The sequence below is a fragment of the Rhineura floridana genome, chromosome 20 (assembly GCF_030035675.1).
Source record: "Rhineura floridana isolate rRhiFlo1 chromosome 20, rRhiFlo1.hap2, whole genome shotgun sequence".
Taxonomy (NCBI): domain Eukaryota; kingdom Metazoa; phylum Chordata; class Lepidosauria; order Squamata; family Rhineuridae; genus Rhineura; species Rhineura floridana.
The window spans coordinates 19,637,821-19,759,716 of NC_084499.1; the positions used below are offsets into that span (position 1 = coordinate 19,637,821).

General features: G+C 46.9%; 5 protein-coding genes across 13 annotated transcripts in view; 3 read left to right on the plus strand and 2 right to left on the minus strand.

The window, feature by feature from the left end:
• LRRC8A (leucine rich repeat containing 8 VRAC subunit A) overlaps positions 1 to 875 on the plus strand; it is a 31,087-nt gene extending 30,212 nt beyond the window's left edge. For all 4 annotated transcript variants that reach the window (XM_061603932.1, XM_061603931.1, XM_061603934.1 and 1 more), the window contains one exon: positions 1 to 875. This exon is cut by the window's left edge and continues 232 nt beyond it. In XM_061603932.1, the coding sequence (XP_061459916.1) occupies positions 1 to 44 (44 nt within the window). In that variant the 3' untranslated portion in view covers positions 45 to 875.
• Positions 876 to 5,235: 4,360 nt separating this feature from the next.
• On the plus strand, positions 5,236 to 16,949 carry PHYHD1 (phytanoyl-CoA dioxygenase domain containing 1). 3 transcript variants are annotated; one of them, XM_061604530.1, is made up of 11 exons: positions 5,237 to 5,433; positions 6,622 to 6,780; positions 8,450 to 8,525; positions 9,868 to 9,915; positions 10,891 to 10,946; positions 11,789 to 11,851; positions 11,948 to 11,969; positions 12,596 to 12,724; positions 13,204 to 13,343; positions 14,079 to 14,205; positions 16,225 to 16,949. In XM_061604530.1, the coding sequence occupies exons 1-11, from the start codon at positions 5,401 to 5,403 to the stop codon at positions 16,335 to 16,337; spliced, it is 966 nt and encodes a 321-aa protein (XP_061460514.1). In that variant the 5' UTR covers positions 5,237 to 5,400; the 3' UTR covers positions 16,338 to 16,949. The 3 variants fall into 3 exon arrangements, with proteins under 3 accessions (XP_061460516.1, XP_061460514.1, XP_061460515.1); XM_061604531.1 differs by having other exon boundaries at positions 5,238 to 5,433; positions 13,204 to 13,320; XM_061604532.1 differs by lacking the exon at positions 13,204 to 13,343 and having other exon boundaries at positions 5,236 to 5,433.
• A 397-nt stretch (positions 16,950 to 17,346) lies between these two features.
• Positions 17,347 to 21,330, minus strand: DOLK (dolichol kinase). Of its 2 annotated transcripts, none has more exons than XM_061604529.1 (2): positions 21,116 to 21,330; positions 17,347 to 19,221 (listed from the first exon to the last, which is right to left on the minus strand). In XM_061604529.1, exon 2 carries the CDS (start codon positions 19,086 to 19,088, stop codon positions 17,514 to 17,516), a length of 1,575 nt encoding a protein of 524 aa, XP_061460513.1. In that variant the 5' UTR covers positions 19,089 to 19,221; positions 21,116 to 21,330; the 3' UTR covers positions 17,347 to 17,513. The 2 variants fall into 2 exon arrangements, with proteins under 2 accessions (XP_061460513.1, XP_061460512.1); XM_061604528.1 differs by having other exon boundaries at positions 21,112 to 21,330.
• An 85-nt stretch (positions 21,331 to 21,415) lies between these two features.
• Positions 21,416 to 73,233, plus strand: NUP188 (nucleoporin 188). Of its 2 annotated transcripts, XM_061604526.1 has the most exons (44): positions 21,416 to 21,513; positions 24,167 to 24,221; positions 25,533 to 25,606; positions 26,259 to 26,343; positions 27,098 to 27,178; positions 28,428 to 28,472; positions 29,971 to 30,063; positions 30,934 to 31,053; positions 32,579 to 32,790; positions 34,085 to 34,199; positions 35,779 to 35,976; positions 37,467 to 37,556; positions 39,178 to 39,243; positions 40,172 to 40,291; positions 40,902 to 41,028; positions 42,257 to 42,412; positions 42,943 to 43,069; positions 43,252 to 43,339; positions 43,428 to 43,504; positions 44,443 to 44,557; positions 45,964 to 46,084; positions 47,266 to 47,332; positions 48,403 to 48,531; positions 49,279 to 49,412; positions 50,215 to 50,321; positions 51,218 to 51,424; positions 51,527 to 51,696; positions 53,412 to 53,481; positions 53,868 to 53,935; positions 55,228 to 55,423; positions 55,563 to 55,637; positions 56,772 to 56,857; positions 60,177 to 60,322; positions 61,696 to 61,877; positions 62,260 to 62,460; positions 63,608 to 63,700; positions 65,108 to 65,266; positions 66,343 to 66,480; positions 67,129 to 67,203; positions 67,975 to 68,184; positions 69,024 to 69,155; positions 70,519 to 70,589; positions 71,701 to 71,830; positions 72,504 to 73,233. In XM_061604526.1, the coding sequence occupies exons 1-44, from the start codon at positions 21,488 to 21,490 to the stop codon at positions 72,672 to 72,674; spliced, it is 5,208 nt and encodes a 1,735-aa protein (XP_061460510.1). In that variant the 5' UTR covers positions 21,416 to 21,487; the 3' UTR covers positions 72,675 to 73,233. The 2 variants fall into 2 exon arrangements, with proteins under 2 accessions (XP_061460510.1, XP_061460511.1); XM_061604527.1 differs by lacking the exon at positions 40,172 to 40,291.
• Positions 73,234 to 73,946: 713 nt separating this feature from the next.
• On the minus strand, positions 73,947 to 121,214 carry SH3GLB2 (SH3 domain containing GRB2 like, endophilin B2). 2 transcript variants are annotated; one of them, XM_061604378.1, is made up of 11 exons: positions 120,915 to 121,213; positions 104,187 to 104,328; positions 103,376 to 103,504; positions 98,910 to 99,043; positions 97,810 to 97,902; positions 91,261 to 91,323; positions 83,014 to 83,037; positions 80,484 to 80,573; positions 79,435 to 79,535; positions 77,627 to 77,894; positions 73,947 to 75,604 (listed from the first exon to the last, which is right to left on the minus strand). In XM_061604378.1, exons 1-11 carry the CDS (start codon positions 120,975 to 120,977, stop codon positions 75,497 to 75,499), a joined length of 1,215 nt encoding a protein of 404 aa, XP_061460362.1. In that variant the 5' UTR covers positions 120,978 to 121,213; the 3' UTR covers positions 73,947 to 75,496. The 2 variants fall into 2 exon arrangements, with proteins under 2 accessions (XP_061460362.1, XP_061460363.1); XM_061604379.1 differs by lacking the exon at positions 91,261 to 91,323 and having other exon boundaries at positions 120,915 to 121,214.
• Positions 121,215 to 121,896: the final 682 nt, after the last annotated feature.

A 121,896-nucleotide genomic window follows, 5' to 3' on the forward strand; every position in this document is an offset into this window, starting at 1 on the left:
AGGTCAAGGAACGACTGTGGAGGGCTGACAAGGAACAAGCCTGAGAGCCAGTCTCTCTCTCTCTCTCTCTCTCTCTCTCTCTCTCTCCGGAAAAGGACGAGGGGAAATCAACACCTCGGGCCACATAGCTAGGGGGTTGAAACCCTCGGGCCCTCCCATTCCTATGTTCTGTTCCCCCCACCCCAGAAAACCGTCCAGCCAAAACCAGACTAGCCATAGAGACTCCGCTCACCCGCCCACCAGCCTGCCTAAGAACCGCCATGAGTGGGTGGGTATGGCCTCCTTCAGAATCGAGGGAGGAGGAGGTGGTGGTGGTGGTCTGGGTCAGGGTGAGCATTGCGGCTGCAAGCGAGAGGCAGTGTAGCCGTTCATAGGGCACAGGAAGTTGAACGCTGCCGCCACCGTCACCAATCAGGACATGGAACGCTAAAACTCTCACACCAAGGTCTGGCAAGGAGCTGCCTTGGATCCAAAGAGAGAGGCGGGAATGGAAAGGACACCCACTACTCTTGTTCAAGCCGCCTGCTGCCGTGATCTCTCTGTTAGGGCTCTGACCAGAGACAGAGTGTTTTACTGTTGTACAATCAAGGAGAGGAACCGCACTCAGCCTTCAACCCACGCATCGCGACACTAGCTTTCTTGCTCACTGACTTTGATGGCTAATCAGTTTGGATGAGGTCAGAGGACCTGATAGGAGGAAATGAATTCTTTAAATTTCTTTGTTGAGTTTGATGCTGGCATTGTTGGTCTTGTTGTTTTTAAAAAAAATAATCTTCAGTCTTTTTACCTCTGATCACTACATGCAAAATGTGACTTTTCTTTTAAAAACCTTCAATTAAAATTCACCACCGCTATGTGGTGGTCTGAGATTAGGACCTTCCCACCTCCAAATCTTTTGTCGCTTGAATCCTAGGTTGCCCCCGCTGCTAAATGCGGTGCATTTTGTGTGTAGCAACTTCAGGTTGTTTGGATTAAGTTTATAAACTCCTTGGAATCTTGCATCTGGGGAACAATAGCAGTCTTGGCAGAAATAAGCGACGTGGGGGCGGTGAGGTTGGCTATTAATTTTTTTAATTGCTTTTTAGAGTCCCTTTCTGCACATAGCATGGGGTGTGGGGGGGTTGGTAATTCAAAACACTGGTCAGTCCAAAGTCAGGATGGGGGCACCTCCAGTCCTGCAGATGTTGCTCCACAACATCTCCCATCAACCCTGACCAGCATGGCCGACAGTTGAGAACGATGGGAGTTGTAGTTCAACTGCATCTGGAGTGCCAAAGGTATCCCTTTGAGTTGAAGCATGGGGCTTAAAACTCTCACAAGAAACTACACAGCTGTCCTCTGTACTTCAGTCTTCTCCCAGCCTGGTGCCTTCCAGATGCTTTGGACTACATCTCATGAGCCCCAGATAGCGCGTCCAACGGTCGGGGATGCGGCGAGAGTTGTAGTCCAAAACATCTGCAAGGCAACCATTTGGGAAGGCTGCTTTAGGTCATCCGTCACCGCCACCGGTGCCACCAGCATCTCCCTGAGACTAACACTCCCATTTCCTCTCCCCTCCTTTTTATGATTTGGATAGCAGCCGGTCTGTGTTCTGTCGTCCTTATTTTGCTGCCTCCTGTGGAGAAGAAAGTGATATTTTGCCTCCGTTATCGGAGTCCTCGTTCCACGGGGCCAGAGGCTGTTTTCCAGTTCTCTGCAAAGAGAACTGAGTCTTCTCTCTGTCTCTTTTTAAAATTCCCTCATCAGTGTTGAAAGGGAAAGCTTAAAATTCTTGCCACAGAAGCCTTCCGCTAGGAAGCAAGGAAGAAAGTGAGTAGGATTTGCACTACTGTTTAATGCAGCCTGAGCTGAGCCTGTGCACACTGGCTAGGGCTGATGGGAATTGTAGTTCAGCAGCATCTGAAGGGCCTAGGCTGGCGGAGGCTGGTTTCATACACCTGCCTGGAGCCAGGCAGTTTTGCTTCTTCTTAACAGCTACCCATCTATTGCAAAACGGGTACTGCAAACCTTAGTTTACCGTGGCAGCTGGACCACGCCATATTAAAAATAAAGAGGGTGTTCATTCGCCCGGTCCTCTGGATATGAAGCAGAATGCTTTTGCTTGCTGGGGAGAGGGGTGGTCAGTGGGGGAGTGCTTATCTCAGACAGTTTTTGCTGCTGCTTATCGAGCTGCCACAGCGGGGTTAGTTTCGGGCAAATGCTTGTCTGTGCACGTGGACATCCCTTCGCCTTTTAGACGCTTCCGGCAGTAAAAACAAAACATAAAACAGGAGGAAAGGCACTGCTAGCTTCCTGTTCTGCGTCCGGATTAACGGGGGGACGGCCTGTGCACACTGGCAATACTATCCCGAAATAATAATAATAATGATGATGAAAAAAGAATTAACGAAAACACACTGATGTTAACCAGGCTCCGGTATTATCTGTGTCTAAATAAAGCTACTTGGAAATCCTATGAAGGCAGCTCTGTTTTTATATGCTTATGTGAAATGCACACAGCAGAAGTGCCTGGCTGCTGCATCAGGCCAGTGGCCCATCATAATTCAGCCTCCTGTTCTCACAGTGGCCAACCGGATGCCCCACTGGGAAGCCTCCAAGCATGGGCCTGAATGCAACAGCAACTCTCCCCTCCTGTGGTTTCCAGCAACTGGTATTCAGAGACATACTGTCTCTGGCAGTGGAGGGAGAACATAGCCACCGTGGCTAGTAGCCTTTGATCACTGTATCCCATCATATTTGAACACATATATGGTAAGAAATCCTTTAAAAGTGGGAGCAACCACTATATGGACTTTTCTAGAGTGACTTTCTGGCTATAGCACTGGAGTGGGAAACTTTTGACCGTCCCAGTGTTGCTAACTTACATCTCCCATCAACCCCAACCACCATGACCAACAATCAGGGATGGTGGGAGTTGTGGTCCCAGCAAAACCTGGAGGGCCAAAGGTTCCACACCCCTAATCTAAAGGACCCCTCTGACATGTTGTTTCTTGCACTATGTCTGTGGCAAGCAGCTTCCCAAAAATGCACATGTAAGTGCAGAGATGCAACATGGGAAACATGGAACCCGCAGAGTTAAAGTAGGTTTGTTTGCACTCTGCTGGCTGAAGCTTTGATTGCCTCTTGTTTTCCTTAACGTTAAAAGCATCTAGGCTGGGGGATTAAAACTTGCAGAATGACTTGAAGGCAACATTTTACGGCCATGTTCAAGCTTCATCTGTGCCCGGTGGGACCATCTCTAGTGGCTCTCCAGGATTTCAGGCAGGGCTCTTTCCCAGCCTTTCCCTCGAGATGCCGGAGTTGAACCCGCTCTACCACGAAGTGAGTCCCCTTTTATCTGAAGGCACAGAAGCAAGGATCAGTAAACAAGTCAGCAACGATTGCATCAGCTCTTCTTACAATCCAGGCAGAAGAATGCAGGGACGCAAGTTACAGCAATCGGATTCTAGCAATCTGGTTGCTGTTCTGCACCCTCCCCTCACTCCTCTTCTGCTTCCAACTGTTTGGAAAAATACTATGAATTCTTCTTTTATCCTGGAGAATAATACAGTCCATTACCCGAGGAAGCCTCCTTTGGAGATGCATTAAGGTAATTGTTCTGAGAAACAGAGTAAAGCTGCCAACGTTCAGGCTGTGTGTTTGCAGCAGAGCACTGAATGTACCCCCGTTCTTGTTTTCTGTCCTTTCCCAGTCTTAAGGACAAGAGGCATTGGCGTGACACTCTGTTCTTTCTAACCCCCAGAGAATAAATGATGTCAGAACGCCTTTCAGCAAAAAGGAAAGAAAAAGCATCATCAACCGTTTTGGAGTACTCCCCTCCCTGGTGTTTGAGAATTAATGGGTAAAGATTTCAAACCAATAATAATAATAAGTTTATTGTGCTAGCCAAAGGCTACAGCAAAAACATTAAAAGTAAATACAAAGAACAGGAATATTACATCAGTAATACAAGAGTAAGACGAACAGCTTACAGAATTGCCACTGATGTGCTCAAATTCAAATGAATGCTCTGAGTCTGTGACAATTAATAGCAATTTTATCTAGTGCAGCTAAAAATAAAATAAAATAATAAAATTTTATTTGTTAGTCGCCTATCTGTCCGAATTCACAGACACTCTAGGCGACTTACAGCAACATAATAAAATACAATAACATAAAGCAAAAAGAGCCACTTTATGTGTCCCAAAGGAGATTCCAAACCAGTGCTTTTGTGGTTCAGGGCTCCTGGCTTGCCACCTTTATTTACATTTAAACAAAACACAATGTGCCAGACTTAAGATGCAGAACAGCAAAGAAAGGGAGATGGGGGGGGGTTAAGGGTTATTGGTATGCAGGCCATGAAAGAAGTGATCTTGGATGGTGAATATCAAGTCAAATGGGTCCAAAGGTGAAATGAGCGGAGAGAGTGCCCTGCCACATAAACACGTGAGACTCGGCAGGAACAGTATTGCGTAAGTCCCTATTGATGTGGATAATATAGCCCTGCATGGCTTCGGGCCCAGCAACAATCCTAACCATGTCTACTCTGAAATAAGTTCTATTGGATTCAGTGGGGCTGACTCCCTAGTAGGTATGGGCAAATCTGTCCATTTCCGTTTCAGATTCTCATTTTTCCAGTCTATTTATTTATTTAATTTACATTCCCCCCTTTCCTCCTAGAAGGAACCCTGGCCAGCACACAAAAACGCTAAAATGCTCTAAAGATAACTTAAAAACAAAAGACTTTAAAACATATTAAAACAAAGCATCTTTTAAAAAAGACATCTTTAAAAACATATTTTTAAAAATGTTTTAAAACATCTAAAAAAGAAATTCCAACACAGACTGGGATTTTTATACACACTGATTGGCCAGAGAAGCTGGCTTACTGGGTGACCTTGGGCAAGTCACTGCCTCTCAGCCTCATGAAAACCCTCTTCATAGGGTCGCTGTAAATCGGAATCAGCTTGAAGGCAGTACATTTACATTTTAGAAAGAGCAAATTAGGGAGATTAACCTTTAAATGCAAACTGCATCAAATTTCTCCCCAGGAAATCAGGGATACGATCACAGCCTAGGTCTTTAATTTGCATTTAAAAAAAAAATAAACTGTCTTGGATGTGCTTGTAAAAAGGGCAGGACACAAATGTTTCTTCCCAGCCTTAAAAAAAAGAAAGTTGATACACTGATTCCATCTGGACATTGGAGTCCAAAAAAAATGTTTAAAAAATTCAAAGTCCACCCAAAAGGCCCCTGAAATCATTCCGTTCACAGATCTGTTCTCAGTGTCCTTGTTGACTTTATCACAGAGTGCTGGAGAGGACCACGTAGATACTAGCAGTGGAGAATTAACTGCTACAGAGAGAGAGACTGCACATCAACACAGCTTTCTTTCTTGACTTTTTTTTTTCTTTGCCTTCGATGGCATCTATAACTGAGGAACAGATCCATAAGGTAAGGAGAGCGAGCGAGCAAAACAACAATTCTACACCCCTTCTCTAAAAAAAAAAACAGGGAAAAGAGCAAATTCATGCATGCATGCCCTAGTTAGTTGCTTCGAATTAGCACCTATTTTCCCCTCCTGCCCTCAGAAATTGGATTGAGCAATGATGTGCTCATGGAGTTTAGTTAGGTCTGTTTTTGTGCCTTCGTATGGGCAGAAAACTCTTCTGCTAGGACTGAAAACATCTCGTTGGCCTTCTGAGAACTCCTTCCTCTGATTCTTTGGTGAGTTCCCCATCCCTTGTCTTGATCCATCGCCTCTCCTAAGTCTGAAAATCTTCCTCTCTGTCCATAATCTCCTTGGTTTCTATAAAGGGTAGTGTGCTGCCCAGAATAAGTAGCCTGGCTATTCAGGAACGTTGTTGCTACAGTGGTGTCGCAGGTTGATGAATATATATTAAAACAACAACTGCAAATCTGAATCATTAAAAAGACATCTCTTTGCCTTCTCTCCAATTAAATGGAAAAGTTTGTCAAATCCTGATATATCTCCTAAAAAGTGAGAGCCTAACATTCTCCCAAGAAGGACTGTCGCTACAGAGTGCTAGGAACCATAACCCTTTGGCTGAACGGTCTCTGTCTAATGCCAGAGGGAACTTGACTTGACTTATTTACAACATCTCGGTTCCAAGAGCCCCAGACCATCCCCCAGAGCTCACATCAATAGCGGGAATATCATATGCTCTTGTACAACAAATGGGTCCATACAAGAGTTCAGACTTGCCAAAGCTCAGTGACTAGTGGCAGAGCACTAACTCAGACAGTGGAGATGGAACGTCAGAGGAGCCTGGCTGCTGGATCAGGCCAAAGGGGGCCCATCTAGTCCAGCATCCTGTTCTTGCAGTGGCCATCCAGATGCCCCAATGGAAGCTTGCAAGCCAGACGTGAGCACAACAGAAATTCTCCCCACTTGCGCTTCCCAACAGCTGGCATTCAGAGGCATACTCGGAAGCGGGCCCTTGAGAGCAGGAATGTTGGCTCCTATGTACAATCAGGCTTCAGGATTGCAGTTTCTAGGGGTTCATGTTTCTCCAAACATGCAGAGGTCTCAGGGTTGTGGGTCGGGCAGGGTGCCCCCTTAGACCGTGCCATTTAGCCCCTGGGTCCCGGACCATGACAAGTGCCATTTTTCTTCCCTAGTTCCGCAAAGATGGCTTCCTTGTGCTTGAGCAGTTTTTCAGCTCTGAAACTTGTGATGCCATGAAGGCCCAGATACAAAAGATTGTCGCCGATATGGATGTGCCTCCCCACTGCCGCACGGAGTTTTCAACCAAGGAAGAGGAACAGCTCCGGGCGCAGGTACATAAACTGATTGGGATTAAGAAGTCTCCAATCCCAGAAACACAACCCGTGTGGTGTAGTGGTTAGAATGTCGAGACTAAGCGGCCCATCTAGTCTAGCATACTGTTCTCGTAGTGGCCAGCCAGATGCCCCAATGGGAAGTTTGCAAACAGAATACTGCCTGCAACCGTGCAGAGAGCGAGCATAGACATTGTGGTTAGTAGCCTCTGATAGCCTTTTCCTCCATGAATTTGTCGAATCTCTTTTTTGAGCCATCCTAGTTGGTGGCCATCACTGCCTCTTGTGGAAGTGAATTCCATAGTTTAACTATGCGCTGTGTGACAAAATGCTTCCTTTTGTCTGTCCTGAATCTTCCAACATTCAGCTTCATTGGATGTCCATGAGTTCAAGTATTCTGAGAGAGGGAGAAAAACCCTTCTCTATCCACTTTCGCCATGCCGTGCATAATTCTATATACTTCTATCATGTCACCTCTTCCTCGCCTTTTCTCTAAACTAAAAAGCCCCAGATGCTGCAGCCTTTCCTCATAGGGGAGTTGTACCATCCCCTTGATCATTCTGGTTGACCTTTTCTGAACTTCTCCCTGGGGAGACACCGGTTCAGATCCCCACTCCAGATTTATAGCATACGTTTAAATCACACCCAACGCCCCATTAAAAGCACATGACTTGCCCCAAAGAAGCCTGGGAAATGTGGTTCCCCTCTCCCAGAGTTACAACTTCCCAGCACCTTTAACAAACTACAAATCCATGGTTCTTTAGGGGAAGTCATGTGCTTTGGATGTGCTTTAAATGTATGGTGTAGGTCTCTACTGGATAGCGCCTCTTGGGAGGTTCACTTCACCTATATCCAGTGCTTTAGTCACTTCCTGTCAAATGCCTTCTCTATTGTGCTTTTGCAGTAATAACAATAACAATAATGTTTGTTTTCAAGACAAATAATGTTTTTTTCATCTTTCCTTTTTTTCACCATGCTGGCCTCTTCTGGGGTGATAAAAACTTGCAGACAAACTTATTTTTACCATGCACACAGGATTGTGATATTTCACTGCAGAGTAATCCAGAATAACAGTCTCCCCACCCAGTTCCATCTCTTGAACTGTTAGAGCCAGGGTGAGAGTGCAGTTAGCATGTCAAAAAAGAACCAGGAGGAGATCCTGGTTCAAACCTTTACTTAGCTGCACCGCTTACTAGATGACTATGGGCCATGGACATGGACACATTCAGTTTCTCCGTTAATTTATCAGTATCTGTTATTGAGCGGGTTTTAATTCCCATTCTATGCTAGAACATTAGTTCAGAGACTTATGAGGGTGTGTTCAATGGGGCTTACTTCTGAGCAAACGTACGTAGGATTGCGCTGTAACTGGCTACGAACAAACCATCTTGACGAAAGAGGTATTTGTTTATCCAAAAGAAACGGTATCTCGTTCATCAAAGCACATGCTATGATGAAGTAGTCATAACAGTGCCGCATGAGTCCATCACGAATACTAAACCACTTTTATTATCTCATAATCATCTCCGTATTATACTTCTCACTAACTGTATAATTTGTACTTGATTTAGCAAACAAACAAGCTCACAAATTGCACAAAATATGAAAATAAACAAAGCAATAGTCATGGGGAGATGCAAAATTTCTTTTTCTTTTCATCTCCCAACAGGGCAGTGCAGAATATTTCCTTACCAGCGGGGACAAAGTCAGATTCTTTTTTGAAAAAGGTGTTTTTGATGAAAAAGGTATGCATTAAATGTTGGAAGTATGCCTGGAGGTGGGAAACACCACAAATTATTAGTTTAGATGACAAGCCATTTACTTTGTTTATTTGCTCTGTTTGCGATACTGACAAGAGTTTTTGGTAGGGAAAAATGCCTCTGAATCTTTATTCACTAATAAGCAAAAAACCTTGTGGTTTAAGAACGTACCTATAGCCAACAGATATTTTGATCAAACTTTAAAAAGCCGGGAAATTGGGCAGCTGTAGTGAGTGCACCAGGGGAGCAGGAGACCTGACCTCCTTTCTGAGATGTTGTACTGCCCTACAAATTTGTCAGAAATGCAAACACAATTTGGGTTGGTCTTTCACAGTCCAATCCACTTCCTGTGTAGTTTGGAAGAATTTGGTAACATGCACCTCTGAGCATATGGTGAGCGGTGGCAACACCTGCAATCAACCCAAACAACAAGACGTGCTGTGCTGATCTTGTTTTAGCAGGGAGGAAGCAACAATATTAAAACAGTTGATAGAGTTCAGATAGTAACTTTAAAGATGTTTGATTTACTTTGCAATTTTAGTGAAGTTTCCTATAGTAAATCATTCTTTTTTGCTTCTGTTCCTGTGAATATGTGAAGTACATCCACACCAGACCTTTATTTCACTTTAGACAGTCATGGCTTCTCCCAAAGAATCCTGGAAAGTGTAGTTAGTGAAGGGTGCTAAGAGTTGCTAGGAGAGGCCTTGTTCCCCTCACAGAACTTCAGTCAGAGTGACTGACTGTTAAACCACTCTGGCCACTGGAGCTCTGTCAGGGGAAGAGGAGTCTCCTCTCAGCACCCTTCTTACTTGGTGCTGAAGTAGAGTCTCAGCTGTTTGGAGCTGTCAGGTAAGAGAGAGTGAAATTAACCTCACACAGGGAGGTCAGAAATCATTAAGAGGTAGGAAACTGACTAATGCTTTGACAGATGAAACTGACATGCACGAGTACTTCACAAAAATGTGGAAAGCTCAGGGGTTGGTTGAGATCCACTCTTCCACGCCTGAGTCAGAGGGAGCTGAGGGTGCCCCCTCTCTTACCGTACTAGTGAAGCACATTCTTTGCATGCAGAGGGGCCTGGTTCAATCCCTGTGTTAGCCCTTGGTGAGCTGCTGCCTGTCAATGTAATCAATACTGGGCTCAATGAACCTGGGGTCCGACTCGATATAAAGCAGCTTCTTACGTTTAGGCCTTGAGAATTGCCTTTGTAGATCTGATCTCCAGTTCTACTCTTAGTGACCACCATGCCCAAGGACTGCATTGCACAACTGTCCACTGATGCATCTGCTCTGTGATTTATTTTTCATTCTGCATTTTTGCTTCTTAGGGGATTTTCTTGTTCCGAAGGAAAAAGCTATCAATAAAATCGGCCATGGTGAGTACGAACGACGACAGTGTTTTAAAGTGGCGCAGTGGGGAGCCCATTTCTCCATAAAGCAGTGGCTGCACCTTGCAAACGGACTGCCAAGCTGTGCTGGCTGGAGCTCAGGGATAGAGCATCTGCCTTGCGTGTGGAAAGTCCCATGTCCGACCCCTGGCATCATTCCCTGGCATCTCCAAGTGGAGCTTGCCTGAAGCCCTGGTTGAGCCACTTCCAATCAGTGCAGACGGTACCAAGCTAGATAGATAGTCTGCATCTGTGTCAGAATTGCTTTTAATGTTTTCTTTAATAATATGTTTTTAACCCTTTTTTAAAAAAATGTTTTTAACATTGTTTTGTTTTAATGTATTTTAAGGTCTTTTTATGATTTTAAAGTGTTTTCAGCGTTTCTGTTTGCCACCCTGGGCTCCCGCTGGGAGGAAGGGCGGGATAGAAATCAAACAATAATAATAATAATAATAATAATGGATTGACTTAGGTATAAAGCAACTTCCTGCGTGCTCTTTGGGGAAGGGCTGTAGCTCAGTGGCAGAGCATCTGCTTGGCCTGCAGAAGGTCCCAGGTTCCATCCCCAGCATCTCCAGGTAGGCTGAGACCCTGGAGAGCTGCTGCCAGTCAGTGTAGACAACACTGAGCTAGATGGACCAACGGCCTAACTCAGCATAAGGTATCTTCCACAATTCTTTTGGGAGGAAGGGCCTTGGCTCAGCAGTGAAGCATCTGCCTTGCATGCGGAAGGTCCCGGGTTCAACCCACTGCAGCAAGTCATAAGAACATAAGAAGAGCCTGCTGGATCAGGCCAGTGGCCCATCTAGTCCAGCATCCTGTTCTCACAGTGGCCAACCAGGTGCCCGGGGGAAGCAGGTATTGCTTGGAGTGTCCCCTGCATGAAGCCCTGGAGAGCCTGCTTGCTTGTTGCTGCTGCTGCTTTCCCCCTTTGCTCCCTTTCCCTTTTTTCTTTTCTTGCAGCGTTACATGCATACGATCCCATCTTCAAGCAGATTACTCATGCCTCAGAAGTGCAGGTGAGTGAACCGCCCAGGCTAAAAGCGGCGAGTCCATTAAGAAGGAAGAGAACACAAAGAGGATGAAGGAAGATGTTCTCGGGCCCCAGAGGGAAGCAGCTTTATGTTATTTGCTCATCTTACATTTATACCCTACCTTTCCTCTGGAGAGCTCAAGGTGATGTGTTTATTTATTATTAATAAAAAATAAATGATATATACAGTCTTTCATTTCATGAAGAAATACCGAGGTGGTTCACAGACAAATGAAAGCCAACAGCAAATGAGCAAGAATAAAACCAACAATTAAAAACACAGCTACCTGTAATTGAAATACGTAGTAAAACTACATTAAAACCTGTTGTAGCCGTCAAAACTATAAGGCCACATCCACACAGGACATTGATTCCACTTTAAACAGTCATGGCTTCCCCCAAAGAATCCTGGGAAATGTGGTTTGTGAAGAGGGCTGAGAGTTGTTAGGAGACACTCCCCATTCCTCTCCCAGAGCTACAGTTGCCAGAATTTTCTGGGAAGAGGGGCTGACTCTTAAACCACTCTGACCACTGAAGCTCTGTTGTTTTGAATGATACAGACCATAGCTGGCGATAAACCACGATCCCTGGTTCAGACAAAGCTATGAGCAGCATTTAAGGAAAACAGACAGTAAAAGCTTCCGAAGTCCCCTTCCAGCCATGTGTGTCTGTGCGCGCATCTGAGGCTAGCTGCAGCTTGTGCGTGTCGTGATAAACCATGTTTTAGTGCTACATGAACCATGCCACTATTTTAATATGTGAAATGTTCGAGGAAGTAGATTTAAATTTAAATTTAAGATCTCCTGCAAATTCTGGCATATTTCACAGGAACTGGCAAGGAAGATTGGCCTTGAGAACCCGGTGGTTCTACAAAGCATGTACATCTTCAAGGTACGGTAACCCATGACTCTGATTGTTAAATTAATGAACAGGATGGCCTTTTTGCATTTCCCCCTGATGAAATGCTCTTTCCCCTCCCTTTTCTAGCAACCTGGCATTGGTGGTGAAGGTGAGGTTCGTACTCTATTCTATCATGAAAACCCCATGGTAGTTATTGTCCCACATCCTTTGGCAGCTTTAGAGCTGATCTATACTTTCTTCAGAACAAGGTGGTAGAATTCAGAGTGTTCTTGAGATGCAATGCAATGCTATCCCCCCCCCCGATCCCCTCATTCCCCAGTTGAAAGATCTGGGATGGAGAGACGGAAGAGAAATTATCTCTCTCTGTCGCCTCCAATTATTAGGAACAAGGCAGGGAAACGCTTCGGATGCAATGCCAAACCATTGTTTGTGGTGATGTCTCGACCACCATCTTTAAACAAACCATGGTTTGCACATAAGCTGCCAAACCAGGATCTGAAATTGGGCAATTATATCTGACCCGACAAAGCATGGTTTGGTACACTGATCCACCTTCAGAGGTTGCTGTTTAGGATTCTCAGGGAAAATGAGGGGGGGGAAAGAATCTGCACAGTCTTTGCTGGCAGGGACTATATTCTTTAACTCTCTCAACAGCACCAAGGACACTTTAGGAAGAGCAAGCAAACAAAATTAATAGTTTGTGGACTAAACGATGGTTTAGTGTTACATCTGAGTCAACTGTGTATGTCTATCTGTGTGATTTGTTGCTTCCAGTGACACCACACCAGGACGCCACCTTTCTGCATACAGAGCCTCTGGGCAGAGTTGTGGGTCTCTGGATAGCCGTGGAAAATGCCACACAAGAGAACGGCTGCTTGTGGTTCATCCCTGGTTCCCACACAAGTAAGAAATTAGCAAGGTGGTGTTTTTGTTTTGTTTGCCTTCTGCGGTTGTGTTCCTTTTGAAGAAAAGCCTGTATACTTTTCTTTAAAAAGTTACAACAAACAGTAAGTTTGTTAAACTAAATTGCTTGAGAGAACATGTCCAAGGACTGTATTTCTTACTGAGTCAACATCGGCTGGAAAACAGATCTTCTTGTACAGGAAACAGGACAACAAATGTTAGTAAATGTTAGTAAAATTAAAGAAACAAGGCTATTACCCGGGATGGGAAACCTTTGCCCCTCCAGATGTTGCTGAAATTCAACTCCCATTAGCCTTAGCAAGAGTGGGCTACCCCAGCGCTAGTTCCATTTTAAAGGCCCAGAGCGCCCTGATGGAGGAAATTTGCAGGGCACCTGCATGCAAGTCAAATGTTTGTCAATATTTCCTCCTCGGTGACTTTCGTGGCATCCTTAATCTTTCCAACGTGCTGTTTTGTAGGCGGGATCACACGGCAGATGGTCCGAACTCCCCCAGGCATGGTACCGTGCACCAAGTTTATTGGGTCTGAGCAGGCATACGACCACAAACAATTCATTCCTGTGCCCGTCCGTAAAGGTAAAACGGCAGCAAGGATAAACGTAAGAGGAAAATAAGATATTCAGAGATAAGGTTACATTAGCTCAGAGGGGGAATAAAAGGGGTACAACCCTGATCCAGAAGCTTTGAAGGTCTATGAACCAGATGGAGCTCTATGCACATGGAGCTTCGAGGTCTAGAGACACGAAGCTCTACGAACATGCAGCTTCAAGGTCTGTGAACCAGATGGCACTCTGAGGTCTATGAACCAGATGGAGCTCTGCGGACACAGAGATGTATGAACCAGATGGAGGTCTATGGATATGGACCTCAGAGGTCTATGAACCAGACGGAATTCTATGAACATGAAGCTCTGAGGTCTATGAACCAGATGGGGCTCTGTGAACATGGAGCTCCATGCAAAGAAGGGCTTCCCCATTTATATCTGCTGGGAAAGGTCAGCTCAGCACGCATCTCTCCAATATGTAGTAGACTGGGGCACTAATGTCCATCTTAGCACGGGAACAAATCAAGCGATTTGTTGTGCTTGGGTCCTGCTTGCGGGCTTCCCACTGAGACATCCGGTTGGCCACTGAGAGAACAGGATGCTGGACTAGCGTTTTTACTTCTGGAGAGGAAATGGTTTGGATTCAAATTCAGTCAACACTAGGCTGTATATATAACCTAATTTGATATAAGGCAGCAGCTTCCTACATTCCCTAAGTTTTGCAAAGAAAGCATCGATGCACTCGTTTGGTAAGATGGCGTGGTGTTGCTGTTTTTAAAATCACAAACAGGTGGCATACTTCTCATCCACGGCGAGGTTGTCCATAAAAGTGAACCAAACCACTCTGAAAAGTCCCGAAACGTGTATACTTTCCATCTCATGGAGGCGAAGGATGCCGCTTGGAGCACAGAGAACTGGTAGGAAGAAGAGGCCTTAGATCGGAGAACACTTTACACAGTGTAATAGGAGCCTCAGAGGCGATGAGCGGATTAGCTGAATGATTCGTTTAAGAACTTGAATGTGATACTGAAAACCAACCACTTTAAACCTGATCTGTGGTGCGAGAAAAGGGACAGAGCGACTCCCCCATTAGGAAAGGTTGCAGCATTTGGGGCTCTTTAGTTTAGGGAAAAGGCGAGTCAGAGGCAACATGAGGGAAGTGTATGAAACTAGGCATGGCGTGGAGAAAGTGGATGCAGAAAAGCTTTGCTCCTTCTCTCACAACACTAGAACTCACAGGCAAGGAAGCTGAATGTTGAAAGATCCAGGACAGACAAAAGGAAGGAGTTCTTCACACAGTGCAGAGTTAAACTGAGGAATTCACTCCAACAAGAGCCAGTGATGGCCGCAAACTTAGATGGCTTTAAAAGAAGATCAGGCAAATGCATGGAGGATAAGGCTATCAGCGGCTACTAGCCACAATGGCTATGGTGTGGCTCCATAGTTGAAGGCAGCATACTTCCAAATGCCAGTTGCTGGGAATCCCAAGCGGAGAGAGCATTGTTGTTGAGTTCTGGTCCCACTCAGGGGCTTCCCGTAACGGGCATGCAGTTGGCCACTGTGAGAACAGGAGGCTGGACTAGATGGCCACTAGCCTGACCCACCTGACGTTTTAAAGATGTTTTAGAGTACTTTGAATGTTTTGTTTGCTGCCCTGGGCTCCTTCTGATGTTCTTGTGCTCAGCTGGAATGAAATGGTGGCAGGAGCCATGGGAACCAGGGCTGTGGAGTCGGAGTCATGGAGTCGGAGTCGGCAGGGCTGTGGAGTCGGTATGTCAAACCTTCAACTCCGACTCCTCTATTTTCCTGCTGTCCGACTCTGACTCCACGACTCCGACTCCACAGCCCTGGGAGTCGGAAGCAATTTTGGGTGGAGTTGGAAGCAATTTTGGGTGGAGTCAGTAGAAATGTACTGACTCCGACTTCAAAATAAAATTAATATTAATTTATTAATATTAATACATTAATATACATTTGCCATTTATGGAGTCAGAGTCAGACAGTATAAAAATAGAGTCGGAGTTGGAGTTGAAGGCTTGACATACTGACTCCACAGCCTTGATGGGAACTGGGCTGCGGCTGCCCACTGGGATTGGTAGGGCGGAAGGCAGGGAGGCCCAAAACCCCACTTTTATTTATTTATTTATTATTTAACTTGTATCCGGCCCTTCCTCCCAGCAGGCGCCCAGGGCGGCAAACAAAGCACTAAAAACACTTTAAAACATCATAAAAACAGATCTTAAAATACATTAAAACAAAACAGTGTTTAAAACATTTTAAAAAACACAACTTTAAAAAAGGGTTAAAAACATTATTGAAAAACATATCAAGCAATTCTAACACAGACGCAGTTTTGTCCCTGTCTCTTCCCTGTTGGGTTCCAAAAGGCAATCCTGAGACTAAAGAGGCCGGTGTTGACAGGCAGAGGCACCGCATTGGACTGGGCGGGAGTCAGAAGGCAGCAGGAGGGGCCTGGCTGAGGCCCAGTGAGTCTGGTGGGGCAGGGGCCCGTTTGCCCTGACTTCGCTGGCCCTGCTTTGCACGCTCTGGGAGTGTTTTTGCCTGTTTGGAACGATGTCCTTAAGCTCTGATGATGCCTCTTGCTTGCTGGAGGAAGGCAGAGACAGCTGTGCATGTAGAAACTAGCTTACTACACAAAGCGAACATTACCTCCCTGGGCTGCTACTGGGAGGAAGGGCGGGATATAAATTTAAATAATAATAATTCACTGCTCTGCTCACTTTTGTCTCTGGCCCCGCTCATCAGTAGTACGTGGCCCCCAGAAGGTTGTCTGGAAGGGAAAGCGTCCCTCTGGCTGGAAAAGGTGCCCCACCCCTGAATTCAAACTTCCACTGGATCATTTAACTTCCACGCAAGCTGTGGCCTAGCATGCAGTGTCCCAACAGACCCTTTTAAAACTCTCTTTTATTTTCCAGGCTGCAACCGACCCCCGAGTTGCCTTTCCCACCTCTGTACACACACAACTAACAACTGGAACCCTTGGAGGAGCCCCAAAAGGGTGATCGACCGTCCCAGCCCTCGGGGCTGACCACTGGCTGTCATTGTTTTCTCAGATCTAACTTGCTAGCATTGCCAACTTCTGTTTCCTGCATCATGTCTTTAAGCCAGAAAACTCCTGTTCGGAGAGAGAGTAGCACAGGAGAACAAGAGCCCGCAAAGCATGTAGTGGTTAGAGTAGGGGCGGGGAACTTTTCATCCGCCACCTGTCTCTGGACTACAAGTCCCATCATTCCCAGCCATTGGTCACGGTGGCTAGGGCTGATGGGAATTGGAGTCCAACGAGAACCCGAGGGCCAAAGGTTCTCCATTCCTGTGTTAGAGCTTTAAGATTGGGAAGACGCAGGTTCTAATCTCTGCATGGTGACTTGAACCAATCATGCTCTTTCAGTTTAGCCTACCTCTCAGGGTTGTTGCGAGAGTGAAAGGGTGGGGATGGGGTGGGAAGAACTATGTACTCGGGGTTGTAGCTAATGTTACTCATAGAGTAGACCTGCTGAAATTGATGGACATTATTAGCTTAGGTTTATTAATGTCAATGGGTCTACTCTGAGCTGGACTTAGCTGGTCTCAACCCTCTTCTTGAGCTCCTTGGAGGAAAGCTGGGATAGAAGTGTAATAAAATAAAAGATAAATAAATCAATTTTGTAGTCATAAGAGAATATAATTACACCATGTATATTAAATGTTGGTCTCTGAGGAATATACCTGTTTTACATTATCGCTTAAAAACATGAAGCTTCACTGGGTGACCTTGGGCCAGCCCCTGCCTCTCAGCCTGACCTGCCTCACAGGGTTGTCGAGAGGATAAAATGGGGAGGGAAAAACCATGCACACCGCCTTGAGCTCCTTGGAGGATGCAGGGATATAAAAGTAATAACAAACTAACTAAACAGTCAAAATATCAGCCAGGCCAGCCCTTAATTCCTTGGATGAAATGATGCCACAGGCTTATGTTGCTGGACTGGTTTTGAAAGCAAAATTGAAACCGACAAACACGCCTTTGCATTTCAGTTTTAAGCATCCATTTGATGCAAGAGCAATTATTTTGACATTGTTATCCATTTATTTATTTATATTTGCACATAACAGCCATGATCTCTCTTTTCACTACGCCGACTCAAGACATTGCCCCACAGATATACCCCTCCCCGCCCGTCAATGTCATTAATCCACCAAAAGGAACCTTTCTTCCCACCCAGGCCCCCTAAGCCATCAGCAGGATCTGGAGGTACAGAGGCAGGAGTAAGTTGTCCACTTGTGATGTATAGGCTTCCAAAAGAGAAACCAAACTAATCGATGCCAAAATCCAGGAGTAGCTGGCGTTCAGATCCACAGCACTGTCGAAGATCAGAATGACAGCAACAGCAATGATCTGGGCAAATATGGCCGTCATGGTCCCTTCAAATGTTTTCTTCGTCCCCGGCCACTTGACCTCGCCCACCGTGCTCCCAAAAATAGAGGCTACCGAGTCCCCAACTCCCACAGCCAGAACCCCAGAGTAAGGAGCCAAAGCTCCTGCCCCAGACAAAGTACCTTTGGGGGCACAAGGTCTAGGGAACAGCCATACAGGGAGGGACATCCCAAGCAGAAGGTAGATGTGGGACAGGATTAAAGGCCCACTGTCCCTTTCATCCAAAAAGAGAGAGAGGAAGTGCCTAAGTGTGTGTCCGAAGGGCTTGATGGTGAAGTATCGGATGTACTCCAGAAGAATAAAGACCGCCAGGCACACCACAGCGGCGACGTATAGTAGATGGCGGTCGTAGATGAGCCCCGGAATGTATGTAGCCACCACAACAAAGTGGAAGTATTTCCTGGTTATGGTTGAAGCTTGGTGCTTTTTAGAACCAGACGACCTCTTGGTGTTTTGATAGAGCACCATGGCACACGCCAAAGCAGCCAAAAGGGTCCAGTAGGCGAGGAGGTAAACTCTGGTCTGCGTTTGAGAAAGGAACTGGAAGAGCCAAAACAAGGGGTTCTTCCGGATCAGGCGGTAGAGCCACGGCATGATGACCCCCAGGCCCAGCACCGCGGTCATCATATGGAAGAACATAGAGGAAACCCAGGTCCCCGAATCCATGAAGAAAAAGAGGGCGGTGAAGAAGATCCCAAGGAGAACCACTCCGACCACCATCACTAGGAGGAAGAAGTCGATCGGGTCCCCTCTGCTTTCAGTTATGTTCAGAGAGCGTTTGATGAGCTGATTGAGGACAAAACTGATGCCCATCAGGATGAGCAGAGCCTCTCCAGGAGTGAAGCATCGAGGCAGCAAGTATAACAGTATCATGCTGAGGTAGACAAATATCAGGAGGACCTCCAGGACCTCGATCACTTCCGAGACGGTCAAAGAATGCTTTACAGTGTAGATTATCAGGCTGCCGGTGATGCCAGAGACCACACAGGTGTTTGTCGGCACAGGTTTGGTAATTCCAAGTGCTATCACAGAGAGGAACAGGGCTATGATCATGCCGGTGGAGGCCATCACAACGCCGAAACGTTCGAAATACACGATACCGGCCGCTCTGCACCTTTCTTTCATCACAATGCCCAGCAGCGGGATGGCCATGCAAGCTGGCAAGAGGCCGCTGTTGGCCGCTGTCCGGAAGTGGAAGACGGCACTCCCCAGGCGAAGGAGGTTGTCCCATTTAAACTGGATGTAAAAAGCCTGGATGGCGAGGGCGATGGCACACCAGGAAAAGCGGTCCCAGATCGCACTGTGCACACAAAACACGATGGCGAATACGACGAGGGATTCCCCGAGAACGGGTTGCTTATTCAGCATAGTGCCAGCCAGACAGTTATATTCCCTGGGCCTGAAGAACCTTGGTAGCTGTTTTGGCCCAATATTTTCACATACAGTCTCTCTTTCTCTCTTCCCCCGCTGTCAAAAGCTCACTTGCATCTTAGCACCCTCCCTAGAAGTAAAAAAAGGATGTAAAAAAGAAAAGAGCATGCTACACACACCATCAGCTTCTCTTGCACTGAATAAAACCTTGCTTTCTTTAACAGCAGTGCTGCTGCACTCTGGAACTCCCTGCGAAAGGAAGATCACTTCTGCTGTTCCTTGCTAACCTTCCACCACAGTGTTAAGACCTTTCTGTTTAGGAAAGCTCTTGAGGCTGGTGTTCATGGCTTGCCCTGGCAGAACTGATATGCAATCCCTTGTGGTTCTGAAGACATTTTTAAAACTGCAAGTTGCTTTGAGAAAAAAAATAGTAGCAGGCAATGAATAAATATTTCTAAATTGTATCAAGCCCCACAAATATTTACTCACACATATATATCACACGATATGTACGCGTGTGTATTATATATGTGTGTGTGTGTATATCTATCTATCTTAATAATTACATAAATATAATAATAAACTTAACCTACACCAAGATATATACTCACACATGTATACTGTACCATATCATATATATGTGAGTATATATGACAGTTATTAAATAAATACAATAAACTTATCAACCCACACAAAGATATATACTCACACATATATATCATATCACATCATATATGTGTGTGTGCGTATATCTCTCTTTGTGCAGCTTGATAAGTTTGTTATTAGGTTTATTTGTTGCTATAGAAAAATCAACTCATTTGAAATGTGGTGTTGGAGGAGAGCTTTGTGCATACCATGGACTGCAAAAAAGACAAATAATTGGGTGCTGCTGTTGTTATGTGCCTTCAAGTTGATCTCGATTTATGGTGACCCTATGTATCAGTGACCTCCAAGAGCATCTCTTATAAATCACCCTGTTCAGATCTTGCAAGTTCAGGTCTGTGGCTTCCTTGATGGAATCAATCCGTCTCTTGTTTGGCCTTCCTCTTTTTCTACTCCCTTCTGATTTTCCCAGCATTATTGTCTTTTCTAGTGAATCATGTCTTCTCATGATGTGTCCAAAGTATGATAACCTCAGTTTCATCATTTTAGCTTCTAGTGACAGTTATGGTTTAATTGGTTCTAACACCCAATTATTTGTCTTTTTTGCCATCCATGGTATGCACAAAGCTCTCCTCCAACACCACATTTCAAATGTTGATTTTTTCTCTTATCTGCTTTTTTCATTGTCCAACCTTCACATCCATAAAAAGGTAAAGGTGTCCCCGCACTTATAGTGCCAGTCGTTTCCAACTCTTAGGGTGACGTATTGCGACGTTTACTAGGCAGACCGTATATATGGGGTGAGTTTGGCAGTTCCTTCCCCGGCCTTTCTTTACCCCCCAGCATACGCCGGGTACTCATTTTACTGACCACGGCTTCCGTTGGAATCCGGCTGTGAGCAGAGCTTTCGGCTGTGTTACCGCCGCTTACCACTCTGCGCCACGGAGGATCACATCCATACATAGAGATAAAAATAGTGTCTCAACTTTTGACCATTCTGCCTTGGGTGCCCTTGGTCTAGACTTCTGACGGCATTGCTCTCAGCTTCTTCAACACTCTCAAACCCCCTCACCACGTTAAGGTGTGCATCCTAAAGGGGGAATTGGGTGCTAGAACAAATTAAACCAAAATTATCACTAGAAGCTAAAATGATGCAACTGAGGTTATCATACTTTGGACACACAATGAGAAGACACGATTCACTAGAAAAGACAATAATGCTGGGGAAAACAGAAGGCAGTAGAAAAAGAGGAAGGCCAAACAAGAGTTGGATTGATTCCACCAAGGAAGCCCTAGACCTGAACTTACAAGATCTGATTCATGGGGTCGCCATAAATCGAGATCGACTTGAAGGCACATAACAACAACAACAACACAATCTTTTTGTCTCGAAGAGACTCGCAATATACACACATACCTACGTGTGGACAGGCGGGCAGAGAGATTTGTCTCCACAAGAGCCTCCTTTCCGCATCTCAACAACTCTCCCCATCAGGGGGCCGCCATCTTGCAGGCGCCATGACGACGCGCTACGTCACGCCTCGCGGACGTATCCCCTCCAACTCACTGCCCCGCTCTCGCAGAGCGCCCCGCCCTCTTCCCTTCTCGCCAACCGCCAAAGGGGCGGGCTGGAGACAAGACGGACGGAGCGAGCCGGCGTCACGTGACGCGCAGAGAATGCGAGGCGCTCTCCTCGTCCCTCCCCCGCCTTCCTAGCTCAGGGACTGGCTGATTTAGGAAGGGAGAATGTCACGTGGGAGTAGCATGGGCAGGAGGGAGGGGGCAGAGACAAGATGGCGGCTGGCGGGCTGTGCGCGAGGTAGGGGAGAGAAAGTGTGTGCGCGCGTGCGCGCCCGTCTGACTGACTGACTGAAGAGAAAAATAGCGGGGGGGTTGAGGAGGGGGAGGGGGTGCCGCCATCGTCCTCTGGGGGGGCTCCCTCCGGGTGAAGAACTTGCGAAGAGTCTTGTGCTGCCTGCCAGGCTGCTCGTGGCTGAAGCGCCCCGAGAGGGCAGGCAGCTGGACCCAGCGCCAGCCCTACTCGGAAGGAGACCCGTGGGAACTCACGAGAGTGACTAGGCCAGGCCAGGCCCATTTCTTTAAAAAGCGCCGTTTGAGACGTTTATTTATTTGTTTAATGTATTTATTTACTATCCCGCCCTTCTTCCCAGATGGAGCGCAGGGCGGCAACTTGGTGGGCTGCGCAGGGACAGGGGGCTGTGAAGCGAATGGGCCTGGCTAGTTCGGCCTGTGGCTTTCGGTGGTTCTGCTCCGAGTAGGGCTGCCGTTGTGCACAAGCCGTAGGAAGCTGCCTGACAGTGCCTGAGGCTGTCGGTCCGCCTAGCTCAGTGGTGTCTACACTGACTGGCAGCAGTGGCTCGACAGGGTTTCAGACAGGAAGTCTCTTGCCAGCTGTACCTGGAGACGCTGGAGATTGCACCCAGGAACTTCTGCGTGCAAAGCAGACACTCTGCCACTGAACTATGAGCTGCCCTCTAACAGTAAGGTTCTAGTCCTCATGGTTCTGAACAAAGGGGCTGGATTAAATAGGAGCGTAAGAAGGTGCCATACACTGGGCCAGACTGTGGGGCCATCTAGGTCAGTATTGGCTACACTGATTGGCAGCAGCTGTCCAGGAATTCAGACAGAGTTCTTCCCCAGCCTTAACTGAAGATGCCTTTGGGGACTGACCTTGAGGTCTTCTGCTTTAGTACTGATCTGTGGCCCTTCCCCAATACAACCCCAGAGTGACCAGGACGTTGTGTGTGTGTTTGTGTTTGGGTGGTGGTATTGTAAATTGCTTTGGGATGTTATTAGTACAGTAAATGAAATCATAATAATACTGTATACATCTGCGTGTCTGTGCATTTTGTGTGCATGTAGGCTCATGTGGATGGCTGTTGTGTATGTGATACAGTTTTGTTCATCTGCGGAAATGGAAACACAGAGAGCTGCCTTGTACTGAGTCAGACCATTGGTCCATCTACCTCAGTATTGTTTACACTGACTGGCAACGGCTCTCTAGAGTTTCAGGCAGGGAGTTTTTTCCCAACCTTAGCTGGAGATGCCAGGGGTTGCACCTGGGACCTTCTGCATGCAAAGCAGATGCTCTGCCACTGAGCCCCCCGCCCTTCCCCTGAAAATAAGGATGATGAAGAAAAGATTCTGGTCCTCATTATGCTTAAGAACATAAGGAGCTGCCTTATCCCCAGTGTGACTGTTGGTCGATCTAGATCAGTATTGTCAGCACTGACTGGCAGGGGCTCTCCAGGGTTTCGAAAAGGGGACATTTCCAGCCTCACCTAGAGGTGCCACTGGGGATTGAACTCGGGACCTTCTGCATGCAAAGCAGGTGCTCTGTCCCTGAGCTACAGTCCTTCCCCTGTACAGCTGTGTAAACTTTGCATTGGCAGCCCTCCATACACAGCTAGTAGGACAGCAGCATGTGCTCTGGGCCCTGGATAGTATTGTTGTACGGTCTCTTGTGATGGTGCTAGCCTACTTGATAGGGCTGGGTTGCTTGTTGGTAGAACATCTGCTTGGTGTGCAGAAGGTGCCAGGTTCAGTTCCTGACATCTTCAGGTAGGGCTGGGAGAGACCTCTGCCTGCATCCCTGAAGAGCTGCTTTTAGTCAGTGTAGTAGACCATACCGATTAACACAGGAAGCTCCCTTATTCCAGGTCAGACCATTGGTCCATCTGATTTAATATTGTCTGCACTGACTGGCAGCGGCTCTCCAGGGTTCCAGACAGAAGTCACTCCCAGCCCTACCTGGAGATGTCATTGGAGATTGATCCTGGGACCTTCTGCATGCAAAGCAGATGTTCTACCATTGAGCTGCGGCCTTTCCCCCAAGCTTGATGGACCAATAGACTGTCTTCCTGTGATCAGATATAGAGATAGCATGTGGTGGGCACATTAGATATACACTTTGAGGTACAGCGAAGGAGGATTAGGAAAGAATAAAAAAATAACAGGGAAACAGTGGTCTATTTCCTGGTCTCACTGGGCTTCAGTTGCAATGCATTTTCTCCTATAGGTGTGCAGGCATGGCAAGGTTTATATGTGCTCTCTATGTATGTAGAAATAACTATATTTGGAGTCCCTTTAGTTTCTCTTGTTCAAAAAAGCCACAGCCATTTCTTAAGGGAGACAGTGATGTGTTCTTTCTGGAAGTGTATGAATTCGAATTCAGTTCACATTCAGGTAATTTGGACCAGAAAATGTTCGCTTTTCAACAGAAAGGCTCTAGAGAGAGAGATCTGTTTTTGTATATTTTATTTTACTAGAATTTAGTAAACAAAACATTGAAACTGCCAAAGTTGCCCAATGCTGCATTTGCAACCGACATCCATTCATTGTTACTAACGAACAGTGCTCCATTGAAACATCAAGACATTTTAGTAAGGCTGTACTAACCTGTTGGCTTTTTCTTTTTCTCTCAAAATACACAAAACAAATTCTTTCCCTAGAAGCAGCAGAGAACTGTGGACCATTCTGTTGGGCAGATCAGCTTTGAGAGAACCAGTAAGTGGAAGATAGGGCTGGCGCTGCTCATTGTTGGGGATGGTATTGTGGGATTTCTGATTTTATAGTAATGAGTTCTCTTTTGTTGGGAGGTCTCTTACTATCTCTTAAGCATTAATCAGTAAAGATTGATCCTTATTGTTCTCTTTCTGTGTATTATTTGTTCATTGTGTTGCATGTGTGTGTAGGATGGTTTCCATTGAGGAGTGGACTTGTCTGGGTAGAGTAGAATCAGTGCATGTACCAAGCACATTGATGTGAAATACCACCTGTTGAGAGACATGCACAAACAAGGGCTTATTGAGATGGAGTATTCCCCAACAGAAGGCATGATTGCAGATATTTTCGCTGTCAGTTTCTAGAGACCACTTTCAACATCTGCAAGAGACGATAAATCTTGTAGACTTGAACACATGTTGTGTTGAAGGGATGTTGGGAGTAAAGCACCAACACATGATAGAAACAACCTGAACCAGTGGCGGCGGGGGGGGGGGTGATAGACAGAAAGGCAATCTATTCTTTTCTGATGATTCCTCCTCTAAAGTGTTTGTTGTTTTTGCAGGTTATGCTCCTCCTCCCCCTCCTCCTCCTCATGTCTTGTGCTATCTTTGTTCTCAGTCAGTTCGTAATGGCTCCCTGAGTGGAAGCTGCATGGCTGCTTCAGCATCTATGACTTTCCCTCTTTGAAGTAATAAACCTTAAAAAGTTTCTTTATTCTTTCAACTACCAGTCTTGACAGACCACTTATTCCTACACTTTGCTGCAATATATGTTTACCAAAAACTCCTGATTCCTTTACCCCTCCTCCTCGTCTCTCTTGAAAGGATTTATTCAGATTGTGCCTTAGATTCTCGTTCACCTAAAACCCAAAGGCAGAGCAAAACCCAACCCCTGTTCCTTTTATTATTATGTTATTTTTTCCCCTATATGCTATAGGTGTGGGCAACCTTTGGCCCTCCAGAAGTTGCTGAACTACAACTCCCATCATCCCTGGCCATTGGTCATGTTTGCTGTAGGGGCTGATGGGAGTTGTAGTTCAGCAACATCCGGAGGGCAAAGGTTGCCCACCCCTGGTGTGCAAGAATCTCAACTGTAGATCGGGAGGTGCCAACATGGTGTACTCTCCAGCTGTTGTGAACTACAAATCCCATCATCCCCATCCAGCCACAACTGGTTCTGCATACGAGAATCTAAACTGTAGGCAGTTTTTTATGACATTTCTTTTTTGCTCCTGTCCTGCTTTGTGTATGATGTTGCAAATAAGCAGCATAAAGAGAATGATACATTTGCTATTCTTTTGTTCTTTCCTAGGCTCAGATTGCAGAAGAGTTGAATAAACACTGGCAGAGGCTGCTTGAAGGGCTTTCTTACTACAAGACACCCAGGTACAGGCATTGGCTATGTTGTAGGAGATCTAGGAAACCTGCAGGACTGTTATTGAGACAGATGGCAGAACCAGCCTCTCTTGAAAAATAAAACAAAGGTCTTTAATTGAAGGCTTTCAGCAGGAAAGGAAAACAGCTAAAATAAATACAAGCATAAAAATGATAAAAAAAGAGCAGTGTTCTTTAGCACAGACTGTGGTAGCTTTTTGAGAATATGGAGAGTCTTGTCTTCCATTTCATTCACTGCATGGAAAGATGTGATGGCTGTAAAAAAGATGCATGGAGCATAGAAATATGAAGGATTGGGAAAGAATGACTCCCCACTTCTAAGTTTCAGTAGAGCTTTTCTTATGTTCTTCAATTTAAATGTGTGAGATCAAGTTTCTGTCTCTCGTGGTTGTTGATATCAGAAATACACAGAGCATTTTTTTCCACGGACTCAAGCTTAGCTGGGTAATATTTCCAGTAGGCATACTCTTAGCCTGGCCCATGTAAGTCCTTGAGAAGGCAGGGAAAATAATTTTCTATTAAAAGTCACCATGATACTGTCCTGCTATTATACAGATATCTATATGTGAATGCTTATTTTGCTTTAAGCAAGAAGTTTTTGTGACTTTTGGGTACTAAAAGCCAACTTTTTAAAAACCCATAGCGCAAATTCAGCAGAAAAAGTCAAAGCTGATAAAAATGTGGCTGCTCCACTGAAGGAACTGAGTCTGAGAGTCAGCAAGTTCTTGGTGAGTAGAAGTTGCAGGCAGCTTTGTCTTCTCTGTTCTTTCCTGCTTAGTGTCCCTCTGGACAAGAGGGGTGGGAGGTATGCCACAATTTGAAGGAAAACTAATTTTCACAATCGTATTCACTATTTGAACGGCAATAGTGCCTGGGATGTTTTAGGTTTGATCAGGGGCCCTTCTCTGTGTGCCCTACCCAAGGGAAATGCAGAGGGTGTCCATGCAAGAATGGTCCTTTTCATGGGTGGCCCCCCATCTGTGGAACACTCTTCTCAGGGAGATGCATCTGGTGCCATCCTTGTCACTTTTTAGGTGCCAGGCTAAAACCTTTCTGTTTACCCAGACTTTTGGTTAATTTATGTTGCCTTCTAGATTGTTGTTCATCTTTTAGTGGGGTGGGTAGGACTTGTCCTTATTAATAAGTTGCTGGATGAGCATTTTATGTGTTTTGTATTGTTTGTTCTAACTTTTTCTGGTTTTAAATTGCTTTTCTGTGTTGTATTTTACCTTGTCAAGTTGCTTTTTTATTGTATAAAGCGACTGATAAATGTAATGAATAATCATAATAATGACTATGTCTAATTTGGAAATGCAACATTGCTTAAAAGCGTAGGGGCCTTGAGAATTAAATGGGGGCAGATTTCATTTGCTGTTCCTTCCCCCCCAAAACAACAACAACAAACAAACCTGGTTGTCCAATTTCAGGAGGATAACTGAATTGTGTGCTTTTTGCATTAGCTGGATGTGTTTGTTATTCCAGGGTTTGGATGAAGAGCAAAGTCTGCAGCTGTTACAATGCTACCTTCAGGAAGATTATAGAGGGACCAGAGACTCATTAAAGGTTGGTAATGATCAGTGTGCAATATCTTTCTTCCCCAGCATTTGTTGGCTTGTCTAGCTCTGTGTGGTTGGGGTGTTGCTGATTTCTTTTCTCGGTGTGAGGCTCCAAAGCCTCCCTTCGCCTCCTGTAGGGTAAGGCCTAACTCCGCGGCTGTGTTGGCCATACTAGCAGCCTCCTTAAATGAAGTTCTTCATTAAGGCTGCAATCCTATGTACCAGCCTTTCCCAACCTGGGGTGCTCCTGTAAGCCCCGGCCAGCGTGGCTGTGCTGCCATCAGCCCCAGCGTCATACTACCAAATGGTGATGAAAGATGGCCAAAGATGATGCCAATTGTATTTCAGGAGTGAGTGAGTTCTATAGTCAGGGCGTTGTCGCAGAAAAGGCTGATCCAGCAGCATGGTCTCAGCTAAGCAGCTGAGGGCCTGATCAGCCCTTTGGATGGCAGTCCCCTCTGGATGTCATGTAGAAGTTGGCTATCAGTGTAATAAACATGGTTAAATTTATGAAAGACTACCTTAACTCTTATATACCCAGTAGGTTATTGTAGTCTGCAGGAGAGTTTCTCCTAAAGGTTCCAAAACAGATTAGAAGGCTGCTCCACAGTAACTCAGAGCAGGGGTTTTAGGGTGCCTGCTCCTGTTCTCTGGAATGGCATTCTTGTCCCAGCTATTTGCACTTTCCAGAAACGATTGAAGCCATTTTTATTCCTGCAAGCTTTCCCATCTGGATGAACAGGTGTTTGCCATGGGTGTCTACTTTGTGGTTCCCCCCCCCACCAGTTCGTTTGCTGTAATTTTTTGGTCTGTTTTTAACTTGTTTTTGTTGTATTATGTACACATATGTGGAAGGCGATTAATAAAAAATATTTTTTTTAAAGAAGCATATATACCACTTAATCATTAGCATTTCTAAGCTAAAATAAGCCATACAGAAACTAAAACAATTAAAATTTAGCATAAAACCAAACACTACCTTAAAATGCCTGCTGGAACAAGAAAGTCTGGACATGTGCCTGAAGTTCAGCATGACAATAATATCAATAATAAAGTGAACTGAAGGCGAATCAGACAAATATTTGATGAGAGTCTTGTTCTCTGTGTCGCTTGAAATCTGTGGAGAGGGAAATGATAGCCAAAATGCCTTTGCAGTGCTTCCAGTACATGTGAGTTTCTGTTGGAAACCATGGACTATTTCTTTATTGTATTAACTCTTAATCGGGTATCTTGTGTTACTTTTCTTTTGTTTATAGACTGTTCTGCAAGATGAAAGACAGAGCCAGGCTCTGATACTGAAGGTCAGTAACTTGACTCTGAAGTCTTTATTTTTGATGGTCATTTGCGTGCACCACTTTTCTGTCGATAGATGTGAAATTCACTGTTGTTCTATCAGGTCCCGTGCGTGTGATCTTGTGTACCACCCAGCTGGTGGATGCTAGATGGCCCTGTAGGAGTGATGATGGGCAATGCATGTGTGGACTGAAATGTTACGTATTTCCAAGGAGAGGGTTCTTTTAAGCAGAGCGAATTAAAGAATATGTGGCATTCTGGGACCTTTAATAGGAGGGATGGAGAATATTTTGGCCCACCGGATGTTGCTGGACTTCAAGTGTCAGGGATGATAGGAGTTGGAGTCCGTCAACATCTGGGGCCCTGTTTTATAGCCTGCAACACCTTAAGTCGGGTGGGGAACCATTTCTGGCCAGAGGGCCGGAACTTCATCTCCCTAACCCCTGGTGGGTGTGGCCACCCACCTGTCAATCACCTGGCATCATAGTGATGTCAGGGAGGTGCTTTCCTTTGAAGCCCTGGGGTTGAAAGCACATTCTGATGTGCCCATCAGCTGCTGGGCAGATGGGAGCACACCTTCAAACGCGCATCCTCACTAGTGACGTCAGTTGATGGGCGTGGTTTGAGACATGGGAATAAGTTGGTTTAGGCAGAAATGTAGATTTCCATCCTCTTCAGTCTTGTCTCTGTGGTACAGCAGCCTTGTGGGTGGGGGGCATGATGCCTGTAACCGTGGTTTGTCAATTCAAATATTACAACAAAACATATTAATGCAAACCCACAATGTGTCTGGTTGTTTCTGGTTTGCTGGTTTAATCACGAACCATAGCTTGTTCATTTGGATGCCACACCAAGCCATTGCAAGCTGCTTAGCAATGGGTTTGGCAATTGAGCTGGAGCGTGTGAGCCAGAGTATTGCTTCCGATCTTCCCCTGGATCAGAATTACTTCCTGGGAGTGAAATTGAACATTTATTTGTATTATTTCTAGGTTTATCAAACTTAAGTTCTACTCAGAGTAGACCCGTTGAAATTAATGTACCTAAGTTAGGCATATTCACTAATTTCAGTGGGCCTACACCAAGTAGAACTTAGTTGGATGCAACCTAGAGTTAATGATAATAAGTAATATTTTTATTCTGCCTTTCCATTTAAATGACGCTGAAGGTAATGGAAACAATAAAATGCACAAATGAGAACAACTGTTGAGATACGACTCAAGACAAAACAATTCAGAAATAACATGTCAGGGAGATTAAAAGCAACAGCAGTCTAACAGCTAAACAGACCAGATGGCTGTCAAAAGAGAGAGAGAGAAAGCCAACAGGGAATGGCTGATCTGAGCCTCCCCAGGTAGGGCGTTCAAGGGGTTCCATGTAGTCTTTTAGGGAACGAACAAACACAGCTGTGAAGAATGAATGATGTGTGTTTCTAAGGATATGGGAAGATAACCTAAAAATACAAATGCAGTTCCTAGCTATGACAGGCGAGGTGATGTATTTCCACAGCTTGCTGACTACTACTATGAGGAGCGGATCTGTATCCTTCGCTGTGTCCTCCACCTTCTCACCTATTTCCAGGATGAGAGACACCCCTACATGGTGGGTATTGGGTTTCTTTCTTGGTTCTCCCATGTGCTAATATATCCATGGTGTATTCAGTGGTATACTGTGTACTTAAAAGCAGAGACCCACCTGGCCCCTTACTTTAAAGGCAGCTTGGCACCAGGCAAAGGTAGATATTATTTCTTCAGTCTGTTTTCACTTCAGACACGATATTTATCTCTGCTGAGTGATCTTACGCTTTCACAGGGTGATGATAGCCAACTAAGTCTGAAAGACCGCCTCCTCTCCTGTAGACCATCTTGAGAGTTAAGATCAGCAGAGGGCGATGTCTTGATAGTTCCACCCCCCCCCCCACGAGAAGCTCGGGGGTGGGTGGTCCAGGACAGGGCCTTCTCTGTGGCAGCCTCTAAGCTGTGGAATTCCCTCCCCAAAGCGGTGCATCTGGCACCTTCACTGTGTCGTTTTCTGAGAATGCTGAAAAGATACCTTTTTACCCTGGCCTTTGACAAATAAATTATATTTTATTTAGGACCCACCGCATCCTTCTGACTGTAACTTGTTTTAAACTTTTTTTTACCGTTGTATTTTAATTGTAGTAACATGCCCTGGGACCTTATGGTGAATGGCGGGTAAAAAATTGAAATAATAATCATATAAGTCATACTCAGAGTAGACCTGTGGAGATGAATGGACTTCACATCCATTGATTTCAGTGGGTGTACTCTGAGTATGGTTAATACTGGCAATCACAAATATTTATTTATTTAATATACGTATTTTAATTGTCTTGATCCTCTGGGTTTAGGGAGCAGACCTGAAGATCATGTTAAAAGGACAGTGTATAAGCATCAAAACGAATGATTCTGTCTATGGTTGTGCTCGTAATCAAAATACCTTTCCTTAAAGGTCCAGTATTCTCACTGTGTGGAAAAACTGGATAAGGAACTGGTTCCTAATTACCGGAAGCAGTTTGAAGAGCTCTACAAAGCCGAAGCTCCTACATGGGAGACACACGGAAGCCTCATGGTATTTTATTCCTTCCTTCCCGCTGCCTGTATTTGTGCAGTGTACTAGTTTTATCAGTGGGGAAAAAATACAAGCATAGGACATCTTTGTTTAGTTGTGCTTGCTCTTATCCAAATTTCACTGTCTATCTTCTATGCGACGAAAGCTTCTGCTGGTACCATAGAACTGGTTCCAAATGCTGAGATGCCTGACAGCACGCCTTTTTGTGTTACATCCTGGGAGCGCATCTCCGAAATACGTTGGCAGCATGCTTTGTGCAGCCCTTGTAAGCTGGCTACTGGTTACTAGTTAGGGAGTGGGCCTCATCCCGGTGGGTCGAGGAAGGGCCCCAGCTCAGGTGTAGAACACCTGCTTTGCATGTAGAAGGTCCTTGGTTTAGTCCCCAATGGCAAAAAAGACTCCCTACTTTGAAACCCTGAAGAGCTGCTGCCAGTCAGTGTGGACAGCAATGAGCTAGGTGGACCAGTGCTCTCACTTGGTCGAAAGCAGCTTTCTATGTTCATGTTCCTTTTGTGTTCTCCATAGCAGTTGCTGACACACACCTGCTGCTCTTTCTTACGTTGCTTTGGCCCTACTTTTTGTTTGGGGACCAGGAGGGGGAGGGGAGTTCAACTGTCACAATCCAGTTCACAGTTAAGCACACTTAAATCCATTGATGTAGTGGTCTTCAAACATGCTTAACCCTCTGTTTGACTCCAACCTCTGTGTGGGTGGGTGGGTGGAAGGACAGACATATATTGTAATGGGGGGTTTGTACAGTATGCTATCCCCAGGGCTATGCTTAGATCTTTGTAGGGACACCAAGAGAGGCTTGTCCTCTGTCCTACTTGCTGTTTGTCGTTGTTGTTACTAAATTTGTTTTCCACTTTTCCGTATAAACACTAGACCGTTCCAAAACATGACAATCCAACAAATAACTCAGTTGGCTTACATGGATGTTATGACATTTACAAAGTCATCATAAAGCAAACTGTCAGTTGGCAAAAGCATCAGTGAATGACAAATATAATGAACATTCCAATGCAAACATGCAAGAAAACAGTTTTGCCATTCCAGCACAGATGGCCTTGTTGTTCAGGTGTGGGGAGCCTTTGTTGGTTGCTGGACTACAACTCCCATCAGCCCCTGCTGGCCTGGCTAACACGGTAATGGGAGTTGCAGTTCAGCAACCTCTGGAAGGCCGAAGGTTCCCCATGTATTGTAGTTGAACCCTTGGTGATTGCCTGGAAGATGAGCTGTCAAAAGAGCTGCACCGATGGCTGAATTTTTTTTTTGGGGGGGGCAGTAATATCTCCAGCTTTAAAATAAACTTCCAATAAATTGGCAATATTTTATGTCACTATTTCTAGAATTGCAGCCAGGATAATACAACTGGATAGTTGTTGCTGGACTCCAGTTCCCATCAGCCCCAGCCAGCATGGCCAACCTCTTCATAGGACTGGATTTCTTAAATATTACTTTTCCACCCGCCCAGGCCCAGTTCCTTTTGCATGTGACTGCAACTCAGCTTCTGTTCCTTCTGCAGACAGAGCGGCAGGTTTCCCGCTGGTTTGTGCAGTGTCTTCGCGAGCAGGCCACGCTTCTGGAAGTCATTTTCCTCTACTATGCCTATTTTGAGATGGCCCCGGAGGAGCTGCTGGCGTTTGCCAGGTTGTTCAAAGAGCAGGGCTTTGGCTCGAGGCAGACCAACAGGCACCTGGTGGATGAGAGCATGGACCACCTGGTGGACCGCATTGGGTGAGTCGGGGGCGTCTGGCGAAGGAGGTTGTTGCAGACTGCAGCACGTGCCAGATAAATGGGCCTCTCCGCCTGGTGCTTCGCCTGTGACTTTGTTATATGCCCATAAGAGTATGAGGGAGAAGTACACTGTTGTATGTGCAAATTCACACGTGAATCCATTTTGAGGTGTCTGCATAGGCCTGTTGAGAAACAGCATTTGGCAGTGACGCTGCTTTGCACCGAGTCAGATTGCTGGTCCCTCTATCTCATTGAACAGCTTTTCAAGGGGAAGGTGGCAGAGCCTCTCCTTTGCATGCAGACTTCTCAGGTTCAGTCCTTAGCATCCCCAGGTAGGGAGAGAACCCTTGTCTGAAACCAGGGAGAGCTGCTGCCAGTCAGTGTAGACAGTACTGAGCTTGATGGGCGTACAGGGTGAGGTTGGAGCTCAGTGGCAGAGCATCTGTCTTGCATGCAGAAGGTCCTGGGTCCAATCCCCAATGGTACCTCCAGGTGGGGCTAGGGAGAAGGCCCCTGCCTGACACCCTGGAGAGCTGCTGCCAGACAGTGTCAGGAATGCTGAGCTAGACAGACCACCGTTCTCACCCAGTCTAAGGCAGCTTCCTTTGTCTTCCAGAAGCTGTCCAGGGGAACAGGCACAGGTCTTTCCCAGCCTTATCTGGTGATGCCAGGGATTAAACGCAGGGATTATCCTCAATGCTAAGCATGTGCTTTAGAGCTGAACATGTTTTTCCCTAAACCTGTATGGGTAAAGGGACCCCCTTTGCTTGTAACGTTAAGGTGCCACATCTGGTTTTGTTGTAGTCATTGCTTGTCCCTAAGTAGAAGCTGAGAAGAGCCTGGCTGGTGGATCAGGCCAAAGGGGGCCCGTCTGGTGTCACAGTGGCCAACCAGATGCCTGTTATGGGAAGCCCCCAAGCAGGACCTGAGCGCAGCAGCACTCTCCTGACAGCTATTTGGAAGGATGCTGCCTGCGACCGTGGGAGCAGAGCGGAGCCATCATGGCTAGTAGCTGGTAGCCTGATCCTCCATGAAAGAGGGCAAGGTTATAAATGGCTCCGAGGAGAGACATTATCTTCAGTTTTCAGTTAATGACACTACTGTGTCCGTTGTGGTTTATCAGCTGTCAAATTCCAAAGCTTTTCTAGATTTATTTGGATTTGTTTCTTGTTAAAATAGCAACACTTGAAAAAAAGCATAGACCTGGTTGAAGGGAGATAAAATAATGGCAAGTGTTTGCATTATTATGTCTTTTCCCATTTCTGACTTTCTCTCTCTCCTTCCCCCCTTCCAGGTACTTCAGTGCTCTCATACTAGTGGAAGGCATGGAAATCGATTCTCTGCATGAGCGTGTCTTGGATGACCAAAAAGAGGAGCATAAGTTTGCTGGCAGTGGGCAGGTCCGCCAGGTAAACCTATAACAAATCCAGAGGGGATGACTACAACAGAGTAGTCAGATGTTTGTATCCGTAGTTACGTTTGTTCATGCAGAACCTTTTAATGAAACATAATTAACTCCCCCCAAAAGGTGACTGCCAGATGGATTTCGAAGGTCGTGCTGCCTGCAACATAGAGAATGTGATGGCATCATCAGGAGTGCTCACCTGTGGATCTCACAAGAGCCCCCCCCCCAATTTGGAAGATAATCCAGTTGTAGTTAGACTCACAAGAGCGAGGGTGGGGAACCTTCAGCCCCTGTGCCAATCTTGGCATGCAAGACTAGTTCCCCCCCCAACTGCCGGCACCTGTCAGTAGGCTGACATCACTTGGATGGGTAGGCGATGTCAAGTGGTGTGTAGTTAAGGGGTTAAATCCTGCTCAGTTCAGGCAGATTCAGTGCCATTCCCTTCTTGATCACAAAGGGGCTTGCACTGAAACCCCTGTTTCCATCCTCCGTTCTATCAGAACCTTATTGTCTATGAGGTGCTTTGAAGTCCCTACTTTGGGACTGTGAGGCCCCGAATCACTTGATACCATTGTGGCTTTGGATGATTGACAGATGGGTGGCCCTGCCCAACTGTTAAATTTGGCCCACAGGGCCAATCCTGATAAGAATCTGGTCTGTGGAGTCAAAAAGGTTCCCCACCCCTGAACTAGAGCTTCCTGTGACTTCCAAAGGTCAGCAGGTATTCTGCAAGGGAAGTGGGTGGAAGGTATATTATGGTCCCCTGGTTGGCCCGCTGGAGCCATCCATCTCTGCCTTGCAAAACCCATGGGGTCTGTCTCCAGAGGTTTGTCGATCCTTGTTTGAATCTTCTCCGCTGCAGCTAGTTAGTGTCATAGTTCCGTGGGCCAGCAGTCCTGCTCCAGCCAGTCCAGCCTGCCCCTGTGATGCTCTTTCCACAGTTATCCTTGATTGAAAAGTGTCTGTCAAGATTCTGAGATGGATAGAAACCCTGTGGGAATCCTATGTATGCTTTGAATTGTATTGAAGACAAGCAGGGCATAAATGTGAATGTAAATGTGATAAATAAGGCAAAAGGATATAAATGTGATAAGCAACATGGAAATGGTCTTGTCTGCAAGAGGCTTGGGGTGGGGTGGGGAAAGTCCTGTAGCAAGTTTCCCGAGGTCAGGAGGTTGTGGGCTTTGGCGTATGGGGCCATCAGTGGGTGTAGCTCTCTTCGATTTCTCCACTCTTGTTTTTGGTCATCATCCTTCTCCATTCAGAGGAAACAGCCTAATAACTTTCATCTCTATGAGCTCCAGTTGTGAGCAGGACTTGTTCTTTGGTGGTGGTGGTTAATTGTTTTGAACTTCCAAGAAATCATGTTGCTTATTTCTTAAAGGTAGTTAGTTGTATAGTGTAAGATCTAAAATGTTCACGAGCAAAGAGGCATCTTTGTCTCTGAAAAAGATGAGGAAAACACCAACAGCCTTGAAAGAAGTAAAATATGACTTGCTTGGAGTTTAACATTCGTTTTACGTTTTAACTTCAGGGTTTCACGAGTAAGAGCTTGATTCTTGACTTCTCTCTGTTTCGAGCAGGAAATGGACTCCCTGCTGTTAACTCTAGGGGATGTCTCCCATCATGCCCCTGTCCTCCTGGCCTGGGCTTTGCTGCGCCACACGCTGAGCTCTGAAGAGTCAGCTGCTGCGATTAGGCGAATGGGGAGCACTGCCATTCAGCTGAATGTATTCCAGTACTTGACGAAGCTGCTCCGGTCCATCAGCAGCGAGGGAAATGTGAGTTGTTTGCCTTGTGCAATCTTATGGAAGGCTCTGGAGTGGGGATGGGGACCCTTAGGCCTGTCTTGGCCCGCTGGGGTGGGGGGTTCCAATTTGGCCTGCAAGGCCATTTCCCCCAAACCACGCCCACCTGCTGCTCAACTGGGTGACCTCACTCACGGTGGGAGGGTTGAATTCAGTCCTGCTGGGTGCTGCTTTGCCGGTTCATTCCCTACATGAAACAGACTGGTGAAGCAGACTCCTGCAGAGGGCAGGCTGGAAGCATCAGCTCATGAGTGGAGAGTTTAATTTTGCTGGGTGCCGGCAAAGCAGACCTTTCTCCCTCACCCCAATGGGTCAACAGGTGATTGATGGACAAGACTGCCTACCTGTCAGCGTTGGGCTGCAGGTTGTGGAGATTAAGATCTGGCCCACTGGGCCAAAAACTTTCCTTGTTCTTGCTTTTGAGGAAAAGTCGTCCAAGCCTTGACAGTTAATGCCATGTTACTGGTTTGCTTGGCGCTTGCCCTCCTGGTAGTCAGACCTGTTGAAACTGAAATCACTCTCTGCCTGTAAGGGCTGACAGGAGCTGCCCGATTCTCAGGCTGGCATATTGAGGCTCCCACATGATGGGCTGTCTGTCCTGATTCACCCAGGGTTAATCCTGTCATGTGGATGTGTCGCTGTGCCAGCCTAGAAGGCCCATTCATGGTAAGTGAGCCAGTGTTTCATTCTGCTTGTCAAAAAGCCTTGAAGAAAGAGGAGGTGGCTGCTCACTTTCAATCATTGGCCTTTTGGGGTGACAACCTGCAACCCTAATCATTTGCTTGCTGTTCTGAAACTTCTCCTTAATATTTATAATATTGCACTATTTATTTATTACATCTATTTACCACCCCATCGTTGAAGCTCTCTGGGCTGTTCACAGCAATCAAAAACAGTAAAAAAATATGCAAACTTTAAAACACAAAAAACAATTTAAAAACACAATTAAAAAATGTAAAAAGCAATTTAAAAACACATGCTAAAATGCCTGGGAGAAGAGGAAAGTCTTGACCTGGCGCTGGAAAGATAACAATGTTGGCGCCAGGCTCACCTCGTCATGAAAATCATTCCATAATTTGGGGGCCACCACTGAGAAGGCCCTCTCCCTTGTTGCCATCGTCTGAGCTTCCGTTGGAGTAGGCACCCAGAGGAGGGCCTTAGATGTTGAGCGTAGTGTACGGGTGGGTTCCTGTTGGGAGAGGCGGTCCATCAGGTAGATGGAAATCTAGAGAAATATGTGGCCTTGCAAGCTTAGGATGGGCCCCCTGACCTGTGAGGGGGGTCCCCTGGTCTTCTGTGGATTTTTCCATTCATAGATGCATTGGTGAAAGTGATGGATGTTGACCGTTGTCTTCCTTCTGGATTGTGCGGTCCTAAGAGTGGGCTTGTTAAGTTCTGTACTTGACCTCCATCGTTTTTGAACTCGTCTTCCTTCACTCCATAACTAATTCTTTGCTTTGCAGTGCATTGCCAGCACGGCCTGTATGTGTATTTATGGCCTCCTGTCCTTTGTCCTTACCTCTCTGGAGCTGCACACCTTAGGCAACCAACAGGTAAGAGTTTCAGGCAGGGGAATGTTCCCAGCCCCACCTGGAGAGGGCAGGGATTGGACCTGGGATGTTCTGCGTGCCAAGCAGATGCTCTGCCACTGAGCTACAGCCTGAAGGCTGCATTCTTTCATTGGGCAACATTCCAGGGCCATATGCCAGTAATGGGTGTGGCCAGACAAAAAGTGGCGGAGCAGTGGATGTGACTTACACCTTTTGTACAGTAGGCTATGTAATCCAGCTGCACAGGAGAACCTAAGAAGAGCCTGCTGGATCAGGCCAGTGGCCCATCTAGTCCAGCATCCTGTTCTCACGGTGTCCAACCAGATGCCCATTAGGGGAAGCTCACAAGCAGGACCTGAGCACAAGAGCACTCTCCCCTCCTGCGGTTTCCAGCAGCTGTTATTCAGAAACATGCTCTGAATTCAGAAGCATCTGAGGCTTCTACACCACCTCTCCGTCTGCTCATCTAGGCAAGCACAGACACATTCCAGCCAGGCAGAAACACTGAAGGAGAGTGTATAGCAGGGAGAGGTGGGGCCTGGGAGAAGTCCCGAGGGCCAGGTAAAGAAGCCTGGGGGGCCACATTTGGCCCATGTACCTGAGGCTCCCTGCCCCTGATCTATCCTGTCCCCCCTTCCCAACCCCAGATGTCTTCTGTCTAAGCTGAAAAGCTCCAAACTGTTTTAGCCTTTAGGTGTCCCTTCTCTAACTTTTTGTCTTTCTTTTTCCTGATGGGGATTGTTTTGCTTCCTTGTAAGACTACGATTCTGCCTTCTGTTTGTGGTGTGAAAAAGGAATATATTCAAAGAGTTGTATCTACTGGTAGTCCTACTGGGAGTGGACCTGTTGAAATTAATGGGCCTGACTTTGATCCATTTATTTCATTGGGCCTGCTCAGAGTACAGCGTGGTTGGATACGATCCAAACAGAGTGTAACACAAGCAGTGATGATGGGCGGGAAAGCATCAAGGTGCATCGCGAAGGCGTCACCGTAAGGAAATGCCGTCTGAAACCCAGAGTACACAACCGGCTTAAAATGGTTTGAATTGATTTTTGTTTTAAACTGCCATGGCTTTCTCCCAAGGAGCTCTAGTTTCATGAGGGCGTTGATAAGGCCTAGTCCTTTGTGGAACAACCGTTCCAAGGCTGACCAGCAGTTTACACAGTTTTGAACCTGGCTGAGTTCATAAAAGGAGTGCAGAACACGCTCTGTTACAGTTGCCACATAATACTTGCTCTGCACTTGCAAGAAATTGTTCTTTTAGTGCGGCAGCACTTATTCTTTGGAACTCCCTGCCTACTGACATCAGGCAGGTGCCTTTGCTTTATTCCATTCGGTGCTTGCTTAAATATTTATTTTTGTTTAGGCAAGCTTATCCTGACTCATAGACGTGGATGTGTTTTAATCTTTTCAGTTAGTTCTTTTTTAAATTGTTTTAAAAATGTTTTAATTACTTGTTTTTAATTGTTTTATTGATAATTTTTAATGTTTTTTTGTTAAACCGTGTTTTTTTACGATCAAGCAGTATATAAATTTTGTTAAATAAAAGAGCAAAAAGCAAGTGATGTGTAATGAGGGGTGTGTGTGTCTCTCTCCCCCCTTCCCCCTCCTCTCTTTCTAAAGGACATTATAGATACAGCTTGTGAAGTTCTGGCTGCTTCGAGCATTCCTCCGCTGTTCTGGAAAACGGTATGTCTGCTGTCAGAGGGGGTTTGGCCTGCATGTCCTTCTGCTGTGTTCTTTTGACCAAACCCTTTATGGGAAAATCAGCTTTTGGGCCTCGGGCCTCTGTCTGCTATTTTACAAGCAGCTTCTTCCACTTCTCCACCTGTGACCTTCAGAAAAGTGTTGGTGAAGTACCTCTTAATTGTGTGCAAATGGCTGTATGCACATCTACAATTGTTGTACTTATATGAACATTTCAGTCCTTCCCTTCTGTTTGTTTTATTTTATTTATGAAAGTAATTCTGTACTGCCCCCTGGCAAAACATCAGGGTGGTGTACAGCAATACAAAAACATTTAAAAGCTATGCTATAGTATAGGGGTTCCCATACTGTGGTCTGCAAGCTTCATTCAAGCAGTCCGCAGAATGTCTATGGATTTGTGGTTGAAGATGGGACACATCCATTATGTTAAAATATTCTTACTGATTTTTAATTTTATGTTTGTTGCTTCTTTTTTTCTTACATGTTTTTTATTTTATTGTGTTGCAAGTTGAATTCTGTGGAATTCAAATTGTAATGCAATAAAATGCAATATATAACAAATAACTGAAGCCATAGAAGGACAATTAAAAGTCAAACGGCATCCAGCAAAGCACATTACGGTTGCTACAATAGGCAGAAAAACCATGAAATGGTCCGCCAAGACTGTTGGCAATTTTCAAGTGGTCCATGGGGAAAAAGGTTTGGGAACCCCTGCTACACTAATTACTCACTGCTCTTCTAGTGCTAATCACCCATCCCCAAGCTTCCAGTGTCCAGGATGCGGAGCAGAGCTGTGCTCTGCAGCTATGAAACCCCAGCGCCAAATATTGATGTTGTCAGTAGCCCAAGAGAACGTCTCTGACCAGTGCTCGTTTTTAATTAACGTAGTCTTGGGTGTGTTTCACACCAGGAGCCGACGGCAGGTCTGGGCATTATTTTGGACAGTGTGTGCGGGATGTTCCCCCACCTTCTCTTGCCTCTTCTGCAGTTGCTCATTGCCCTTGTTTCAGATAAATCTACGGCAAAGAAGGTATGTATCGCGAGTCCTGAAATGTGTGTGTTTTCAGTTACCACAACTGGAAGCCAGTGTAGTCATTGGAATGTAGGGCTGAAGACTGGTTGAAATCTCTGTTCAGTCCCCGGGCGGTCCTTGGGCTGGTCGAGCTGTCACAGTGTGGTTGTGAAGATAAAAATGGGAGAGGTCCCTTGGAGGCAGGGTAAAAGGAAAGAATAGAGAGGTGGGAGTGGGCATGTGCGAGATACGTCGGACTTAAATTCCCACAACAAGGGTATCTCCCCTTTTGTCTGTATCTGGTGTGGGGAAACCTGTAGTTCCCTCGCCCACTCTGCTTGGCTCCAGTTCCCATCAGCCCTAGCAGCCGGCATGATGGGAGTTGTTGTCCCAGCAACATCTGGAGGGCCACAGGTTTGCTGATCTGTCCACGTGGAAACCTCTTCAAGGTTGTTGTGAGGTGGAGGTTTGACCTGCCTTCTCCCTGAGCATTTCTCGCAGGGGTGTCAGTGGTCCCTGGGGTGAGGGACACCCTCCCAGCTTTCCAGAAGCAAGCAGGCTTCGGCTGCTGTCTTTAGCTGCCTTCTGCCTTCATCAGCCAGTCTTCTCTCTCTCTCTTGCCTTAAAGGTATATAGCTTCTTGGACAAGATGTCTTTCTACATTGAGCTGTATAAGCACAAGCCCTCTGATGTGATCTCTCACGAAGACGGTACCTTGTGGCGGAGGCAGGTGCCGAAGCTGCTCTATCCCCTTGGTAAGGAAACAAGGCCAGGCTCTTGGCCCTGGTGACTTCCAGCTCCTTGCACGCCCTCTTCCAACGCTGCATGTAGATGTGAAGCAAAAGGTGGAGCCGTTTGGTGACCCTGCAGTTCATATTCCCTGTGTGCTGCAGCAGCAGGTCCTGCGCACCACCGTCTAGAGCCTGCTTCTCAGGTCGGAACCAGGATGCCACTGGTTTGCAACCCTCCCAAGTGGTCCAAAAGTATTCCATGATTGGTAGTATTGAATGGGGAAGGGTTGTGGCTCAGGGGCAGAGCATCTGCCTTGTATGCAGAAGGTCCTGAGTTCAGTCTCCAGCAGCATCTCCAGGTAGGGCTGGGAGAGACTTCCTGCCTCAAACCCTAGAGAGCTGCTGCCAGTCAGTGTAGACAATACTGAGCTAGACGGACCAATGGTTTGATTCGGTATATATAAGACAGCTTCCTATGTTCCTAAAGGTCCAAAAGGATGAACAGGCACATGCAGGCAAGAAAACTAAACCATAGAGGAGTGAAGGATAGGAAAGAGGTGGGCTGGAGAATGTTTTTCAGCCTGGGGGCCACATGCCTGTAGTGGGTGGGGCCAGATATAAAAGTGGGTGGAGGAACAAATGCAAATTTTTCCTTTGTACAGGAGGCTTGTTTCTACACACACCCCTCTCTGTTCTCCATCCAGTCAAGCAAGAGACGTTATCGGAGTTGAAGGGCATATTTCAGCAAGGCAAAACCTCCTGGGGTGCAAAGCTGGGAGGAGATGGGGCCTTTGAGAAAGGAATGTGGCTTCAGGTGTTCTGAGGGTCAGCTAGAGAGAGGCCAAGCACCCCCCACCTTATAACTGCATTTCATTTCTTTTTCCTAGGTGTAGAACTCTGCACTTATCCCTGTTACATTTCATTCTGTTGTTTTCAGCCCGATGCTCCAGCCTAGCAAGATCATTTTGAATTTTGTATCTGTCTTATTCTGACTTATTACTGTGAAAGATCGAACTATCAACGTATCCTTAAAACTAGAGCCCCTTGCAAGGCTGGCCTGGGCATACGGCCATGAGGACTAGAAGTTTCCATTAAAAAAAATATTAAAAAGAGTGTTTGAATTTTCAGGAATCCAAACCAGATACTTTTTATTTTACTCATACATAATTCACTGAATGTCCCTACTCTGTTCAAGAGAGTCTTAGTTCTGTAAAGACGCTGACTTTGTTGTGCCTCTCCCATGTGCTTTTAGGGCTGGGCCAAACAAACCTGCGGATACCTCAGGGGACGGTGGGCCAGGTAATGCTGGACGACCGGGCCTATTTGGTACGATGGGAGTATTCCTATAGCAGCTGGACATTGTTCACCTGTGAGATTGAGATGCTACTGCATGTTGTGTCGACTGCTGGTGAGTCTCTGGAACATTGCAGGGGGCGGCAGCGGCTGTAAATATACTATGTCTAGAGATGTGAAGGCCTGGAAAAAGGGGGGGACTTGCTTCCCCTCTTTTTTCTGGTTTCCCCCCCAATTCCTGGGTTCCCAACAAAAACAGAAAAAAACTGTCCGTCCCCCCCCATTATCCCATTTTTTCCCTAGGCCTTCACATCTCTAGTTGTATCTCTGTAGCTTAGTGATAGACTTGCATGCAGAAGGGCCAGGTTCAATCCCTGGCATCTCTAGGTCTCACTGGGAATGTCTGTAAGAAACCCTGGAAAGCCACTGCCAGTCAGTGTAGACAATACTGAGCTAGATGGACTAATGGTGTGACTCAGTATAAGGCAGCTTCCTAAGTTACTATGGTAAGGTGAGAGAGAGAAAGTGGTGTTAGCAGACTGGTATGCCTTATTCCTTATGGGTTTTGTTTTGCTTTTATGTTGCCTGTTTACGTTTTGCTCTGGGAAACAGATGTATTGATGCTAGATGTGTTCCCTTCTTCAGATGTCATTCAGCACTGCCAAAGGGTTAAGCCGATCATTGATCTGGTTCACAAAGTCATCAGCACTGATGTGTCAATAGCAGATTGCCTCCTGCCGATTACGTCTCGGATCTACATGCTGTTACAAAGGTAAGCAGCGAGTGGCAGACGTTGTACTTCTGAATGCACTGGGATGGTCAGCAACAAATGTCCTTTAAGCCTCTTAACAGATCTGGAGATGGAAGCCTGAAGTATTTAAACTGGTGCTCAAACCACAAGAATGCCTCGTCTTCTGAGTGTTTTGGAAAATTCCTCCTCCTCCTCCTTTCCAGGTTGACTACTGTGATTTCTCCCCCTGTTGATGTTACTGCTTCTTGTGTCAACTGCCTGACAGTGCTGGCGTCCAGGATGCCAGCAAAGGTAAGCGACTCTCTGGCTTTGCTTCTTTTGGAATTGCCTCTTCCGTTTAAACAGATTAATGTACCTTTTTTGGGGTCTCCCTTTCCAGGTTTGGACTGACCTTCACCATACAGGCTTTTTACCATTTGTTGCTAATCCAGTTTCTAGTATGAGTCACATGATCAGGTAATTTGACTCTTCTGGGGTGCTTTACTTACATCATTTATAGAACGATGATTCCACTAAATTATTGGACAAAACCCAGGGTGGTGGTGGTAATTGTTTTAATTATTAGTTAAAACATTTATAAATGGCTTCATATTTTTAAAAAAATCTCTTGTTCAGCAAAAAAGCAGTAAACAACATTAAAACAAAAATAGTGTTAATTAATGTTTTAACTGTAGGTTACAACAGAAGATACTTTTTAAAAATGATTATGAAAAAGAATATTCACAACAACATAAAATCTTATTCATTTATCACATTATGCACAAGTAGAAATTTGGCCAGAGTGCCAAAAGCAAACCTCGCCACAGCTAAAAGAGTTGCTGTATTACAAGAAGCCAACAGAAAGTTAGTTCTTTGTAACTGTTGGGGCTTCAAAGTGCAGCGTCACATGATGTCACTATGATGTCCGGTGACTGACAGGTCAGATTTGTCACTGATCAGATTTGGCCCTGCAAAGGCAGGGATATGAGAATCTGGCTCACCATCCAGAAAGGGTTCTGTACCTCTGCATTGTACCATCTGCTTTGCTAGCAGAAAGTCCTGGGTTCAATCCCCAATGGCATTTCCAGGCAGGGCTGGGTGTGACTCCCTGCCTGAAACCCTGGAGAGCCGCTGCCAGTCAGTGTAGACAACACTGAGCAGGACAGACCATAGAAGGGAGCTTCCTTTGTGCTTGTGACTGAGCGGCAGTGGCTCTCTAGGGTGTTTAGATAGTCTGTCCCACCTCTACCCTGAGATACATCCTTAGCTTGCAGTGCTTGGCCAGTGAGAACATGGCCTCTTCCCCTGCCTGCAATGATTTTCCTTTGGCGTAAGGCAGCGTCATATATTCTGAATCGTTACCTGCCATGCCCATTGCTGCAGTCGCCTCACTCTCTTTTCCTGTTTTTCCACAGTGCAGAAGGAATGAACGCCGGGGGCTACGGTAACCTGCTAATGAGCATCGAGCAGCCGCAAGGGGAATACGGCGTGACCGTCTCCTTCCTGCACTTAGTCATGACGCTTGTCCGGGTAAGTGCTTTCAGGGAGAGGGGACGCTTCCTGCTCTGCACCTAGGTGAAGCCTGTCTGCCTCAGACCACCGGCCAGCCGTTCCCCAACCTGCTGCCCTCCAGATATCATGTTGGGGACTCCCAGCAGCCAGCATGTATAATGGTCAGGGATCATTGGGGCTGAAGGCCGGCAACCTCCAGAGTGCACCAGGTTGGAGAAAGCTGCTTTAGGAATTTAGACTTGGTTGGTGGCAGTGATGGCCACCAGCTTGGATGTCTTTAAAAGAGGATTAGCGAAATCCATGGCGGATATTGATGGCTACTAACTCTGGTGGATATGTTCTGCCTGCACTGTTGGAAGCAGTAGCTGCTTCTGAATACTGCAAGAGAGGGAGCGTGCTGCTCAGGTCCTGCTTGGGGGCTTCTACCGGGGCATCTGGTTGGCCACTGTGGGAACAGGAGGCTGGAGTAGATGGGCCTCCTTTGGCCTGATCTACCAGAGCTCTTCTTATGTTCTGTTATTCCTAGGCTTGATGGGGAAAAACTCAGTATGAAATGTTTGGATTTCTGCTGTTTCATTGTGTTGTAGTTTCCTGTTTAGTTTAGCTGTCGTTGCTATCATCCTGCTTTTCTACAAAGTATCCAAAGCACCATCCAAAAACACATCACTAAAATCAAAAAACAAATGCCAAACATACAAAAGTGCAAACAGGATTTAGAAGCAAGAGACAACAAAAAAGCTTAAGATTTCTGTTTGCTTGTTTTGCCGTCTTGGCGGCTCCTGTCTTAGGGGCAGCTTGGCAGGGATCATTGGGGCTGAAGGCCGGCAACCTCCAGAGTGCACCAGGTTGGAGAAAGCTGCTTTAGGAATTTAGACTTGGTTGGTGGCAGTGATGGCCACCAGCTTGGATGTCTTTAAAAGAGGATTAGCGAAATCCATGGCGGATATTGATGGCTACTAACTCTGGTGGATATGTTCTGCCTGCACTGTTGGAAGCAGTAGCTGCTTCTGAATACTGCAAGAGAGGGAGCGTGCTGCTCAGGTCCTGCTTGGGGGCTTCTACTGGGGCATCTGGTTGGCCACTGTGGGAACAGGAGGCTGGAGTAGATGGGCCTCCTTTGGCCTGATCTACCAGAGCTCTTCTTATGTTCTGTTATTCCTAGGCTTGATGGGGAAAAACTCAGTATGAAATGTTTGGATTTCTGCTGTTTCATTGTGTTGTAGTTTCCTGTTTAGTTTAGCTGTCGTTGCTATCATCCTGCTTTTCTACAAAGTATCCAAAGCACCATCCAAAAACACATCACTAAAATCAAAAAACAAATGCCAAACATACAAAAGTGCAAACAGGATTTAGAAGCAAGAGACAACAAAAAAGCTTAAGATTTCTGTTTGCTTGTTTTGCCGTCTTGGCGGCTCCTCTCTTAGGGGCAGCTTGGCAGCACCCAGAGCCAAGGTTTGGTGCCCTGCATCGTGTTTGTCCTGAAGGAGATGCTCCCAAACTACCACAAGTGGCGCTACAACTCCCGCGGCGTGAGAGAACGAATCGGTGAGCTCGGGGTTGGTGCTGAGGCTTTTTGCTATCAAGTTCTCTACCTCCTCCTTGGGAGGCTCCATAACCTTTTCTCTTAGGATTTGGATTTCTGCTGTTTGACTGCATTGTAATGTCCTGATTAGTTTTAGTCCTGCTTATTTTCATGTTTAGTTTTAGTCCAGTTTATTTTATATTGGGCTAGGATCCAGCAGGGCTTTTCTTACGTTCTCATCCCAGGGCATCAGTGGGACGAGACAGATGGCAGTGATCTTTTGCAACACTCTTCTCCTTCTCCTCTATCTCTAGAAATACCACCCCACCTTTAGGGAGCTCCTTAATTTACAGGGGAATCTGGGGTGGCATGGTGCCTGTGCTCTGCTGGGTACTTGAGAGTGTTTGAGGCTAGATTCTCTACAACTTTTATACAGTAGGACCCCGCTTATACGGCGGGTTCCATTCCGGACCCCCACCGTAAAATGGAAAACGCCGTAAAGTGGAACCCCATTGACTTTAATGGGCCGCGTCGCGCAAAAATGACGCAAAAATGGCACAACAGGGGGAAAAAACCCTTTAAAATTGAAAATGAAAGGCGCCGCATCAGCAGAACGCCTTAAAGTGGAACGCCGTAATGCGGGGCCCTACTGTATCTCTTATCCTTTGCCCCCCACCCCATGCGGAGGTATGAATGGCTCAGGCAAGGGGAATGCTTTACCTAGAGCTAGGAAACACGTGATGTTGGAGGCAGCGAAAGAGAGGCTACAGGCAACACTAGCCTTTCTCAGTTCCTAGAAAAAAATGAGAAGATCTTGCTTCCCCCCCTCCCCCAGAAAAGGAGGATGCAGGGACCTTTTGTGAAATGGAAACATTTTTTTCTCCTTGCTGTAAGAGTGTGTGTTTGCATGCATGTACATTCATTCATCCTACAGATGGGCTCTTACCTCTATACCATCCTGTCTTCCAGTCTTGGAGCTGGCCCCATTGTCTTCACATAACACCCGGATCTCCAACTCCTGTGCAGAGCACCTCTCAGGGAAAGTGAGGGGAAGGGATCTGTGTGGATGACAAGTCCTGACATAGTGTCTCTTTTTAATTGAAATAATTCCAGAAGCATAGCTGTAGGCACAAAACATTGGCAGTTTAAAGTCCACTCCTCACCACCACCTGAAAATTGCTTCCCCTTTCCTAATGTTTTTCAGGTTGTCTTATTCTGCAGCTGATCCATGCTATCCTGAACCTGTGCCCTGAAATGGATCCTCATAGCAGGTAAAGACAGCTTAGAAGTCACAGGAAGGATCCTTATATGTCAGGTCAGACTGTTTGTTCACCTGGTCCAGTAGTGTCTATTCTGACTGGCAGCAGCTTTCCAGGGTCTCTGGTGGAGAGAGGTCTTTTCCTTGTACCTGATCCTAGCATCACCTGTGTATGGATCCTTTTCTAACGAGATGCCGTGGATTGAACCTGGGACCTTCTGCGGGCAAAGTGTGTGTTTTTAACCTCTGAGCTATAAACTTCCGTTAGAGTCCCTCTATTTCCCCCTACTTTTCTAAACAAACAAACGAACAAACCAAATCCATAGGCCCATGCAGACTTCATTCTCTAACAAATGAGTTGGCGTTGACCCGTGACAGGGCCTTTTCAGTGATGGTTTCCCACATGTGGAACGCCTTCCCTAGTGAGGTCATCTGTCTCCCTCTTTATTGACTTTCAGGGGGAATTTAAAAACATTCCTGTTTACCCAGGCACTTGATAGCTAAAACACACTTCTGGCAACACTGAGATCTCTGGCTGAGAAAATGTTTTTTTGACTGTTCTTAGAATGTTTTCTTTTTAATTGTTTTTTTAATTGATGTGTTTCGTGTCGTAGGCTTCTTTAGGAGGAAGGGTTGGCTATAAATGGAATGAATTAATAGATATTGGGAGTTGAAGAGTTGTTCTTTGTGGTTATTCATTTGTTGCTGTTGTTCATTTATGAATTGCTCCCCATCAGGCATCCTGAAGTGATTTACAATATAATATATATAAAACAGTTGCATGTATTAAAAACAGTCTGTGTATAAAAACAACTACAAATATAAAAACAGTTTAAAAGCAACAACAGCCTGTACAGAAAATCAATTCAAATGGCAGATGAATACCAACTGGGATTAAGATTTTGGAAAGCCTGTTGAAAGAGAAACATCTTTAGCAGGCACTGAAAAGACAATAGAGAAGGTGTGTGTGTGGCAGAGTCACAAAGACATCATCACTCTGTTGCCTTTTTCAGTGCTGATTTTTGCAGGAACTTCACTCTTACTTCTAGCTGAGATCTGCGCTCTCGAATTTTTTCCCGCCAGCAATGCTCCCAGCCTGCAGTCCCTTTGCATCTTCAGCCTGGCCAATACTGAAGCCGGACAGGCGGTCATCAACATCATGGGCATTGGTGTGGACACCATTGATATGGTGATGGCATCACAGTCCAGCAGGTGATGCTCCATTTCTTGTTTGTTGAAATTTGTATGGCCCCTCTCTGTCCCAAGCACCATTGTTTCATAAACCACAGCAGATACAACAGCAACGCTTGGCGTTGTAGCAAATAAAATGATAGGAAATGAAATGGAGCAGTTAAACAGTTCCGGAAGCCAGAAAGCCAAGCGGCAGGTGTGGTGAAACAGAAGTTAAACGAACCACCAAAAGCCCAGGTGAACAGGTAATAGGGTGCACCTCCACTGTCCGGAGGCAATATGTTTCTGAATGCCAGTTGCTGGGAACCAAAGGAGGGGAGAGGTGCTAGAACCTCTGTGTCCAGAAGCAGTCTACCTCTGAATACCAGTTGCAGAGAAACTTAAGCAGGGAGAACTGCTGTTGCGCTCAGGTCCTGCTTGTGGGTTTCCTAGAAGATGCACCTGGTTGGCCACTGTGAGAACAGGATGTTGGACTAGATGGGCCCCTTTGGTCTGATCCAGAAGAGCCTGGCTCTTCTGGTGTTCTTATTCACCTGGAACCCAAGGAGGCATGGCATAGGTCATGAGTGGAGACTCTCAAGGGAACTCTGCCAGTGCTGTGTCTGCTGTCATTGCGACTGTACAGCCCTAAGGGGGGGGGTTGAGTTCTGTGCGCTGATTTGAGGCAACTAGCCAAGTCTCTGGCTGGCAGCCTCTTGTGTGGTCCACGTGCTTTGAAAAGTACAGTGGGAATGATGGGTTCTAAAGCAATTCTTGCTGACCTCGCAGTGACGAGTCTCAGGGCCAGGGCCAGCTGCTCATCCAGACTGTGAAACTGGCCTTCTCGGTCACCAATAACGTCATCCGGTTGAAACCGCCGTCCAGTGTGGTGTCTCCCCTTGAGCATGCTCTTACCCAGCATGGTATGTACATGTCTATTATTTTTTTAATTGTTTTTTTATTGCAGATTTAATAAGGAAAAGAGAACAAAAGAGGGGAAAAGAAAAGAATAAGAAAAAAGGGGGATGGAAACCCTAGAAAAACAAAAAAGAATTCCCCCCATCAGCTCAAATTAACAATACAATAACAATCAGTATGTCCATCTTAGTTGATACATATAGCTCAGTGTGTGCCATCCAGATGTCCAAATAGGTATCCAAGCGACACTGGTGTTTCTAAATAGTGAGCTTAAACATAGCAAGGGCATTAAGGGTTTCAGACCATTGCACAATAGATGGTGGGTGTTTATCCTTCCAGGCCCAGCATAAGTTTCTTAGCGACCATAAAGGGCTTGCAAAATCCATGTTTGCTTTGATGTACCTTTTGTGCTGTCTAGCCAGGAATGCCATAAGCTTGTCTTATGCATAAACAACCTATATGTAGCTTTCCTTGATTTCTTTTTTTAAAAATAATGTATTTAGCAAAGAAAGAAAAATGAGAACGGGGAGGGGAGGAATAAGAAGAAAAACTTATCAGCACACATTAAAAGTACAATCAACCATCAGTACATCCATCCTAATCTAAGTCGATAAATCGATAAAATGCCATCCAAATGTCCAAATAGGTGTCCGCCACCTATATGTAGTTTGCAAAAGTCACGTTTTCAGATAGGAATCTGGCCGTCTGGGGAAGCTTTTTTAATTTCCTTTTAAATGTCCTTCATAAGGAAATACTTTCCTCAGAGATGCATTCATGCTGTTTGTGATTATTATTATTTTTTGTCAGGTGCCCACAGGAACAATCTGATTGCCATCTTGGCCAAGTACATCTACCATAAACATGACCCGGCCTTGCCACGCCTCGCTATCCAGCTTCTGAAGCGACTGGCCACGGTACACCTTTTTATTTTCTGCTCATGAGTGGGCTTTTGTTTTTTGGTAGCTTTGCCTTGTTTCTCTATCCTTGAAAATTAGGGTACCCTGTGAGTTGGGGAATATGCCCACCCATGAGGGTAAGGATATCCGGGGATTTCTGGGACCTCTACTGTGGAAAGCGTTGGGCTGCATTTGGCCCCTGGCCTAGAGATTCCCCAATCAGTGCTATAAAGCTTTGGTAGATTAGATCTGACGTATTTGAGACCTCTGCTTTCCCTGTTTCAGCATCCAAGGTCAACCTCTCTTGAGTAAGCTGAAGACCCGTGAATGCCTAGGCATCTTTTAAAAGCATTTCAGAACTTTCTTTTTTTAAATTTGGATCGGGTTTTTGCAGCTGTGGTTCTTCAGTAGGGTCTTGTTTTGTTTTATTTATTAAACTGATATCCCTCCCTTCCTCCTAGAGGAGCACAGGGCAGCAAACACATCTGTGATAAATAAAAATCAGTTAAAAATAAAAACCTATTGAAAACATTTAAAACATCTAGAAAGAATTAAACATTTAAAACTAATTTTAAAACAGATGTAAGCCAAATCATGTGTCTGGAGAGGCTCGTTAAAAGAGGACAGTAATATGAGTAGGTTGAATATGACATGGAAATGGACTGCCTGCAAGTCGATCCCGACTTACGGCGCCCCTATGAATAGGGTTGTCATGGTAAGGCAGTATTCAGAGGTGGTTTACCATTGCCTTCCTCTGAGGCTGAGAGGCAGCGACTGGCCCAAGGTCACCCAGTGAGCTTCACGGCTGTGTGGAGATTCGAACGCTGGTCTCCCAGGTCGTAGTCCAACACTCTTAAGAGGAATCCTAAATAGTTGAATAGCCTTCCTTACACCCCTCCCTTCCTCCTTTTCAGGTTGCTCCGATGTCCGTCTATGCCTGCCTTGGAAATGACGCTGCTGCCATCCGTGACGCCTTCCTGACCCGCCTGCAGAGCAAAATTGAGGACATGCGCATCAAAGTCATGATTCTCGAGTTCCTCACCGTGGCTGTAGAAACGCAGCCTGGACTCATTGAGCTATTTCTCAACCTGGAAGTGAAAGACGGGAGTGATGGGTCAAAGGTGAACCTCAAATGCGAATTCTTTCTCGAGTGAGCAATTGCACTTCCCCTCCGTCACCTTAGTTTCTCTCCTCTCCCCCCACCCCTTGCTGTTTGTTCTTAGGAATTCAGCTTAGGCGAGTGGAGCTGCCTTCACGTAGTCTTGGAGCTGATAGACTCCAAGCAGCAGGAGCGCTACTGGTGCCCTCCCCTCCTTCAGCGAGCCGCAATTGCCTTCCTCCACGCCCTGTGGGAGGACCGCCGGGATAGCGCCATGTTGGTTCTACGGACCAAGTGAGCACTTAACTTTCTTGCCTCCTCTTGCGCTGAGGACCCTCAAAGCTGTAACTACCGCTGCAAACACAGTTACATGTTCCTAGATACTGAAACTAATTTATCAAGATGACTTAACAAAGATATAATCATCAGGCTTCCAGAGATTATGGCTACTTGCCAAACGAAGCAGGGAATCATTTTGGACAAGTTTCTAAATAGGAAGCACTTCAACCAGAAGCGGCTGGAACTAAGAACATAAGGAAAGCCCTGCTGGATCAGGCCAATGGCCCTTCTAATCCAGCACCCTATTTTAACAGTAACCAACCAGATTGCCCGTTATGAAAAGCAGGGCCTGAGCGCCACAGCACTCTCCTCTCCTGCAGTTTCCAGCATGGTATACAGAAGCATACTGCTTCCCATTTTGGAGGTAGAGCATAACCATCATGGCTAGTAGCCACTGATAGCCTGATCCTCCATGAATTTGTCTAATCCTCTTTTAAGGCCATCCAGGTTGGTGGCGATCACTACTTCTCACAGGAATTAATTCCATAGTTTAACTACACGCTGTCCTTTCTTTTGTCTGACCTGAATCTTTCAGCTTTCAGCTTCATTGGATGTCCACAAGTCCTAGTGTTATGCAAAAGGGAGAAAATCTTTTCTCTATCCAGTTTCTCCACGCCATGCATAGTTTTATACACATCATGTCACCTCTTGCTTGCCTTTTCTTTAAACAAAAAAGCCTCAAATGCTGCATCCTTTCCACACGGAGTCGCTCCATCTCCTTGACCATTCTGATTGCCCTTTTCGGAACTAGCTTCCTTTTTTCTCGCCGTGGCTTTGGTCTTTGTCAGTTAATGGAAGCCATTCCTGGACAGCATCTGGTTATTCCAGGCAGCTGGTTGCGTCCCATCCTTTGAGGAGGAAGTGGATGCCTTTCACAAAATGGCTTTTTTATGAGAAGGCTGAAACTTTGTTCAGGGTTCTTTGGCGAGCAGGCTGATGATGGATCCAAGTTGCATATATGGGGCTTGCTTTGTTGTGAACCGGCATCTCCCATGTCAAGGCTGTTGCGTAATTACTGGAGACCTTGCTCTGTGTTTCCCCAGGGGCTTTCTCAGTGGTGGCACCGAGATTATGAAACTGCCTTCCAAGGGAGCTTTCTTTGGCCTCACTTAAACCACCACCTTAGATGGCTTTGAAAGGAAATTAGGCACATCGGAAGCTGCCTTATACTGGGTCAGACCATTGGTCCAAAAGGATCAGTGTTGTCTACACTGACTGGCAGTGGCTCTCTTGGGTTTCATGCAGGGGACGCTCCCAGCCCTATCTGGAGATGCCTGGGATTGAACCTGGGACCTTCTGCACTCAAGGCAGATGATCTGTTGCTGAGCTAAGGCCCTTCCCCAGTTAGACAAATCTGTGGAGGATTAGTCTCTTGACCACAACAGCTAAATGGAGCATCCATGTTCAAAGGCAGTCTCCCACCAAGTACCCGTTGCTTGGGGGGCAGCAACATGAGAGAGCAGCTGCTTTCATGCCTTGTGGGCTTCCTGGAGGCATCTGAAGCCAGAGGAAGTGTGGTGAGCTTCCTAGAGCCATCTGGTTGTCCAGTGTAGGAAATTGGTTGTTGGGATAGGTGGGCTCCTTTTGGTCTGATATTCTATCATTAGGAATGCTTGACATTGCAAAAATGAGAGCAGTCGCTAATTAGTGTGGTCTTTGCAAATTTTTAGGCCAAAGTTTTGGGGAAATTTAACCAATCCACTCTTTGGAACCCTACCTCCACCTTCTGAAACATCCGAGGTGAGTTGTGCCCACAGTTGGTAGAGCTAGTTCTCTCTGTGTTAATGAATTGTAGGTGTTGTATGAATTTGTAAATGGTGTAATATATTAGAATTATGTTATTTGAATGCATTGAAAGTCGCTTGGAGACATTTGGGTGACAAGCGACTAGTAGTAATAATAATACTTGGGGTGGGTGGGGAGGAGAGCGTGATGTGCCTTCTACCACGTTCCTTCGTCCCCGTTTATGTGAGGCCTGCCTGTTATCATCTGCGTCCTCGACGGAAGGAGGACATGAAGCGTGCCCAAGCAGCTTTGATTCAAGCCCTCTCTTTGCTTTCTGGCTGACCAGGGGGTTGGAGAGACAGGGCCATCAGCTTGGTATTCTCTCATTCTCTCATTTGCAGCTCAGTGTCTTGGACACCTGTGCTTTGATCATGAAAATAATTTGTCTGGAGATCTACTATGTGGTCAAGTGAGTATTGTTCAGAGCATACCTGAGAGGTAGTGCCCCATTGGGCCAGTAACAGGAAACTATGGGCTGTATCCCATGTAGCACTAAGTTAAAAGTCACGTTGCAATATGCTTATTCCTCTGGCGAAATGTGTTGTGCCAGCAGAATGTTGTTTTGTGCAAGAGAACGCACAAGAAGGTTGCTGGTAATTTTGTTGCACAACAGATTGTGCAATCTGCTGCGCAATGAGTTTCCACTGGAGCAGCTGTTGCTCTGGATTTCTCTTTTGCGCAGCATTAAAACTCATCTGTTTGTTAGCGCAAGAGCCCTGTACAAGCCTCCAACTTGCATGCTTTCCTCCCCACTCTTTCTTTTTCAACTGGTGAGGTTCAAAAGCTTCCGCTTTCAGTTCCAAACTAACCACAGTTCCCTGTGACGCCCTGTCTCGGGGGAACGTGGCTTATTCAAACTACTGGCAGTGATGCAGGCAGTGCCTGGAGCGGTTGTAAGAAAGAAATCAGGCAGGTGGGAGCAGGCTGAGGGCAGACTCGGGCTGGTGGGGCAGTACCCCCCTTGCCCTACTGGACCTGCCTCTGCTGGTGGGGCAGGACTTTCCTTCATCCTGAACTGAGCGCCCATTGGTTTGCATCAGACCCCAAAGGTCCATCTAGCAACTTCTTTCCCACAGTGGCCGGGCAGCTGGGTCTGGGAGGGCCACAAGCAGGGGGTAAAGGCAACAGAGTTTTCCCCCTTGTTTGTCCCAACATAGGGCATTGGCTGGCATACCACTTCTGCCATACTCTGTGTAGCTGCCCTGGCCAAATAGGCCATCCATCCAGGAATTTGTCCAATCCTCCTTTGAGCCGTCACCAACACTTTGTGGCAAAGTTGCCTTCCAGCTGCCTTGTCCTTTGGTCCTCCAGATGTTGCTGAACAACAACCCCCATCAACCCCAGCAGGCCTGGGCCATCACCATGATGGGTGTTATAGCATATAGCAGCATCTGGAGGGCCAGAGATTCCCCACCACACCTGGTCGAAATGTTGTTTTTCATTATCTGACCTATCTGCTGGAGCGCTGATGCCAATTCTTTTGGGCAGCTTTTGCCAACTGGGTGCCTTCCAGATGTTTTGGACTGCAAATCCCATCAGCTAGCTGGGGATGATGGGAGTTGTAGTCCAAAACATCTGGGGTGTGTGTGTGCCAGATTGGCCAAGGCTGCTACAGTGGGGGAGGAGAACTCCGCCTTTCTGCATACCCGAAGGTAGCCGAAAAGGCTCTCAGCTTCCTTTTTTTTTCTCATTTGGGTGCAGGGGTTCTTTGGACCAGTCGCTGAAAGACACACTGCAGAAGTTTTCCACGGAGAAGCGTTTTGCCTACTGGTCGGGCTACGTGCTGTCCCTGGCGTTCCACATGGCGGAGACCGAGGGCAGCGGCTGCACCTCCATGTCTGAGTACCAGATGCTGATCTCCGCCTGGCGGATGATGCTGATCGTTTCTGCAAACCATGTGAGGGCATTTGCGTCTCTTTGCTTCCTGTCTGGAAAAGTGAATGGGATGGAGGAGATGGATTGAATTGCATTTCATGGGAAAAAAGGGGGTGATTTCCTCTCATTCTACTTTTAATGATGGGCTTTGATCTTCTCAGGCCGACATCATGCACTTGACTGATTCTGAGGTCCAGCAGCTGTTCCTGGAGGTCCTGAGTGGGACAAAGGCTTTGGTGAGTGCTAGTATTTGAATATGGTCAATTTTTAAGGACCGATAGGTTTCAACAGGGCTTGGATAGACAGCTGTTGAACTTGATAGTGATGGGGTCAAGCTCTCCCAAAATTTGAAGTGTTACGCTTTCCCCCCCAGCTATCTTAAGTCAAGAGCATCTAAAATCAATATTAACTTCTCCTTGCTAGCAAGTAAAGATTTGGAATATGAGAGGGTGTTCAGAGCACATCATTCCAAAGGTTCTAGCTGAGTAGTCCTTCAAAGGGGCAGGCACGGACAGTAGCTGGGGATAGGGTATAAGTCCCACCCCATGGCCTAGCAATTGTGGGTCTTGCCCTAAAACAAGTGTGTGGAACCTTTGGCCCCTCAGGTGTTGCTGAATGACAACTGGCATCATCCCTGTTCACTCGTCATGCTTGCTGGGACTGATGGGAGTTGTTGAGCAACATCTGAAGGGCCCAAGGGTCCCTTTGCCTGCCCTAAAAGGTAGTGCCAGGTTATTTTGCTCCCCAGTCAGTGCAGGAGAGAAATCTGCACTCCTTCATACCTTGAGTTGATTCCATGCAAACGGTAAATGTCTGGAGAGACAGAGAGAAATATTTAAATTAAATAGGCCTCTTCCCTGTTACACACACACACATACACACAAACTGTACAGCTGCTTCCCCCGGGTTTTTTTAAAGCATTCATAGTGCCCTGGAGTCTGTGTTTCTTCATTTCCCTTTTTGGCAGTATGTAAATGAGCACTATCAACAGAAATGTTTGTCCCAGTCGGATTTTGGGATGCATAACAGTTACCTTGTTAACTTAAAGGGGCTCACAAAACTTAGGACCTTTTCTCTTGTAGCCTGGGACTTTGGAACACCCTCCTTTGAGGTGCCCATGTGGCTTTCTCTCTGTCCTGAAGCAAGTCAAACTTATTCTGTTGCATTTTTGTAAGCAGAATCCATCATGCTTCTTTTTCCTCCTGCGTGTTTTGTTACTGGCTTGTATCTTATTTTTTAAACTTTTTCTGTTGTTGTGATTTTAGGCTTCAGATTCATGTTGTGGATTGGTGTTGTATGCTGCTTTGAACAAGTATTAAGGCAGTTTTAAAACCTTCCCAGGCGACTCAAATAAATAAATCTCTCCACAGTTGCTGGTTCCCACTTCTGTGTCTTGCCTACAACTAGGATCCATGCTGTGCACCCTTCTCTTAATCCTGCTGAGACAGTGGAAGAGGTAGGTCTCTTAGGGGGAAGGCTGTAGCTCAGTGGTGGAGTGCATGGCTTGCATGCAGAAGGTCCCAGGTTCAGTCTCTGGCAACTCCAGGCGGTGGTTTGGAAAGATCCCTTGCTGATACCCTGGAGAGATACTGTTAATCACAAGACAGAACTTGGGCCCCATCTGCACTTTACATTTAAAGCAGTGTCATACCATTTTCAGCAGCCATGGCTTCTCCCAAAGAATCCTGGGAACTGTAGTTTGTTTGGGGTGCTGTTAGGGGGTGCTATTCCCTCGCAGAGCTACAATTCCCAGAGTGCTTTAACAGTCAGTCCCTCTTCCCAGGGAACTCGGGGAATTGTAGCTCTGTGAGGGGGAATAGGGGTCTCCTAGCAGTTCCCAGGATTCTTTGGGGGAAGCCATGACTGTTTAGCGCAGCATCATAGTACTTTAAAAGGTGCTTGGAATGGTTCGGGCGACCACGTCTGTTCTGGATCCTTGCCCATCTTGGCTAGTGAAAGCTGGCAGGGCTGGAACCACCGGTTGGGCCAAGGAGGTGGTTAATGCCTCCTTGAGGGAGGGAGTGGTCCCTGGTAGCCTCAAGGAGGCAGTAGTGAGACCTCTTTTAAAGAAACCCTCCTTGGACCCAGATAATTTAAACAACTATAGACCGGTGGCGAATGTCCCTTTTCTGGGCAAGGTTTTGGAGCGGGTGGTTGCCAGCCAACTCCAGGCGCTCTTGGATGAAACCGATTATCTAGATCCGTTTCAATCCGGTTTCAGGCCCGGTTTTGGCACCGAAACAGCCTTGGTCGCCCTGTATGATAACCTGTGTCGGGAGAGGGACAGGGGGAGTGTGACTCTGTTGATTCTCCTTGATCTCTCAGCGGCGTTTGATACCATCAACCATGGTATCCTTCTGAGGAGACTCGCGGAGTTGGGTGTCGGGGGCACTGCTTGGCAGTGGTTCCGCTCCTACTTTGCGGATCGTCACCAGAAGGTAGTGCTTGGGGAACATCACTCGACACCATGGACTCTCCATTGCGGAGTCCCTCAGGGGTCGGTTTTGTCCCCCATGCTTTTCAACATCTACATGCAGCCGCTGGGTGCAGTCATCAGGAGTTTTGGAGTGCGTTGCCATCAGTATGCTGATGACACGCAGCTCTATTTCTCCTTTTCATCTTCTTCAGGTGAGTCTGTTGATGTGCTGAACCGTTGCCTGACCGCGATAATGGACTGGATGAGAGCTAATAAACTGAGACTCAATCCAGACAAGACCGAGACATTGTTGGTGAATGCCTTCCCTGCTCAGATGGTGGATGTTAACCCTGTTCTGGATGGGGTTACACTCCCCCTGAAGGAACAGGTACGTAGTTTGGGGGTTCTTCTCGACTCTTCCCTGTCTCTCGAGGCCCAAGTGGCCTCGGTGGCACGGAATGCGTTTTACCATCTTCGTCTGGTAGCCCAACTACGCCCCTATCTGGACAGGGACGACCTCGCCTCCGTTGTTCACGCTCTGGTAACTTCAAGATTGGATTACTGTAATGCGCTCTACGTAGGGCTGCCCCTGAAGACAATTCGGAAGCTTCAGCTGGTGCAGAACGCAGCTGCCAGACTACTGACGAGGACCAGTCGGTCTTCGCATATAACACCTGTCTTGGCGCGCCTGCACTGGCTTCCTATTTGCTTCCGGGCGAGATTCAAGGTGCTGGTTCTTACCTATAAAGCCTTACACGGCGTGGGACCTCAATACTTTGTGGTATGCCTCTCTCGATACGAACCTACCCGTTCACTTCGTTCAGAATCTAAGGCCCTCCTCCGGGTACCAACCCATCGGGAAGCCCGGAGGGTGGTTACGAGATCTAGGGCCTTTTCTGTGGTGGCCCCTGAGTTGTGGAACAGCCTCCCCGAAGAGGTACGCCTGGCGCCTACACTTCTATCTTTTCGGCGCCAGGTAAAGACCTTTTTATGCTCCCAGGCATTTTAATTTTCTTAACCATTTTAATCTTTTAATCCGTATTTTTAATTTTTGTCGTATTGTGTTTTTGTAGTGTTTTTTGTTGTTTGCTTGTATATGTTTTTATGATTGTTATTATGATATATTGTATTTTATCTTGTTTGTTCACCGCCCTGAGAGCTATTCTGCTAAGGGCGGTATATAAATTGAAATAATAATAGAAATAATAAAATGTGTAGTGCAGGTGGCATTTAATATGCCTTACAGAGCAATCCTAGTCATATCTACTCCTGTTGAATTCATTGGGGCTTATTACCATGTAAATTGGGTTAGGATTGCAATCTTATCTTCCCTATCTATACAATGGGAATAATCTCAGTATTCCTATTATTATTATTAGTTGGGCTGTCAATTGTGGTGAAGAAGATGTGCCACATTTGTATCTTGTCTTCCATTGGCATGCTTAAGGTGGCCAGTGCTAAGCACCTCTACTCAAAGCAGCTGCACATGATTGCAAACAATTGTTTAACATGAAATTGTCCTTTGATGGGAAGACTGGAACGTGCAGCTTGAAGCTTCCTCTGCTCTGCTGCTGGCTAATGATAGCAAGCAGGTGCTGGATTTGGGCCTTCTGTCTGGTTGGTATTCAGAGTGGGTGTGTCCTTGGCAGCTGATACAGCGCCACGAAAAAGATGGTTAATAAATGTCAGGAGCTGCCGTAAAAGTGTCTTTGAGAGAAGATGCATGTTCCACTAGAACAGCCTTCAACCTGGTGCCATCAGATGGCTTGGACTACAGCTCCCATGAACCCTGGCCAGCATAGTTATGGGGCTTAGTCAAAGGGGCAGTGATGGCTGCCAGCCTGGATGGCTTTAACAGAGGCTTAGGCAAATTCATGGAGGATAAGGCCATCAATGCCTGTTGGCCACGATGGTCATGTTTTCCCTCCATGATTGGAGGCAGCATGGTTGTGAATGCCATTTGCTGGAAACCGCAAGAGGGGAGAGTGCTATTGCACTTGGGTCCTGCTTGCGGGCTTCCCGTACAGCATCTGAGAACAGGGTGCTAGACTAGATGGGCCACTGGGCTGATCTGGAAGGCTGTTCTTATGTCCTTAAACCATCTGGAGGTCATCGGGTTGGCGAAGGCTGCACTGGAAATTCTCCGCCTTCTTCTGGACTTGTGCCTGCTTGGGCAAACCCTTGAGAAGCCCTGCTGTTGACCTCTGCAGCCGTTCTCGTCTCAACCAAACTCTCTGAGCATCCCACGGGGCTGCGGGTTGCACAGGGCAGACAAGATGTTACGTGCTTATAACTTAAGTATCTTAAGAGCTTCTCTTCCCTTTTTGCTTTTTTCCCCTCCCACCGTCCCTGTTGTCAGCGAGTTGAGCTCTGTGGATAAAACCATAAATTCCTTGACGCAGATACTGGATGCAGTGCTCCAGGCAGACCAGCAGATGATGGAGAAGACCAAGGCCAAAGTATTCTCCGCTCTCATCACGGTCCTGCAGATGAAAGAGAGGAAAGGTAGGTGGCTGCAGGTGGCGCAGCTGTGGAGGAGCTTCTACAGCAGGTACAGGGAACCTTTGGCCCTCCAGATGTTGCTAAACTACAGCTCCCGTTATCCACGGCTAATAGCCATGCTTGCTGGAGCTGCTAGGAGTGGCAGCGGTGGAACGGCAAAGGGCCAAAATGTCCCCACGCCTGTTCTGCAGGGCTTTGTCTTGCCCCTTAGTGGAACATCTGAGCAGAGAAGCTGTTGGTGCAACTGCTTAGTCCTCATCCCTCTCTAAAACCTGAACATAAGTAAGACGGAACTGCACTGAACTCATATCCCACTGTGGTGGCAAACATTAGATTGAAGATTCCTTGGGAGCAGTGAGCCGTCCTCTTGTCTTGCCCCATCTGTCAAGCACCATGCATATGGATGGAGGAGGGGGAGCTTGTAAAAGTGGGCGGAGTAATGGAATGCGACTCTTACCTTTCTACATGCCAGACCACTCAAGAATCAGAAGTTTCAACACAGGCATATGCATATCTCCCGATCCTTGTCTCCAGGTCCAGGAAAGGAAGGGACATTATCACAGTTGAAGGACGCTGTGTTAACCGGGGGGTTTGATCCACTCAGAGCCCAGTCAAAACAGATCCTGGGATACCAGTACTGAACAAGTCCACTTGTGTTAAGAATAACAAGATTAATTGATGATACAGATGGAATATATATGCAGTCTGTAGGCATGCAAAGCAAAGCAAGCTCACAAACTCCCCTTCAATTGGTGATCATGACCCCTCGAATTGAGGCAGGCCTGGTCCCCAGAGGCACAGCGGGGTCACTCCAAGGGCGCACTCGCTCTCTGCAGGGCAAAGACAAAGGGAAGTGTCGCCCACCTGGATTTTAATATGCAGTTCTCTCTTCTTCTGTAGACTGCCAGAAAATGGGTACTCCCTTCCTCCTGGAGCAATTGGGGGGTTTTGTACAATCTTACCTTCAGAATGAGATCATGCACCAACTGAGCTAACCACGAGGATGTTTGTATTTGCCTGTTTGCCTAGCCCAGCTAGCTGAGAGCAAAAAGCAACTGTGGGCCATGCAGAAGCCTGCCTCTCATGACTACAATAAAATCTTCACTATATGGATTCCTGGAATATTCCTTCTGTGCGAGTTCACATTGGACTCTTCTCCATATCACTACAGAGAGGTTTCAGCCAGGCAAATGCCCTTGAGTGGGGGCACAGGGCAAGGCTGGGGAGTGGGCATGACCATGGGAGAGTCCTGAGGGGCACATTTGGTCCCCACTCCATAATAGGATTTTGTTCCCACACATACCGTCCTAAAGAATGTGTTTCCCTCTGCTTTTGTCCGCTCCGTATCAAACCAGTGTGTGCCTTTGTATTAACAGTGAGTGAGATTCCTCGGTATTCCCAGCTGGTGCTGAACGTGTGCGAAACACTCCAAGAGGAATTCATTGCCCTCTTTGACCAGACTCGGCACTGCCTGACCTCTGGAGACGCCACAGACGACAAAGACAGCATGGAAACGGACGATGCCTCCCGTCATAAGCAGAAGGACCAGCGAGACGGGGCAAGTAAAACCCCACAATAGTATTGTAAAACACGGCAGGAGAAGGACAAAGAATAACATCAAGAGGTGGCAAAATAGGAAAAAATGTTAAGTCTTCTCCCTGGGGTGTTGGCTGTCTCCTGGTTGGGTTTAGCACCCCCTGTTGTTGGAGGCAAGGAACTCTGAAACGTCAAAGGAAGTTGTTAGCTCTCCCTCCCTCGAGGCCTCAGTTCGTTTCCTGCCTTCGCTTGGGGAGGCCACTGCATTCAGCTGTCCCGCATGGAGGGAGATAGTGATTTAACCCAGGGTTGCTTAAGGCCAAGCTACCCTTGACGTTGAGCATCACTCTCCTTCCCTGTCTGGGCACCTCTGAGGTCTCCCGCTCTCTTCCCCCTCCTGACAGGTGTGTGTGCTGGGGCTTCACCTCGCAAAGGAGCTCTGCGAAGTGGACGAGGGTGGAGATTACTGGCTGCAAGTGACCCGCAAGATCCCAATCCTCCCGACTCTCTTCACCACCCTGGAGATCAGCTTGCGGCTGAAGGGGAATCTGCATTTCACCGAAGCCTCATTGCATCTGCTGTTGACCTTGGCCAGAACCCAGCAGGTGGGAGGCCCCAAAGCTTTGCTTGTTCCTTCGGCGCATTTTACTGGTGTTGCGCTACATGGCCAAACTTCCTTCCCCCAGCTGCCAGCAGCTGGACAATCCCTGGGACAGGAGTGAGGAACAGGTGGTCCTTCTGACGTTGCTGGACTCCAGCGCCCCTCCGCCCTCGCCAGCATGGCCAGTGGTCAGGGGTGATGGGAGTCCAGCAACACGTCCTCCCCACCACCACCACCACTGTAGGAGGTGCTCACAAGCAGGGTGTGAAAGCTGGCCTAATTGTGCTTTGTGTGCTTGTTACATTTATTAGTAGCTTTTTCACAAAAGTGACCCAAAGCGACTTACAAAAATAGTACAAACATTCAAGCCAAGGATAAAAACCAAAACAGAATGAGAACCTAAAAATATATCCATATAGATATGGAAAAAAGACTGGTTGAATACATCCTGCCCCATTAAAAGAGGCCACAAATAACTAACGCCTTCCAGATTAAGGGCCGATAGCCTGGGTGAAAAAGACCTTTTTTGCCTCGTGCCTAAAAAGAGATGGTGATTTTGCCTTCAGCGCCTCCCTGGGGAGAGCATTCCACAAGCGGGGAACCACCACTGAGAGGGGCTGTTCTTGTTGCCACCCTCCACACCTCAGATTGTGCATGTGGAGAAGGGCCTCTGATGACGAGTGCAGGGTCTGGGTTGGTTCATGTGGGGAGAGGTGGTCCTTGAGGTATTGGGCTCCTGAGCTGCATAAAACTTTATAGGTCAAAACCAGCACTTTGATCTGGGCCTGGAAACAAACTGGTCCCCAGCATCTGATGCTCATTGGCAGACTGCCTGCAGATATGGAGATTCCAAGAATCAATGGGGCGGGGTTATAAATCAGTGAGCACATTGTCTAGTTTAAAGTACTGGTGTGAATGATTAATAACGGCAACAACAGACCCCTGAACAGATGCAACATGCAGCCGCACAGTTAGATTTCGGTGGAGAGGAGAGCATTGGCAAGGTGGGGAATTGTGTCAGGTGGGCTTGTCGGGATGAAGGAATTGTGCTTGACGAGAGAGTGCTGGGGTTACTTCAGTGATCTTCCCCACCTGGAGGGAGATGAGTGATACTTCTTCCCAAGAGCTATTGATCTCTCTGTCTCTTGCAGGGGGCGGCAGCCGTGGCTGGAGCTGGCATCATGCAAAGCATCTGCTTGCCCCTCTTGAGCGTATACCAGTTGAGCAGTAACGGAGCTGGTCAGGTGAGTGACCCCCCCACCCCACCCGACTCTTCTAGACTCCTTTTGCTCTGACAGTGAAGCAGCAGCGTCCTCTTGAGTGTGTTATTTTCCTGTATGGAGGAGGGGATCCTTGGATTGGGCTGGATGGGTTGTCCACTAGGCAAGACTCTGCAAATTAAGTTGCTCTTACCCCCTGTGTGGGAGAGCAATCCGTCTAGTTCCTTCCTGCTTAGCTCCATGTGCGGGTTGGATGGGTGATGCGTCTACTGTCCTGTGCTTCTGGGGAGAGGCCTTTGTCATTCCTTTTTTTACCTGGCAGAGTGAGGCCGACATCCTTTCACAGATGATCTAGGGCTTGCTAGTGCCTAAGTGATGGCACGGGTTGCCAGCCCTCTTTTCAGCTGATTACTTCAGCAGAGAAGCATCATCACTGTGGTGATGATGATGATTTGATTACCCACCTGCCCCCTACGGTCCTCAGAGGGGGTTGCAACAATTTAAAATGCAACATTAAAAGCAGTTTAAAACCAATTATGATCCCAACAACAGGGTTGCTCCTGTAAACATACATCTCAAGCGTCTAAGATGTGTGTCTTCAGCCTGTGACGAAAGCAGTAGAATGAGGGTGCCAGGCACACTTCTGTGGGGGGATTCCTCCATAACTTAGCACCTGCCGCAGACAATGCTGCCGCTCCCTGAGCTGAGGGTGGCAGAATCACCGCGAGGGCCCCTCCGCTGATCTTAACAACTAAGAGAGTCTGTAGAGAAGGAGGTGGCCTTTCAGATATTTGGGGGCTTAAGCATGGCATTTGCTGAGTAAAGTATTCCTTAAGAACATCAGGGCCAGGTCAGAGGCCGATCCTCACAGTGACCAACTGGAGGCCCCAATGGGAAGCCCACAAGCAGGACCGGAGTGCAACAGCGACTCTTCCCAGTTGTGATTCCCGGCAACCAGTATTCAGAGACATGCTGCCTCCAACTGAGGACCCAGAGTATAGCCTTTGTGGCTAGTGGCCACTGATTGCCTCCTTATCTTCCATGAATATGTCTAATCCTCTCTTACAGCCATCTGAGTTGGTGGCCATCACTGCCTCTTGTGGGAGCAAATCCCATAGTTCAACTATGAAGAAGTCCTTTTCTTTTGTCTGTCCCGAATCTTCCAACATTCAGCTTCATTGGATGACCGTGGGTTCTAGAGCAATGAGAGAGAGAGAGAGAAAAAACTTGTCTTCCCCTACTCCCGTGGCAAATTTTAGAATGGAAGTAGAGGCAGGAATAAACAGGGGAAAATACGGTAGCGTTAGCAGGGTCTGGTCACACTGCCATCTCTGGAGAGATCCAATTCCACTAGAAGGGAAGGAGGCCTTGCCCTCAGAAACATCTGTAACAATAACTTGCCTTTTTGTTTGGTGTGGTCCTTGTGGGCAGATACCGGCTTCCTCGCGGAAATCTCTGGACGCCCCATCCTGGCCTGGCGTCTACCGCCTTTCCATCTCATTGATGGAGCGCCTTCTGAAGACCCTCCGGTACAACTTCTTGACCGATGCCTTGGACTTTGTGGGCGTCCATCAAGAGCGCATCCTCCAGGTTTGTTGGGAATGGGTGTTTTGTTTTCATATCTTTTGTAATTTGCCCCTCTAAAACGGGAGCTTGCAGGAGTAACAAAACAGTACAACACAATCAGAAATGCCAAATCAAGAGTGCTGTCTACGGCGGCTGTCGAGCCCTAAGCCTTTCAGAAGAGGGAGATTTTGCTTCCTCTGAAAAGCTGTAAGAACAGAACAGCTTTGGACCTCATTGGGAAACCTTAGGACACCTGAGACGAATGTATTTAAGACATTTTAAAGATGCTTTTATTTTTTGATCAATTGTTTACTGCCTTGGGCTCCTTGTGGGAGGAAGGGCAGGATATAAATTCAATAAATACAAATATTTTAGGGCCCATCCTGTTCTTCTGATTGTAGATTGTATTAACCGGCTTCAGTTCTGTACAGCAGCTCCTAAGTGGTGGAATTCCCTCCCCAGAGAGGTGTGTCTGACACCTTCAATATGTAGTTATAGTTATATAGATGCACCTCTTTACCCCCTGGCTTTTGACACTTGAGAGCTAATCTGTTTTTCAGGACCCACCTTATCCCTGTGAATGTAATTTGTTTTAAACTGTTTTTAATGTTGCATTTTAAATTGCTGTAACCCACCCCTGGGACCCAACAGTGAAGGGCGGGCAAGGAACCCAGTTGAGGAGGAGAAGGAGGAAGGTCCTCCCCTTGTGCAGCGTGGACCAGATGGAGCAGGATCTCTCCCAGCAGAGTGAACAGGCACACAAACAGCGTGTTCCTAACAGACATACAAATAACCCACACAGCAGGGAGGTCAGACACACAAATAATGTGCTTCCTTGCTTGTGCATGGAGCAATAAATGACCCCTGCCCCAAGTAGCTTGCCCTGTTGAGAAAGGAGAAAGTGGGGTATGATTTTGCAAGAGGTGGGAGATGGGATGTCTTTGTAGGTGGGTGGTAGACGGTGGAGAAGTTTCAGCATTCCTGGGGCTTTGGTTTCTCCACACACTTCTTCCATGCACGGACTATCCAGGGCCTGCACTGAAAGGCAGAGAGAAGGAGGGAGGTTCCTGCTCTAAAGTCGCTTTCCCTCCACTTCCCAGTGCCTGAATGCAGTCCGGACAGTACAGAGCTTGGCCTGCTTCGAAGAAGCCGATCACACTGTTGGGTTCATTCTCCAGCTTTCAAACTTCATGAAGGAATGGCATTTCCACCTGCCTCAACTCCTGAGAGACGTGCAGGTGAGGAGGATTGTGCCATCTCTGTGTTCCTATTTCACCCTCCTGGGGGAGCCTGCTTGCCACTGGCTGCTGCGCTCCTGTTGTAGCCATGGAGCCTGCTGGAAGAAAGGCTGTCGAATCTTTCAAAGTGTTGTGGTGCATTCAAGGAAAGCATTTGAAGGCCGGGACCTGTTTCATCGTTGGCGAAGTCCCTTTAACATGCTTTATGTAGGCAGCTGCCTTATACAGAGTCGGGCGACTGGTCCAGCTAGCTCAGTTCTGTCTGTGCTGGGGTGGGCAACCTGCAGCCCTACGGATGTTGCTGGACTGCAGCTCCCTTCATCCCTTCCTGTTGGCCACGCTGGCTGTGGCTGATGGAAGCTGGAGTCCAAAACCGTCCAGAAGACCACGGGCTCCTTGCCCCTTTTCTACTCTGTGACTGGCCACATCTCTGCAGGCTTCCAGGCAGCGGCTTTTCCATGTGCTACTTTGATGTTAAGCTTCTTACTATCGTACCCATTTTACAGGTGGGAAATTGAGGTTGAGAGGCAGCCATCTGAAAGCAGAATTCGGGTTCTTGGGGTCTGCCTTCCCAGTGAGACTGCTGGCTTGCTTTTTTTTATTTATCTGAATATTTTTTACAGGAGTGTTTCTCTTGCATTGTTTCAGGTGAACCTCTGTTACCTGTGCCAGGCCTGCACCTCGCTTCTGCACAGCCGCAAAGTGCTCCAGCACTACCTGCAGGTGAGGAGCCTGGAGAAGGCGGGCCCTTTCCACTGACGTGACCAGATAAGTCCTGAGGTTGGGCTATACCACTTCAGGCTGCGCAAGTGGGACTCTCAGGATTGAATGAGGGACCAACATTCTGGTCTGCACTTAGAAATATTTACAAAATAACTTGGATTGCTCTTGAATTTACTCGAGAGAGAAAGAGAGAGAGACTCACACACACACACACACATCACTGCCAGCAGTAACAGCAGGAGTCCTGAAGACCTTACTCCACTAGGGTCACTAATATACAGATTCTAATCAAGGGATTTTGGTCTCAAGGCCAAATAACAAAGCTTAGGACTAACAAGAACTGTGCCTGTCTCAAACATCCAGATTTGGGCAGTGCAACATCTTCCAACAAGGGTCCCAGGCTATGGTCTGAAGGCCGCTTGAAATTAACGAACACGGCTTACGTGGGTCCATTCATTTCAGTGGGTCTTCTCTGAGTAAAACTTTGTTGGACGCCACCCTTTGATTGTAGCATTAGCATATCTGAGGAACTAGGAGAGATCCTGATTTTGTCACTGCCAGTGCTTTCCATGTCTTGTTGGAGGGGTTAGGAATTTGAGGGTCAGGGATACTGGCAGTATTCCAGCCTGTCCTGAATCTGAGCAAAGCACAGGCTACCTTGGGCAAACATCTTCGGTACTGGTACTAGTTTGCATGCCAAAGGGGGAGGGGATGTATTCCATTCTCCTCTCTCCGTGTTCCTGCCTCCACGTGACAGGAGTTATTTTTCAGACTAAGAACGGAGAGTCCCTCCCGTCAGCTGTCATGCCTCGTGTCCAGCGTCCCCCGCAGGCCTCCACCAAGCCACCGAGCCCAGAGACGGAGGCTGCCGAGCAAAGGGCTCTGCGCACAGTGCAGTACAGCCTCCTGAAAATTCTCAGCAAATCTCTGGCTGCCTTGCGCCACTTCACCCCAGACATCTGCCAAATCCTCCTTGATCAGGTACAAGCCATGTGCTTGGGAGGAAAAGCCCAATGCGGTGCCCTTGATGAGGTCTTCCCCTGGTGCTCACAAAGCCTTTGGGGGCACTCACTCATTGCTCCCTTTGTCATGTGCTGGCGGGGGTGTGGCTACCTTTTTTCTCCCTTGAAAAGGGCATAGAGCTGAAAGAGGAAGTAGGAAGAGCAACTCTTTCTCACTTCCTCCTTCAGCTTTATGTTCTTTCCAAGGCTCGTGTTTCGTGTGGGAAGGTGTGTGCTGATCTGGGGGAGAGAAGTGATTAGAGGGGGTGGCGCCAATGGCCCTCACTTAGAAATCCAAATGTTGCCTGTGGGCCTAAAGGGTTGTACTAAAAAGTTGGAAACTAAGCCTCTTATTGTGAGGCTTGAGACGTGTGGCCGGTGGATGTTTCTCTCCTTCCACATTATCTTCCACCACTGGGGGCTGCCTGGGTTGGCAGTGACCTGCATCAGGGTGGCGGCTCCCGATTTGTGGAATGCCCTCCTTAGCAAGGTGTGTCCGTTAGCCTCATTATTTACTTTTAGGAGGGATTTTAAAACATTCCTGCCTACCTAGGCATTTCATGGCTGAAGGGTCTGTTTCTGGGCAACCCTGAAATTATTAACCGTGAGAGCAGGTGGTTGTTTTCAGAAGTTTTAAATTGTGTTACTGATATGTTTGTTGCCCTGGGCTCCTTTGGCAAGAAGGTGGGATACAAATTTAATAATAAATAGATAGTGAAATCCTTCTGTTCCACCTCTGATTGCCACCAAAAGGCTATATGGCCTGTTGAGATGACTGGACTTACTTAGCTTTTGACCTGATCTTGCTTTAAATTGCAGTCGCTGGACCTTGCTGAGTACAGCATCCTTTTCATGCTGAGCTTTACTACTCCGGCCTTCGATTCTGAAGTGGCCCCCTCCTTTGGGACCCTCCTGGCTACGGTCAATGTGGCCCTCAACATGCTTGCGGAGGTAAGAATAAGAGGGAGCCAGAGCTCTTTTTCTAAAAAGGAGCAGGGAATGGGGGTGAGATGTGCTAAGTCCCATGGAATTTAAGAAAGGGGGCGGTGATGGGCCACAGGCCAGGAAACAAGGGCTTCTGTATCCCTACTGGGAACCTGCCTGAGTCAGACCAGTGACCCATCTAGCTCAGCAATGACTGTCCTGCCCAGCAGCAGCTCTCTAGGATTTCACACAGGGAGTCTCTCCCGGTCCTACCTGGAGATGATGGGGATTGACCTCAGGACCTTCCGCATGCAAAGTAGGCCACTGAGCTATTACTCTTTCCCCCAAATGAAGTAAGATTCCAGACCTCATTGTTCTAAATAAAGGGATGATTTAAGTAAGAAGCTCCCTTATACTGAATCAGACCATTAGTTCGCCTAGCTCAGTACTGTCTACTCTGACTGGCAGCGGCTCTCCAGGGTTTCAGGCAGGGGGAAGTTCCCAGCCACGCCTGGAGTTGCTGGGAGCTGAACCTGGGACTTTGTGCTTGCAAAGAATACCGCTCGAGCTGCAGCCCTTTCTCTGCACTTTGTGCACTCATGACAACAAGGATTACTGCACTGAAAGACAGAGAAAAGGAGTGGGTTGTCGGGGGAAGGAAGGCTGGGACAGGTTTAGGGCCAGGCGGTGTGAGGGACTGTCTTCTCCCTTGTGAGCCTGCCTCCCAGTTAAGGTTGCCTTCTGAGAATCTTGTCTGAGATTCCCCACCTTCAAGGTAGGGACAGGTGTTGGTCCCCCCCCCCCTTTTGGTGTGTGTGTGGGTTTACCCAGGAGTGGATTGCTCCTCCTCGCTTTGGAGGTGGGGCTATGCAAATGAAGGCATACGGTTGCCCGTCAATGCGAGGAGCCTCCCTCAGTCCTATATTTGAAGCCTGGGTCTAGGCACAAGGGCTAGCAGGGTGTGTTTAAAATAAAAGCTCAACTCTATCCTGAGACCGGTTACGCCTTCTATTTGCTCCACAGACAGGGGCATGCAAGTCAGAGTAAGTGTTACCTCTTCACTGGAAACGTACAACCCACCGCCTGCTCTGTAGCAGTAGGCTTTTTCCAGAGCTGCTTCTCTGTCCACCGTTAGCTAGATCAGCAGTCTGGGCTCCCTTCCCCAGATTGATGACATGCAGGGAGAAGAGAGACCCACCACTCTTACCTCTGTTGGAACTTAACAGGCCTACAAGGTTTTTTTGTTTTTGAATGAAAGCTGAATTCTGTGTTTGATTCTGAGTTCTGTGCTTGTATGGGATTGCAGAATATGCCAAGTTCTGGCTAACCACCTTCTCAGCCAGTCTTTATTTCTGAATATAACACATCTTTTTTCCCCTTCTTCCCAAAGCTGGATAAGAAGAAGGAGCCGTTCACCGTGAGTGCAGGGCTAGCTACGCAGGAGGAAAACAAGACTCTCAAGTAAGCACCATACAGTAGTTGTTTTTATTGCCTTGTGGACAAGGAACCAGAGGTGTGGCACTCCCCTGTAACATGCCTTTAAAATTCTAGGCAACCTTCTGCCTGCAACTTTCTGGAGGTCAGAAACTGAGTTCTGTTCATTAGAGACGTTTTGGTGCTTGAGACATGGCCTATTAAGTTTTTTAAAAACCCCAGAGACATAGCTAATAACCCAACAGCAGTACTTATAATTTAGCACCTCCAGGGGTGCTTAAAATCATAGGTGCTGCCTGAGGGTTAAAAATCTACATTAGATGTTCAAGATGGGATTAACCAAGCTGCAAGTCAGATGAAGCTACTTTATGCGGAGTCAGCTTTCATCTAGCTCAGTGCCATCTCTCCTGATGGACAGCAGCTCTCTACAAGATCTGAAGCAGGTGTCCTTTTCCCTTGGCTCCTTTTTAACGGAGATGCTTGTGATAGGGCCTGTGGCCTTCTACCTGCAGAATGCCTCCACTACCACTAAGCTGTGGCCTCTTCTCTCCCTTCTCCTAGTCTTAAGTTGGGCAAGTTTGCTCTTACTAATGCCACAACTGGATGGATGTCCCGATTTATATTCTGTGCTTATTATACATGAGTTTGCTTCCTGTTGCTCCTCCCCTCTTGCTGAGGCTCAGTTCGCTTCCTGTCTCAGCTGGTAGTACATCCCGGGGGAGATCTCTCCCCCCCAGTTGAAATGTCATTATGGTGGGTTCACAGCAGAGTAGCTGGGAGAAGAGAATTGGGTGGTGGGAACGGCCAGGCTCAGACGTTCATTCATTGGCTCTGTCGCTTGCTGTGTTCTTAGGAACTTGCATGTGTAACTTTTTGGATTTGCTTGTTAACCATTGTGACACAGAGAGATACCTACAGATTTTTCAGCAGCTCTGCTCAACTTAAAGGACTAACCGGGGGGGGGGGATGGCAGACAGGCTCCACTAGTGAGAATGTACCTCCACATGACCAGTTGCCCACCTAAATATCGGATCTGTGTTGCGATGTACCTGGGAGTGACACAGCACCTATGATGCCAGACTTGCTACTAATTTCGCTAGTACTTTTTTTTTTTAACGCCACCTCTTCCCTCCTCCAGGTCTCTCCTTATGTTTACAATGGAAAACTGTTTCTATCTGCTCATCTCTCAGGCTGTCCGGTACCTGAAAGACCCAGCTGTGCACCCACGAGACAAACAGCGCATGAAACAGGAGCTCAGCTCTGAGCTGGTAAGTAGCTTAGATGCTTGTATTAAAACACACACACACCAAATAATTACAGCCCAAACTATACTGCTGTGTTCATGTCTACTGATGTCAATGTTCATTCATAAAGTTCAGCACACACCATTGAAGTTCATGTTTTTCCTCTACAGATAGGGGTGGGTGACTGTTCCACTTTATTGCAATACACTCTACAGGGGGCTGCCCTTGGAAACGGCAACAGGTTCAGAATGCAGGAGCCACATTACTGCCTGGGGTTCCATTTAGATCTCGTCTAACCATTGTAAAACAGCAGCGTGGGTTGCCAGTTCCAGGCCCAATCTGAGGTGCTGATATTCATGTTTAAAGCCCTTAGGCCCACTTGGTAGTTCCACTGCCCTCAGAAGTGGGGGGGGGAGTGCCTTCTCTGTGGCAGCCCCTTAAGCTGTGGAGTGCCCTCCCCACAAAAGTGTATTGGGCAACTTTGCTATACAGTGTTTGCCGAATGCTGAAGATGCACCTCTTTACCCTGGCCTTTGACACCCGACACCCACCCTGTTCTTAAACTGTTTTCAATGTTTGTCTTCCAAAGAGTTGCGGGTAATAAATCAAATAAATAGAGCTTCAGGTAAACCCCCCTCTTCCAAATAGTGTCTGCCATACATGGGATTTTAACTTGCCCTGTCTGTCGTATTCTCAGAGCACTCTCCTCTCCAGTCTGTCTCGTTACTTCCGTCGGGGCGGCCCCTCGTCTCCGGCTGGCGGGGTTCTCCCCTCTTCCCAAGGGAAGTCCTCTTCCAAGCTTGGTCCGGAAGCCCAAGAGCCTCTCTTCCAGCTGGTCCAGGCCTTTGTCAGGCACGTGCAGAGATAAGATTCCATGCACCGTTTCAAGAGTTCCCAGCGAGTTCATTTCCATCAGATTCTGGCTGGGCACCCCCGCCTGGCAGACGGAAGAAGTGAGTCTCTGGTCTAAAAGCGTTGCCTCATGCAGCCAAAACAAGCTCTGTCTATGTCACAAGTAAATCTGGCTTGGCCTTTAGTAGTTGCTGAACTGATTCCCTTTTTATAGCTCTTGCACAGCTTGGGAAGGATGGAGAGAGGCTGACTTTGAAGTGCCCCCTTCCCCCCTGGATTTGGGCATTAATTTGTTGGTATAAAAATGCAGCCTGTCACTGATGAAGCTCAGCCAAAGGATGAAGGTGGGCACAGAAACCATCTCTCAAGTGGTGTTTAAGTTTCACGAAATGGACCAGTTACTGCTGCTTAGGTTCTAAAAGCGGAGGTGAGATATTTTTAAAAGGTGGATTCCACCTTCCCACTTCTCCTCCTCGTTCAAGACAGTTTTAAAGTCAGAATTCCATTACTTTGGTCTCTCACTTTTTTTGTACTACTTGTTTCCTATTTATACTGATTAAAAAACACATTTCTAAGTGCTGGTTGGAATGCAGCATTTCTTGAGTTTAATAAATGCTATGCTGCTGTGTTTTATTAATTCAGCAGCCCTTCAGTGTAAAGTAATTCATAAAGCGCTGGGTCTTCTTGCAATGCGCTGTACAGATTGTTCCCTAGCAGATGCAACGTATGTATATAGATGCAGATACATTAAATCTGCATGATATTTTACTCACCAGGTTGAGGAGCACTCGGCTGTCTGCCTTCCATCAGGTGTAACAGCCACTGAGTGATAATGGCTGCATTTGCGCCTAACCCTGAGCCATGGTTTATTTCTCATCTCCTCTTGCCCTCATGGTCAGCTTCGGGCTTGAGGGTCCAGGCCAATCAAACTGTGGCTAAAGCAAGGCTATTGGGTTTCAACATATCACCAAGCCATGATAACCATGGCTTCTGCTTGTGCTGAAAACAAACCATGATTAGAGTTCGTATGTTCAAACAAACCATAGCTTAGTTCACACACAATACTGAACATTTAATGTGCAGGGCGATGCTTTCACCAACTCCAAATCAAACCAGGCCTTGTGCCCTATTTCTGTTTGACAGTTGGATGCTTTTAAGCTACTCTTCCCAAGCCTGGTACCTGCCAGAAGTTTAATGCCCATCACCCTAGGCGTAAGTCCTAAACATCTGGAAAGCACCAGGTATGGGAAGGGTATTCTGTTCTTTCATTCTATCTTCTTCCTCAGTCATAAGCCTGACCACTAGTTTAGCCTCCTTTCTCACAAGGGGCCTTCAAAATATGCCTAGCCAAAGTGAAATAATTGCTTTTTACACCTAGCGCTCAGCCTCTTCAGGGCAGGATTCCTATACCCATCAGAATTCTGATTTGCCACTTAAAGATAACGCAAGCAGTGTCCTTATAAGAATCTGAGCTCTAGTTTGATGTATGACCTTCTGTAAATTGGAGCTGGGGTGAGAGAGAGAAATGACGCCCACCAAAGAGAGCCAAGTCAGAGAAAAGTGCAGGCTAGATGTTTAATTGGCAAAAGTCAATCACATGGAAGTGCTTGGAATCCATTACATCAGGATTAAACCACAAAGGCTCAGGAGAAAAAAGTTCAAAGCACAAAAGAAGCCAGCCAAGAAGGGTCTGCCCAGTTGCAGCTGATGGAGGGTTTATTGGTACTAAGCTCTGTCCTTGAAAAAGAAAAGTACATTTGCTCAGACTGGTTCTTGCCTCCAGAGAAAGAAATATGGCTTACTCAGTACCTGGGCCAGGTGAGAGAGCTAGAGGAAGCCCCAAGTAAGGATCAGCTGCTGCTGCTGCAGAATGCCTTTCCCCATTACACCATCCTTATCACTGTTGGGTATGCAAGTTGGAATAGAAGAGACAAGCAGCCCAAGATGAGACAGTTTCTCAAAACATTTTGAGAAAATGATTGGTCATCTATGATTAAAAGACTCACCCCATCAAGCCTTGCCAGTTTAACAGGTACGTGGGAATGATCAATGGAGTTTATCGAAAGGCAGAATGTTCTCTTGCAATAGGAGAGAGATGAATAAACTTAGAAACAACACCTAAAGAGTTTTAAACCATTCAGCCAGACCAAGGCTGTTCGCTACCCCTTCATCCCTTGTGGGTTTTGTCTCACTTTCATTGGCATTCCCTCTACATCAATTGTTGGGTGGAACCTAAAAGAAAAATGGGAAATCAGAGAATTTTACCTTCTAAGAGGCTCTAAGTGATTCAGTGGGATCGCTAAAGCTCATTCTTTTCCCTGTTGGCTGGCAGTTCATTAAAACATTCATGTATGCCAGGGGAATTGAAGGCTTAGCTTGAAAGGGGCAATAAGCCACCACATTCCTGCCTTTAGTAGAATATATAATATGGCTATAGGAGACAAAAAAATGAGAGTCAAGAACCATTAGTAAAGCAACAGGCAGAGGGAGATAGTCTGATGCAGTTGACTTCTAGAAAGTCCACTTTGTTTGACCCAAAAATAGTGCAGTAGAGGGTTTAGACTGTAGAGGGGATCCCAATGCACATTTTCCCCAAATTTCAAAAGCCAATGGTGTGAACGGGTGACAGATTCAATCTTGGGAACCTCGGAAAAAGCGGAGCAACTCCCACCGCCACCACTTCTGTGCCTTAATCCAAACAAGGTGAGAAAAAAATCTGACCCTGAAGAGAGCAAAATGGTCTCGGATGAAGAGGTCAGCAGCCTCTTAAAAAATAAAAATAGGTCAGGACACAGGGAGGGTACGACTTGCTTGGAGAGTCCTCCTCCCCAGGAGAGCTTAACTGAGCAGTTCCAAGTAGGTCACCGGGACCTTGCCCTTCTTATTGCCTCTCTCTCCTATGAGCCAGTCTGGATCCATCCCTGGGAGACTGTACACAGTGATCATCTAAGAGACAGACACAGGCAACATGTTAGATCAGGGGTGCAGAACCGCCAGCCTGCAGACCAATCTTGCCTGCCAGATTCCCTCTACATCAATTGTTGGGTGAAATTTGCCCCACAAAGCCATTTAAAAAAACACCCACCTGCCAAATCAGCTGGCAACACTCCAATGGGGAGCTAATGTGAAGAACTGGCACATGCAGCCAAACTGAGCAGGATCGAACTCCCTGGTCATCAGCTGGTGGGTGAAGAGTTAAAGCCTGCTCAGTGCAAGGCCATTTGAAAGCCATGTTTAAAACTGCCCTGCACTGTTCTTTAAAAACCAGAAGTTCAAACAGCAGCGCTGGGCTAGTTACAAAAGGGCTTCCAAACATTGTGCTTTGAAGGCCTGACAGCGGGGCTTCAAAGGGCAGCATCACCTGATGTCACTATGTCATCATGTGACTGATGGGCAGGCAGCCCCACCCAGTTGGCTCTGCAGGGGCCAGGAGAGAAGGACCTGGCCCATTGGCCTGACAAGGTTCACATTCCCCATCCCCACGTGAGATGCACACTATTTAAATAAAAGACAAGGTGTCTTGTTGCATCTTAAGGTCTACAACATTTTGTGGACTACAGGACACTTCATCAGATGCGTGAAGTGTTATCCTGAACTGCAGGCATACAATCACTTATGGTTTGTGGCACGGACTGTAAAAAGTGAGATCAAACACAGAACAGTACAATGATAATTACTTCGCTACAGCAATTCACAAAACTTTGACAACGCAGAGATGCTGGCACTGGTAGGCCAACTGACAGACAGAATCTGCTAAAAATCCTTTGTCTACGCTCAGGCCACAAGTGATAGCAATGACCCTCTTGCTGCATTTGTAACTTGGCAATTTCACTTTGTCATCTGCCTTTGAAGTTCCTTCGGCCCTGGAGAGCAGCTCTAAAGGTCACAAACAAGACCTGCAAGCAAAGCCATCATGGCTAGTAGTCAGTGATAGCCTTTTCTCTAATCCTCTTTTAAAGCCATTGAAGGTGGTGGCCATCACTGCCTCTTGTGAGAGCAAACTCCATTGTTTGACTATGTGCTGTGTGAAATAGTACGAAGTGGTGGAATAAGGACTCGGTTGAATCAAGTGATTGGGTTTCCAAATATGATACTTAATAAATTAATTCAGAATGAATCACAAACCAAGGGAGAAAGGAGACCAGGGTTCAAATCCCCTACTTAGCCAGGAAGCTCCCTGGCTGACCTTGGGGCCAGTCAGCCTAATCTACCTCACAGGGATGTTGTGAGAATAAAAGTGGGAGATGGGGAACTATGTAAACTACCTTCAGCATCTTGGAGAAAAGGTGGGATTTAAAACAAAAATTAAATTAAAAAACAAAGACCATCATCATCAAAGACATAGCAATTACTCCAAAAATATCATATGGAGTAAGTAAAGGGATTTAGGATTAAGGGGGTGCAAAACATAGGAAAGCGTGTCCCAACTGACATTTGGGAAAACTTGTGGGGGGAAAGCATGCAAGTTCTCTTTAACCATGCTTTAAGCAAAAATTCATACCAAACAGTTATAGGTAGTACTGAACCCTGGTGACAATTAACAGGATAAATAATACCAATCTAAATGTGGAAGTGCACAAATTGTAGGAATAACGGAAGCTGCCTTATACAGAGTCAAGACTACCGGTCAGTAGCGCATGCACTGACGGGCAGTGGCTGCCCAGGGTTTCAGGCAGGAGCCTTTGTTAAGAGTCTAGTCCTCATAGTTCTGAATAAATAGGAACTTAGGAAGCTGCTTTTACACCTAGTCAGACCATGACTCTCAGTATTACGTACACTGACTGGCAGCAGGCTTTCAGAACAGGAGACTTTCTCAGCCCTACCTGGAGACGCTGTTGGGGATTGTAGCTGGGACTCTCTGCATGCAAAAGCAGATACTCTGCCACTGAGCAACAGGGCTTCCCTAAGTCCCACTATTTGGTAGGAGTTTCACTTCCCTGAAAAAGGAGAGGGAGACAGAGCACCAACCTCATCCGAAAGCAGGGAGAGCTCCGTACTGTCGGATCCGTCATAGTCATAGAGGACCCGGGCCTTCCGCGTCCCGCTGGCTGGGGGCTTCACATCGCTGGGGTTCAATGCTTCAACAGCAGGGGCAGAGTTGGGGGCTCCAACGACGGTGGGCACCACTGGAATGGTGGGCACGGCTGGGCCAGTGCCGGCAGCAGTGGCAGTGGGGGAGGCGGTGGCTGGCGGAGGGGAGGTGGACTCCGCATTGCCCACAAATGTTCCAGGAAGCCTTCACAAGAGGCAGAGAGAGAATGAGAGAGGATCAGGCCCTAGCCCAGGACCCATTTTATTTTTTCATCATTTTTTTTAATAAAAGAAATTTTAATCCAATCCAATTTACTTCTGTAAATGTGGGGAACACACAAGAAGGCCTCTCCAGTGAACCCAAGCAGCCACATCATAAAATGTCAAGGCGGTATACACCGTGAGAACACCCCCTTTATTATTTTTTTTAAAAAAATGTAGATCATCATTAAGGTGACTGGCCAATCAAAAATAAACATTAAACGGCTGCAAAGGCCGGTTGGCACAAAAAGAGGTCCCCAAAGAGAGGCCTGAAAATCAAAAGCGAGGAGGGGTCCTGCCAAAACTGCTGCAAAAGCGTTTCCACAGCATGGGACCGTCTGCATCAGCAGTTCCCAAAGTCTCCCCCCCCCCAGACCACTTTGAGAGTCTTGCCAGACCTCTTCATGATTCTTCTGCCTAAGGTAGCCACATCAGTTCAAACAGTAGTACAACAATTACTACTAATTAAAAATAAATATGAATATTCAGTGAGATCGATGTACCGTCTCCCGTTTTCAACTGCAAATCCACAGACATGCTGTGGACCACTTGAATGAAGCTTGCAGACCACTGGTGGTCCACGGACCACAGTTTGGGAACCCGTGGTCAACACTAAATGCCTCGCTTCTGGTAGAGGCCAGCTGGGCCGCTGTAATGTGGGGAACAACTAGCACTGCCTGATTTAGAAGCAGCTACACGCTCAGAAAAAAAGCTGTTCAGCAGGATGCCTCCGGTGTGCATTTCGCTCAGGATTTCTTTTTCCGTTTGTCATTAGAGAAGGTGAAAGTATTTCGACTGCTCTGTTCGCAGTGCAACAACGCAACCCAACAAGGATCCCACCCCACAATGCTCTCAATTTCCCAGATTGCCTTTGATCTTTTACTTACATTTCCCCTCTGGAGCTTGAAGCGTGGAAGAGAACAGACATAAAAGAACAGCCAATGAACAGCCTTTCTCCAGCAGCAAAACTCACTGAACCTGCTCTTATAAGCAGGTGAGGGAGACCTCTTCCAGGCCAAGGGCTGCACTCCCCTTGGGGTCAACCCTTCGGTGCCTGCACGCTAGTGCTGGGCAGAGCCACAGGCAAAAAGTAGGAGCAATGGACGCAACTAATATTTGTGCAGTAGGCGACGTTTCAGCTATGAAAGAAGTCACAGGGTTGTTGAAGTGTTTTTTTTACACACACACCCCCGCCATCTTCCGTTCAGGCAGCCAAGAGGCATCATCGCAGTTCAAAGGCACATGCCAGCCAGGCAAAAGGACCCGAGACGGTTGCACAGCCAGACACGGCTCCCCCCAGATAATCCTCAGGAAGTGTAGCCAACTCCTCCCACAGCTGCAATTCCAAACACCCTTAACAGATGACAGGATTCTATTGGGGAAGCCACGACGGTTTTACAAGTGGCATAAAAGCACCTGAAAGGTCTGGTGAGTCTGTGACCTTAGCGGTCAAGTGGATGTGTGGCGTTTGGACAAGCCCTTACCTGCCCAACTGCTTCTGGAGGTCCAACATATACTGGTAGCACTGGGCATAGTACGTGGCCTGAGCTTCAGCAAACTCGTGGAGACAGCGCAGGTGATTGACCTGAGGAGCGAAGAAGAGAAGTCCCATCAGGCAAGGCCGTGGGGTTCAGGGACTTTATTAGCCCAAGTGTTGCTGGGCTTGGGTCCTGGTTGCAGGCTTCCTGTTGGGGCATCTGGTTGGTGGCTGTGGAACAGGATGCTGGACTAGATGGGACGCTGGCCTGATCCTGCAGGGCTCTTTCTTATGTTCTTAATTTATTTCGCCCAGTGAATATCCTACCCGGTAACCAAGATCACAAAACCCTCCTTGTTCTATTTCCTCCGAATGAAGTAGCATGCCTCTGAATACCAGCTGGGAATCACAAAGGGGAAAAGAGTTGCTGTCGCGCTCAAGTCCTGCTTGTGGGCTTCCCATTGGGGCATCTAGTTGGCCACAGTGAGAACAGGAGGCTGGAGTACGCTGGGCCTGATCCGGCAGGGATTTTCTGATGTTCTTATTAGACACCAAAAGTTGATAGTAAGTCGGGCGCAGGGCTTGGGATCCAAAGTGATTCCCCAAGGCGGCACTGTGATGTGGGTAAGGGCATCATGTTGCTTATAATTATTTTGTGTGCAGTCAATTAAAAAAACTCCCCCTAAGGCCATATGGATATGCCCAAGTCTTAAGAGCAGAGTCAGCGGCCTTGGTCTATGGCCCATGGCTAGTGGCAATCAGATTGGCAGGTAACAGGTACAGGGTCTTTTCAGTGGTGGCTCTGTGCAGCTGGATAATTCTCTTCTTAGCCACAAAGGAAGCTGCCTTATGCTGAATCAGACCGTTGGTCTATCTAGCTCAGTACTGTCTGCACTGATTGGCAGCAGCTCCCCAGGGGTTTCAGGCAGGGGACATGGTCAACCTACCTGGAGGTTGACCCTGGGACCTTCCGAATGCCAAGCAGGTGCTCTGCCACTGAGTTACGGCCTCACCCCCAACCACGTGCCCCCAAAGGCTTCCCTGGAGGAGACTCACATGCGTGCTGCTGATCCCCTCCAGGAGGAGGCGAGTCACTTCTGCCTGCCGGTCGAATTCCGTCTGGGCCAGTCGCAGCTCATGTTCTGCCTGTGAGACAAGAAGAGAGAACAGGGTTGAGGAACCTCAGGCCCAGGGGCCGAAGGTGGCCCTCGGGGCACTCCCCAACCACACCCTTCCCTGGGCCTTGCACCAAACCCTCCTGAAGTGCTTTCGCCCGGATGGAGTGGTGTCTGCATGTACACAAACGTCTGGGAACATCTGGCTCTTGCATGCCTGGAATGGAGCCCAAAGGCACATCTGTTGCTTGGCCTACTTTTGCCTTTGGCCCTGCCTGCTACTGGGATGTGGCCCCCGGGAAGTTGCCTATGGAGGAATGTGGCCCTTGGGTTGAAACAGCTTCCCTACACCTATCACAGAGGGTCCAGGAAGCAACAGGAAAGGACTCAATGAACAAGCTGAACACACATTTGTCAAACTTGACTGCCAGCTTGCTTCTGGGTGATCTCGTTAGCTTTTACAGTCCTAAACAACTTAGGCCCCAAATGTCTGAAAGACCGCCTCCTTCCCTACAGACCCTCTCTGGTGTCGATATCGGCAGAGGGGGCCCTTTTGGTAGTTCCGTCACCCTCGGAAGTTCCAGAGGTGGGGGTGGCCTGGGCAGGGCCTTAAGTGTGGCGGCCCCTAAGTTGTGGAATTCCCTCCTCCACAGACGTGTGCCTCGAACCTTCACTGTATAGTTTTTGTCATATACTGAAGATGCACCTCTTAACCCTGGCTTTTATCACCAGAACTTTATATTTTGAGGAGCCACCTGATCCTTAGGACTGACATTTGTTTTAAACGTTTTTTTTTAATGTTGTCATTTAAATTGTTGCAACCTGCTCCTGGAAGCTTAGGGTGAAGGGCAGGCAATAAATCAAATTATTATTAATAATAATAATCACCCCTAATGTGAATGGAAGAATCATCCATCCCAGAGATAGAGTCAGCAGGCTCATTCGTTAGCGAGGTTCAGATGGAATTCGTATTTGATCATTTCAGAGGGCTTTGGGTACGACAGATCATTGGCAGATTTTCTGTTTTCTGTACATTGCATGCTGCGGCTACTTTAAATAAATTTAAGTTGTATAGTTTTTACATCCTTGTGGATCAAAAATACGAGTTCAACGCATGCTCTTTTGGGGTAAAAACTGAGGTGCTGGCACTCATGCTTGATAAACCCGTGGGCGCCAGGACAAAATGGTTGCCGTTGGCAGCCAAGAAAAAAAAAAGGTGACGGTACTCTGTAACTGTGAGTACAGTCACATGCTCACAAAAAAAAACACTGAGTTTAACAGTCCTGCTGGGTGGAAAATTGAGACTGAAGGTTTTTGTTCTGTTGGACTCCAAGAAAAGGGAAATGGCCACTGTTGGAGGTAGCTTTTTAGGGTCTAATTTTCACTCCCCACGCTCTCAAAATCTTCCCAGCAGCGGAGAGCGCTGGCTCCAATGTCAGTGGGGCAGTGAATCTGCTTCGCGTTTTAGTCCCAACTTGCAATGAGCTGTCCAAAGTGCTGAGCACCCAACAGGTCCACGAGAAGTGTGGGCCGGCGGTTGCCTGTAACCCAGCCCAAACTCTCAAGATTCTGAATCATGGAGAGCTTTGTCGCAGGGACCATTCCAGCTCGGGAGGGGGCAGGAATGCTTTAAGGACAAACACAGCTTTGCTGTCCAGAACTGGCACCAGCATGAAGCATCTTCGGGTAACTGACATGAGCCCAACAGGACCCACTTTAAAAATAATAAAAAGAAGACAGCCAGCAGGGGGCAGCAACAGGCTGCTGGGAGCTATCGTTTGAATTTCCCTCAAAGCTAGAGTGATGCTCTGATGCATTGTGGGAAATGCTGGGTCCTGCAGCTGACCATTAAGTTTGCTAGGGACACACCAAAGCAGAAGATTCCTCATATGTGGAGCCATTGGTATATGACCCCTGGAAGGTTGCCTAGAATGGAATGAGGCCCTTGGGCTGAAAAAAAGGTGCCCATCTCTGGTCTACACTGACTGGCAGCCGCTCTCCACCGTTTCAGACAGGGAGACCCTCCCAGCCCTAACTGGAGATACTGGGATTGACTCTGGGACCTTCTGCATGCAAGGCAGATGCTCTGCCACTGAGCTAACAGCCCCTTCTCCATAAAATCCATCCTCGCCATCGTGGACGTTGTCCCTAAAAATAGCGATTCTAGTCCTCATGGTCCTGAATAAAGGGCTGAATTAAATAGGAACATAGATGGTTGCTTTTCACCAAGTCAGACCATTGATCCATTCAGCTCAATACTGTCTACACTGACTGGCAGGGGTTCTCCACAGTTTCAGGCAGGGAGTCTCCCCAGCCCTATCTGGAGATGCCGGTGGGGACTGAACCTTCTGCATGCACGGCAGATGCTCTACTACCGAGCTAACGGCCCCTTCCCCATAAAATTCATCCTCGCCGTTGTGGACATTTTCTAGGCAAGGAATGGGGAGGGCCCGAAGACTGGCAATACTTACTTTTTCCACCTCGTCACTCCAAAGCTGTCGGAGCCACAGAGCAAACAGGAAAGGTCAGCATTGGGAGACATCAAAAAGCAACGTTCCACAGTGAAACAGCCGTCGGTCAGCACCAGCAAAGGAGCATCACAGAACACTGCCGGGAACAAAAAGCCCCCCCCCCAGGGGCAACGAGAGCAGACAGCAATGCCTCCCCTTCAATATCAGACAGGCACCATCTCTGCTATCTTTTCGGCACCTATTGAAGACTTTCCTCTTTCAACAAGCCTTTTAAGTTGAGACCTATCCCAGTCTGCACCTGTGCTGGAACTGCTTTTTAAGATGTTCTTAAGCCTTCTTTTTAAAATGTTTTTAGATGTTTTGAAAGTTTTTTTTAAAGTAACATTTTTGAAGATTTTTTTTTTAATGTGCTTTAAAGTTTGTTGTTATGATGTTTTAATGTTTTTGGTGCTTTTGTTTGCTGCCCTGGGCTCCTGCCGGGAGGAAGGGCGGGATCTAAATCAAATAACAACAACAACAACAACTGCTGGTCCCTCTAGCTCAATAGCGTCTACACTGACTGGCAGTGTCTCTACAGGGTTTCGGATGGGACATTCCCCGCCCTACCTGGAGATACTGGCGACTGAACCTGGGCACCTTCTGCATGCAAAACAGGTGCTCTGCCACTGAGCAATGGACCTTCCCCCCAAATAAGTAAGATTCTAGTCCTCATGGTTCTGAGTTTAAACAGGAACTCAGGAAGCTGCCTTATACTGAGTCAGACCACTAGTCCACCTAGTTCAGTATTGTGTACTCTGACCGGCAGTGGCTCTCCAGGGTTTCAGGCAGGAGTCTTTTTCCCTAGCCCTAACTGGAGATGCTGGGGGTTGAACCTGGGACCTTTTGCACGCAGAGCAGGTGCCCCACCCACTAGGAGTCTGGATCTCCGCTCCATTGTGGAAGTGACCCAGGAAACTAGGTAGGGCGCCTCTCTCAACCACAGCCATCTCTAATATGCCAACTAGCTCACATGACAAGGCTTCTCTAAGAAGTCCAGAGACGCTGTGTGTGCAACTGCTACACAACTGCGAAATTACAGAGGCCACGCTGTGCTGTAAATGTGGCTACTGTAATCAGTCTTAAATATTAAAGCAGCCATGTGGATGGTCAGAGCGTTTCATTCCTACAATCTCTTAAGGAAAGCCAGTGTCGCACGGACTGATTGTATTACTAGATTCTGGTCTTGTCTCTGGTAGATCATAAGGAATCTCTTCTCCAATTGTCTCATATTTGTGAAAACAAGTGACACATTATAAGTTTTAAAAGTTTTTTTTTAAAGAAAAAGGTCATTATTAACCCATTATACAGATGGGAGCACAGAGAACAAGTCTGTTCCCAGACTGCTCGCAGTCAAGTCACTGCATCCTGCCCAACTATCTTCCAAGGCCATCTCCTAGATTTGTTACCAGCCATGTAAGGCCTCCCCTCTTTGCAAACCCAGGACGCTCTGGGGCATAGCAAGGCTGTCTGCTCACGTCTCCCGGGATTTGGCTCAGAGGTGGGGAATCAACACACAAAATGCAACACATCATACACAGCAAATGCAAGTACAGGCCAGGAAAGGTTTGGAGCTGAGGGGTAGAGAGGAGGAAAGAAAAAGATACCACTTTCCAGAGAAGGGGGTCTCTGGCATTTCTCCCCCGCACAGCAGAGCCCCCTGCTCAATATGGGCTGTGTTTCAATAATATTGGAAATTGATCCTATTGGGTTAGAGTGTTGCAAGTTGCTGCCCTAGGCTCCTTCAACAGGATGGGCCGGGTATAAACTCAATAAATAAAACATTCCAGTGAAAGGGTGTGTGTGATGAACTGGCTGATGTAACAATTTAAGAGTTAGGATGTCTGTTCACTAGGATCTTTGATGATTTATTTATTACATTTAGTTTTAGCAGCAGCAGATGAAGGTGCACAGGAAAATCAGCTGACTCAAGGCTTCCTAACACCCTTGGTTCCTTGCAGAGGGCAGCCCATTCCGCTCCGCACCCTGGCTTGTGAAGAATCCGGAGAGGGCAGGATATTTATCTTAAGATAGGGTGGGTGCAACATCTTAAGGGTCCCAGTTCCAAGGTTTGGGTGGTCTTGATGCTTTGCAAGGGTGTGTGTGTGCTTAACACACAAAAATACACCCCTCCAAACCCCAGGTTTTCAAACAGCCACTAATTCAGTGTATGGCCACTTGGAAATAGCCAATGGAATTTCATCAGTCACCACAGCTTCCATTTTAGCATATCACCCTGCAAGTCAGCCCAGGACAGAGATTTGAGGTGTGCGGAGATTAGCAAAACCTTGCTGATAGGTCTGCCCTGGTGGTGTAAAGGCAGACAGGATTCTTGCTGCTTTCAATTTTTGGGGGGAGGGAGAAAAAGAAGCCCTCCAAACTCTGTAGCAGCAGTGGAAAAGCTGCAGCCCTCTGGCTTACTTAAGCCTGCAAACCTTCTGCATTTTGCCTGTGAGCAGGGATGGGTGAGAAATTAAATTCTGTTTGCATTTCAAGCCGAATCTATTGAATTCACACTTTCCGAAACAACTTGAGCACAGAAACAGAGCCACCCTTCAAAATTCACATTAATTCAAATTGTGTAGTGCCGTTCTCCAACTAAGCAATCTTTGCAAAAATGCAAATATTAGGGGAAAGGGTGCACAAAAATGAACATACTGGTGAAAGGAACATACAAGCCTGCACTGTATTAGGAGAAACTGCTTGCAAAAAAATGCGTACAGTAGACAAAACTGCCTATAGAAAATGTGTCTATTAGGGGAAATTCTCACTAAAATGCTGGAAAATTTTCATGCGGAGGTTTTTTAAAAATAAAAAAATCAAGTTGCTGCAGAAATGTGGAGAACTGAATTTAAGATTGCGAATTTGAGACGCTGAGAGAACCCAAATTGACAAATCTGCCGCTCTCTACCTGTAGGCTGCTTTGCCCAAGCCAATGCCCGTCTGCCTGACACCCGACACCAGGTATGATGTCCGATGTGGAGGGCAAGTCAAGCTGGGGCTGTGCAATGGGCTCGGAAAGTGCTGACAACAAACTGATCTCCAGGGCACGCAAAACTGTGCACGGAGCTCACAAGCACCTAAGGCCAGCTGAACAGCAGGGCTTGCAAAACGCCGTGCACAACAAAGCGTTTGAGGTCGACACCTTCCCAAACCCTGTCCTGATCTCATCCCACTGGGACAATCGGCTCAAACTGGTGCGAGCTGCAAGGCACAAAGACTGGAGGAATCACTCTCGCCCAATCAAAACAGACAAAGGATTTTTTGCATACAAGGCAGAGGGTTCGCCAAGTTGGTAGGTGATATATGCCATGCGTGTGGCATATAAATGCCCCAACGTGAAGGGAAGGCAGACTTGGAATTCCACTCGGGGCCCTTCAAAGAAAGGCTGGCAGGCCAAGGGTTGCAATTTGGCTCCGTCTGAACACCTTACACATCACCGGCGGGTGACAAATGGAGAAGCGAAACGAGATCCCTTTGACGCAGCTTGGCTCCTGGTTTTAACCTTTGTGAATAAACACAGGGCACCTTATCAACCTCCTACATCGCATACGTCTTGTCAGAGAGGTCGCCCGATAGCACTGTTATGCCAATTAGAGAGGAAGTTCTTTTTTTAACTTTGCATTCAGCATTGCATGCAACCTTCTGCACGTTCATTGATCACGCTTATTGTGCAAAATAAAAACCGATTTTAAAAAATGAAGGGACGGCAGAGGCGTCTGCTTCAAAACCCACCAGATTGATAAGAGGATGGGCTGGGTTTTTTTCGTTTTTTGTTTTAAAAAAAGGTAATTAGAGGAGAGGATCAATGTCCTTCCCTTGCATTTCCAGGATTTAGGACAACAGTGGAGACCACCCCTTGTGCAGCTGTAGAGAAAAGAAGCTTCAGAACCAAATTTCATGCAGTTCCTTGTAGTGAGAAGAGGGAGGAAGGAAAATAAGGCTACAACTGCCAGCCAGTTTGCTCAGACAGCCCGCCAGGAAAGCACAGAGCAGCAAATGAAAATGAAGCGGCGTTCAGTGCGTGCGTGAACACTAGGACTGCAGCCCACAGACAGAATCTAGCCAAGTGATGGCATGCTCCTTTCTTTCCTGGGCCATAGCCAAACCCTACGGGATGGGTGCCGAGATTATGATCAGCCTAAGTGTGAGTGCGTGTGAGAAGCCCATCGTACCAACAGATGTGGCAGCTATGACGAGAGGAGCAGACTGAGGGCGAGCTGGATCCAAGGTCCACAGAGGTGCCCACCTGTGGCACTGCCTTGGTGTCTGGGGAAGGCTGTAGATGCCCCTCCAAAAGTGACAGGTGATAATATCTGATGCCAGTCCTACTCAAGAGTAGGGATGGAAGGCTCTGCCAATTGCAGTTTTCTCCTTCCCCCCCCCCCCGTCTTAAATTCAGTTCTTCCCATTCCTGCAGCAATTTGGGCTTTCCCCCCCATTAAATCCTCCTGAAAATTTGTCAGCACAAATCTCTTCTACTAAACACATTTCTGCATGCAGTTCCCCATCATATAATGCAATTTCGTATGTTGTCACCAAAATACTCATTTTTATGCACTTTCCCCTATTATGTGCATTTTTGTAACACCGTTTGTTTGGAGATCTGCATTGCAAAATTCAAGTAAGTGCAAACTGGGAAGGGTATATCGTTTTGGAAAGCGCTAATTTGACCAATTCCTATTTATATGTAAACTGGATCAAATTCCTGCCCCCTCCCTACTCAACAGTAGATCCGCTGAAATTAAGAGATCCAAGTTAGCCATGCTGCTTAATTTCAATGGGTTTACTCTGGGCAGGACTAGCACTGAATACAACTCGGGGCAACCCTGATGGGGGCTTCTTCTCCACTCAAAGATTTAGGGCAAGACAGAAGTCCTGTACCAGTCACTACAACAGCATTCCCCAACCTGGTGCCTTCCAGACGTTTTGGATGACGACTCTCCAGCTGGCTGGGACTGATGGAAGCTGTCGTCCAAAATGCCACGAGGGCACCAGGTTGGGAGAAAGAGCCCCTTACAAGGTCTGAGGCACTGGCACAATGACAGGACATTTTTAAAAAACCCAAACACCATTGGATGGCCATAAGATACTCTCCTCTCCACCCGGCCAACCCTGGGTGCTGCCTGCCCGAGACAGCACTTGCATCCCATGGAGAAAGCTTTCAGTACCACGCACCTCTTTCCCATCAAAGCCAGCATGGGGGAATGGCCAGAAAGTAGGATCGAAGAGACCCAGGTTTACATTCCTGCTCAACCATGAAGCTCACTGGGAGGACTCTGAGCCATTCTTGGCCTAGCCTTCCTTACAGGGCTGTTGTGATTATATCAAAGGGGGAGCTGTATATGCCACCCCACCTTCTGTGCAGGAGGTAAGTGTTGAACAACAATAGCGTTATTACAGCCTCAGCCACAAGAGGAAAGGCCCATATATCTATGGTACACCGCTTAGAGATTTCTTAAAATACTGAGTGGAGTGTAAATGCTTCTCAACAAACCAACCCTTCTCATCTTCCTGTTTGGAAAAACAGGCCACATTCACACTGTACGTTTATTCCACTATTATTCCACTTTTGTCAGCCCTGACTTCCGCCAAAGAATCCTAGGAAGTGTAGTTTCTGAAGGGTGCTGAGAGTTGTCAGGACACTCCTCACAGAGCTACCATTGCCAGGGTGGTTTAACAATCTGTCCATCTTCCCAGAGAACTCCCAGAATTGTAGCTCAGTGATGAGTCCCCTAACAACTCTCAGCACCCTGAACAAACTATACTTCCCAGGATTTAATCAGCCACGACTGATTAAAGTGGAATAATGAGGAATAAATGTGTGGTGTGAAGGTGGACAGGTTCAGAGGAGGGTTCCAGCTTCGAGAGGGTAACCTTGCCTCTCCGCTCGTCGCAAGTGCGAAGGCTGCCGATTTGGGTCAGAAACGCCTCTCTGGGAAAAGAGAGGCGGAACTTAAAGGGTGGCTTCTCAACTCATCGGTTATTGGGAGGGGACATTTTAATGCTTTAGACATGGCCGCCGCCGCCACCACCAAACCCACATGCAACTCCCAGCATTACTACCTGAAAAGGGTCTGGACGGGGTCCCCGTGAAACAAACATTGATGCCATCAGCGAGATCCGTCAACCTCCCACACCCATCTCTGACCCCTAGCAGCCTCCCTGCGTGTGACACACAGGGGCTAGCTAGGTTACCATAGGTTACCTCTTCGACAGGCCTGGCCCTCAACATATAATTTATAACACAACAGGCTCCTGCTGGGAGAAAGGGCGGGATATAGATCAAATAATAAACAAAATAAATATAATTTATTTCAGTCTTTCCCTTAGGCTGCCCTATAACCTTGAGGAGGGCATCAATGTTGCTCCACCGGCAACCCAGGAATCAAAAGGGCAAGGCGCGTGTGCATGCGGAGTTTTCAACATTTTAACAAGAGGGGAGGGGAGGGGAGAGGCACAGCTTGTTCGGATGCACTTGGCAACAGACAAGACGACGAAGAAGTGAGGAGGAGGGAGAGAGGGGCATTTGGCTGCTCTCGCCCACACAAAACAACATCTCTGCCCTTTGAAGGAAGTTTGGTGGTGGTGGTGGGGAGAGTGGAGAAATGAGAGAGAGGAAGAGCCGAGTGCAGATTCATCGGCTCCCGGATCTTTCCGTTCTTAAAAAGAACTAAAGTAGCCATCTGCAACTTGGTGCCCCTCCAGGCAACGACTCCCATTGGCCCCCGACGACACGGCTGTACGACGCAGAGGCTGACAGGAGCGGTAGTCCAAACTGTCCAGAGGGGCACCAGGTTGGGCAAGGCAGAGCTGAAGAGGCAGGACGCCGTTCGTCACCATCAGTCTTTGCCTCGGGTTTTCAGGGAGGAGAGCTCGCTTGTGCACAAGCAATCGGGAGATGAAGTGTTTTTAAAAGTGTTGAATCTGGCAAGGTCTTTACCTCTGTGTAAAATGAAGCAGGGAGGAACAGACCCCTGGAAGTGGCATATTTCAACCTGGGAAAGCTGAAGGAGGTCTGCTGTTTAAACATTAAATCAAGAAAAGGATCCCAGCTGCAACAGGACATAGTTCCGCAATTACTATCAAATCGCAGAAGAACAAACAGCTCCCTGCTCAAGGCTCTAGCCCTCTCCGCTCTCAGTCTACATATTCCCTCTTAGCTTGGCTCCTGTCTCCCCGGCAACGCTCTGCCCCCAGGGCACCGACAAGAGATAGCTGTTGCCTCCTAAGCCCTTTCCCTCTTATCAAGGTGCCTTGACTGCAACAGGGCTCGTTTTAACCGGTCATCCCTCAAAGAGGCTTAGCCAATCTTAAGCTTGGGGGCTCTGGTCCCTTCTGCCACCTTCCCCTCGCTTCTAGGATCCCTAACCAGGAGGAAGGTCTTTATAGGAATGACATGGTATCTTCCTCTGGGCTTAATGCAGCCACACAAGGCCTCCAGAAAAAAGCATTATTTTATTGGGCACTGGCGTAGAGTAGTGGTGACTAGTGGCTCCATGTTCAGCACCTTGGACAGCTCCTTGGAAGTTCGGACTAAAACCCGGAGCAGATTCCACTGACATCGGAGCCACCAGCCACGACTGCCTTAAAGGAAAAGATAAAGTGGAAGCACTTTGGCAGGCTCATGGCTACCACCAATTTCCTAAGGATGATCCTCTTAACCAGCTGCCCTGGATGCTTTCACCTGCTCTAGCCCTGGATCCGATATAGGGAGGGGCTGCTCTCTCGGAAGGCCAAGACTGCCAATAGCACTGGGCAGAATGCTAACCTTTCAGAACTTGCTTTTCCTTCTCCCTCCACTTCATTTATCCTCGCATGCCATGTCTTTTTAGATCGCGAGCCTAGGACGGCAGGGAACAGAACAGATATCCGTAAGGCCCCTTGAGAGCTTTTGTACACCACTTAGAGATTTTTTTAAAAAAAGTGGTACATAAAATGCTTATAATAAATAAATAAATGGGGTGGGGTCTAAATGCTGCAAACAAACTAACAAACCCTGTGGGTCACCAGCAACCCCAGCCAGTTCCTCTGTGCACAAAGCTTGAGCAGGGATTCGGTCCTGAATAGCTGCTGTCATGTTAAAATGTTGAAAACCAGCATTAAACGCTTGCTCAGGGATGATAAAGAAAAAGGGGGGAGAGCGAAGGAGAGGGACAGAAAGGTTAAAAGACAAATGTCTAAGAGATGGAGGGTGAGAATTGATCTTACCGCTGATGCGCTGGCGGAGAGAATGTAATTACGTGGTCTAGTCTCGTTAAAGTCAGGCACAGCCTACGGAGGGGGAATAGAATTTCACGTACAGATCATGCAGAAAGATTTTTGTTTTTGGAGGGAGGGAGGAAGGCTAGAGAGATGGGCACTTCCTGCAAGAATCCGACCAGCCTTTCCCAACCTTTGGGTCCCCAGATGTTGCTGGACTACAATCCCCATCATCCCTGATGGTTGGCCATGCTGGGGCTGATGGGAGTTGTAGTCCAGCAACATCTGGGGACCTAAAGGTTGGGAAAGGCTGATTTAGACACTTCCCTCCCTGCAAGCAGCTTGTGCTGAGAGAGGGATGTTTCCAGAGGAACAAGCAAGCTCTTCTACCTCCACGGAGCAAGGGCTATAGCGGGATGTGGGGCGCCTTTGGCCCTCCTGATGTTGCTGAACTACGACTCCCATTGGGCCCGGCAGCAAGCATGGCCAACGGCCAGGGATGACGGGAGTTGTAGTTCAGCAGCTCTGGGAGGGCCACGGGTTCCCCACAACCTGGGCTACAGCCTCACCTTGACCGGCACGTCACTTTTTCTTGCCAGCTAGAGATTATTCCCAGCCTCTGAAAATGTAACACGTGTTAACTGTATGGTGCAAGCATGACATATTTAAAGCATGAGGCGTTCCTACCCCCCAAAGAATCTTGGGAAATGTACTTTAAGGGTACTGAGAACTGTATAGCTCTGCAAGGGAGTATGCTACAGGTCCCAGGATTATTTGGAGGAACTATGTGCTTTAAATGAATGGCGTGGGCATGATGCACATTTAAAGCACATGGTGTGTCCCCCCCAAAAAAATAATCCTGGGAACTGTAGTTTAAGGGTGCTGGGAATTAGAGCTCTCCAAGGGGGTAAACTACAGTTCCTAGGATTCTTTGGGGAGAAGCCATGTGCTTTAAAGGTATGGTGCGGATCAGAAGTCAGATTTAGAAAACATACAAATAAGCTACAAAGAGGAAAGCAAAATGACCTTCTACATGCAAAGATCTAGCCACTGAACGATGCTCACTTTCTACATCGAGTGTTCCACAGAGGCAGGGCTGCATCCCAAGGTAGGAAAAAAGAGGCCCAAGTCTTGTGATCAGAATCAAGAATGCAAAAAGCAGAGGTCTGCCTTGCGTGATTTCTTCTGCCTCCAAAATCCAAGTTTGGAGGGGAGAAACGCACGGAGACAAACTACTGGGGTGTTCTGATGCATGGATAGAGACTAACTAGGCTCAACTCTTCCATTCCTCTCTCTCACACACACCTACACCCCCTAGCTCACAGTGTTGTCAAGATGGAAGATGAAACAGAAGGCTGTGGAGACCATCCAGCGCTCCTGGGAGGAATGGCAGATTAAAGGGTGCTTCAGCACCAACATTTATTTCAGGCTCTTTGTGGCTCGTGCACGGACATTTTCCCAGAGAGTCTGCACGACACTCGTCCTCATCAAAATGCCATTTCTTATTCCCACCGTCCCTCATCTGGATTGATGGTTACTGCACTGTTTATTCCTCTGGATTTTCTGCACAAGCTAGCACAAATCTCTGGATTCAAGATGGGGGGCCCACCCCAGAGAGTGCAAACCACTGCTTCCTTCAAGGGAGAGGGGGCCACTCTGCTGTCAGCACTGAGGTGCACAGGGAGGCTTACCCCCTTCCCAACTGCTCCTGTTGCTAAGACTGTTGCAAAGACACCCTAAGCGGTTTCTGAAGAGCAGCTTCCAACTGCAGACTAAAGAATCCTATCATGGTTCTAGATCATTCTAGAGTTTTCTTTTAAATTGGAGACTCTTGATCTGTGGAACACAAAGCCCAGGTGGGGCTCTGTGAGTTCGGCACCATTTAAAAAAGTTTTGCATCAAGATACGTGGACAACCAGACCAGTATGTCCTGCATAAAATAAAGCAAAACAACTCTTTAAAAAAGTTAAAGTTACCTAATTTTTGGCTGCTGAGACTACAGGACGAACCAAAGAGCTCTCCACCTCCTCCTCCTCCTCCTCAAAACCTTAGTCAGGTTTCTCTACATTCTCAAGCCAGTGTCTTCAAAGCAGTAGAGCTAGAAACTTGATTCTTGGATGCCAAATTCTGCACTTAAGTTCTGGCCTCTTGTACAGGACACACGTACACAAGCCTGTGAGTTGTATACACAACCCTCTGCAAAAACATACCAGTCTAACAGGAGAAAAGAAGCTTGTTAAATTTAGGGGCCAAATTCAGGTATGATTTAGAAGCAGCAACGAGCAACCTAGGAAGATGTTCTTGACTACCTTGGAGCAGCTTAACCCTCATTTAGGAGACGGGGAAAGAATCCCATTGCCGGGAGGAAGGATCCTGACACTACACCCTCGCCTTCGTTTTATTTGGGTGAACGTTTTCATCGTTTTGACAACCTCGCCAAATCTCGTGGCTCAGGGATGCAGACTTGCCGAGATACCCACGACAACCATTCTAGCGCAAAAATAAAAAAAGGGAACCGCCGAAGAGGCAAGCCGCTTCGTACCAGCAAAATGGAAACTGCAGAAGAGGCAAGCCACTTCGTGCTCTAATAGCCGCTGTTTGCAAGCAGTGATCAAGAGGCAATGTTGGAAGGGCCAAGAATGTTCCCCCTGCAATACAATACTGCCAGGATTAGGGAGCTCAAGGTGGGATGAGACAGGACAGCACTGCAAATGTTTGGTAATGCACGCCTCTTTGACGATGGACTGAGCCTTGAGTCTCCCAAATCCAACTCATGATCTGTAACTGAAGAACCACAATCTTGTCTTTTCCCAATAACTCATCATACACGCAATCCTTAACACACGCCTTAACGCACCAGGGCTGTGTGTAGCTTGTTTTAAAAAAGGAGTATCAAAATTCTGCCTTGAGATTTTGCAGAAGTTATGCAAATGTGCACCATTTCATTCACTGTGCATCGTTTGCGCAAAATGAGTGAAGCAGCAAAATGCCGAATCACAAGTCCCACCCTGGGAAAAGTTATTTTGTTTCCCTTTTATATCTTTGCACCCACGAAGGACTAGAAACTTGATTTTCAAAGAAAAGTCAAATTGTGCAGCTTTTGTTTGGTATTGCAACAGGTATGCATATATACACACACTGCACTGCACTGCCCTTTTCCTCCTTATCCCAGAACTCTGCCTCTTGAGCAACCCTTCCAAAGAGGCTTTGGAAAATGGAAATGACTGCAGACTCTGTGGATGCACAGTAGACAGCTGGCCAGCTGTTTCTGCCACAGGTGGGATGCCTCCCCCCCCCCGAATCCCAATTTAAGTGCACTTTCCAGGGAGAGGCCTGCTGGACAAAGGTGATCCCTTTCATATGAAGGGGAGAAGGACACAAAAAAAACATTTCAGGCCATCAAACATCACAGCACCATAAACACAAAATAATACTCACATCTCCCTCACACTGAGCAAAATCACAGAAAAAAACACAAGACAGAACAAAAAAAAGGTTAGTAGACAAAAAACAGCAGGAACATGAAGGGCAAGAGATTCAGAAGTTGGGAGAGATTGGGGAAAATCAACATAACAAGGCATGAGTGAATTCAGGAAGGCTGGAAAGAAATTTGCGTTGGATAGCAAAACAAATTAAACTCTCTGGAAGGATGAAAAGTCCGAGCTGGAGGGAAGGTTGTAATTCTGCATTGGGGGAGAGAGCTGGGCTATAAGAAGGGATGGGGGGGATTCGATTCAGTTCGCATTTAAAGGCATGGGTCCCAAATCCACATTTCCTGAAACACTACGCAAACCAAAACACAGTCATCCCTTCGAAACTCGCACTTCTCTGAATTTTGCAATTCAGTTCTCCACCCAACTAATACGTACGAAAAACACACACACACACCATGGTAGAGCGTGCCTATAAATGCATACACTAGCTATTTAAATTGTTTTTAATTTTTTTAATTGCTGTAAACTGCCCAGAGAGCTTCGGCTATGGGGCGGTATACCAATGCAATAAATAAATAAATAAATAATAGTTATTTGACGAAACGTATGTGCCGCTTGAATGCAAAAGAAACCCTCCAGGCGGTTTACAAAGGTAATAGTGAAAACCGACAAAAATGCATTATGTTAGGGGGGAAACGGCTTTGCAAATATGGGGATGTGAGGCACAATTAAATATGGGGGAAAAAATCGTACCAAAACGTTGATTGTCATGAGAACTTAAAAAAAAATCATGGAATGATGTAGAACGGTGGAGAAGTAGACTGAAGATTGGAGGGTTGAGATGCCAAAATGGAGAGCTGTTGGGGAGTAGTTTTAAGAGAGGGGGGAGAGCAGCATGTTTCCTTCAGCCCCTTTCTATGAGGAAGGGACACGGAGGAGTCATAGGGAAGGGAAGATAGCAGGCAAACAGAGAGTGGGGTCCAAACACAAGAGAAGTTGATGCATCAAACTGGACGTTTTTCAATCCTAGCAACAGGCAAGTTCACACAATTGTATTCCATTCAAGGTGACGGCAGCAGCCAAGTTCTTAGGGACTCCTCCTCAATAGAGCACAGGTACCCCAAAACATAGAGGCCACAGTGAGGCACTGGCAAAATGTGCCACTATCAGAGAGGGTGGATCGCATGCAGCCCCCTACGTAACAGGCACTTGGCCTGCAGGAATGGTGGAATCGGCCAGCTGTTGCTGGACTACAACTCCCATCATCCCCGAGTACTGGCCATGCTGGCTGGGCTGATGGGATCTGAAGTCCAACAAGATCTGGAGGGCCAGAGTTTCCCCATCTGTGTGGCTGATGGAGGCAGATGTGTATTGAATGAACACAGCTCTTATGGAGGAAGACCCAAGTGGCATGAGGGGTTCAGGGTCTAAGCAGAGTTCAGCCAGTCTGGTATCTGAGGTCTGATTGGAACGGAGGACTTGGTTAATGTTGCATTAAATGCATGGTTGCGTTTAAAAACCATCTGGGTTGGTTTTCATTTCTGTTAAACAGCTGTGTGTGTTTATGTTAATTTATTTAACCAAATTTGTACCCTGCTTGATTGCAAGCAGAACCTCTAAGCAGTTTCCAAAAAACTAACATTATCAATAAAAGACAGAGTTAAAAACAGGAACTAAAAATAGTTAAAATGTACGACAAGCTAAAAACAGATTAAAACACATGCTGACTTCTAGACAGGCTAGCCCCAACAAAAAATTGTACGCCGGTGCCGGGGGGAAAAAGACACAGTACAGCGAAGGCTCCTGCCTGATGTCAACAGGCAGAGAGTTGCAAAGTGCAGGAGCTTCCACGCTGAAAGATAGATTTCTCAAAAGTGTGGAATGAATATTATGTGGCATCTGTTGAACTGCAACTCCCACCATCCCTGACTATGCTGGCTGGGGCTGATGGGATTTGGAGTCCAACCACATCTGCGGGAGACAAAGGTTCTCCATCCCTAGTTCAAGGCTTTCCCCTGTGCAACACATGACCCTGGCCAAAAGAAAAAAAAAATCTTATTTACACTCCACCTCAAGTTGCTAGTCCTTGCAGGACCAAAGCAACTATTGGTACCACCAACTCCCATCATTCAGCACGCTTGCATTTACCCGTTATTTAGTAGACGAAGCTAAAAACAAACACACTCTTTGAAACTGCCACACTCGGGGGAAATACTGTATTTGCAATTGGAATCTGTGCATTTGTGCTCTTAAGACAACGAGAAAAGTTTCTGTGGGGAAAATAAATTAAGAATGGGGGGCAGGATTCCATCCCACATCCCCTTCAAATAAAAGGGGACGGCGAAAGAGCGCAATGACAGTTAACCCAGAAATCATGGCATCCTATATTACAGTCTTCGCCAACCTCTGCAGATGTTTGGGTCGCAACTCCAATCAGCCATTGGCATCGTAGTCTAGAGGATCCGGAGCGCACCAGGTGGGTGCAGGCTACTATATTGATTTGTGGCTAGGGGAGCAAGAGGCATCATGTGGCGTCTCCATCTTTGGCACCAACACATCTTCAGCCAGAACATCCTTAAAGTGGATATTTTGGGGGGGGGTTGGGTGCCAAGTTCTGACGCCCCCACTAGCTAGACCTGGAGTGTCTGAGTTTTGCATTATAAACCGCAAAACAGCCCCATTGCAAGCAACAGAGGCGGACAAAATCAGCCAGGGAACGGTTGAGTTAAACATGCCCAACTCTGAAAGAGCTGGATTGTGATCAAAAGGGAAATGCGTAACTCTGCTAAGGGCTCTTTGGCCAAATGCACCCATCCCTTCTTCCTACCAAGGACAATTACTCACTCCGGCATGTGTGTGTGTGTGTGGGGGGGGGGTGTCAGGGAGGTGGGGAAGAGTTCACAGACACAATAACCTTTCCCCCTCCTGACTAGATGATGCAACTGCATGCAGTTCAGAACAGATTCAGGCACACAAGGGGGAGGACGAGAGAGATGGAGATCACAGAGCACATGATTGAACCTGTCACATGCAGAATGACTAAAAGGACTAGGTGGGTGGGTGAAAAACAAACAAACCACTCAAGGGTTTTATTGTGGCAGGGGGAGGATGAGAGGAGAGTTACCGCGGCTTTGGCTTCTGCTGCCTTTGCTTTCTTCAGCCTGGCTTTGCAAGCGTCTAGGTCCAGGCGACGGTTTTGCAAGATCCGTCTCTCCTTCTGAAGGAAAGAAAGAAAAAAGCCCGGGGGGGGGCTGTGAGGGAGGGGGAAGAGTCAAGACTCCCAGATGAGCTTGCAAAAACCAACCAACCAACCAACACACAGCTACTGGCAACTTAAATGAAGGCAATGTACATGCCATACGTTGAAAGCCCAGAGCTACAATTCCCAGCACCCTCAACAAACTACAGTTCCCAATATTTTTTGGGAGGAGGGGGGAGTCATGTGCTTTTAAGCATATGGTGATGTACGCAGCCTAACTTATTGATCTGCTAATAAATAAATAAATAAATAAACAAACAAAATAAATAAACCCAGAGCATTTAATCTCCAGCATCCTTTGCAAGGGTCCCAAACAGCCACCCTCTCCCCATCCCCCAGATAATTAGCCCCTTTGTACTTGCTGGCTGCTGAAGGAAATGTAAACGGCTTCCTCATACCGATACCGAGTCAGAACTAGCTCAGTATTGCCTACACTGACTGGCAGCAGCTCTCCAGGGTTTCAGGCTGGGGTCTTTCCCAGACCTACCTGGAGGTGCTGCCTGGGATTTGAACCTGGGACCTTCTGCATGCAAAGCAGGTACTCTACAGCTGAGCTACAGCCTTTCCCTTAAACATAAAGTAAGATTCTAGTCCTCATGCTTCTGAATTAGCAAGCCACTTGAAATAGGAAGCTGCCTTATACTGAGCTAGATGGACCGATGATCTCATAGAATCATAGAATAGTGGAGTTGGACGGGGCCTATAAGGTCATCAAGTCCAACCCCCTGCTCAATGCAGGAATCCAAATCAAAGCTTTCCCGACAGATGGCTGTCCAGCTGCCTCTTGAATGCCTCCATCTGGCTCAGTATTGTCTACGCTGGCTGGCAGCAGCTCGCCAGGGTTTCAAGGCAGGGAGTATTTTCTCCAGCCTAACCTGGAGATGCCATTGGGAAATCTGAACCCGGGACCTTTGGCATGCAAAGCAGGCTCTCTGAGCGTCGGCCCTCCTTCCCCTCTAACGTACCGAAATGGTCCTCCAGTCTCCTTCCAGGAAGTTGCGCAGGGGACTCAGAAAGTTGATGGAGGCGGAGTGGATGAAGTCCCGCTCCACCCCGCCCAGGCGCCGCTCCGTTTCGCCAACTTTGATGAGGGTCTTCCCTGCGACACACACACAAAAACCAATGGAGAAAGGGTCTTGTTTGGGCAACGCTCACTGGAAGCCAAGGAGTGTTAAGCCAGCTCTGTCTCTCTGCAGGTGCCAGGTGACAACGGCTGGGAGTCGCCTCCCTGTTTCCGCTTGTTCGCCCTAGCTGCAGGATGGATGTCCTCAAACAACAGCTGCAGAGTTTAATCGGGGGGGGAGGGGAGAGAGGGCAGAACCTCAGGACCGAGAGCCAAATGTGGCCCTCCCAGCCTTTCAGTCTGGCCCTTGGCAGACTCTCCCCAAACTACACCTCATTTTTTCTGCTTCTGTCCTCCTAAATAAGCCTCTAACCTTTCCCCACAAGCAACAAACTCATCCCGCCCCCATTTTTTTAAACTTGCAACACTCATTCATTTCAGTGGGTCTACTCTGAATAAAACTTAGTTGGAGGCAACCCAGAGTTCAAGTATGTTTAAAATATTTTTTTTGAGTAGACAGTCATTTTAATGATCATTTGGTATTGTTTTTAAATGCTTCTGTTTTGTTGTACAACCCCCGGATGTTTTGCGAGAGGGCGGTATGTAAATACTTTTATAAATAAAATAAAAATAAACGTCATCAAGACCCCACTCAAAGGGGCTTAAAATCTAAAACAGACCTGGCTGGGGTAAGGGAAGGGAGGAAATTAAGGCAAATTCAGGCAAGGGGGAGGATATGTAATTATTTCAATTAGACTTACTTTGACTTAATTACAATAATGTGAAGAGAAAAATAGCGATTATGGGCCTAAGAGCCAGGTTATCTTCCCTAATGATATTGCACCGTTTCCAGATTGCAGCTGTTTTCACTTCAGTTGCGGGGGCCCAAAAGGTTGCCCGAAGCCTTTTGTGTGTGAGATCACCATGTGATTATAAGAGACTGAGATCATTAACCAAGACTGGGAGCCGTTAATAGATTTACAAGAACCCAGCACAATCAAATCGAGGCGCATCAGAGCAGAGAGAATGGGCCAACTGGTGTCCAATCAGCTGAGAGGGCAACTGGCTGAGGCTCCGGCACGCTCTAGGGAATTGATTTTAGCGGAAGCAGAACTCAGAACTCTGCAGAGCAGCTCGCCGCTGCAGCGCATCCCAAGTTTTCTTTCTCTGTCGTGGACCCAGTTTGCACAGCACATTAGGCCGCGGTTTAAAAAAACAAAACAATGGTTTAACGTGCACCGGCGGCACGATGATGCACACTTCTCAGAAGTTCCCAGATGCTCCTTCCCAGCTCCTGGTGGGCAGCGGAGAGCGACCAGGCATTGCCCCAACATTTTTTCAGGCTTCCTCTAGCCTGAGGGCTAGAAACCGGATCTCATAAGCGGCTAGGGAAGCTGAATTCTGCACTTTTGTTGTGGAACTGCAAGACTGCGCATCACCCTGGCCACAGAAGTGCTCGATCACTGTTATTTCCCTTTTCAATTTTCTCTAGAAAGGCAATGTCTCCAGTTCCCCATCCTGAGATGGTGCTGCCTGGCGTTTGGCTTTGCATCACTGCAAGCTGACTCACGGGTGCATTTACGGAATGGCCGGGTCTCCTCAAGTTTCCGAAAGGGCACAGAGGTGCTTCAGCTAGAAAGGCCTTGCGTTAGAATGAAGCTGTCTCCAAAACTAGGGAGTCCAGAGAAGCAGCCAAATCAGACCCAGATCACAGAGCCCAGCAACGTTACAGTGGCTTCAAACGGCAGTAAGCCAGCCTTCTCCGACTTGGTGGTCTCTGGGCATTTTGGAATACAACTCCCATTAGTCCATGTCCGCAATTAGATAGTATTCACCATTACCATATGCCCTACAGTTTTCTCTCATGCACTCGGGGTCTTCCTGTGAGGATCCTAGAGAAGCTGCCGTGTATTGAGTCAGACCCTTGGCCTATCTAGCTCAGTATTGTCTACACTGACTGGCAGCAGCTCTCCAGGATTTCAGATGGGGAACGTTCTGAGCTCTACCTGGAGCTGCTGCTCGGGACTGAACTTGGAACCTTCTGCATGCAAAGCAAGTGCTCTACCGCTGAGCTTCGTCTCTTCCCCTAAAAATATAGCAAGATTCTAGTCCTCATAGTTCAAGGCTGAATTAAATATTCCTATTGGGCTCCTGCTGGGAGGAAGGGCGGGATACAAATCAATCAATCAATCAAAATAACAACAACATCATCTTCAACAACAACAACAACAACAATTTGTTGGCTAGTAAGAGATCATTCCTTTATGGGCTCTTCCTTAACCTGACCCAAGACCTATCCAAAAGTGAATTTCCCCAGCATTTAGTCTGAAGGCATCTTTCCTATTACAAATGATCCTGAATCTTGTGGTTGGATGGTACACAGCATAAACACCACCAAGTAAAATAGAGAAGTTAATTTCTTATTGCTCAGCTTTGACATTGAGTTATAATCCTTCCCGAGGGAACCCATTAAGATTTCAAACACTGCAGCACTGCCAAGTTCTCCTAATCAAGGGTATGCTAAGCAACAATGAATTATTATTAACAAAGTTTGGTTGTAGTTGCATATTCATTTTAGATATGCAGTTAAAAAAAATCCCCAGCTCCCCACACACTTCAAGGCTTATCTCACCGTACTGAGGGCTAGAAGCTTGTGTTTGCTTAAAATGAGAAACAAAAACAAACAAACTGGTTTCTGAGCCCAGTTCCAGATTCTGACCTTTCTCACCAAATTATGGCTCCATTAATACTATACATTTAAAGCAGTATTATACTGCTTGCAACAGTCATGGCTTCCCCCAAAGAATCCTGGGAACTGTAGTTTGTTCAAGGTGCTGAGCTGTTAGGAGACCCCCATATTCTCTTCACAGAGCTACAATACCCAGAGTTCCCTGGGAAGAGGGATTGACTGTTTAAACCACTCAGAGAATTGTAACTCTGGGAAGGGAAGGGGGGGTGCCTCCTAACAATTCTCAGCATCCTTTACAAACTACAGCTCCCAGGATGCTTTGGGGGAAGAAGCCACAGCCATTTAATGTGGTATGATACTGGTTTAAATATCTAGTGCAGCTGGGACTTACCTTACACAGCACAGACTAGCTGCCTCTCCTAAGGCAACCTGGGAACTGTAGCTCTGTTTCAGAACATCTTTCCCCAACCTGGCGCCCTCCAACATTTTTGAACTACAACTCCTGTGAGCCCCAGCCTGTTGTCACAAACACCTGGAGGGTGCCAGGTTGGGAAAGCCTGCTTCGGAGAACGCTCAGCACCCTCAGCAAAACCACACACCCTAGAGTCCTTCCAAGGAAGCTGTTACAGGGAAGCGGTCTAAGATGGAGACATAAAGCAGCCTTTCCTGCAACTTGGTGCCCTCCAGAGGCTTGGGACTACAACTCCCACGAGCCCCAGCCCGCACGGCCAACGGCCAGAGATGCCAGAAACAGTCCCTTCCAATGCCAAGTTGTTGGGTTAACTGGAACGAACTGCACAACACTGGACCCCCCCTAAAGTTCTAAGCGGAGTTGGCCGAGCTGTGACCTTCCAGATATTTGTGGGTCTACAATGATGAGTTTCCGCCGGGCCTTGAAGACCTGGCTCTTCAGGCAGGCTTTTGGGGTTGGCTAGATTTTATCTTCATTGTTTTTAGATTGTCAATGTCTAGGTATTATATGCCTATGTTGTACGTCGCCCAGAGTGGCTGGGCAGCCAGCCAGATGGGCGACTAATAAATTCTATAAATAAATAAATAAATAAAAATACAGCACAGGCGGGGAACCTTAAGCTCAGGGCTGAACATGGCCCTTCAGGCCTCTGCACCTGGCCCTTGGGACTCTCCACAGACCACACCCCGCACTGGCCCCGCTTTGCACAGAAGGTGGCTTTGCCCGGCTAGGACGCATCTCGAACTCTGATCCCGGCCCCTTGCTTGTCCGGATAGAGGAGAGAGTGGGACATGTGGGTGCACAGAAACTAGCGTACTGTAAAGAAGGCAAAGTTCGCATTCGTTGTTCTGTCCGCTTTTGCCCCTGGCTCCACCAATCACTAGCATGCAGCCCTCAGCAAGTTGCCCAGAAGGGAATGCGGCCCTTGGGCTGAGCAAAATGGCCATCAAAGGTCTACAACTCTCATCATGCCTGACCACTGGCCGTGTCAGCTGCTCTACAACCAAGAGCAAGGGTGACCCGAAGATTTGGGTTTGCTAGTTTAGCCAGCCATTTAATTCTGGTCAACGCTAACCTCCACGCCTAAGTCCTCCATGCATATCCGAGGAACGGACACAAGACAGGGGAGGCAAGAGACTCGCCAGTCCTTGCTGTCTCTAAACGCCCCCTGCGGGATGAAAGATGCCCCCGGGGCCCTACAACTCACCATAGGGAGAACTAGGGCCAAAATCATTGGCCGCCTCGATCATATATTGCGCCAGGAGCTCCCCGTTGGTGACTCGGGAGGGAACTTTCCGGTCCAGCTTCTCATAAAGGAACTCTTCGACTCTGGCACCTGGAAGGAAATGGGACGGCGTGAGACGCCGAATGCTTTTTGAGGGGAAACAAGGAAGATGATCATACAGCTCTGGGCAGAAGTCAAGAGGACCATCCATGCATTTGCTTCCCCAGACACGGCCAAGGTTTTTGGGTTGGTTTTTTTTTAACTGTTCTACAAAAAAAGAGGGTCTTTTCTGTGATGGCTCCTCAACTCTGGAATGCCCTCTCTAAGGAGGCCTGCCTGGCGTAGACATTACAAGCTTCTGGGAACTGGGCTGAAGATGTCCCTATTTGCTCAGGCATTTGAGATGATGGGGTGCGTGTGTGTTTTATTCTGTTTTTAAGCTTTTCCAGTTTTTTAAACCCAGGAGAACAAGGTAGATCCTCTGCCCGTGGAAAGCTGTGACTCAGGGTTTGTTTTATCATCTGTGCTACAACTCGTGGTTTGTTCAACCCAAACCATAGCTTAGGGCTACATGCGAGCCAGGACACAGATAGCCTCCTTGGGACACAGTGCCAGAGGTGAAGAGAAGTGGGAGGCTGTGTTATTCAGAGACCTCTCCAGAACAAGCATGCGTTACCTCTAATCTCCTTCCTCACCTGTTGCTATGTGAATCACCGCCAGGATTTGCTGAGGCAGCCCCTCAGTTAAAGGCTTCCCATGAAATAATTTCTCCAAGAATAAAATAGGTGCTTACTAGGATTTGGCTGCAGCAGGACTTCAGTCTGACGCAAGATCTTCTCCGTCCAGTTCTTGGTGCTGTCGGCTCGGGTCAGAAGGTTTTCAAAGTGTGCATCTAACTCCGTCTTCTCGGCCTGACCGAACTTCTCTTCTGTGAACTGAAGAGGACAAAGAGGGAAAAATTGGACAAACGGTCACATGCAACAATGCTGGCCTGAGGACTTTAATTTTCCCAGAGGGCTCAATCGCTCAGACATCAGCAGCAAGACCTGGGGACCCCACTGCACAAGCCGTAAATACTTCCCCTTAAGGAGAATGGTGTTTTACATCTGTCTGCAAACGTTTCGGAGGAAACTGTTAAAGAACAAGAGCCGTAGGCGAGAGAGAAATACCAGACCAGACTGTTTCCAATAAAATCTAGAGAATCAAGTTAAAAAGCATCAGCATCAGCAACATAATCTCTGCATCCAGATATACCAAAAGCAGAGTCATAATTTTAGAAGCATGGAACCAAGAGGCAACAGTAGTGGGCAGGCTTGCAGATCCTAAAAAGAAGCATAAACTGAATCTGCATTTATGAAGCGTTCTCTCTCTACATTTCAGCAGGGCTATATGCATTGCATGCATCCGAGTCCAGCACAGAATTTGGAGAATGTTGTTGAATATCATTTAGGGATGGCGGTGGGGGTTGGAATTTAGTTCAGTTCACATTTAAAAGCAAATCTATCAAATTCACACTTTCCAAAACAATATGAGAAAATGCAGCCATCCTTTGAAATTTGCACATATCTGGACTTTGCAATGCAGTTCTCCAATCAAAGGATATTTACAAAAATGCACATACGAGCGGAAAGCTTGCATTAAAATGCACAGATTAGCGAAAACATACAAAGAAGCATTACTTTACGGAAAATTCCTTGCCAACCCCCCACCCCACCCCTGTACGTTGGTCAAAACTATGTACACCATTGGTCCATCTTGCTTTGTGAAGGCAACTTGTTTTTAAAGGGTTCCGAAGATGTATTTTAAATAATCATCTCAATATTGTCAACCCTGACTGGCAGCAGCTCTGCCAAGGCTCAGGCAGAGGTCTTTCCCCAGGTCTACCTGGAGATGTCAGGGATTGAACCAGTGACCTTCTGCGTGCAAACTGGATGCTCTACTGCTTGAGCTACATGTGAGGCATGATGGAGTGTTCATAACCAGGAAGAATCAGATTCAAAGCCACACTCAAGCGTGCAGCACACCGGACAACTGTGGGCCACTCACTCACACTTAGCCTACCTCGCAGCGTTGTTGGGAGGATAAAAAGAGGGGAGAGGCAAGGAAAAGGGAAGACCCCTACTTCCAGGGGGGAGGGTCCTAGGAGTTCGTAAACATGACTCTTCCATTGTGAGCTCCCAGCAGAGGAGCACAAGTGGGTCAACGAAGAGGATCAAATTCCACACCACTGTGGAAATGTCCTGCTCAGGCTGCAATAAGGTGCTTAGAAGAAGCAAGGCCGCGATAAAGAAACACTCAGTTAATAAGAAAGCTCAGGGGTGCAAGTGTGACGCTCTGAAAATAAAAAGGCTTTTTGGTGTTCTCATTCCAGGGGGTGGGGAAATGAATGATGGGGTCCTCCCCCCATTATTTTTGCCATGTGTTTACACCTTTAGGAGCGTTCCACTTTCCCGGGCAGCCTGTTGGCACTCCCCAAAATTCTGACAAAATGGCTTCCCTTTATTATTAACTGTATATCCCGCCCTTCCTCCCGGAGGGAGCCCAGAGCCACAGTGAAGAAAACACTAAAAACGTATCTTTAAAAAAAATATTTTAAAACAATTCCAACAACAGATGCAGACTCGGATAAAAGTCTCTACTTAAAAGGCTTGTTGAAAGTGGATGCTCTACTGCTTGAGCTACATGTGAGGCATGATGGAGTGTGCACCAACAAGACCGCAGACGGTACAATATTTAATTACTTGGCTGGAAAATTGCATTACAAAATTCAGAGAAGTGAGAATTTGGAAGGAAAGTTGCATTTCAGTTCGCTTACAGTTTTGGAAAGCACGAGTTTGGTAGGTTCGGCCTCAACGTGCGACCTGAATCCAATTTCCCCTCCCCCAATCTCTAGTCAGAGTATAATCTGGATTGCAAAATTTGGGTTCCAAGCATACACGCACAGTACAGAAGATTTTTGTTTTTAACTGCACACTGAATCTGCGTGAACACATAGATTTGAGAACGACAAGGTTGTTTGATGTCAGGTTAACAAGTTGTACAAGGAGTACAGAAAGACAAAGGGTCATGACACAAGCTTATATTGAATCTGGGAACGAAACAATGGGAAGGTCAAGAGCTTTCTCAGAAAATACACGCTGCACACTTTATTGTTTGGGTTACAAACAGACTATTTAAAAAATTTAACTGAATAGGCATGCTTCCAGACCCATTTACTGAGCATTCATCCTGAGTTCTTTGCAGGGAGATTAGAGGACGTTGGCTATTTAATGAGCATTCCTTCCAATTTGATTGCAGGGAGGTTAGATGATGTTGGATCATGGCAACCACTAACCCACACCTTTCCTGCGTCTCCTGTCACTTTCTTATCACAAAAAGGCCCCCTTTTTTAGGAAAGCAGATTTGTTGAGAATGACTCCCGCCCCAAAATAGCGACAGTCTGAAAGCATCCTAGAAAGTGCCTGCTGATAGGATTTGGAGTCCGGCATTGGTGACTGTTGGCTCCATATCAGTGGGGCAGCGGAATCTGCTCTGGGTTTTAGCACCTTGGAGAGCTCCTTGAAAGTTCAGACTAAAATCTGGAGCGGATTTCACTGCCCCACCGACATGGAACCACCACTGGAGTCCAGCAACATCTGCCAGGTACCAACTAGGTTCTCCATCCCTGATTTAGACAGTGACACAGCCGTAAGTCCTGAAATCATTCCTATAGCAAATTGGGGTGCTCAGCACATTCCAAGCTAGGATTTGCTTAGAGAAAGACACAACGTTTTCAGCATGTGATACAAAGGCTCGCTTCCCTGTGACAAAAACAACTCCTCCAGCCTTGTAAATCTGAACCGTGAAAACAGCAGACAATGCTGACCCCAAAACAAAGGGGCCAGCTGTCGTAGCGCTTTTAGCCGGGCTCAAGGCGAAGATGGGGAAAGCCAAAAAAAGCATAACGCGCCTTCCCATGTGAATCCAAACACTGACTGATAATGTCGGGGTGGGCAGTGATGCGGTTTTCTTCCAGAAGATTTTGAAATAGAAAATTGTCCACCCCATATCATTGGTATGTAAGGGGGGGCTGGAAGCATCTGTCCAGTTCAGTTTCTCATTTTTAAAAGCTTATCAATTCAGTTCTCCGTGTTTCTGCAGCAATTTGATTAAAAAAAAAAATCCTCAAGAACGTTCTCCAGCATTTTAGTGCAAATTTCTCCTAAAACACACAATTTTTGTCTGTAGAGTTTGGACTAATGTACACATTTTTCTCCGAACATCATGCATTTGTGTATGTTATTTGGACATTTAATATGGTCATTTGCATGCAGTTTCTCCAAATATATGCATTTTTGTAAAACAGCAATTGGTTGGAGAACTGCCCCTCAAAATTCAGATAAGTATGTTAGCTGCACTTCAGTTTCAGTTCTCATATAGTTTCGGAAAGTGCGACTTGGATAGATTCGGCTTTAAATGTAAACTGAATTGAATTTCTTGCCCGTTCCTAGTAAGGGGCTTGGCAGCCTCCGATTTGCACAAGGACCAAAATTCCCGACTTAAAAAACACCCCTGCTTCCTGGGATCCAGCACGTGCGACTTGAGTGCCTTTGGGCCAAGAAGGCTAAAAGTCACTGGGCTTGTTTTCCGCACCAGGAAGGCAGCCGGGTATTCGTGCCAGAGATGAATAATGCAGGCTGCCATTTTTACAGGCAGCCTCTCGCCCACATCAGCAAAGGGAGGAGAGTGAACTGCATCTCCAGGGAATCAATATTTCATGCGGGAGTACAGTTTCCTCATGCTGTGTGTGTGGGGGAATCTGCCATTCAACAGTGAGAGGAGGCACCGTTTCACTGCCTAGAAAACTCACAGAAGGGGCTGCGATAGTGGAGGAGGAGACCATGGCCTCAGGCATAGAATCCCACCCTTTATCTCAGAGCTCAATGCTTTTTGCAGACCGAGGGCTCTTCCAGACAACTGATTTAGTGAGCATTCATCCTGATTTGCTCACAGAAAGCTTACGATGGAGTTTGGATTATACCTGGCCTGTAACTGAATATTCATTCCGATTTGGGTGCAGGGTGGTTACATGACAATTACATTATCATTATCATTATCAACAACAACACCAACAACAACACAACAACAACACCAACAACAACACACCACCACCAACACAACAACAACACACCACCACCAACACAACAACAACACACCACCACCAACACAACAACAACACACCACCACCAACACAACAACAACACACCACCACCAACACAACAACAACACACCACCACCAACACCACCACCAACACACCACCACCAACACCACCACCAACACCACCACCAACACCACCACCAACACCACCACCAACACCACCACCAACACCATATCCCACCCTTCCTCCCAGAAGGAGCCCAGTGCAGCAAACAAAAACACTAAAAGCACTTACAAACAAAAGACTTTAAAACATATTAAAAGAAAGCATCTTTAAAGAAACCTTTAAAAAACAGCTTTAAAAATATCTTTAAAAGCAATTCCAACACAGATGGAGACGAATCAATCAAATTCACCCTTTCCAAAACCAAATGAGAACCACAACCCAGCCATCCTTCAAAATTTGCAAATGTCTGAATTTTGCAGTGTGGGTATCCAGCCAACCGAAATGCAGATATTTGGAGAAAGTATGCATAAAAATAAATATATGAGTGAAAATAACATACAAACATTTATTATATTAGGAGACATTGCTTGCAAAAATGTGTACATTACTTAAAACTGTGTACAACAGTGTGTGTGTTAGGAGAAATTTGCACTAGAATGCTGAAGAATTTTCAGGAGGATTTTTTAAAAATTGCAAATTGCTGCAGCAAGTGGAGAATGAACTGGAAAAATGAGAAACAGAGAACCGCAATGGACAGATCCTGCCATCTCTAATGACAATGAACATTTGTCCCAGTTTGTTTGCGGGGTTTTTATGCGTCTTCCCATTAGTTGTTTGTTCATCCCACACTTTCCACCGTCATTTACCAAAGCACAAATCAGATTCTTTTCAAAAGTGGATTCATTGTGCAGGGGGCAACAGAGCAGTTGAATCCGCTTCAAATGAGCAAACCTGAAGCTTCGGTAACAACTTCTGCAAGATACTGACAGTCTGGAGGCCCCTGAGAAGTTTCTGTCCCATATTCAAGTTAAAGGCTGCCCATTAGCTACCGGGCCAAGTTCAAGGTTCTTGTTTTGGGGTACAAAGCCCTATACAGCTTGGGGCCAGGATACCTGAAAGACCGTCTTATCCCTTATATACCCAGTCGATCACTGTGCTCTGCAGGTGAGGGCCTTCTGCAGATACCAGCTTATCAGGAGGTGCGTTCTGCACAATATAGGAAGCGGACCTTTAATGTGGCGGCACCAACCCTGTGGAATTCCCTCCCCTTAAATATTAGACAGGCACGATCTCTGCTATCTTTTCGGCACCTATTGAAGACCTTCCTCTTTCAACAAGCCTTTAAGTAGAGACCTTATCCCAGTCTGCATCTGTGTTGGAATTGCTTTTTAATATGTCTTTAAACCTTTTTTTTAAAGATGCCTTGAAAGCTTTTTTAAAAAAAAGTTTTTAAAGTTGTTTTGTTTTAATGTATTTTAAAGTCTGTTTTAATGATGTTTTGAAGTGTTTTTAGTGCTTTTGTTTGCTGCCCTGGGCTCCTGCTGGGAGGAAAGGTGGGATATAAATCAAATAATAAATAAATATTTGGTTCCAGGGTCAGATTCCCAACAGGATGAGGTAACGGTCTAATTAATGGGACAAAGGGGGCTTAAATAAAATCCAAATACCCACCCCCAGACACCCCCATTTCTAACTAACTAAGGCTGCAATCCAACTAATTCTAACCAAGACTGAAATCCAATACACATGTACCTGGGCATGAGTCCCATTGAACCCAATGGAGCTTACTTCTGAGTACACACATATTGGATTGAGGCTAAATCATGATTCCCCCTGTAGCCTGTTGAAAACAGCATCTGACAAGGGTATCAAAAGTGACTCTCCCAAAAAACACAAGCACCTTGTATCAGTCTACGGTTGCAACTGGCGGGGAAGGGTCCGTAGCACACAGTCAGAGCCTCTGCCTTGCATGCAGAAGATCCCAGGTTCAATCCCTGACATCTCTGGGTATGGCTGGGAGAGAACAGACAAACTCTGGAGAGCTGCTGCCAGTCAGTGTAGACAATACAGAGCTAGATGAGCTCAGTACAAAGGCGGCTTCCTATATTCACTGTCGGAGGCAGCATGAATACCAGCTGCTGAGAATCACAAGTGGGGAGCGTGCTCTTGCACTCAGGCCCTCCTGGTGGGTTTCCCATTGCGGCATCTGGCTGGCCACTGTGAGGACAGGAGGCTGGACTAGATGGGCCACTGGCCTCATCCAGCTTCTTAGGTTCTTATATGAGCAGAACCAAATAGAAAGAATAAAATCCAAAGAAATTGGAAAGACAAAAAAAACTGAGCCCAAAGGAAACGAAACTCAGACAGATAAATTATTACTGTTATTACTGATGATGATGAACTATAGGTGAATGAAGCTGTCATTTGAGGGGAGCAAATTATCACACTGGCTGAGTCCAGAAGACCCGGCTTCCAAGAAGGCCGATCTCAGCTACCATTTCAAGCCTTTCTTAGAACTTTTTGCTGCATCACCACCGAGAAGGAGAGAAAGTGAACATAGCCACACGTGCAAGCCCGGCCTGACCTCTTGGTCAGACTCTCCAGACAGATGCAACACGACCAAGTCCAATAAGCTACAGCAAAGTGCGCCCGCTGGTTGATTTCGGTCGGCCAATTCAGTTCTTCCAATGAAGACATTAATTTTGTTAAGATTGATCGGGGCTGGAAGGGGGATGCTCCAGTGGCATATGAAGCTAGCAATTTGATTGCAAGGTACTCAGCCGAGCAAAGCAACTGCAGCGGCCAGATTCTACCCAGCCCCCTATATCACAACAGGCTGCTGCCTTTCCGCGATTGAGCAACTGACCAGCTGTTTCCCAGGGCAAACTTTGCATGAACAAAATAGGGATTTGAGGGAAGGAATGTGCTCTAATAGGTGGAGTGAGTAGACATTTTCCCCTCCCTCTTTTTAAAAAAGGGTATGTAATTATTTACAGTATTTACAGTCCACTCTTCACTGAATATTTTCAATTCCAGAACAGACAACAAAGCAACAAATGGTATAGCGGTTAGGGTACTGGATGAGGGCTAGAGAGACCCAAATTCGAATCCCCATTCAGCAACGATGCTGAGCCAGTCACCTACCCAACCTCCCTCGCAGGGTTGTTGTGAGGACAAACAGAGCACCTTGATCTCCTGGGAGGGAAAGCGGGATAGAAATGCAATAAAATAAAAGCTACCTAAGTTTGCAGCCATCGCTGCATCTCGCAGCACTGAATTTCTTCTTTGTCACTGTCCTAAATCTTTATTTATTTATTACCAAGTTTATATACCACCCTTCATCACGAGACCCCAGGGTAGCTTACATCGTAGAAAATAACAATATATGCCAATAATAAACATAATATCTATACCATGCAAAAGCTGAAGTATTTATAATAATAAACACATAATAAAATACAGAATTAGATTTAGCTGTACAACCTAGTACAAATAAAGCAGTAAAGAGCAGTTTTTTAAAGTATCCCTATACAGCTGGAGCAGTTGCATTTTCTTTTCCGCTTGGAAGCACAGGGAATAGGAGGGCTTTATAAGCTGGCCTGGGCGTTTTAAGGGGACAGAAGTCCTATCATCAGCAGGGAACGGAAAGATCTGACCATTCCGGTTCTCTCATTTTTCCAATCTTAAACTCATTTCTGCCACAACGTGCAATTAAAAAAAAATCCTCCTGAAAATTCTCCAGCGTTTTAGCGCTAATTTCTCCTAACACACATTTTTGTAGGTACTTTTGACGAACGCACACAGTTTTTGCAAGCCATTTCTCATCTTGTAAGGCATTTCTGCATGCCACCTTCACTCACAGATTCCTTTGTATGCACTTTCCCCTATGCATTGTTGTACACATTGCTTGGTTGGCATTGCAGAACTCGGATAAGGGTGAATTTCAATGAATGGCTGCATCTCAGTTCTCACATTGCTTCAGAGAAAGTGCAAATTTGGTAGATTCAGCTTGAAATGCAGACTGAATCGAAGTTCTTGCTCATCCCTAAGTCGATCAGATGCAGATGCCCTCTCACAAGAGGTCCTGTTTGCCCCTATGATACTTGTGCTTCCCTTTCAAAAAAAGCTTCCACTTAAAGAGTGCAAAACATTCATCTGCAAGCCATTATGCAGCGGGTGCAACAATATGAATTGCTATTTATAAAAATGCCTCTCTCCCCGCTGATGTCTGGGCTGACTCCAGCCTACGCCTTATTTCTTTTAAAAAAGGGTTTGGCCTTCAAAAACCCTCTTGGATCTGAAGGGGGCACTCCCCTCCCCCAAACATTTCCTTTTCCTTATTCAAGTTATTTGCATGAGAATTGAGAAAGCACTCCAGGTAAAAGGAGGAACAGATGAAGAACTTTAAAGCCTCTCTTCTCAGTTCCATTACTACGGCAATGATCAGAGCGGCTGAGTTATCTAGCAACAGTGCAGAAGCATATAATGCTTTCACTGGAGAAAAAAAACCTTCAGGTTTCTAGTCCTTAGGCAGAACTTGAAAGTGGGGGGGAAATGCCTGCTGGGTTCAAGGAAGCCAGAAAGGTTCGCTAGACATGTTTCAGTGTTTGGGATCAGCGCTTCAGGGACCCCCAGCAGCAGCGGCTTCTGCCCTGCAAGATCTATGAAATGGATATAGTTTTGTTTTCCAGCAGGTTGTGAAGAAACAAGCCAAGAAGCCTTGAAAAAGACACTTAAGCCAAAATGTTTCAGGCTAATTTAATAACATCCACCCTTTCCAGCATCTTGGAGATACATTTCTTCCTTTTTGTATCACTGGATGCTTTCTCTCACTTTTTTGGCACGTGTTTACTTTTTAAAAAAATTAATACTAGATATTAATACTTCAAACTTGCAAGATCTGAACAGGGTGGCTCACGACAGATGCTCTTGGAGGTCACGGATTCATAGCATCGCCTTAAGTCGTAATCGACTTGAAGGCACATAACAACATTAATACTTCACGATAAGATTCTTTACAAAGCAGCTTGCAAAACCAAACAATTAAAGCCAATTCAGCCAAATCATTTTTTTAAAGAAATGCAGTAGCCTAAAATCTAGAAGCAAAAAGCAAACAAAAAACCCCAAAGCTATTGTAAAAAGCCTTCCAAGCCCATCCAAAACCAGGAACCGGAGGTAGCTTGGCAAATATCCCGGGCACAAGCATGACAACCCTAGGACTCCAGTGGGAAAAGACTAAGCACAGAGTAGACAGTAAATAGGCTATTTACAAAAGGTTGAGTCAGATCAACCTGCAATTAAGCCTTCATAGCAGGCCAGTCCTGTTCTACACACAGAGCCACCCAAGGCTAGTTTCACTCTGTCCTTGTTTTGGTGGTAGGAGAATGGTATAGGGCTACAACTCAGTGGTGTGTAACACCTGCTTCGCATGCAGAAGGTCCCAATTTCCCTCCTTGGCACCTCCAGGGAGGGCTGGGAGAGACCCCTTGTCCGAAACCCTGGAGAGCCACTGCCAGCCAATGTAGGCAATACCAACCTATATGGACCAACAGTCCGACTCAGGAGAAGTTCCTCTTTAAATCCGCCTTTAATTCAGAATAATGAGGACTGGAATCTTGGTTCAGTGGTAGAGGACATGCTTTGCATGCACAAGGTCCAGGTTCAATCCTTGGTGTCTCCAAGAAAAGCTAGGAATGTCACCAAACCCTGGACAGTCGCTGCCAGTCTGTGCAGACAATATTGGGCTAAATGGGCCAATGACCTGACTCCGTAAGAGGCAGTTTCTATGTTGCTATGTATAAAGCTGCCTGCTCTGATGCCTACTGCCTGCTCCAGAGTTTTTTTTTTGGGGGGGGGTTTCGCAAGATACTCTCCAAGGGCTCCCCCCTCCAGTGAATTTACTTTCTTGTTGCAACAGTCAGCGATGTGGGATAGAAATTTTTGCAGTACTATTTTCCTATGGAAAACGTTTTGGTTTTGCAAGTTTATTAACAAACTGTGAATGGATGCCAATTGCAAATGCAATAATCAAAACCTTTAGCTTTGCTTACTAAATACAAGTAAAAAAACAAACATGGTAGATTAGATCTCTCTCTAAGGCGTCAGAAAAATTTCCAATGCAATCTATTTTTTTTCCTGAGGCAAATTACCTGATGCAAATTACCTAGAAAGATTTCCCAGTTACACAGTGTAAAGTTCCACTAGATAATAACACTCTCTGCAAGGAGAAAACTAGCTCAGTCTACTCCCTGCTGCATGCAAACCTTCATCACTGATATAGTGATTCTCTCTTGGAAGAAGTTTATTTCCCCCATATTGGGGAGCATTCCACCACTTCAAGACTGTACCACCTCATTCCGGTCTGTGTTTAGGCCAAACCTAAGCTTTATTTCATCAGGCAGAAGCTCGACTTAAAAGTAAACAAAGTCACTACTACAGTCACATCTACATCAAGCATTTAATGCACATGGCTTCCCTCAAAGAGTCCTGGGAACTGTAGTTTACCCTTCACAGAACTCCAATTCCCAGCCCCCTTCACAAACTACAGTTCCCAGGATTCTTGTGTGTATGAAAGGCGCTTTAAAAGGCACTTTGAGAAAACAGAGACGAAGGCCCCTGAGATGCTTTGCCTACCGTTACAGGAAAGGGCCACAGCACAGCAGCAGAGCACCCGCTTTGCATGCAGAATGTCCCAAGTTCAATCCCCAATGGCATCTCCAGGTAGGGCTGGGGAAAACTCCCTGCCTGAAAGCCTGGAGAGTGGCTGCCAGCCAGTGTAGGTAATAGGGAGCTAGATGGACCAACGGTCTGATTCGGTAGAAGCCTGCTTCCTCTGTTCTTAGAGAATTAGGACGCTGCCAGCTTAAATTTATTACCTGCCTTCACCAGCAGGTCCTAGAGCAGGTTACAGCAGTTTAAAATTCAACATTAAAAACAAAACAGATCACAATCACAGGAACAGGGTGGGTCCTGAAAGCCTACATCTCAGGAGTCCAAGGCTAGAGGTGCATCTTCAGCATTCACACAAAACTGTACAGCGAAATCTGTGGGCAGAGAATTCCACAACTGAGGGTCTCCCACAGAGAAAGCCCTCTCCTGGGCCACCCCCACCCTCTGCATGTCCGATGCTGGCAAAACTACCAAGGAGGACCCCAGGGGATCAGCACCCAAGAGGATCTGTAGGGAAGGAGGCAGCCACTCTGATATTTCAGAGCTGTTTCAAGCAGGCGAATCCTTCCTCCAGAAAAACACATTTTCCACTAGGCACACACCCACACAAAAAAAACCCCACAGAGCTTTTTGGCATCCAGAAAATAAAATGTCACATCGAAAGTAAAGCCTCAAGGGAGAGCGGGTGGCATTGTGCAGGCCAAACAAGCATTTATCAGGCAAAAAGAACCTTAGTATTTCCAAGACAGCAGGTACAACACTAGTTAAAAACACCATTATTTGCACACCAGGAGTCGCACTCGCCTCCCCAATATTATCCATTGCTGAAAATGCCTACTCCATCTGTTCGTATGCATTTACCCTGAAGCAGGCCATCTTCCACACAGACTCAAAAGCGAGAGAGGGCACTTGTTCTTCCAATAAAAGAAAACACAGTTTACTAGAAAGCTAAACGTCCCACAACTCAACAGCTCAGACTGGTGCGCTATATGACACTACCAAAAAAAAGTGTTTCACACTCACACACTGAGATCTACGTCCATCACAGACAAAGCAAGTGGGACTGCAACAAAATGTTGCAGTGGAACCTCGCCTCCTTTGCAGGGGTGCTCCCGTTGAGGAATTCAGCAATCATTGGGTTATAGCCAACCATGTTTTACTCAGAGCAGACCCAATGAAATGAATGAACCCAAGTTAGTCATGTCTATACATTTGAATGGGTCTACTCTGAGTAGGACTGACACTGGATACAACCCACTTTGTGGCTAGGAGCCTACTTGGTCCTCAGTGGGAAGTTTTTTGGGGGGGGTTGCCCCCTTTGTGTACTTGCTGTAAACAGAAATCTGTATCCAATGCTAGCCATATTTAGAGCAGACCCAATGAAAATAATGGTCATGACCAACTTAGATTGTGTAGGTTGTTTACAGTTTAGCATTGCATCTGAGCTAGACTCTCGTCTCTGTTTAGCCTGCCCCACAGGATTGTTGTGAGGATAAAATGGGGAGGAAGTGACCCTGAGCTCTTTGGAGAAAGGGTGGGATGGAAATCCATCACAAATAATGCACAGACCCAAGATAATCTTGTCCATTATAAAAACAGAGGGCAAGATTTCACAGATGGAATTGAACCTTTGTTATCCTGGCAACAGCTCTCAGCAGCCCTAACTCTTCAGTGGTGGTGGAAATCCCTGCACATAGAAAGCAAGCATGTCAAGGAGAATATCACCAAGCACAGCTGGCTGCTTCTGACATCACAGAAATTGCTGTCTGTCACTTAAGGATTCTTATATAGGTGCACATGGCCGTCGACCTCTTGGGACAGTTCATATAAACATAAGAAAAGCATTGTATAAACCAGCCTTAAGCACTCTACGTTTTTTTTTTAATTAAATCTAATCTGGCTGAGTGCGCTCGAGCACACATACACACCCAGGCACAGTTTCAATGTCAGCTACTCAACTTGGCAGCATTGATATCAAGATCTTTAAAACAACTTTGCAGATAAATTCCTGCGTCTCCTGTATCGGTCATTTACAGCCCTTAAAACACACACACACACACACACAACAAAACCAGATACTTTTTTTGTAAAGCTTCAAAGCCTGCCTGCAATTCGCATGCTACCCTCCTATAAACAGGTATTTACAAAACCTAATTTAAAACATTCTTAAGATAAGCAAAAGAAGTCAGGACAGGGCAGTTGCTGGATGAGGATTTCAAAATATAAATGTGGAACTGAATCCAACTGAGGCCACAGCCACACAGCACATTTAATGCGCGCCCATTGCTCCCCCCAAAGAATCCTGGGAACTGCAGTTTACACCGCACAAAGCTACAATTCCAGGCAGCTTTAACAACCTACAGTTCCCAGGCTCTTTGGGGGAAGCCATGGGCTTTAAATAAGCACCAGAGGTACTTTAAATGTACAATGTGGACGTGACCTCAGAATGGGTGAGAAATTCAGTTCAGTTCTCATTTCAAGCCAAATCTATCAAATTTGCATTTTCTAAAATAATTTGAGAACCAAAGCACAGCCCTCCTTTCAAAATTCGCAGTTATTCGAACTTTGCAATGCAGTTTGCCATCCACACAATGTTTACATATGTTAGGAGAAAGTGTGCATAACAATGAATATACTGGTAAAAGCAATATACAAAAATGCATTATATGACAAGAAATTGGTTGAAAACTGTGTAGATTAGTCAAAACTGCCTACAAAAATGTGCTTATTAGGAGAAATTCATGCTAAAATGTTGCAGAATTTTCATAAGGATTTTTTTTTTAAAGGAAATCACTGCAGAAATGTGGAGAACTGAATTTAACATTGGAAAAATGAGAAACGGAGAGAGCTGAAAGTGACAGATCTTTCCATCCCCTGATGTGACCTAAATTCTACTAGGAGATTAATGGAGCTACATTAGTCACAGCACTGATACCACCTGTTAGCAGGCCAAACGGGCGATTTAGGGCCCGATTGTAAAAATGATGCTAGGTATGCGAGGGGTATTTACAGACTGTTGCTGTCGTGTTCAGAGTTTCAGGCAGGTGACATTCTCAGTCCTACCTGGAGATGCCCAGAATTTGAACCTGGAACCTCCTGCATTCAAAGCAGATCATCTACCACTGACCTACAGTGCTCCTCCTAAAAGTCAAGTAAGATTCTAGTCTCATACTTCAGAATAATGGACTCAAATTAAATAGGAACCGAGAAAGAGGCCTTGCACCGAGTCAGACCCTTGGAGATGCCAGGAACAGAAGCTGGCACTTTTTGCGTTCAGAGCATCCATGCTCAAAGCATGGTCCTTCCCCTAAAAATATAGCAAGAATCTAGTCCTCATGGTTCTGAAGAAACCCCTGGATTAAATAGAAATATAGGAAGCTGCTTTGTACCGAGTCAGACCATTGGTCCATCTAGCTCAGTTCTGTCTGCACTGACCAGCAGCAGCTCTCCAGGGCTCTGGGCCGAAGGAATCTTTCCCAGTCCTACCTGGAGATGCCACTGGGGACTGGCCTCAGTCCTTTTGCATGCAAAGCAGGTGCACTGTCACCGAGCTGTGGCCTTTCACCTAAAAATAAAATAAGATTCTAGTCCTCATTGTTCTAAAGAAATAGAAATGTAGGAAGCTGCTTTGTACTGAGTCAGACCATTGGCCCATCTAGCTCTGTATTGTCTACACAGACTGGCAGCAGCTCTCCAGAGTTTCAGGCAGGGAATCTTTCCTAGCCCTATCTGGTGATGCATCGGGAATTGGATCCAGGCCCTCCTGCATGCAAAGCAGATGCTCTGACCACTGAGCCACCTGGCCAATGATCAGGAACAATGAGAAGTGGGGCCCAGCAACATCTGGAAGGGCAGAGCTTCCTCATGCCTCCGCAAGATACAAGATACACAAGACCTTCCTCTTTCAACAAGCCTTTTAAGGAGAGACCTTATCCCAGTCTGTGTCTGTTTTGGAATTACTTTTAATGCTTTTTTAAAACAGATGTTTTTAAATATGTTTTGTTTTAATATATTTTAAAGTTTGTCTTTAGATGTTTTAGAGTATTTTTGTTTGCCACGCTGGGTTTCTACAGGGAGAAAGAGCAGGATATAAATTAAATAAACAAGCAAGCAGTTTGGTTTCGTCACATTACAGACTTATGTCTACAACAGGTGCCAGCAAAAGAGGCAATGAAGAACTCATCATGCTTTTTTAAACAGAGCAAAAACACACGCTTGCCTGCTGCTCCTGAGTAAGGCTGCAATCCAAGGCCTGAGTTACAGGCCTCCCTGATTCAATGGGCAAGGTGGCAGTCCTGAAAACAATGGACAGGCCCTGATCCTAAACACACCTGTCCGTTACTCCTGAGTAAGGCTGCAATCTTAGGTGCATATTACAGACCCCAATCCTAGATGTGCGTACAAAGGAAACTACCCAGTTTCCCGCATCAGACCATTGGCCCCCCATCTAGCTCAGTATAATCTACCAGCCTTTTCCAACCAGTGTGCCTCCAGATGTTGTTCGACCACAACTCCCATCAGCTTCAGCCAGCATTGCCAATGGCTGAGGCTGATGGGAGTTGTGGTCCAACAACATCTGGAGGCATACCGGTTGGGAAAGGCTAGTCTACACTGGCTGGCAGCAGCTCTCCAGGATTCCAGACAGGGGGTCTCCCCCAGCCCTCCCTGGAGATGCCATTAGGGATCGAACCTGGGCCCTTCTGCATGCCAAGCAGGTGCTCTGCCCACTGAGCTCGATGGGACTTGCTCCTAAGTAAGGCCTGCTGTATGGCAGGTCTCCTTACAGAGAAAGTTTGCCACATCTGCACTGCAAAGAGAGCTGTCAACAATGGATCCAAGGCAACCACACAAGGCTTTTATTCTGCTTTAACTCAAGCACTCTCCCTGACTGCCTGAAGAAGAGGGGGGGACCTCACCCTGCCTCTTTTTTCTTCTGTTGCAGGAGGTGTGTCCAACACAAATGCTCACCAAGATGTCATCTGCCATCATTTGGGGACTGCAGATAGATAAACCCAAAGGGTTTTTTTTGAGGAGGGGAGAGAACTAGACTCAAACAAACTCCTACCCAGCAGAACATGAAGCCTTGCTCTTTTTTCCCCTCACCCCCAACCCCCTCTCAAATCACTAGCCAAATCAATCCACAATATCAGCCAACCCGCTCACACCATTTCCTAGGCAATGGAGATTGCTTTTTTTTCCCCCTGCAGAGATTACAGAGCACAGCCGGAGCAACGCAGGGAGAGTCAGGATTGCATTAAAGACATAAAATGCAATTAAAGAAGGGGGAGGGATGAAGCTTATGGCATCTATCACTAGGGAAGCATACATCAGAAAAAAAGTTAAAAGAATTCTTGATAATATCCACGTTGAGCGCAACAGAAAGGGTTATCCACTGCAGTCGAAAATGCAGTCACATGCCGGAGACGGGCTTAACAAATGCGTTTACCGAAAAGAGTGGTTGGGAAGATGAATTTTTAACTCATATCTGTATTTTATACGCAAATACACTTTTCAGCGCAAGGCAAGAGGGAGAGGCAGGGAAGCAGCTGCTGACTGTTTTAGCCCCTGAACCTAGAATAAAAGAGGGCAAACCAAGCCAGCCAGCCATCAACCCTTCCTCAATGCAATCCAGAAGAGGAGGAGGGGAAAATCCACTTGCAGTGAGTCCTTCCTAACGACGCCCTGATCCGCCCTCTGCCTCGCCTCACCTGGACAGCCCTGGTGAAGAAGACGCCCGCGTCGGAGGCCAGCTTCTTCATGTTGAAATCCATTTGGAAGCCCCCACAAAGGCAGAGAGCGAGAGCGCCGAGGCGAGGCGACTGAGCTCGCCCAGATCCAGAGCATCCGTCTCCGCCTTTCCCTGCTCAGCTGCGCTCTCCACCCACCTGCTCTGCTGGAAAGCTGCTGCTCTTGGGAGGAGGGGAACCGAGGAAGAACTCGCCAAGGAGGGCGGGCCTCGAGCGCATCCAACCCCCCCTTTCCCCTCCCTCCGAGCGCCCATCAGCGCCCTCTGGCATCCTCCGGGCGGCCTCTTAAAGCGCAGCGCGCAATGCTTTGCGCATTGGGCTTCCCCACAAGCGGCGGTCGGCTCTAGCCAGCCAGGGCGCACTGCGGAAAATGGGGGGCGCAAAAATGCGACCCACCCAAACGCGCAAACTTAGGGTTGTAGTCAATGCTAGCCCCGGTCAGGGTAGGCCCGTTGGGGAGGGGTGTATAGCTCAGCGGGAGCGCATCTGCTTGGCATGTAGAAGGTCCCCAGCTGAATCCCTGATGGCATTGCCAGGTGGGGCAGAGAATGTCCCCGGCGTGAAGCCCTGGAGAGGCATTGCTGCCAGTCAGTGTAGACCACGCTCAGGTAGATGAGCCCGTGGTCTGACTCAGTAGAAGGCAGGTTCCTATTGAAACGGATAGGCATGCTTCGCTGAGTTGGACGTCCGGTAGCCGGCGGAACGATGGAGAGGTCACGGTCCTGGACTTGTTTGGCTGTTTGCCAAGTTTAACGGAGCTCATTGGGACTTACTCCCAAGTAAGCCAACCCGGGTGAGAACTCCTAAATTAATAAATGGCAGTTAAGGCAAGGTTATACTCTGCCCTTGGACCAACATTAACGTATGCAAGCTTTTGAGTTACACAGGACTCTTCATTCACTGGTCTTGTAGATCTGGAGAGCTTTTGCAATGGATTACATTT

Excerpts from the sequence above, each read along its gene's own strand:
- PHYHD1 (XM_061604530.1), top strand. The coding sequence starts at position 5,401 with ATGGCATCTATAACTGAGGAACAGATCCATAAG. Across the intron at positions 9,916-10,890 it reads TATCAATAAAATCGGCCATG|CGTTACATGCATACGATCCC; the intron begins GTGAGTACGAAC and ends CTTTTCTTGCAG. Across the intron at positions 10,947-11,788 it reads CTCATGCCTCAGAAGTGCAG|GAACTGGCAAGGAAGATTGG; the intron begins GTGAGTGAACCG and ends CATATTTCACAG.
- DOLK (XM_061604529.1), bottom strand. The coding sequence starts at position 19,088 with ATGCTGAATAAGCAACCCGTTCTCGGGGAATCCCTCGTCGTATTCGCC.
- NUP188 (XM_061604526.1), top strand. The coding sequence starts at position 21,488 with ATGGCGGCTGGCGGGCTGTGCGCGAG. Across the intron at positions 41,029-42,256 it reads GAAGCTGCTCTATCCCCTTG|GGCTGGGCCAAACAAACCTG; the intron begins GTAAGGAAACAA and ends ATGTGCTTTTAG. Across the intron at positions 63,701-65,107 it reads GCAGTAACGGAGCTGGTCAG|ATACCGGCTTCCTCGCGGAA; the intron begins GTGAGTGACCCC and ends CCTTGTGGGCAG.
- SH3GLB2 (XM_061604378.1), bottom strand. The coding sequence starts at position 120,977 with ATGGATTTCAACATGAAGAAGCTGGCCTCCGACGCGGGCGTCTTCTTC. Across the intron at positions 97,903-98,909 it reads GAGACTGGAGGACCATTTCG|AAGGAGAGACGGATCTTGCA; the intron begins GTACGTTAGAGG and ends TCTTTCCTTCAG. Across the intron at positions 75,605-77,626 it reads TCTCCCTGCTTTCGGATGAG|ATGATCACTGTGTACAGTCT; the intron begins GTTGGTGCTCTG and ends TCTGTCTCTTAG.